The sequence below is a fragment of the Nuphar pumila genome, chromosome 13, assembly GCF_984573655.1.
Source record: "Nuphar pumila chromosome 13, dmNupPumi1.hap1.1, whole genome shotgun sequence".
Taxonomy (NCBI): Eukaryota; Viridiplantae; Streptophyta; class Magnoliopsida; order Nymphaeales; family Nymphaeaceae; genus Nuphar; species Nuphar pumila.
The window spans coordinates 67079075-67223253 of record NC_143261.1 but is presented as its reverse complement, the minus strand read 5'-3'; the positions used below and the strand labels follow the sequence as shown (position 1 = coordinate 67223253).

General features: G+C 37.2%; 3 protein-coding genes across 5 annotated transcripts; 2 read left to right on the top strand and 1 right to left on the bottom strand.

Annotated features, from left to right (window-relative positions):
• The first annotated feature begins 33875 nt into the window (after nt 1-33875).
• Nucleotides 33876-98494, top strand: EDA3 (DnaJ/Hsp40 cysteine-rich domain superfamily protein). Of its 2 annotated transcripts, XR_016427117.1 has the most exons (6): nt 33876-34010; nt 35072-35181; nt 36613-36796; nt 64021-64113; nt 97982-98192; nt 98282-98494. XR_016427117.1 is itself a non-coding variant. In XM_089984529.1 (5 exons), exons 1-5 carry the CDS (start codon nt 33878-33880, stop codon nt 98110-98112), a joined length of 651 nt encoding a protein of 216 aa, XP_089840655.1. In that variant the 5' UTR covers nt 33876-33877; the 3' UTR covers nt 98113-98494. The 2 variants fall into 2 exon arrangements, 1 of the variants encoding a protein (XP_089840655.1); XM_089984529.1 differs by having other exon boundaries at nt 97982-98494.
• Nucleotides 98495-101446: 2952 nt separating this feature from the next.
• Nucleotides 101447-111408, top strand: EMB3108 (DEA(D/H)-box RNA helicase family protein). Of its 2 annotated transcripts, none has more exons than XM_089985347.1 (7): nt 101447-101729; nt 103236-103523; nt 103775-103897; nt 104128-104573; nt 104884-105208; nt 110358-110507; nt 110987-111408. In XM_089985347.1, the coding sequence occupies exons 1-7, from the start codon at nt 101448-101450 to the stop codon at nt 111074-111076; spliced, it is 1704 nt and encodes a 567-aa protein (XP_089841473.1). In that variant the 5' UTR covers nt 101447; the 3' UTR covers nt 111077-111408. The 2 variants fall into 2 exon arrangements, with proteins under 2 accessions (XP_089841473.1, XP_089841472.1); XM_089985346.1 differs by having other exon boundaries at nt 110358-110510.
• A 2277-nt stretch (nt 111409-113685) lies between these two features.
• Nucleotides 113686-115817, bottom strand: LOC149818576 (toMV susceptible protein tm-2-like). The gene is made up of 3 exons (XM_089986249.1): nt 115628-115817; nt 114391-114551; nt 113686-114342 (listed from the first exon to the last, which is right to left on the bottom strand). Exons 1-3 carry the CDS (start codon nt 115815-115817, stop codon nt 113686-113688), a joined length of 1008 nt encoding a protein of 335 aa, XP_089842375.1.
• Between the last annotated feature and the right edge of the window lie 28362 nt (nt 115818-144179).

The following is a 144179-nucleotide window of genomic DNA, read 5'->3' as shown; positions in this document are numbered from 1 at the left end:
CAACCACCAGTGTCTCGGGGGCATGCTTGTCCACAATGAACATAGTTGCATCTCAGGCATCTCCGGTTTAATGGTCGTTGTGGCTTATTTCCTTCACCAAGTATATGGTATAGATTATGAGGAAACTTTTGCCCTGGTTGCACGAATGGTTATTGTTAGATGCTCAATTATAATTACATCTATTAAAACATGGAACGTATATCAAATGGATGTTAAAAATGCTTTCTTAAATGAAGATTTATATGAAGAAGTTTATATGGATGTCCCTTCGGGTATGAATGTGCCTAAAGGTAAAGCTCTTCGCTTGCGAAAATCTCTCTATGGTCTGAAACAAGCTCTCAAGGCTTGATATGATCGATTTACTAGTATAATGGTAGAAAATGGTTTTATTTCATGTTATACTGACACTACTTTGTATGTTAAGAAATCTAATGCAGGTATTGTGATTTTGTTATTATATATTGACGATATGTTGATCACAGGTAATGATGTAATAGAAATCAAGAGTATCAAGTTTATACTAACAGAAAAAATTGAAATGTTGAACTTAGGTTTTCTGACATTTTTTAGGCATTGAAGTTGCCTATTCTCACAAGGGTTATTTTTTGTCTCAAACTAAACTTGCTTGTGAGGTCATTGTCAGGTCAAGCATTATAGATGGCAAAACTTGTGAAACTCCTAAAATAGTAGGGACAAAGATGAAGATTGATGATAGGATTCCACTAGAAGATCCTACTCTTTACAAGCAACACGTTGGTTCATTGATGTATCTTAGCATTATCAGACCAGATATCTCTCATGTAGTCCATATTGCAAGTCAATTTCAACATGCCCCTACATCAGTTCATATGAGTGTCGTTCTTTGAATTATCAAATATGTGAAGGGGTCCATAAATAAGAGAGTATTTATATCTTCATTTTCTAAATTAAAATTAATTGCTTATATTAACTCTGATTGGGGAGGTGACCCAAATAACCATCACTCTACCACTGGTTTTTATATCTTTTTAGGCAAATCATTAGTTTCTTGGAGATGTAAGAAACAACAGAAGGTGTCCCTGTCTTCTATGAAGGATGAGTATTGAGCCATGACAACTACAACCATGAAAATTGTTTGGATTCGTGAGTTACTGAAAGATATGGGGATTCGTGTTCAAGGACCTACAAAGTTATACTGTGACAACAAAAATGCAATATATATTGCAAAGAATCACATATTTCATGAGCGTATGAAGCATATCAAGATGAACTGCCACTATATTAGAGAAAAATATCTAAAGAATGTCATTGATCTACCTTATGTGACATCAGAATACCAACTGACTGATTTTTTCAGTAAGGCGCTTTGTTCACCTCATTTTCATTTTTTTCTTGGCAAACTTTCGGTCATCACACTGTAAGTTTGAGGGGAGGTGTTAAAATATAACCTATATATAGAGAGAGAAATGTCTATTTGTTATAATACCCGATAAGGGTAAATCTATCTTTTTCTTTATTTTATGCATATTCTCTTTTTGAATATGTATGTAATTTTTTTTTTCTTTTTTATTTTTCTTTTTATCTTTTTTATTTTTCTTTCTTTTAAGCCAAAAGGGGACCCACACTATAGACGTTGGGCCCCTCCATTAAAATATAACATATATATATATATATATATATATATATATATATATATATATATATATATATATATATATATATAGAGAGAGAGAGAGAGAGAGAGAGAGAGAGAGAGAGAGAGAGAGAGAGATGTCTATTTGTTGTAATACCCGATAAGGGTAAATCTATCTTTTTCTTTATTTACGCATATTCTCTTTTTTAATATATATGCAATTTATTTTTCCCTTATTTATTTATTTTTTATCTTTTTTAATTTTCTTTTTTTTAAGCCAAAGGGGGTCCCACACTATAGACATTGGGCCCCTCCAAGGCTTCTCATAATGTATAAATAGGGGTTATCCCCTTTTGTAAAGTTTTAAGCTTTTTAGCAAAAGCTCTCTCATCTCAATAAAGATTTCCATTTTATTTTTATGACCTTGTGCATTTGCATGTATTGTACCTTTGTGCACATTTATTTCAAGTGTTTTTTTTTTGTGTGCATACATCACACATTAAGAACTTAGTGCTTTTATGCGCATATCCTCTTTCAAAATATTTTCACATAAATGCCAATATTTTGAAGTTTAAAAAGGCGTTTCAAGTTTGGGATTATCTTGAAAGGATGTATACTTCAAGAGATCTATCCCATAAATATTACTTTTAAAAAAGGACATTGACTCATCAACAAGAGAAAATGTCCATTAAATAATATTTTGTCGGACTATCATCCATTGGGGATGAGCTTGCACTCTTTGAACCAAAATGGAGTAGAGAAGCCATTGAGCTACGACACAAGCAATTAAAAGAAGATCACTTCTTCAATTTTTTTAATGAGCATAGACGTGAATTCGAGCAAACTAGATCTTTTCTTTTATCTTCTTTTACCTCTCCACCTCTAGAAGACATTCTTACTAAATTAAGTGTAGAAGAAACTAGATAAGGAATGAACAAAACCAATTAAAGTGTGTTGGTCGTTCCTTCAACAAAAGCTGAAAATGAAGGAGCTTATGTCATTTTAGACCAAAAAATAACTTAAAAATATATAAACCCCCTCATTTTAATAAATTTTAAAATCAAGGAGCAAGAGAAGATGATGGTCAAAATGGTGGTTAAAATGAAAGGTACCAAGAAAGAGATTATGGTAAAATTATTTGTCATTTTTGCAAAGAACCGGGGCACATTAAACCAGTTTGTCCAAAATTGAAGAAAAAGGTGGTCATGTCTACAACATTTCAACCACATAAGGAGGAGGGTCCATGACTTCATCTACTTACAACAATAAAGCACTATCACTAAGTCAAATTATGAAAGCTCTTCAACCTCTTTTCAATGGATTCATTTTTGGGGCTGCCATGTCAACCTTCTCTCCTCCCCATAAAAATTCTTGGCTTTTAGATTCAGGTGCCTCTTTTCATATGACTCTAAATATTTTTGCTCTTTCTGAATACACAAAAACTATATCTCATTCTTTTATTTCAATCGCGTATGGAGCTTCTTTTGAAATCAAAGAGATTGAAAATTTTGAAAATCGAGAATTTTTTATTCCTAAAATTAGATTTATACCTAAGTTAAATTTAAATTTGCTTTCGGTCTCTCAACTATCAAATCATGAGTGTGATATCAAATTATCATCAAATAAATGTTAGATACAAGATCGTCGGTCCGGAAAGTTGATTGGGGAAGACTCTAGGAAAGATGATCTATATTACATAAAAAAAATTAAATTCCAAAACACTCTTTTTGTGACATTGCCCAACATAAAGATATAAATGTTTGGCATAAGCATCTTGGGCATCCCAATATTGCCAAGCTTTCTTATTTGCATTTTGTTAAAGATCTATGTAAAAATGACTTTAATTGTAATGATTATATTCTTAGAAAAATGAGAAGCTTTTCTTTTGAACAAAAAACTATGTTTACAACTAAACCATTTGAAATTATGCATTCAGACATATGGGGACCTGCACACATTATATCTAATGGAGGATTATCTTATTATGTCATTTTTGTTTATGATTATTCTAGATATTATTGGATATATTTTCTTAAGCATAAACCTGAGGATATTTTTAAGATTCATCATATGATCAAAAATCAATTTAATAGCAAGTTAAAGATTCTTATAACCGATTTTGGAGGAGAATATCTCTCAAATGATTTTAAGACCTATCTTGAGATTAATGAAATTATTCATCAAAAATCATGTCCCAAAACACCTCAACAAAATGTCTTAGCCGAAAGAAAGCATAGACATATAGTTGAAACCACTAGGACTTTACTTATTTCTCAAAAAATTCCTAAAAGATTTTAGGTCGAGGTGGCTCTTGTATCCGTTTATCTTATAAATCGCCTTCCTTCAAAAATTTTGAATAAAATATTACCTTTTGAAATTATGTATCAAAAGAAACCCGATTATAATAGACTAAAAAGTTTTGGATGCAAATGTTTTGTTCTTACCGACAAAAATGATAAACTTTCACCAAAAGTCATTCCTTATGCATTTCTTGGATATTCAGAAACATAAAAGGGATTTAGGTGTTATGATATTAAAAATGATAAACTATGTTTCTAGAAATGTAACCTTTTTTAGAAAATGTTAATGGTTTTAAAAATTATAAATCTCATGAAGATAATACAGATTACTCCTTATTTGAATTATTGTCAAGAAATAAGGATATTTCTAGTGATGATGAAATGATATTGGATGCTCCTTGTAATGATATACAAGAGAGTGATAATTCTCAATTTCTTGAGCAATCTATCAAAGAAGGAATATCTAATGAACCAATTACTTACACCCATAGAGATATAAACACTTACAAGTGCAATTAAAAAATATAGTGAACCTAATAAACCCTCAATAAACAATCCTCGTAGGACCAAAAGAACTAGGAGAAACCCTTCTAGATTTATATCCTATGAATCCTTCTCACCTAAACATAGAGCATATATTAGTGTCATTCATTCATATGTAGAACCTATGTAAGACCCATGCGATTAAAAAAAAACTCAGACCCGGGTCAGATTCGGATCGGACCCGGATCCATAATACCCATTAGGGTTATACGAATGCGATGCAGGGGCGAGGGTCTTTTAAACCCTTTGCGCCGCTTTCTCCTTTCCCCCTCGATTGAAAAGGGAAACCCTTTGAGGGTTTCCTGAATCTCCCACCCCCCCCCCCTCCCCGTGTCCTTTAAAATTGTGCAGAGGGGAGGGAGGGCTCTCAACCTGCACCCTCCCTACTCCCACTTCCCGTGACCTCCCCTCTCTGCAACCCCCAGCGAGCCAGACACCTGCCTCTCACTCGCTTCCTCCCATTCGATGTACCTTGATAATTTCTTAACACTGACGATAACCTCACATGATGCTGGCCCCCTTCCAGGCACGCCCTCCTCCTCTCCTCTCCTCTCCTCCCGACGTCTCTCGTTATGATTTTCGTCAAGCCCCAACATCGTCGCCTCCTTTTTTCAATCGCTATCACCGGCAACCTCGCAGGTCTCCACTTCTTCCCTGTCTTCTTCTTCTTCTATCTTCCTCTCCCTCTCTGATGACCCATTCTGATGGCAGTTACGTCAGGTGTTAGTTAACTGAAGACTCATTCTGCATGCTCTGTTTTTTCAACCAACTCAAACATCTTGCATGTGAAGGTGAATCAGGTTAGGGGAAAGGGGCTACAAAAGTTAGCTCAACACTTCTGCAGAAGTTGTATGCATCCTTTATAACAAGTGGCCTTTGAAGAATTCTCTCTCGGTCACCGACCGTCCCCTTATGAGCGAACTTAACTAGCTATTCGGGGTATTAAAAACACATGACATAATAGACCCCTGAACTAGTCTTAGTTGTTTCTATGATTCGTGCCTTGTGCGTACCCGCAAGGTCAGCTAATATTAAAACATAAAATTAATTTGTTCTTATTGCTAGTCGAACTGTTTATGCCTGTTGTGGCATTACACTTGTTAGTTAAACTACTAACGACATTCTTTACTTGTAATAATTAGCTACTCAGATTAGCTAACTGTTGTTCTTTACTTGTAATAATTAGCTACTCAGGCTAGCAAACTGCTTATAATGATGCTTACACCTTGTGTTGTACATTCCCTCCAGTTTAGTTGTTTTTTGCTTATGTTGTTCATGCTAGAATAGATGTAATTTCTCGCAATTCAATTATACATGCTACCATTGTCTTTAATGAAATAAATTGTTTATCTTATGAATGCCCTATTTTATTTATTCTATATTGTCTATTTGTGCACCTACCAGTTTGTTATGAAACTGACCAATTTCAAGGGTAGGTGACGAGTAATACTTTTCAGACGGTCGATGGCACGATACAACATGACTCGAGATTACCCTCTTTCTACTGACATCCTGACTATTCTTTATAAGTAAGATTGGTTGTAATTTAACGTGCCTATAATTGTCAACTTGTTTTCCTCTTTAAAAGAAAATTGCTTCCGCTTATGATTTGAAAGATCAAAATCCTGAACTTTGAAAGGTTTTTTCTAAATGTTTTCAAAATTACAAGTTGAAATTTTGGGGCGTTACAACCTAAGAATTTTAAAAAAGCCAAGAAAATGATAAAATAGAGGGATGCAATGGATAATGAACTTAAAGTCCTTAGAAAAGCTAAAACTTGAAAATTTCAAAATTTACCTAAAGGAAAGAAAACAATAGGGTGTAGGTGGGTTTTCAAAGTTAAAACTAAGAGTGATGGGTCTCTTGAAAGATATAAAGCCCATCTAGTCGCCAAGGGATATAGTCAAGAATATAGAATAGAATACGATGAAACATTTACCCCCGTTGCGCAAATGGTCACTGTTAGGTGCCTAATTACAATTGCCTCTATCAAAAAATGGAACATATATCAAATGAATGTTAAAAATGCATTCTTAAATAGAGACATAAATGAAGAAGTTTATACGGATGCCCCTCCGGGTATGGAGGTGCCTAATGGTAAAGTCTTCAGTCTGCGAAAAGCTCATTATGGCTTGAAACAAGCTCTCAAGCTTGGTATGATCGATTTAACAATTTAATGGTACAAAATGATTTTATTTCATGTTATACTGACATTGCTCTGTTTGTTAAGAAATTCGATGTAGGAATTATGATTTTGTTATTATATGTTGATAAGAGGTGATGAAGTCAAATGAATCAAGAGTATCAAGTTTACATTAACAAACAAATTTGAAATGTCGAATTTAGGTTTTCTGACATATTTTTTAGGCATTAAAGTTGCCTACTCTCACAAGGATTACTTTTTGTCTCAAACTAAACTTGCTTGTGAGGTCATTGACAGGTCAGGAATTACAGATGACAAAATTTATGAAACTTCTGAAGCAGTAAGAATAAAGTTGAAGATTGATGATGGGGTTTATCTAGAAGATATCACTCCTTACAAGCAACTCGTTGGATCTCTGATGTATCTTAGCATTACTAGGCTGGATATATCTCATGTCATGCATGTTGCAAGTCAATTTCGGCATGCCCCTACATCAGTTTATATGAGTGCCATTTTTCAAATAATCAGATATGTAAAGGGGTCCATAAATAAGGAAGTATTTCTATCTTCATCTTCTAAATTAAATTTAATTGCATATACTTACTCTGATTGGGAATGTGATCCAAATAACCATCACTCAACCACTGTTTTTTGTATCTTTCTAGGTGAATCATTGATTTCTTGGAGATGCAAGAAACAACAGAAGGTGTCTTTGTCTTCTACTAAGGCTGAATACCGAGCCATGGCAACTACAACCATGAAAATTGTTTGAATTCAACGGTTGCTAAAAGATATGAGGGTTCGTGTTAAAGGACCTATGAAGTGGTGTTGTGACAACAAAAGTGCAATCTATATTGCCAAGAATCATACATTTCATAAGCGCATGAAGCATATCGAGATGGACTGTCACTATTGTTGAGAATAGGTGGTTTTAAGTAAAGTTATTTTACATTAACATGCTATTTGTATTTTTGGTTTTTATAATGGGGCTTTATTGTAATTAGGCTTTTACGCCTCTCTCTATTTAACATAGAGAGAGGCCCTAATATTGAAAGTGTGTTCTGAGGTTTTCTGTGCAGCCGTCTCTCTCTCTCTCTCTTCCTCTCTCTCTCTCTCTCTCTCTCTCTCTCTCTCTCTCTCTCTCTCTCTCTCTCTCTCTCTCTAGGACTCGGTTCTTCTTCTACATGGTATCTTCTACATGGTATCAGAGCCATGTCGATCGTGGGAGCGTGATCGAGTCTGATCGAGGCTCGATTGATCGTGGAGGCCATCTTGATCATGATTCAATACCTAATCAGATCGTGATCAAGGCCACCAGATCTGTCAACATATCCAATGAGTAAAAGAAATCAATACCTAATCAGGTCAGCGATGTAAAAAAAATTTTTGGATCTGCTGACAGATCTGGTCACACTGCTGGTCGTGGATGCTAGCTGTAAGTTCGTGGATGCGTGTTGTGGGTTCATAACTTCTTGTTTTATTGTTTCGTGACTACCTACTACCTCGGTGGTATTTCCTGCCGTCAGTCTCGTGACTACCTGTTGGGAGTTGATTGTTGTTGGTATAGTGTGCACTGAACATGTCGTGTGAGATATTGATATCGTTGCTGTTGGGAGTTTGATTGCTGTTGATGATTCTACATATGGTTGGGGCCCTGTTTTGTTTATCTTGATGTTGTGGCTGTGGGGAGTTTGATTGGTGTTGGTACAATTTGCACTGAAAATGTCGTGATTTCAGGTCGTGACTTCCTATTTTTTTTTTTGCAGCAATCCAACACGTAGTGGTGTTGCTCGTGAATAAAAAAAAAAGAATGACTTATTGTCGAACTGTATATGTCTGGGGAGCTGCCCCTGTTATGAAAAAAATATTGCTGCATATGTAGAAGTCATGTTAGTCGTGATTCACTGACGTGCTGAATTATCTTTCTGTTTGTGGGCTGCTGCTCACTACTGTCGTGGGTTTTTTTTTTTTGTTCATGAGTGAACAACTGCTGATTGGAATATCAGTTGGAGTGTGAGTGTAACACACGGTTCTTCCCTGTTTAGTTTGGAGACTGTCCAGTTTTTTTTAACCAGAAGTATGGCTGAAACTTCGAAAAGTAATTCAAAATTGGAACATATTAGAGAATATAAGGCATTTGCCAATCCCTTTTCGTACGGCTCGTCTGTAAGGTTAAATGAAACTATCTATGCCAGGTGGTCCAGAACATTTATGATGTCGGTATCTGGACATCGTAGAAAACATATCTTGTTGGAAGATGAACCCACTGAAAAGGTGGGAAGATATGTTACCTGGGATGAAGATAATGACATAGTTATGTCATGGATTATGAATAGTGTCGAAGCCCATATTGCAGATGGTTTAATTTATTATAATACAGCCAAACAGATGTGGGACAATCTTTGAGATACATACTCACAAGAGACTAATGTGAGATGTATCCTACAAGTCGAACAGGAAATATACAATTTACAGCAGGGAGATCAAACCTTGGCCCAGTACTATGCCTCCGTAAAAGCTGCGTTTGAAAGACTTAATGCTCACAGACCTCTTTGTTGTTCGAAACAAAAAGATCATCAAGAACAAACTATGGTTGCTAGGTTTCTTACAGGTTTATCTTCAGAATTTTCTGCTGCAAAAGTTCAAATGTTGATTGGTTCGGATGTACCTACTCTTGCTGAGGCATATAACCGTCTAAACAGACTTGCGATATCTCTTCCACATTCTCAGCCTGTGACTCAGTCTTCTGCCTTAGTTGTCTCATCTGGTTATGGACGTGGAAATCTTCAGAACATCAGAGGACGAGGTCGCGGACGAGGTGTGGGAGGCAGAGAAAAGCTTCAATGTACATTCTGTGGAAAATCTGGACATTTAGAAGATCGTTGCTGGGATAAGCATGGCCGACCAACCTCCTCTTCATCAAAGTCATATGCTCCTAAAGCTAATACCACTACTCTCGAGGCAACAAAGGCACAAGAAAATATCTCTGCAAGTGACAGTAGTATAACCCTCAGTCGTGCTGAATATGATGAGTTGATAGCTCTTCGTCCTTTGAGTTCTACCGCTCGTGTTGCTGGTGTTGCCTATTCAACCGGAAATCTTCTTCATCCGACTGACCGTAAGTGGATTATTGATTCTGGTGCATCCAGACATTTGTATGGAAATTCACTTGTTTTTTCAGATCTAAAGGATATTAAGGCTCAGCTTGGAGTCTCATTAGCCGATGGGAGTACCTCCCCGGTTGTTGGTCAGGGAAATATTTCTATATCCTCCTCATTACAGTTGAAAAATGCTCTTCATGCTCCAAAATTTCCTCAAAGTCTACTTTCTGTTAGTTGCCTTGTAAAAGAACAAAACAGTAGAGTAATATTTGATCCAATGGGTTGTCATTTTCAGGATTTGCTAACGGGGAAGAAGATTGGTGGAGGCTATGAAGAAAATGGAATCTACTACTTACATCATCCAATGGGTATTGTTCATGCTACAGTGGAACATTCATTTAGTCTTGTTCAGTGGCATCGTTGTCTTGGTCATCCTTCATTGTCAAAGCTTCGTTCGGTCTTTCCTCAGATTCCCTCCACCACATCATTTCAGTGTGAAGCATGTCAGCTGGGCAAGCATCATCGAAGTTCGTTTCCTTCGAGTCAGAGTCAGTCTAGTAATAAAGTCTTTGAACTTCTTCATGCAGATGTATGGGGTCCTAGTAAGATTCCTACTAGGACTCAGTGTCGATACTATTTAGTTATTGTTGATGATTTCTCTAAGTTATCATGGGTGTTTTTAATAAAGGAACGATCTGATGTTCCAAATATTATCAAATCTTTAATTCTTGAAATAAAAACTCAGTTTGAATCTAGTGTCAAGATTGTTCGCACTGATAATGCTCTCGGGTTTAAATCAAAAAGTCTGTTACAATTTTACCAAGATAATGGCATCCAACCCCAAACTTCATGTGCCTATTCATCTCAATAAAATGGGGTGGCTGAGCGAAAACATTGTCACCTACTTGATGTTGCCAGGACTATTATGATTCAATCAAATGTTCCTGCGTTATACTGGGGAGATGCAATTACAACTGCTTGCTATCTGATCAACCGCATGCCTTCCTCTTCTGTGGGTGATCAAATTCCAATTCATATCCTAAAACCCAATACCCCTGTCTTCTCCCTCTCGCCCAAAGTGTTTGGATGTGTTTTTTGTACACAAACTTGGCCCTGACCGAGATAAATTAGCTGCTCAAGCTACAAAATGCATATTTATAGGTTATCCCAAAAATCAAAAGGGATATCAATGCTATGATCCTACTTCTCGCCGAGAGTATGTCAGTGCGGATGTATCTTTCTTGGAATCCACTCCATATTACTCTAATATCGGTTCCCCGCTGCAGGTTGATCCAGCTGAGTCTTGTCCATTACCTATACCTCCTTTTCCCTTGGAATCCGTGCCCTCATTCCCGAACCACACTTCATCCTCTTCCAGATTTCATAATCCTCCATTGGTATATGTGCGTAGAGATCCACCTCCACAAGTGCCTCCATCTTCTTCTTCCCCTGAGGTAAGTTCTACTGACAATAATGATCTTCATGATGATGATAACAGGCCGATTGCTCTACGAAAGGGGACACGACAATGTACTTTATATCCCATGTCTCATTTTGTCTCTGAAGCCAGAATTGGAAATCAGATGAAATCGTTTATTTCAGCTTTATCTACTGAAGTTATTCCTCTGAACTATCAGCAAGCAGAGCTTGATACTCGCTGGAAGATGGCTATGCAAGAAGAAATGGATGCATTAATATCTCAGCATACTTGGGATCTAGTTGATTCCCCAGCAGATGCTGACATTGTTGGATGTAAATGGGTATATACGATAAAGTACAAATCTGATGGTTCAATTGAACGGTACAAGGCCAGATTAGTAGCCAAAGGGTATACTCAGACATATGGTATTGATTTCTTTGAAACTTTTTCTCCTGTTGTACGGATGGGTACCATTCGTCTTGTTCTCTCAGTAGCTGTTCAGCATGGTTGGAGCCTGTACCAATTAGATGTGAAAAATGCATTTCTCTATGAGGACTTATCTAAGACTGTTTACATGCAACAACCTCCAGGATTCGAGGTTGAGGGGGAGTGTCAGAAGGTGTGTAGATTGAAAAAGGCAATTTATGGCTTGAAACAAAGTCCTCGTGCATGGTTTCAGAAGTTGTTTGAAGTGATGTCATGTTTTGGCTTTAATAGGTCAGCAGCAGATCATACATTATTCATAAAAAAAACTAGCTCTGGCATAGTTGTTATGGTGGTATATGTGGATGACATCATTCTTACAGGTGATGATGTGAAAGCTATTGAAGCCACAAAGGCTCATCTTCAAAAACATTTTGTTACAAAAGACCTTGGTTCACTCAGGTATTTTCTGGGTATAGAAGTTGCCAGGAGCCGTGAAGGGATGGTTTTGTCTCAACGGAAGTATGTTCTTGACTTATTAAAGGAAACAAGAATGTTGGGAGTTAAACCAGCAAATATTCCCATGGACCATAAAGTTCAGTTGTTTGAAGAAGGGTCAAAACTGGTTGATAGCAAAAGTTATCGCTCCCTAGTTGGGAAACTACTGTATGTAACTGTGACCAGGCCGGATATTGCTTTAGCATTAAGTAAAGTCAGTCAGTTTATGGACAAACCAACTGAGGTACATTGGAATGCAGCTATTATGATTCTCATATATCTAAAATGTTCTCCTGGAAAGGGGTTATGGTTCAAGAAAGGTGGAACTCTGGATATAGTGGCCTATTCTGATGCTGACTATGCAGGATCTGTAGTAGATAGAAAATCTACCACAGGATTTTGTGTGTTCCTGGGAGACAACTTGATCTCTTGGAGAAGTAAGAAGCAAAATGTGGTTTCTAGGTCGAGTGCAGAATCAGAATATCGAGCTATGGCCCAAACAGCTGCTGAATTGAAGTGGGTTCGTACTGTTCTTCTTGATCTTCAGGTGAAGGTTTCCTCTCCCATGACCATGATGTGCGATAACAAAGCTGCAACATATATAGCGAACAATCCTGTATTTCATGAGAGAACAAAGCACATTGAGGTTGATTGCCACTATGTAAGGGATATGGTTCAAGCGGGTCATATTACTACCCAATATCTAAAGTCGGAAGACCAAGTTGCAGATATGTTCACAAAACCTCTTGCCAGACCAAATTTCTCAAAATGTTGTGACAAGCTGAGCATGATTGATATCTATGCTCCAGCTTGAGGGGGAGTGTTGAGAATAGGTGGTTTTAAGTAAAGTTATTTTACATTAAGATGCTATTTGTATTTTTGGTTTTTATAATGGGGCTTTATTGTAATTAGGCTTTTACGCCTCTCTCTATTTAACATAGAGAGAGGCCCTAATATTGAAAGTGTGTTCTGAGGTTTTCTGTGTAGCCGTCTCTCTCTCTCTCTCTCTCTCTCTCTCCTCTCTCTCTAGGACTCGGTTATTCTTCTACAACTATGTCAGAAAAGAATACCTGAAGAAAGTCATTGATTTACCTTATGTGACATCAGAATATCAATTGACTGACTTCTTTACTAAGACACTTTGTTCTCTTAGATTCAATTTTCTTCTCGGCAAACTTGTAGTCATTACACCGTAAGTTTGAGGGGGGATGTTAAAATATATATATATATATATATATATATATATTTGCAAAACCCTATAAGGGTAAAATTGTCTTTTTTCATGCATATTCATTTTTGGAAATGCTCTTTTTATTTTTATTTTTGTATTTTTTTCTTTTCTTATTTTTTCTTTTCTTTTTATAAGCCATTGAGGGGCCCACAATTATAGACGCTTGTATAAATAGGGGTTCATCCCCTTTGTATTCTTTAAGCTTTTAGGAAAAGCTCTCTCAACATTCAATAAAGAATTCATTTTATTTTTATGCCTTTGAGCATTTGTAGTCTTTTATAAGTATTCATCTTATGCCTTTGTGCACACATCACACGTTAAGAACTTAGTGCTTTTGTACATATAGTTTCTTTGAAGACTTCTTTACAATATCTACATGAAACATTGATCTGGCTTATGTTACATCAGAATACCAATTAGTAGACTTTTTCACCAAACCTCTTGTTGCTTCCAGATTTCACTTTCTCTTTAACAAACTTTCACTCATTGTACTGTAAGTTTGAAGGAGAGTGTTAAAATGTAAAATGTAATATATATAATATATAATATAATAATATATTATTATTATATATATTTTTATTTTCTATTTTCTCTTTTTTATTATTTATTGTCTAGTTCATTTTGAAATAGACAATACATTCTAGTCAAGTCCCAACTAGGACTTGACTAGCAATGTAGTCGTTGGACCTAGTGCAACAATATATTTAGAGCCGTTGGACTACGACTCTCAAGGATAGCTCTACAAGAGCTCTCCTTCATCTCTTCCACTTGTATAAATAGGGGTGATCCCTCTCCACTCTCCACTTTGTATCAATGCTTCTTAAGCATTTCTTGTAAAGAAATAAATATTTATTTATTTTAGTGTGTTTTCCTTTTTTACCCTTTTATGGGTTATGCTTGAAGTGTCTCCAATAGACACTCTTTTGAAGATTTCTCGTGCTTTTATGGAAGACCACCATTTCATTACACTGGGAATCGTTTGTTTTCAGTCCCATATGCTGTTGTATTCTTTTATCTCTGCAGGGAACTCAGAAACCTCCCCCATTCATCAGTACCTATACAGGATTCTTTGCCAATAGTTAACATGTGCCCTTTATTTCCAACATCCCTGTACTCTAAATTCTGATTTGTGTAGAAATCAACTTATATTTTTACTTTATAACTTGCATCCATGGCCATCTCACATGGATAGAGCATGCAGCCATTTTTGTGAAGTTTTCCGTATGACTAGTGTATAAGGGGACTAGATACGGAAGCAAAAATGAAGTATCCGTCTGACACAAATCTAAGGCTGTCCAGGTTCTCTCATGCCATATGTCTATAGTTGTTCATGATCATTTTCGTTGAAGTACCAACTCTTGATTTTCATATTATACAACCAAAGGTATCTGGACAAATCATGATTGTTATATAGTCTATAAATGTTGGTAGTACATGAGTTCAGGTGGAGCGTCTGTCCATTGAGAAAAATGATGCACAAACAACTGCTGGAATACGCAGATTCTTCGGGTTATAAATCTGAAAAAAAAAGAACTACTGGAGTACCAAAAAGAGCCGAGAACATGATGCATCTGCTTCAACACTTGCAGCATGTTAAACTGATTGAAAGTAGATGAGGATTATCTCAAGCATACTAAATTCAGTTGGTTCGACAGGTACAATGCTCATTGTAGTCTGATTTAGTTTTGAGGCCTCCACTCACAGCAGTTTCTTTAGGCTTAGCCTTTAACATGAACTGCAAAATTTCAGTTAGAGTCGGTAAGCATCTATTGGGTCTAGTCGAGATGAGTTGCTAGATCCATAGTTAGCAATACTCTATTTAAAACACGTCTTTTTAAATAAAACTTTGGAAAAAAAAGGAACTCTGACTTTTTTGAAAACTGGCAAAAAAACACTCTTGATAGAAACATTTGAAACATAAAAATATTTACAAAGAATCCTTTTAAAAACAATCAAATTGCAGATCTAACTTTAATGGATATTGGGTCCAGATCACATTAAGTCTTGAATTTGAATCCCATAGTCCTATACCCTAACTTGTTTTTTTAAGGGAAAACTCTCATTTATATGTCCTTTTATTTTCACCTTGTTTTATCAAGTTAACCTATCTGCACTTTTTGCATTTTCTTTTGTAACTCATTTTTTATGTTAATTTTCGTTGGTCTCTTTGAATGCAAGACCTTTTTAATCATGTATTCGTTATTTAACAAATACATCTATGGGGTTAGACTTAGTAGATGGAGCTTACCCATATGATTTCCAACTATGCAGGAGTGTGTGCACCTTCCTCACCTTGCCATTGCTATCTTTAATGAGTGTAATAATAGCATTCTACTCATTTTCTTGTTCTTTGTAAATCTGGTCATCGCAACTCAGGGGTGATTCTCCTTTTTTCTTTCCCTTCCCCCAATTGGTAGTAGGGAATCTTTTTATTAGGGTGCATTTGAGAACCTCAGATCTCAGATTGGTGTGCGGTCCATGCCCAGATTGAGAGTCCGGATCGGGTGCAATATGATGACAGGCCTGTCCCCAAGACCTGATGGAGGGTGATCAGGTGCTTAATGCAGAAATATTTGTGCAATCATATGGCACCTGATCTTTTCACCAAGATTGAGGCGTGCATTTTGAACGACGCATCTCAGACTGACTTCCTGAAGATCCAAAATATATATATTTGAAGCGGAATACTCAATTATCAAAATTGATCTGATAGATATTCTCAGTTCTCAAATACTCAATTATCAAATCTGATCCATTTGCATTTCTCTCAAATCTAATATGATAGACCATCTTTGTGGGTTCAATCTGATCCTCCACAGCAGGATGAATGGAATCAAGTTCGCTAGAACCGATGTTCCAAACCATCCTAGGGGGAGGGTGGTGTGTGTTCTCCCCGAAACACAAATTCGCGTGTTCCTATGTGTACGGAGGAATATCTTGGGACCCGCGACAATTCATATGCCAATGTTGCCCACAATGACTTTATAACAAAATAACATACAAAAAAGGTAGATATGCTTTTGACGAAAATGTCCTCCAATAAGATAGATATGCATTGGATGAAAATGTCCTCCTGTTCCCTGTAAATAGATTTGCACGTTTTGCCTTTGTTTTTAGCTTGTGTTACAACATATGGTTGCCTTCTCGTTCTTGCCTAATGAGTTGTGGAGCCTGATTCAAAGTTTTTGCCCTTTCAGGAAGGGGGGTTCGGGGGCTCCCCCCGGCACGGGGGGTCGTGGGGGGGGCAGCGCTCCCCGAAAGAAATTTTTTTTGGGGCTTATGTTTGAGACTCGGTTTCTTATGGATCAGACCCAACTTGTTTAGGTTTAGGGTTGCCGCTCCTGTCTTGTATAAATTCTTTCTTTTCTTTCTCTCTTATAACTGTTGAAAAGAGCAATAAGATTTCTCTCTGAGCGGCCATGATTTTTTTTATTTTCTCTCTGTTGAAAAAAGTGATTTATAATATAAATCAAATCAGAGAGTAGCGATTTACAGTAGAAATCAAATCAGATAATAGTGATGTATAGTAAAAAACAGATATAAGAGTAGCGATTTACAATAAAAATCAGATAAGAGAGTAACGATTTACAGTAGAAATCAAATCAAAGAGTAGCGATTTACAGTAGAAATCAAATCAAAGAGTAGCGATTTACAATAAAAATCAGATAAGAGAGTAGCGATTTATAGTAGAAATCAAATCAAAGAGTAGCGATTTACAGTAAAAATCTGATTTGTACTGTAAATCGCTATTCTCTGATTTGATTTTTGTTGTAAATCGCTACTCTCTTATGTGATTTCTACTGTAAATCGCTACTCTCTTATCTGATTTCTATTGTAAATCGCTACTCTCTGATTTGATTTCTACTGTAAATCGCTACTCTCTTATCTTATTTCTATTGTAAATCGCTACTCTCTGATTTGATTTCTACTGTAAATTGCTACTTTTTTATCTGATTTTTACTATGAATTGCTACTATCTGATTTGATTTTTACTGTAAATCGCTACTCTCTTATCTAATTTCTATTGTAAATTGTTACTCTCTGATTTGATTTCTACTTTAAATTGTACTTTCTGATTTGATTTCTACTTTAAATTGCTACTCGCTTGTCCAATTTTTAATGTAAATCGCTACTCTCTGATTTGATTTCTACTGTAAATCGTTACTCGCTTATCTCATTTCTATTATAAATCACTACTCTACTCAGTTTGACATTGTCATCATTATCTCTGTTGTAAATTGTTATTTTCTGTATACTTAGTTTGACGTTTGCACCCTCATATCATGATGAACAGTAGATAGAATGTTGATTATTCTGGTAGTTCAACTATTTCTCACGAACAGACAACGACAAAGGGTGCTCCAACGATAATAGATGACAACGACGATGGCAAAGGATGCTCTGACAGCAACAAACGACAACAAAAGGTGCTTTGATGACAGCAAACGACAACAAAGGGTGCTTCGGCGGCAGCAGACGATGGCAAAGGGTGTGTCGTCAATCAAAGCTCATGTTACAGCAGATGGTGCATCACCAAAGGGTGATCCAGAACATTTAGGGTGACATATTGCGAGGAGCGCCTGTTAAAGCGGAGGAGTTTACTCCTTAGGGTGAAAATTATGATGATTTTAACCTTTTCTAGTGGGAGGACATTTTTGTCCTTTACTCAAAACATCATTTTATGGCGCTAATGGCGGGAAAGGATACTTAAGTCTTTGAAAATGCACCAGACTTCGATGCTAAGTGATGCTGACACACATGGGGAAATGAGACATGCTCATTCAGACCTGAGAACATGCATTTGCGTGTTTCGGGGAGGGAACATATAACCTGCTTCGCCCGGAACATGTAGGTGCGTGTTCTCGGGTCTGAATGAGCGCCACGTATGTAAGCATGTGGGGGCTCATTTCCCCGTGTGTGTCAGCATCATTTAGCATCAGAGTCTGGTGTGTTTGCAAAGACTTAAGTACCCTTTCCCGCCATTAGGGCCATAAAATGATGTTTTGAGTAAAGGACAAAAATGTTCTCTCACCAAAATGGGTTAAAATCATCATAATTTTCAACCTAAGGAGTAAACTTCTCTGTTTTAATAGGAGCTCCTTACAATATGTCACCCTAAACGTTTTGGATCACCCTTTGGCGATGCACCATCTACTGTAACAGGAGCTTCAATTGACGATGCACCCTTTGCCATTGTCTGCTACTGCGGGAGCACCCTTTGTTGCTGTCTACTATCGTCGGAGCACCCTTTGTCATCGTTTATTACCGCCAGAGCACCCTTTGCCATCATCGTCATCTATTATCATCGAAGAACCCTTTGTCGTCGTCTGTTCGTGAGAAATAGTTGAACTACCAGAAAAATCAATATTCTATCTATTGTTCATCATGATACAAGGGTGCAAACGTCGAACTGAGTAGACAGAGAATAGTGATTTACAACAGAGATAATGATGGCAACATCAAACTGAGTAGAGTAACGATTTATAATAGAAATTAGATAAGAGAGTAACGATTTACAACAGAGATAATGATGGAAACGTCAAACTGAGTAGAGTAACGATTTGTAATAGAAATTAGATAAGAGAGTAACGATTTACTATAGAAATCAAATCAGAGAGTAGCGGTTTACAGTAGAAATCAGATAAAAGAGTAGCAATTAAAAGTAGAAATCAAATCAGAGAGTAGCGATTTACAATAGAAATCCGATAAGAATGTGGTGATTTACAGTAGAAATTAGATAAGAGAGTAGCGATTTACAATAGAAATCAAATCAGAGAGTAGCGGTTTATAGTAAAAATCAAATCAAAGAGTAGCGATTTACAGTAGAAATCAAATCAGAGAGTAGCGATTTACAGTAGAAATCAGATAAGAGAGTAGCAATTTATAGTAAAAATCAAATCAGAGAGTAGCGATTTACAGTAAAAATCAGATAAGAGTGTAGCAATTTATAGTAGAAATCAAATCAGAGGGCAACAATTTATAATAAAAATCAGATAAGAGAGTAGCGATTTACAGTAGAAATCAGATCAGAGAGTAGCGATTTACAGTATGAATCAAATCAGAGAATAGCAATTTACAGTACAAATCAGATTTTTACTGTAAATCGCTATTCTCTGATTTGATTTTTACTGTAAATCGCTACTCTCTGATCTGATTTCTACTATAAATTGGTACTCTTTGATTTGATTTCTACTGTAAATCGCTACTCTTTGATTTGATTTCTACTGTAAATCGCTACTCTCTTATCTGATTTTTATTATAAATCGCTACTCTTATATTTGATTTTTACTGTAAATCGCTACTCTCTGATTTGATTTCTACTGTAAATCGCTACTTTCTGATTTGATTTGTATTGTAAATCGCTTTTTTCAACAGAAAAAATAAAAAAAATATGGCCGCTCAGAGAGAAATCTTATTGCTCTTTTCAACAGTTACAAGAGAGCAAGAAAAAAAAAATTATACAAGGCAAGAGCGACAACCCTAAACCTAAACAAATTGGGTCGGATCCATAAGAAACTGAGTCTCAAACATAAGCCCAAAAACATGCAAATCTATTTACGGGGAGCGAGAGGACATTTTCATCCAACGCATATCTATCTTATGGAAGGACATTTCCGTCAAAAGCATATCTACCTTTTTTATATGTTATTTTATTATAAAGTCATTGTGGGCAACATTGGCATATGAATTATTGTGGGTCCCAAGATATTCCTCCGTACACACAGAAACACATAAATTTGTGTTTCGAGGAGAAAACACACCACCCTCCCTGTTTCGGGGGGGAACATATAACCTGTTTTGATCCTAGGGGCGTAAACAACAAGAAAATCAAACCAATAGGTTTGCTATCCTGGACCAAGAGGATACCCCATCTCTGAGCTTGGTTCAACCATTGATACCAATCCTATTGATCAGAGTGCAGACCATCTACCTGAATCCTTCATGGATGTGGAGAGAGGATCTGTTGATCAGAGTGCCTTTGTCAAGCAACAGAACAGTTAACAAACGTGGGGGAGCACAGACAACACCGTGGCTAAGCACGAACTCCAAAGGTAATGGACTAGGTTGATCTAAACCCTATGCGAGGTCAACTAAGCTTGAGAGGGCTAGGTTGGGCATCATAGAGGGTTCAGTAGAGTATTGATGCAAATTCTTAAATTTTTAAATCCTCTAAATAGGAGTGAATGCATCTCTATTTATAGGTTTTGATGCAAATCCGAATTATACATTTTATGCATATCCCTAATTGATCTTGATAGACCATTTAGATTATGATAGGTTTAAAATGATAGTTTAGATTAGGATAAGGTCAAGTTTTTTTAAAAAGATTTTCAGTTTAAGACAAGAAATTTTAGAATTGATGGTTTTTCATTTTGATTTTTTGAAAAGCTTATCTGTTCCAAGAGCATGCAAAACAATGACCGACGATGAGTTGACCTCAAGGTACATTAACTGTAAGATCATATGGCCATAAGTGACGGTTGGAGTGGCTATTCTAATAGTCACGTTCCAAGAGAAGTGTCTCTTGAACAGACACATTTCAAGAGAAGAGTTTCTTGAGGGATGAAGGGATTTCTCCCATGGGTTGTGTCCCAAAGCTTAAACTCTCTTCTTTGTCTATAAATGCAAGTGAAACAATGTATGAAACATACAACACATGATACACAACAATTCATAGCAAGAGAAGAAGAGAGTTGAGAGTTCAGACCCCTCTGGCGATTTCGAGCATAACTGCGAGGCCTTCATCCCGCTACAAATTTGGATTTGTGCGAAGTCACTTTCCAACATTGGTATCAGAGCACGGGTTATGCGGGCTTGACAAGTCCCTGTCAGTGAAAGTGTGCACACCGGTATTTCTGCATCGTCATCGCGATGACGAGAAAAAGAAAAATAAACAATTCAAACAGGAAAATAAGCGATTAAGGTCAGTGAAGATTTTTTTTTTCTTCTTCTGTTTGAGAAAACTTGGTTTATCAGGGTAAATGAAAAAAAAAACTTTATTGTTGGATCGACTCTGGCTTGCGCTGAAACAACGCACGCCCAAATTGGGTTTTAGTGGTTTCCTCATTTCTGTAGGGTCACTGCCGAAAAAGAAAAACTTCATTACTGGCAAAAGAACATTGGTTCGACGCCGGTCACCGAGCAGGTAACACCGGCTCCAGTGTCGGGTGTCGTTGTGCAACCACCGGACGGGCTGCTTGTAGTGACAACCTTAGGTCGGGTCCTCCCCAGCCCTTTTGGAATCGCGCAGGCGCCGAGGAGGAGTCCGCCACTTCGTCCGAGGCAGTCGATTCTCAGGGGAGGAACGGGGCCTCCGACTGGCCATAGGCGTTCCAATAGAGGGACTGGCTGGCCTTGAGCCCAGGGGCACCACTCCTACAAGAAATTGATGATTGTGCATCGCCGTAGGCGTTCTTGCAGAGGAATTGGCCAGCGATGAGCCCCAAGGGCACCAATGAGAGCTCGACGTCGGTGTGTGTCACAAGACAGATCAGAGGAAGGCGGCGGAGGCGGGCGCCGTGTGCTGCCGCCTGACCAACGTCTTGGTCCATCTGCAGCGGCAGAGAAAAAAATACACGAAAAAGAGGAAGGAGGGGGGGAAGAGTCGAGCCTTACCTGCACGGGCTGGAGGAACTTGCTGGAGGAACCCTTGCCGGAGATTCCAGCACCGGCGAGCAGCGGCGGGCTCCCTCTTCAGTTTTTTTTTTCCTTTACACAAATCGGGTTCCCCTTTCGTTTAACATAAATGTTTAAATAAAAATAAAAAAAAGTTTTACTTAAGTCCATACTTTTAGGTTAATTCCATTTAGGACCCCTTAAAATTCTAACTCAGAGCGTTTATTTTTTGAAAATTCCAGAAAGAGGCTTACTTTTTATTTTTGCGAAAATAAGTCTTTTCTTATTATTTTTTGCAGAAACAAGCTTCTGTTTTTCAGAAAGATGCTTCTTCTTTTCTGATAAACTCAAAATTTTTAGAAAGTGCTCTGTTTATTGAATTATTACAGAACAAGGTATCTGATCTTTTCTAATATTACAGAAAGAAGGTTAAAACTTTCTGATTAAATCAAAAAGTTGCAAAAACAGGTTTCTGTGTTTTGTTTACATAGAACCCCTCTTAAATACTTTCTAGAAATTACTGAAAAGTGGTTCTGTGTTTTAGAAAACTACATGTTACTTATTTTTGTCAAAAATTGCTTAAATTTAGCAATTTTTGTGAGTTTCTTCCATAGTTAAAAACTGTATTGCATGATAAACTAGTTTAGAAGGATTAAAACTAGTTAGAGTTACAAATATTAGTTGGAATATACTTTATTAATTCTTATATTTGTTCGTAATTAGGAAAATGGCAAATTGAGTAGTCATGGCTGAGTTATCCAAAATCGAGAAACTCAATGGGACGAATTTTGGAATATGAAGAAAAAAAATGAAATATCTATTGACACATGACAAGACCCGATACGTATTGAACAATATGAAATCTTCATTAACTGATAAATCAACTGAAGAAGAGAAGAAAGTTTACAACAAGTTTATTGAAGACAATCAACTTGCTCGAGCAACTCTTCTAACATTTATGCAAGATGATCTCATCCGAGTATTTAAAGATTTTGACACTACAAAGAGGATAATGAAAGAAGTCAAGAAAAAATATGATATGACTTCAGAAACCCATATTCAACTTCTTCTAGAGCAGTACAACTCTTGCATGATGAAAGAGTCAGATAACGTAGTCGATCATGTAAATCGAATGCTGGTAATGGATAAGGACTTAGCCATAGCAGGAAATGATATTCTCGAACGCATGCAAATTTCCACTATATTAAATAGTCTTCCTCCAACATGAAAAATGGTGTCGATTGCCATGAGGTTAAACCAGAAAGGCCTTACTCTAACAGAACTCCCTCTTCAATTAGCTCTTGAGCAAGAGCACATGACAAAAGACAAAAGGGAGAAGTTATGAATACTCAAGAATCTTTTCCAGCAAATTCTCACAAGTTCAAGCCTAAAGACACATTCTTCAAGAAATTTAAGAAGAATAAATTCAACAAGAAGCGTCCAGTACAAACCAAGAACTCCAAGACTGCAATCAGGGGAGCATGTTTCTCTTGTGAAAAAGTTGGGTATTTCAAGAATAGTTGTCCAAATAGAACCAAGAAAGATACTCCAGGAAAGCAAGTAAATGGAGAACGAGAATTAGTATGCACTGTATCTGAATCACTGATCACATATAGTGATCTCCTAGGATGGTGGATAGATTTAGGGGCGACGCGACATGTGTCTAAGACAAAGGAAGGGCTTGTGAAAATGAAAGAGTTGAAGCCTGAAGATCATAAGGTGTATATGGGAAATAACATTTATACTGATGTGGTCGGGATAGGAACCTATAGGCTTCAGGTAGAAGGGGTCAGTCTCCTACTAACAAATGTACTTTATGTACCTTCCATGAGAATGAATCTTTTAGCAGAGAGAGACTTTGTTAAAAAGGGCTTCGAAATCTGCTTTTGGGGTGACAAGGTCACTATTGGGAAAGATAAAAATGTGAAGCTCAGGGGTCGCTATGATGCTGACCATGGTCTTTTTCGTCTTAATGTAACTCATTCTACAAGTAATGCAATGAATGTTTCTGGTTATATTGATTGTGCATTTAATGTAGATGCATATTTATGGCATTTAAGGTTAGAGCATGTAAATGTCAATAAAATAAAAAAAATAATTTGCATGGTTTTATTACCTTCCCTTCAAAATATAGAATTTGAAAAATGTGAACCATGCATATCAGGAAAAATGATAAGAAAACCCTTTCCTAAGGGAAGTAGGTCATGTGATTTGTTAGTTTTGATACACACAGATATTTGTAGACCTTTAACCATAGAAACACATGAAATAAAATCATATTTCATCACATTTATAGATGATTACTCTAGGTATGGATACATATACCTAATTTCTAAGAAATCAGAAGCTCTAGAAAAGTTTAAGGCATACAAACATGATGTTGAAGGATTATTAGGAAGAAAAATCCAGGTTATCAAATCAGATAGAGGAGGTGAATATAACTCTGATGAGTTTAAGATCTTCTGCATTGATTATAATATAACTCCTCATACAACTATGCCTTATACGCCACAACAGAATGGTGTAGCAGAACGAAGGAATAGAACTTTAATGAATATGACAAGATCCATGTTGACCCATGCAAATCTTCCTAAGAAATTATAGGGAGAAGCAATTTGTACTGCCATGTATATCCTGAATAAGGTTCCTTCTAAAGCTGTAGAGCTTACTCCACATGAATTATGAACTGGTAGGAAGTCAAACTTGAGTCATTTACAAAAGTGGGGGTCACCTGCTCATGTATTAATTCCTAGTCAAATGAGAGACAAGTTAGATAGTAAAACTATCAAATGCATCTTCATGGGATACCCAAAGTGTAAAACCTGTAAAATTTCGATAATTATCAAACTAAATAAAGGATAAAATCCTTTGAAATAAATACGATAAAATGATATAGAGTCGATCCAAATGGATCTTAAAATTCAAACTGGATCAACTGGATCCAGTATTTGGATTCGGGTACGATGGATGAATTCGGATCCTGGATGGATCCGAAACCCAATTAGAATCCAATTGGATCTAAAGGGATCCAAATAGGGTCGAACCATAATTAAGATCCAGAAATGTAGTTAGAAAGTTCATAAGATTTAAAATATAATTATTATCCAACTCATATTTGAGATTCATCGAGAATCAATACGTATATAAGAGAATTTTAGTTGCAAGAGTGAGCAACTAAAGAGGAGTTGGTGTATTGGTCAAGATGAAGTACTCTCAGAAAGGAGAACTCTGTTCAAATCTCCTTGTGTGCCAAAAGTTTTGACAAAAAAATTGTCATTTTGGTAAAACTCGTCAGAAACGTTAATAGAGGATAAATGAAATAACGTTGCAAGAAATTGCAACAAAACATGCAATAGTGCATCGGTGGGACGTATTACCCTTAGGGAGGAGGTCTATAGTTCAAATCTCCCTAGGTGTTAGAGCTTTTTGAGAACCATTTGTTTTCAAAAAAAAAAGAAACTCATTAAAATGGCTTTAATAGAAAAACACATTTTTTTTAAAGAAAGGGGGCTGGGCGGTTTTCCCAAAGGGGAAACCCAACCGTCCAGCATGGGGAAGCCTCCCTTCCATTTTTTTTTAAAATGGAAGGGAGTTTCAAGAATAGGTATTAATGGGCTGCCGTTTTGGGAGGGCTGCAATAAAAGCAAGAAAAAAAAAATGAAATCAGTATTGAAGGACGTTTTTTTTTAAGAGACTTTACAAAAACCAAGGAGCATTGAAAACTCCTCTTCTTTCCTCTCCCACGCCTATGCTCTCACAGCCCAGCCGTGTGACCTTCATCCTTCATCCTTCATGTTTTCCCCTTTTACCCAACCGAGGTTATCCAGTTCATTCTAGCCTCACCTCCATTACCTCTCGCGAAGAACTTATATGAGGCCATTAGACGCACGCAAGAAGGAGAAGCGAGTTCACCTTCGGATTCGTATCTTCAACGAGGTAAGAGCATATTCTCTTTATGTATATGCACAGCGCCATGGAGTACATGTATCCAGTCTGCTTATAAAAAAAAAATAGTAAAGTATGAGGTTATGCAGCCATGGTTTTTTCTAAAGTCCAAAATTTTATTGTTGCTTGAATGTCTGGAAGTTTTATTTCAACCATCATGTTATTGGACGTTAGGTCGTTAAATCAGTGGTTGCTGAAAGTTTTTATTGTAAGGGCATTGTATTTTTATGCATGTGTCGGTGCCATGGAACAAGTATGGCATGGATCACCCTGTTACCAGCCATGCTTAGGGCTGAAGTAGTCCAAACAGAAAATATATATATATATATATATATATATATATATATATATATATATATATATATATATCATACCACCTTGAGATGATCTAGGGATCGATCCAGCACTTAATTGAATCACATATATTTATATGCTTTATGATTTTTTTATATAAGGTATAGGTCTGATCACTTGATCGGTCCAACACCTGGAGGAATCATATATGTATTTTCTGCACATATGTATGTTGTTGAACAATAAAATAGTAACTTAAAATGCTGGAATGTTACATTGTATATGTGAAATAAATGTATGTCGGTGTGATCATGAGACAACATTTTGTGTGGGCTTGTGACTTGATAAATGCAGAGGGTGTACATCTAAATATGCAATTAGCTATGTGAATGTGCTCTCAAAGAAACGAAAGTTCATGTGCAGCTGACATTAGGCAAAGGTCGGCATATTCACAATATTCACACGAATCTGGATATTTTCTGTGCATACAACGATATACCTATTCATGTGTCTACAATCAGTTTTGTTATTTTTACACCAATGCTTATCTACCAGATTTTAGGAAATGCTAAAATTATGTTCGTCCATCTATCGGATCAGTAGATGCATGATGGCTAATTGGGAAGTCTACAGAATAGTAGACTTTACACGAAATAAGCTTGCATGATTGACAATTTGCAGACCTGTGTTTGATAAAACGCTACTCATATGGAATGACCATGTGTAAAGAGTTGGTATTTAAACATGTCTTAGTTAATAGCTGATTTTTAAATAATAAAGATGACTCCTTATCAAGTCAATTCATCTTTTTAATCTATGTGCAAAACCCATTCACATGTTTTGTTGTGACATGGAGCACACGTATCTAGGGTACTATATGTATATATGTACAAAATACATATATCCTACCGTGAGTTTCAACCATGACGTGTGTCTCAGCCATGGCAGATGTGAGATCTAGTTGGCCTTTAGTGTGTGAATAACAAAATTGCATATATGGCAATTAGAACTCATGTCATGGGGAATCGATCTAAGCTAATTGAAGGGACCATAGAAAATCCACAAGTAGCAAGTTCGTGTTAATGGATACGTATCATAACGTGGGAAAAATAAATAAATAAATAAATACACAGAGGTGTAATGTTAGTTTGACATTTTTGCCATTTTTAATCAGATATCCAAAGTCGTTGAGAGATGCTTGGATTTCTCTTCTCGACAACATGTAGAAAAAAAATAATTTCTGGATGCATAGGCCGTCTAAATGCTGAATGTTCTTGTCAAATCTTTTATGGCATTTAATACCCAAATGTGTGATATGAGAAAGGAACGATTACAACCATTATATATATATATATATATATATATATATATATATATATATATATAGTTGGACAATTTTAAATTTGAGTTTCAGCGCACTCAAACTTCATATTAACGTTAAATTTCAATACAAATGTGATGCAAACCTTCACTAACAGTTGAAGCTTGAGTTCTAATGAACTCAGACTTAGCATTAATGTTATCTACCATTCTAAATGAGATGCACCCTTGACTGACAGTTTGCAATCTAAATTTCAGCAACTTAGACTTAGTGTTAAGGTTCATTATCATGCAAATGACTGCAAGTTGCATGATAATCTACCATTATGTTTTGCTACTGGATATGAACACCCTTATGTGAAATCGTGATACTCAGACTCTATCATAAACCAATTAGTTTTCCCTGTTGAAGTAGCACATCTCTTTTTTTTGTCATCTTTAGATGATTACATGATCAAGAGTTTGTCTTAGCATCTTTATTGTGACAGGTGAGAAACATGTAAGCATATCCCATGAATCACATGGGAAAACCATAATGCTCACCAACGAAAGTAAGCCATGTGTGTTGTGATTTCTTTTACCATACTTAGAATGATAAACACATTGTGGCATCCAAATGCAAACAGATTTTCTTTAGTCCTGTAACGTATGCCGTAACACAGAGGAGCACAAATGAATGTATCCCTTGAATCTTCTCTCTTTGAGCGACGGAGGTCTTGTGAAATCTTTAGATCATAAATGCTTGAATTTGAAAGACCTCAATTCTTAACATATCCTCATTTATTCGACTACCTGAATTAATATGGGAATTCAAATGGGTGTTGCTATCACCGTGGACACACACACACTGTGACATGGTTGTACGTATTGAGAATGTACGTATTGAGGATTGAACGAGATAATAATGATGTAGTCATATTGCCTATGGTTTTGTATGTGGCTTGTTGGTAAACACACATGTTTGTTATAATTGCAAAATTGAGAAATATTACGAAGGCACGATAAAACAAATTGAAACTGCGCAGGACAAATCTTTGTGGTGCCAAACGGGTACATATAATGCTAAGTGAATTGCATATAATTGAGTCATGATCGCTTGTAAATATTATGACATGTTTGGTGCCGATTGATGTATGCTTGTTCTGCACATAATTGCCTAATAAAGGGGCACTTGTCATGTCATGATCATGTAAGAGCTCAAAATCGAGCTTGCGGTCTCGTAGTGCCATACGAGCACTTAAGAACTGATAAAGTTGAATAATGTTATGTTGCGGCGTAACCAGTGGGGTACGATATGTATACCCTAGCACCAAAAACAAAGGCTAAATTAATACATGGTGACATAAAGAAAAATTCTAGACTCTGGTATACCTGAAAGACAGTATTTGTTACAAGTTTCTATTTGGGATTCTAGGTATACCTGAAAGAGGGTATATGTTACTAGATTTTCTCCAAAGTTCCAGGTACACCTGACAGACGGTGTATGTTATTGGATCCAAACAAAGAAAAAATGAAAATCATGCACATATAAAATAATATATGGGATTCTGGGTATACCTGAAAGGGTATATGTTACTGGTTTCCCGGGATACTGGGTATACCTGACAACGGTATATGTTACTGGTTTCCCAGGGCTCTGGGTACATCTGAAAGACGGTGTATGTTACTGGACCCATGGTCTACCTTGGAGAGGGTAGATGGTACAAACTCCGTGGGACATTCTTATTTTTGTGAGAGCGAGGCGTCTCACCCGGTCCCAGTCCTCGGAGTTAGGGGGCCAGGACTACCAATTCGTCCTAGGTGGTAGATCCAAGTCTTCTGCAGAAGTACAGGGTGCATCCTAATTCTAGTTCTAGCCATTGGGGAGTACTCTCTCGGTCGTGAACCGTCCCCTTTGGATATCCGTACGGCTAGTCATACGGGTTATAAAATAATAAACCCCCGTGTGGTCTCGGTCCGCTACGATGTCGAATGCCTGTGCGTACCCACAGGGTAATTAACAAGATGAAACATAAAGTTAGTGCATTAAGAAAAATCTTCAAGTAGTTGCATACTGCTTGATGTTGAAATTGTTGGAGTAAGTCCTGTAGAGCATGATTCAAATTGGTTTTCCTTTACATGGAAACTGTGATAACTTATGAACAATGTGTTGAATGGTGATATTTATGCTTTATGCACACTTTACATGAAATGCTTTAGTTAAGTCAGGTGTGCATCCACATTAGTTTAAAAGTTATTACTTAAATGAATATGGTTTATGCATATGATGGATCGTGTTTTGATGTTGATGGAATATATCATAAAATGCTTGACTTTAGTGACCTGTACATTTATCAATTGTTAAATGGTTATTAGTTCTATCTAAACTTGTTGCACATATACTTGTACACATGACACTGTGCACACTCATATGGATATTATGCTTCTTACTCAGACGTGGTAGTATGACTCCTCCTGATTTAATATTTTCAGGAAACAGTATGGCGAGCAATTGCGGTCGTCGCTGCGGACAGTGCTATGTGACCATATCTTCTTCGGATGTCTTGAGGAATTCTGACTTGTAACAATTCATTAAGTTGTAATTTAAAACTTGTGGTATATCAATGCAAGAGTTTATTTTACTTAATGCCTGGAGTCTATGCTATTATTTGTAACCCGCCCAAATAATTTGACTAAGGATTTAATAAAGTTTTTCCGCTGTGTTTAGAAAAAAAAATTTATTCCAAAATTTTCAAGTTAAATATTTGGGGCGTTACACAAAGGGATCAAAGGGATATCGTCTATATAATCCTGAAAAAGAATTTATAGAGAGTAGAGATATAGAATTCTTGGAAACTCAAGAAAGCATTTTTGATTCTGAAGATGATGATGTCTTTCTGGATATCATAAATGATCATGGGATACCCATTCAAGATCTAAAGCATAACAATCCAGTTGTAAATAATGAACAAACTTCACAACCAATAACTGAACAGAAAAGAACAAGAACTCCTCCATCGTATTTGAATGATTATTATACATTCTGGGGTGAGGAATTATGTTATTTCATGAATTTGGATGAAACTCTTGATAACTTGAGTTTTGAAGATATGATTGCTTCTAATGAGTCTGAACTCTGAAAGGAAGCAATGAAGGATGAGTTGGACTCTATAGAAAAGAATGAAGTTTGGGAACTAGCTACCTTGCCTAATGGATATAGGGCAATTGGTAGCAAGTGGGTTCTCAAGAAGAAACTCAAGGCAGATGGGTCTATTGATAAATTCAAGGTTAGATTAGTAGCAAAAGGCTATACTCAACGAGAAGGGATTGATTATGAAAAAACTTACTCTCCTGTAGCCAAAATGGCATCTATTTGTATTATTTTGGCATTGATAGCTTATTTTGATTTTGACCTATATCAAATGGATGTGAAAACAACCTTCTTAAATGGTGAATTAAATGAAATTATTTTCATGCAACAACCATAAGGTTTTGAAATTAAAGGTTAAGAAGATAAAATATATAAGTTAAATAAATCCTTGTATGGACTTAAGCAATCACCAAGACAGTGGTATTTGATTTTTCATAATGCTATAACCAAATTGGGTTATGAGGCAAATAGTCTGGATCATTGTGTATATGCCAAGAAAAGTGGGAGTAAGTTTACGGTGTTATCCCTCTATATTGATGATATATTAATTGCTCGGAATGACATATACATGATAAGTTTGACTAAATCATGGTTAAGTTCTCGATTTAAATGAAGGATATGGGTGAGGCTTCTTATATCCTTGGAATTAAAATCCACAGAGATAGAAAACCGAGATTGCTATGTCTGAGTCAAGGAAGATATTTTGACCACATTCTAAAGAAATTTGGAATGGAAAGTACCAAGGCAAAAGGTACTCCTGTAGTAAAAGGCCAAAAACTAAGTAAGAATGACTGTCCAAAAGATGGATAAGAAAAGTTGATTGTTCCTTATGCTCGGGCAATTGTAAGCCTGATGTATGCAATGCTTTGTACTAGACCTGACTTAAGCTTTGCTGTAAGTCTAGTAAGTAGATATCAAAGTAACCCTGGGCTCTCTCACTGGAAAGCAGTGAAATTTTTTTGATATCTAAAGAGAACTAAGAAACTTAAGCTATGCTATCAGTCAGATAGTTTAAAGCTTGTAGGATACTCAGATGCTGACTTTGCTGGTGATAAGGATGAAGCAAAGTCCACCTCTAGTTATGTATTTATGTTAGGAGGTGAGACAATTGCATGGTCTTGTAAGAAACAAGGGTATGTGGCACAACATACCCAGGAAGCTTAGTATATAGCCTGTAACATGGCGGTCACATTTAGTGTGTGGATAAACTGTTTCTTAAATGAGTTGAAATTGGACATTCCAAAAGATCCAGTTCAACTATATTGTGACAATAAAGCTGCTATAAGACTAATACAAACAGGAGCAGATAGCTCTAAAAGTAAGCATATTGAAGTTAAGTATCAATTTATTCATGATATGCTTATGAAAAAGAAAATAACAGTGGACTATGTTCCTTCAAGTGACATGGTAGCAGACCCGCTAACCAAGGCAGTCACTGAGGATGTTTTCACTAGACAAGTAAGTCAGATGGGACTCAGATATGTCTAAGTGGTAAATGAGTAAAGATTACTCAGAAAGTGTGTATGCAAGGTTCCGGTTGAGAACAAACATATAAACACAAGGTTGAGTAAAGATTACTCAGATAGTGTGTATGCAAGGTTTCAGTTGAGAACAAGCATATAAACAATGAAGTCCCTTATGACCAAGTGGAAGATGTAAGATCATATGGCCATAAGTGACTGTTGGAGTGGCTATTCCAACAGCCACGTTACAAGAGAAGTGTCTCTTGAACAAACACATTTCAAGAGAAGAGTCTCTGGAGGGATGAAGGGATTTCTCCCAGGGCTTGTGTCCCAAAGCTTGAACTCTCTTCTTTGTCAATAAATGCAAGTGAAACAGTGTATGAAACATACAACACATGATACAATTCATAGCAGGAGAAGAAGTGAGTTGAGAGTTTGGACCCCTTTGGCGATTTTGAGCGTAACTGTGAGGCCTTCATCCCACTGTAAATTTGGATTTGTGCGAAGTCACTTTCCAACATTAACAAGTTGTGTTGATGACAACACTAACAACAAGTTAGATTATCATTAGACATGGGCTATAAAGACAATTGATTACTCGGGGTTTGCCCCGGTGATAATAGGTGAGACTCTAATGACAACTTAGGGTGTTGCCAGTGAATGGTGACACTATATCATCCAAATGAAAACTCTTCTGATGACAGTTCAGCGAGGTCTAACGACATTGTAATTTATCGTTAGAGGTTGAAAACTGTTTCTGTCATACCCTTTGATTCTAATGTTCGATTGAGGTCATTTTTGGTTCGATGAAAAGCTGATAACCTCCTCTTTAACTTATTTTTTGGTCAAAATCTGAAATACTGGACTTGAGGGCCAAAAATCAAATTGAGGATATCTTTGCTTTAAAGAAAAATAAAATTTCTACAGAAAACATCTCGATTAAAAATTGAGTGTCTACTGAGGCAAAGCCATCACGGTCTGTAATCTTGGGGATGTTTTTTCCATGTAAATATAAAAAAATATGGGTTGACCATAATAACGTGAGTGAGCATTTTAAAATCCACATAACCAGAAAGTCATGTTTGGGTCGAGTTGAAAACCCAACACAACATCTGGCCCGTTGTGGACCTAATTTTAGGTAAGAAACATGATGCTTTTAAAATATCACTTATTTTGCTGTCGATTTTTTTTTTCATAACAGAACTGAGGGAATCAAGGCCCTCACTGGCTTACAATCCACTCCATCCCACAGAAATTTCTGCAAGTAAAATTTTATATTATTTATATTTTTATATACCGATATGTTTGAGAAAAGCAAAAATTAAAACACAATATTTTGCATTGCGAAAAAATATTGACGAGAATGATATTTGTGATAATTGTATATGAAAGGCCCATTAAAAGATAGGGTGTCAACTTGTCGGATCTAGTTCAGACCGAGCTAGGCCAAACCCGAATTTCTGTGAGGTATGCGTATTAGATCCGGACCAGGTCTGATCAGGTCATAAGAAAAACCATCAACGGGTCTTGTACATTAACCAGACTCGGTTCATATCCGATAAAATAATATTTTTTTTATCTTTTTTATATTGAAAACTCCATACATAGCTCCATGTATTAATCGGACCCTTTGAATTCGACTCGATTTTTAATCGGACCTCCTTCTTTATCACCAGTCCTAACCCTATAAGGTTTAGTTACCCGGTCCAACTAAATAGATCCGCCAATATCCAACCAGCACCATTGGCTTCCCCAGAATCTAGATGGAGGGCCAGGAAAATTCACGATTATCTAAAAAAAAAGGGGGAAAAGGGGAGAAATCAGAGGTACCGTTGCATATGGGAGAAGGGCCCGAAAGATTTGGAGAAGGCGAAAAAGGAAAAATGGCTCCTACCACTCATCTCTCTCTTCCATACCTATCTCTCCTTCCTCGGATAGCTCCTTCCAGATATCATCATACACCCGACAGAAGTAAAATCTCATTAAAATCCCTTCTGTCATTACTTTTTTTAGTATTATATTTCGGAAATTTCCATTTACCGTCAAATGGGTGCATGATTTTTTGAGGTATTCCTTCATTTTGTATTAAAGCATTTTAACAAAATTCACTTTTTACTCGGAATTATGTTTGGTTATTGTGTTTCTGTGGCTGATGTTATTTTTTTGTGCTGTATGAGCAATGAATGTTGGCCATCTTGTTTGTTTTTCTTTTTAATTTCTTCAGTAGGAAATATTTGGCAATTGCACGAATTTTAATCCTTAGTGCTGTTACGTTGTTTGTGGATACTTGTTGTTCTCGTTACAAGATTTCATTCGAATTTATTGTATTTTCATTTTAATTTCTCTGTTGGGAAGATTGTTTGGACTTTACCTGCTTGATGTGGCTAGCAATCGTTTGGACTTTATTTGATCTTCAATTATATTTTTTTGATCACTTTTTATGCTGGGAGCATTGTTTCAGCAAAGCCTCTTTATCTGAATGATGTGGTTCAAATTGCTGGATATCAACAATGAAAGAACTTTTAAGAACTAAAACAAACTCAAATTTTGAAGCCTTCAATATGATTCGATTAGCTTTTGTATATTCTTCTGTCATTTTTTTTAATAATCGAAGCATCTATTTAGTAGATGATAATGTTTCGATGAAATATTGAGTGTCTCAGGGGATATTGCAGAAGAATCAATTATCCCATAATATCAAGTCTTGCTATAAGTCACTGATTAAGAAGTCTGGACTATAATCAAAATACTACAACAAAATGAGTAAAAATGTCCACATTACCTTTTATGTAATTAGAAAAGCATGTAACCGTTTGAATGAAAAATCTTGCGCTTGGAATATACACGCGAGTATACATGTCTAAATACTAGGATGGTGGAATTTTGGTTACATTTTCATCTAAGCTCTTAAACATGGGGAGGTTGTACTATACTAATTGCTCTCTTATGATATGCTGTAATTTTTTCAATTTGTAGTGGGTTTTGCTCGGAAGATACTAATTTTTTTCTGTATATTATGTTACTGTTGGTAGCTGAAAGACTATGCTCTGGGCCAATAACGTCTAGACTTCGATTTAGCTTGGAGCAGGATGGGTGTACAAAGGATGAGCAAACTCATTTGGAAGAAGCAACGGGGAATAAGGTTGTGTATTATACTGTGGTTTATATTCTCGTTATGTTAGCTATTGCTGCCGGTACCTTGAAAACATCTTCTCAAAAGCAAGTCAGAGTCAGTATAAAATGCAAAGCTTCTGCTAAGAATTTTTGTTGAAATTTCAGGGGAAGCCACTCATGTTTATCTTTATCTTATCTGCTTTTATTGTGTTGTATTTTTCACATAGTGATTTTGTCCATTGTGTGCATGCTTTTCATAGAGATCTTTGAACATATGGTGTATGATTTTAGCAAAATTGGATACTCTTATTTCAAATATAAAGTCTACTTCTTCAATATTTCTCTGTAAATACCAAACAACACTGGATTAAAATGGTACATCACTTCTTTTCTAGTTTCCTTTTACCAGTTATTCTGCTTCAAACTACACTGAATAATACTATCAACGTTAAGCATGCAAATTATTAGTGATCACGAGCATAGTGGCTAACAGTTGATAGATGAGGCAATATTATCTAGAACAAGTGCACTACCATCTGTTAAGTGCATATTTTTTGTTTGGAGTGCCTAGGACCTAGGTACATGTAATAGCGGCTGGGTTCAGAATCTGGCAACCATTTCATTGTGCAACAGTGCAGTTATTTTCTTTTTATTTCCTCACAACTAAGTTTTGCAAGTTAGCGAGCACTGAGCATAGGTGGCTAACGTTTGATTGATGAGGCAGTATTATCTACAAGTGCACTACCATCTATGTCACATAGGTGCGGGTGCGGCAATGCGGCACTTTAAAAAAAAATTGGGTGCAGGGGTGCGGGAGGGTATATATATAATTATATATATAATTTTTAACAGTTAACCATGACACTAATGAAATAAAAAGCCAATCTTGGGTGCAGCACTTTCGTATTTTTTTTTATTTTGGGTCCAACCCAAAATGGACAGTATTGACCCTGGGTGCGTTGACCACACCCAGGATTGGCTTGACCGCACCGGGTGCCGCACTCACACCTGAGTCGAGTCGCGTTGATGCGGGTGCGGCACCTTGTTGGCCGAATCCCTATGACATAGACTACCATCTATTAAGTGCATATTTTTGGTTTGGGGTGGCTAGGTACATGCAGTGGGGACTGGGTTCAGAATCTGGCAATCATTTCATTGTGTAAAAGTGCAGTTGTTTTCTTGTTTGTTTCCATACATTATAAGTGTTTTCCTTTTTCATAATACCCTACTTAGTTCATTGCCTAATCTTAATCAATAATTAATTTTATGACTCCCTCATCATTAACAAGCTATTCACTTATTTTGGGTATCTAGAAATGAGTTTGGGTTTGAAACTTTTACATGTTTAAGAGCACATATGTTGGATTACTTTATCACACTAAATATATTGTATCAGTTCTTGAGTCTTATGTACATGGAGATCCTAACTCTTTTTTTTGTGTTTTTTCTTTAAATGAAGGGATCTATGCCATCAACCTCTCGAAGATTTTTTGTGGCCACCTCATGTGCAACTATAGCAATTCCTAGTTTTGGTTGTTCTTGTGGAGCAAGACCTAACGACATTGCAGTTGCAGTGATGGCTGAACCTCTTGGAATGGAAAAGCCTGTCTGTCGAAACTGTAGGGGCACTGGTTCTATAATTTGTAAGTGCCAGTTCTATTACTTTTCTACTTTCACTAATGCTAATATAGTGGCCTTTCACGCACTTGTATCTTTTATGAATGTTAGATTCAACATGCTTCATTATTCACTTGGACATGTGCTATTGAATATTTCCACTAATTGTTTACATGTATTGGCTAATATCTGCACTCAAATTTTATCTTTTTTCGGTAAATGTTGTTCAACTTGTTATTGTCATCATTTAGATATAATGCTTATGAATGTTTGGGCATGATACTAGGGTCAGTCATCACTTACCATTTAGATGTTTGAAGAGATGGAGTGTCTCTATGCAATATCAATAAATCAATACAGAATCCATGAAATTTTATACAACTTCATCTGAGGTATACATTGTGAGCAAGTTAGTCAAACACTTGAATGGCGTAGAAACTTTGATTCCGTCTCAATTTGGAGGTCCAAAATATGGATCACTAAGAAATCAGAGACGTTACAAGTCTACTGTGCTATAAGATATCAATTTAGATTTTGAAGATAAAAAATTGTCCTGAAATAGTGAATGGTGGCAGGAATTTTGTGCTATATGCTTAAGCACCTAATATCTTCTTAGCACTAAGTGTGGACCTTGCATGTATTATGATCGACATGTAGTAAACTAATATGTAAAGTAATCAAAACTTTGGAATTTGTTTGAAGGATATAGTTATATTATCCTATGTCTGTTACCTGTATGCCATGTAACATGAACACTCCTAAAAGGACATCACACCCATGTTGGTGTGGGTGCAACACTTGGACATGGTTTCTGTGCCCTCAATCAAATTCATTGATTTTTTTCCAACTTTTCTTTGTTCCTTCGTTTTTGTATTTTCCTTCTTCCCTTACAATCTCCCACTTCTTTTTCATGCTTTGGCTCCTACAAGCCCCTAGATTCAGCCACAGTTAATGACTTTTGACTTTGCATTCGGCTATAAATTGGGACCAAACTATGTTTAAGCTTACTCCAGGTCAGACGTTGTATATCTTTTGGCTACCCACCATCATGGAAAGGGTATTGTTTATGATCCTACTTTTAGGACTACGTCTCCATGGCTGCCACCTACTGGTTTGTTGTCACCCAAATGGTACACAAAACCGAGTTATTCTCTTAGACCTAGTTTGGCACCCAAAACCATTATGAAACTAGTTTTGGATGTCATCCAAATGGTCCCAAGGGAGTTCAGTTGAATTGGATTCCAAATCCGCTGAATCCCCTACAATCTAAACAAACATGGTGCCATGAAGAACAACTAGCGTTTTTGGGCAATGTTGTCAGTATCGTCTCGGGCCATGTGGATTGGGTGTTACCGATTTAGGGCTGAATCATTTTGAATCACCCAACTTTTTGCTAGAATTAGGGTTTCCAAGTTCCCTGCAGAGAGAAAAGAAAACAACATATGAGGCTGAAAACACATGATTTCCAATACGAGAAATCGTGCCTCTTGCTTTTCTTTTATATTAACCTGTGATAAGTTACATACTGGAAATACCCCCATTTATATATGATACAAAGAATACTAAGGAGGGGCATTTAGGTTAAGAAGAAAATTAATAATACACAACACGTCCCAGCATGGTGTCTAACACAAATCTGGATCTTGATCTAGATCCGGCCTCACACTAAATAAGTCAGCTACTTGTTCTTCAGTCCGTACATATCTTGTCTCTATCTCTTGATCATCCACTTTCTGACAAATGAAGTATTGATCAATTTTAATATGTTTTGTCTTCCCATGCTGGATAGTATTTATCGAAATATTGATAGCCCTTTGATTGTCACATAACAATAGTGATTTAGGTACAACTTCTCCTAAATCATACATGTGTCTGATCCAAGTTACTTCTGCAATAACAACAACCATGGAACAATATTTTACTTTCGTACTTGACCTTGCTATAGTCTTCTGCTTTCTACCAAGTGACCTCAATGCTGAACTAAACTTCTCAAACCAAGCTTGAGGTGCTTGTTTGAGACCATATAGAGCTCTGCGAAGATTGCACACTCTGCCTTCTGGATCTGAGTATCCTTATGGTAATTCCATATACACTTTCTCTTGTAAATCCCCATTCAAGAATACATTCTTGACATCTAATTGCCAAAGATCCCACTGCTGCATGGTAGCTACTGCTAGCAACGTACAAATTCTGGTCATATGAGTTACAAGATCAAAAGTTTATGCAAAATCAATTCCAAAATGCTAACTGTACCCTTTAGCTACCAATCTAGTTTTATACCTCTCTACTGACTCATCTGCCTTTGTCTTTATCTTGTCTGTTCATTTGCTGCCAATAATATTTTTCTTTAGAGGAGGTTTTACTAATTCTCATGCCTGCATTCTTTCAAGTGCATTCATTTCATCAACCATGGCTCTTTGCCACTCATCTTTTTCTACTGCCTCTGCATAAGACTCAGGCTCAATATAAGAATGAATTAAGGCTAAGAAAGCATGATAATGAGGTGCAAAGGATTCGTAGGATACAAAACGAGACGAAAGTTAAGGTCTAGAACTTTTACGTACCTGAGAAGATGCGGAAGAAGATGGTAACTCTAAGTTTTGTTATTGCTGTCCCGGATTAGCTATCGCAGGAATGAGATCAAGATTAACCCCTTCACTCCCTGCTCTTCAACTTGATATAAAAATAGGATTTCAATCACACTTTCATGTCTCCTTGAGTAGCTTTGACCAAACCTATCATCTCTAGCCCGAACTTGCTCCCCTTTGAAAGAAGATGAAGTTCACAATCCAATCTTCAAATGATACCCTCAAAGGATCTCTCACACGAACCACTAAAGTTCGTAAATAGTGCACACTCACAAGAACCACTAAGGTTCATACAAAATACCCAAAAAGGTATGCAAGGCAAAGAGAAAAATATATTTCATTCAAGTGGGAGAACACCCACACAAAAAGATATATTACAAGGGGGAATAGCCCCATATTTATAGTGCATAAGGGAGAGAGCAAAGAGGGAGTCGTTGGGCTCCCAACGACTCTCTAGTACATGTTGCTTTTTGACTTTGGTCAAAAAGTAACATGTCCAAAACTGTCTAAAATAAAATCCTAAACCTAATTCTAACTAGCTCCTAACTAAAATACTAACTAAACTAAAATTACATTATTTGTCATTACATATTGATATTACATTTTTAACACTTTCCCTCAAACTTACGGTTGAATAACCGAAAGTTTGTCCAAGAAAAAGTGAAATTGAGGAGCAATGAGAGGTTTAGTAAAGAAATCTGCCAGTTGATATTCTAAGGAAACATAGGGAAGATCAATGGTGCCTTGTAGGAACTCCTCTCGTACGTAGTGACAATCCATTTCAATATGCTTTGTGCGTTCATGGAATGTTCAGTTGTTGGCAATGTAGATAAAGCTTATGTTGTCGCAACATAGTCTTGATGCTCCTGTACTTTCAACACCCATGTTAAAAGTACATTATTTGTCATTACATATTGATATTACATTTTTAACACTCCCCCTCAAACTTACGGTTGAATAACCAAAAGTTTGTCCAAGAGAAAGTAAAATTGAGGAGCAATGAGAGGTTTAGTAAAGAAATCTGACAGTTCATATTCTGAGGAAACATAGGGAAGATCAATGGTGCCATGTAGGAACTCCTCTCGTACGTAGTGACAATCCATTTCAATATGCTTAGTGCGTTCATGGAATATCCGGTTGCTGGCAATGTAGATAAAACTTTTGTTGTCGCAACATAGTCTTGATGCTCCTGTACTTTCAACACCCATGTTATGAAGCAAACGCCTTAGCCAACCCTATATTAAAGCAATATAAGCTTGATATTTTGGTGAAAAAGACTCATATGACACAAATTTTCCAGGAGTTTTAGTTCTCTAGACGACTTTCTAGTGGACACTTTTTTCCTGTGCCTTAGTATATTTTTCAAGAGCACATGGAGTCTCTAAATTACCTCGTCTAGAGTATTGAATACAATCTAGATGATCACTAAATGATTCGGTATTTGTTGTGTTATGTTGCTCTTCTTGATTCTCATTTATATCACTTTCATCAATTTTTGGGACTAAGTCTAATAGAAATGAATATTCATCTATTTTCTTTGAGTTCTCACTTTAAAAAAAACTTTCTTTTTCTAGGAAGGACACATTCCTTGATACATACAATTTTTTAGTTTTGAGGTTAAAACACCTATAGCCTTTTTGATGACCTGCATACTCTAAAAAGGCACACGGGATAGTACGAGGGGAAAGTTTGTTATTTTTATCAGTAAACACAAAGCATTTGCACCCAAAAACTCTTAACCTAGAGTAATCTGAAATTTGTTTAAAAAGTTTTTCAACAGGTGAAATATTGTTTAACGAAGAAGATGACATTCTATTGATAAGGTAAACGACAATTAAAATATCTTCAGCCCAACAAATTTTTGGAACTTGATGTATTATAAGTAAAGTTCTTATTGTTTTGATAATATGTCTATGTTTTCTTTCTGCTAAACCATTTTGTTGAGGGATGTAAGGACATGATTTTTGATGTGTAATACCATATAGATTTAAATAATCTTTAAATTCTTTTGACAAAAATTCTCCCCCTGAATTAGTGCAAAAAATTGAAATATTATTGTTGAATTGATTTTTAACTAGATTATGAAATATTTGAAAGTGTGAGAAAACTTCAGATTTATGTTTGAGAAAATATATCTAAGTATGCCTTGTGTAATCATCTACAAAAATTACATAATACACAAAGCCACCCTTTGAAATAATCGGTGCAGGATCCCATACATCGGAATGTATTAACTCAAGTGGACGTGAAGCGACAAAGGTTCTTTCTTGAAAAGGTAATCTTTTCATTTTTCCAAGAATACATTTTCACATGTAAAAGTTTCAAAATTACAAAAAATTTCCATCTTTGAAAAAAATTGGAGCTTGGATACCCTAGGATGTCCAAGTCTCTTGTGCCATTTTAAAGTCAACCTTTTGAACATTACAACACAATGTCTTCTTGGGTGTTTCCAAAAAATCCATGTAGTACAAGCCTCCTTCTCTGTGGCCTTCCCCAATCAGCTTTCCTGACTGGTGATCCTGCACTCGACATCCACGAGAAGAGAAGGAAACATTACATCCATGATCATACAATTGTGAGACAGACAAAAGATTTAGGTTGAGCTTATGAATATATCTAACTTGTGGAATGCAAAATCTTTTTGAGTTTTGAAAACCTTTTTCAAAATTTCTTATTCCTTTGATTTCAAGGAATGTTCCATCAGCAGTAAAAACATTTGATCCATTTGAGTTATAACATTCGGATAACATATCAATGTTTGGTGTCATATGAAAGGAAGCACCCAAGTCAAGAAGCTAAAGAGATTTACCAGGGTCGGAAATGCCAACGGAAGATACGACAACTCCAGTGGATGAAGATGCTTCCTTGAGCAGAGGTTGAAGTGCTTCCACCAATTGCATTAAAGACATGCTTTCGATGGACGATTCACTTGATTCTTGAAGAGGTCCGACGGAGGCAACCTTCTTTTCATATGGTTTCTTTAACTTCAGACAATTGGTTTTTACATGTCTCAGTTCTCGACAATAGTAACAAATTACTTTTCTTTTTTCAAACTCATTTCCATTTCTTTCATCATTTGTCCTCCCATAATTTGGAGGTTTGTATGTGCGAACATGATTTTTCGGTCTAGATGCAGCTAAACCTGAGTCATCATCACTCTTAGTGATTCTATTCTCCTCTATGCTCAATTCCTCTATTGTGTCTTCTATTGAGGGAACCTTCCCTCGATGAAGTATAATGGACTTGGTAGATTCGAACTCCGATCTTAGTCCATTAACAAATTGGAAAAAGTGTTCCGCATTTATTTGATTTTTGCGAAGTTCTATGTCTTGTGGGCAATGCCACTTTGGCTCAAGAAGAGCCAACTCTTCCCATAATTCAGGCAAGCTATTGTAGTATTCTCTAATACTTTTGTCCCCTTGAACCGTATTCCGAACTTGATTTTGTAAATTGCACACATGCGCAATATCTTTAAGAGAATACATTCTCTTAAGATAGTCCCACGCATCATTGGCATGTTCAAATTTGCAAGACTTGAATACTTCTTGATATCTACGCTACTTATGAGCCAAGACATAATCTTGGTGTGTCTCATTCTCCATTCCTTCTACTTTTTCTCGTAAGTGGTAATGACTTTAGTCTTTTCTACCTCCGTAAGAGGTATTTCTTTCTCACCTTCAATCTTTGTGAGAATTAGTTTAGGTTCTAAATCGGTCCCATCCACTAATCCCTGTTAATATATATATATATATATATATATATATATATATATATATATATATATATATATATATATATATATATATATATATATATATATATACATATAATACCATCATACCCGACTAAGGGTATTTCTGTAATTCTGCCCAATAGGGGCATTTTAGTCTTTTTTATGCTTTTCCTCTTTTTCTTTTTCCCTTTATTTTTCTGTTTTATTTATTTTGTACATGCATTAAATGCATGTTGCATTGGGGATCCCAACCAAGAGTCGTTGGACCCCCAACGGTCACAAATGTGACCGTTGGGGGCCCAACGACTCCTTGTTGGCCCCCCCAATGCCCATTTCTTCTCCCACTCTCTCTCTCTCTCACTTTCTTGTCTATAAAGGGGTAGACCCCTTTGCATTGTAAGACTTCTTGAAGCCCATTTCTTGCTTTTATAATATTTGTTGAGAATAGGTGGTTTTAAGTAAAGTTATTTTACATTAAGATGCTATTTGTAATTTAGTTTTTTATAATGGGGCTTTATTGTAATTATGTTTTTAAGCCTCTCTCTATTTAACATAGAGAGAGGCCCTAATATCGAATTAAGTTCTGAGGTTTTCTGTGCAGCCGCCTCTCTCTCTCTTCTCTCTCTAGGACTCGGTTCAGTTTCTACATGGTATCAGAGCTTCGCCGATCGTGGGAGCGTGATCGACTGTGACGTGGGAGCGTGATCGAGTGTGATAAAAGCTCGGCGTGGGAGCGTGATCGACTGTTACGTGGGAGTGTGATCGAGTCTGATCAAGGCTCGATCGATCGTGGAGGCCATCTTGATCGTGATCAAACTCCGATCCAATGAGTAAAAGAAATCAATGGAGAGATCAAGTCAGCGATGTAAATTTTTTTTTGATCTGATGAGAGATCTGGTCATGCTGTGGGTTCGTGGATGCTTGCTGTGGGTTCGTAGCTTCTTGTTTTATTGTTTCGTGACTACCTACTGCCTCGGTGGTAGTTCCTGCCGTTAGTCTCGTGACTACCTGTTGAGAGTTTGATTGCTGTTGGTATAGTGTGCACTGAACATGTCGTGTGAAATATTGATATCGTTGCTGTTGGGAGTGTGATTGCTGTTGGTGATTCTACATATGGTTGGGGCCCTGTTTTGTTTATCTTGATATCGTTGCTGTGGGGAGATTGATTGTTGTTGGTACAATTTCCACTGAAAAGGTCGTGACTTCCTGCTTATTTTGGGTAGCAATCCAACACGTAGTGGTGTTGCTCGTGAAGAAAAAAAATGAATGACTTAGTGTCGAACTGTATATGTCTGGGGAGCTGCCCCTGTTATGAGAAAAAATTACTGCTGCATATGCAGAAGTCATGTTAGTCGTGATTCACTGACGTGCTGAATCATTTTTCTGTTTGTGGGCTGACTACTGTCGTGGGTTTTTTTTTGTTGTTCGTGAGTGAACAACTGCTGATTGGAATATCAGTTGGCATGTGAGTGTAACACACGGTTTTTCCCTGTTTAGTTTGGAGATTGTCCAGTTTTTTAACCAGGAATATGGCTGAAACTTCGAAATGTGATTCAAAATTGGAACATATTGGAGAATATAAGGCATTTGCCAATCCATTTTCGTACGGTTCGTCTGTAAGGTTAAATGAAACTAACTATGCCAGGTGGTCCAGAACATTTATGATGTCGGTATCTGAACATCGTAGAAAACATATCTTGTTGGAAGATGAACCCACTGAAAAGGTGGGAAAATATGTTACCTGGGATGAAGATAATGACATAGTTATGTCATGAATTATGAATAGTGTCGAACCCCATATTGCAGATGGTTTAATTTATTATAATACAACCAAACAAATGTGGGACAATCTTCGAGATACATACTCACAAGAGACTAATGTGAGTCGTATCCTACAAGTCGAACAGGAAATATACAATTTACAGCAGGGAGATCAAACCTTGGCCCAGTACTATGCCTCCGTAAAAGCTGTGTTTGAAAGACTTAATGTTCACAGACCTCTCTGTTGTTCGAAACAAAAAGATCATCAAGAACAACCTATGGTTGCTAGGTTTCTTACAGGTTTATCTTCAGAATTTTCTGTTGTAAAAGTCCAAATGTTGACTGGTTCAGATGTACCTACTCTTGCTGAGGCATATAACCGTCTAAGCAGACTTGTGATATCTCTTCCACATTCTCAGCCTGTGACTCAGTCATCTGCCTTAGTTGTCTCATCTGGTTATGGACGTGGAAATCTTCAGAACATCAGAGGACGAGGTCGTGGACGAGGTGTGAGAGGCAGAGGAAAGCTTCAATGTACATTCTGTGGAAAATCTGGACATTTAGAAGATCGTTGCTGGGATAAGCATGGCTGACCAACCTCCTCTTCATCAAAGTCATATGCTCCTAGAGCTAATACTACTTCTCTCGAGGCAACAAAGGCACAAGAAAATATCTCTGCAAGTGACAGTAGTATAACCCTCAGTCGTGCTGAATATGATGAGCTGATAGCTCTTCGTCCTTTGAGTTCTACCTCTCCTGTTGCTGGTGTTGCCTATTCAACCGAAAATCTTCTTCATCCGACTGACAGTAAGTGGATTATTGATTCTGGTGCATCCAGACATTTGTGTGGAAATTACTTGTTTTTTCAGATCTAAAGGATATTAAGGCTCAGCTTGGAGTCTCATTAGCCGATGGGAGTACCTCCCCGGTTGTTGGTCAGAGAAATATTTCTATATCCTCCTCATTACAGTTGAAAAATGCTCTTCATGCTCCAAAATTTCCTCAAAGTTTACTTTCTGTTAGTTGTCTTGTAAAAGAACAAAACTGTAGAGTAATATTTGATCCAATGGGTTGTCATTTTCAGGATTTGCTGACGGGGAAGAAGATTGGTGGAGGCTATGAAGAAAATGGAATCTACTACTTACATCATCCAATGGGTAGGCATCGTCGTCTTGGTCATCCTTCATTGTCAAAGCTTCGTTCGGTCTTTCCTCAAATTCCCTCCACCACATCATTTCAGTGTGAAGCATGTCAGCTGAGCAAGCATCATCGAAGTTCGTTTCCTTCGAGTCAGAGTCAGTCTAGTAATAAAGTCAAAGTCTTTGAACTTCTTCATGCAAATGTATGGGGTCCTAGTAAGATTCCTACTAGGACTCAGTGTCAATACTATTTAGTTATTGTTGATGATTTCTCTAAGTTATCATGGGTGTTTTTAATAAAGGAACGATCTGATGTTCCAAATATTATGAAATCTTTAATTCTTGAAATAAAAACTCAGTTTGAATCTAGTGTCAAGATTGTTCGCACTGATAATGCTCTCGAGTTTAAATAAAAAAGTCTGTTACAATTTTACCAAGATAGTGGCATCCAACCCCAAACTTCCTGTGCCTATTCATCTCAACAAAATGGGGTGGCTGAGCGAAAACATCGTCACTTACTTGATGTTGCCAGGACCATTATGATCCAATCAAATGTTCCTGCGTTATACTGGGGAGATGCAATTACAACTGCTTGCTATCTGATCAACCACATGCCTTCCTCTTCTGTGGGTGATCAAATTCCAATTCATATCCTAAAACCAAATACCCCTCTCTTCTCCCTCTCGCCCAAAGTGTTTGGATGTGTTTGTTTTGTACACAAACTTGGCCCTGACCGTGATAAATTAGCTGCTCAAGCTACAAAATGCATATTTATAGGTTACCCCAAAAATCAAAAGGGATATCGATGTTATGATCCTACTTCTCGCCGAGAGTATGTCAGTGTGGATGTATCTTTCTTGGAATCCATTCCATATTACTCTAATACCGGTTCCCCGCTGCAGGTTGATCCAGCTGAGTCTTGTCCATTACCTATACCTCCTTTTCCCTTGGAATCCGTGCCCTCATTCCCGAACCACACTTCATCCTCTTCCAGATTTCATAATCCTCCATTGGTATATGTGCGTAGAGATCCACCTCCGCAAGTGCCTCCATCTTCTTCTTCCCCTGAGGTAAGTTCTACTGACAATAATGATCTTCATGATGATGATAACAGGCCGATTGCTCTACGAAAGGGGACACGACAATGTACTTTATATCCCATGTCTTATTTTGTCTCCGAAGCCAAAATTGGAAATCAGATGAAATCGTTTATTTCAGCTTTATCTACTGAAGTTATTCCTCTGAACTATCAGCAGGCAGAGCTTGATACTCGCTGGAAGATGGCTATGCAAGAAGAAATGGATGCCTTAATATCTCAGCATACTTGGGATCTAGTTGATTCCCCAGCAGATGCTGACATTGTTGGATGTAAATGGGTATATACGATAAAGTACAAATCTAATGGTTCAATTGAACGGTACAAGGCCAAATTAGTAGCCAAAGGGTATACTCAGACATATGGTATTGATTTCTTTGAAACTTTTTCTCCTGTTGCACGAATGGGTACCATTCGTCTTGTTCTCTCAGTAGCTGTGCAACATGGTTGGAGCCTGTACCAATTAGATGTGAAAAATGCATTTCTATATGGGGACCTATCTGAAACTGTTTACATGCAACAACCTCCAGGATTCGAGGTTAAGGGGGAGTGTCAGAGGGTGCGTAGATTGAAAAAGGCAATTTATGGCTTGAAACAAAGTCCTCGTGCATGGTTTCAGAAGTTGTTTGAAGTGATGTCAGGTTTTGGCTTTAATAGGTCAGCAGCAGATCATACACTATTCATAAAGAAAACTAGCTCTGGCATAGTTGTTATGGTGGTATATGTGGATGACATCATTCTTACAAGTGATGATGTGAAAGCTATTAAAGCCACAAAGGCTCATCTTCAAAAACACTTTGTTACAAAAGACCTTGGTTCACTCAGGTATTTTCTGGGTATAGAAGTTGCCAGGAGCAGTGAAGGGATGGTTTTGTCTCAACGGAAGTATGTTCTTGACTTATTAAAGGAAACAGGAATGTTGGGAGCTAAACCAGCAAATATTCCCATGGACCATAAAGTTCAGTTGTTTGAAGAAGGGTCAAAAATGGTTTAGAGCAAAAGCTATCGCTCCCTAGTTTGGAAACTACTGGATGTAACTGTGACCAGGCCGAATATTGCTTTAGCAGTAAGTAAAGCCAGTCAGTTTATGGACAAACCAACTGAGGTACACTGGAATGCAGCTATTATGATTCTCAGATATCTAAAATCTTCTCCTGGAAAGGGGTTATTGTTCAAGAAAGGTGGAACTCTGGATATAGTGGCCTATTCTGATGCTGACTATGCAGGATCTCTAGTAGATAGAAAATCTACCATAGGATTCTGTGTGTTCCTGGGAGATAACTTGATCTCTTGGAGAAGTAAGAAGCAAAATGTGGTTTCTAGGTCGAGTGCAGAATCAGAATATCGGGCTATGGCCCAAACAACTGCTGAATTGATGTGGGTTCGTACTGTTCTTCTTGATCTCCAGGTGAAGGTTTCCTCTCCCATGACCATGATGTGCGATAACAAAGCTGCAACATATATAACGAACAATCCTGTATTTCATGAGAGAACAAAGCACATTGAGGTTGATTGCCACTATGTAAGGGATATGGTTCAAGCGGGTCATATCACTACCCAATATCTAAAGTCGGAAGACCAAGTTGCAGATATGTTCACAAAACCTCTTGCCAGACCAAATTTTTCAAAATGTTGTGACAAGCTGAGCATGATTGATATCTATGCTCCAGCTTGAGGGGGAGTGTTGAGAATAGGTGGTTTTAAGTAAAGTTATTTTACATTAAGATGCTATTTGTAATTTAGTTTTTTATAATGGGGCTTTATTGTAATTATGTTTTTAAGCCTCTCTCTATTTAACATAGAGAGAGGCCCTAATATCGAATTAAGTTCTGAGGTTTTCTGTGCAGCCGCCTCTCTCTCTCTCTCTCTTCTCTCTCTAGGACTCGGTTCAGTTTCTACAACATTTTTATGTTTGCAAGCCATTTTTGGCTTTTGTATATGTCTATTGTGGACATGATCTTCACATTCTATGTGTGAATGTTCATTATTGGACATTGTGTTTATTTCCGCGTATTTCATTACATGGTATCAGAGCGAGGTTTATGCTCTTGATTCTTGCTATAGCTAGTTGATTAGTTATAGTTTGCATATTGTATTTCTCTTTCTTGGTTTGTCATCCTTTCTTGAGTTATTATAGAAGGAGAACAAAAGATCGATCTCGCCTTCAAACTTAATGGTACGAACTACATGATGTGGGCCGCCACCATGGAGAACAATCTCAAGGGTAAAAAGCTTTGGGGATATGTTATGGGCACTATTCCGGAACCACAACTCCAACTCACAAAGATGAACGGTGATCAAGAAAAAGCACTTAAAGGAAATGCTCACATGAAGGCCATTGAAGATCACCAATCTAAAGTTGAAGATTGGGAAAGCAAACATGCAAAGATTTTTTCGTGGTTTATGAACAATATGGAGCTCAAAATTTGCGCCAACATTGCAAAATTTCGAAGGGCAAACGAAGCATGGTTCTTTATGAAAGGTATGTTTACTCAAAAGGACCTTGCTAGACAATTCTTTCTTCAAGAGAAAATTCATACCATTAAGCAAGGGGAAATGAGTGTAAGAGATTACTTTAGCACCCTTGGAGCCTTATGGGATGAGCTATCTCTACTAGAACCAAAATGGGTTTCTAGTGAAGATGTTCAACTACGAAGAGAACAAATGAAAAAATAACACTTTTTTCAATTTTTACATGGGCTTAGGCCTGAATTTGAACAAGTTAGATCTTCTCTACTTTATAGATCTAAGCCTCTTCCGTTGGAAGGGGCGATAGCTGAGATATGCCAAGAAGAAACTCGTCTTGGCATGATTAAAGGAGGAGATAAAGTTTTGGTCGTGTCTAAACCCGACAATCATATGAAAGCTTACAAGCCTCCATACTTTGGAAGGCAAAATAACTATAATGGCAACTATAGAAAAGTCATTTGCCATCATTGCCAAGAACTGGGTCACATAAGACCAAATTGCCTTAAGCTAAATGAAGCCCCCAAAGGTAAGGTTGCTTCCGTTGAAGAAACTACTCAAAAGGAGGAGCCCATCAAAGGGAAGGATTCTTTCTCTCTTGCTCAACTATCGGAGGGACTTCAAATTCTACTCAAATCACCATCAACTTCGGGTGCCGCCATCGCTTCCTCTTCTCCTCCAGGTATGTCCTCTTGGATCCTTGATTCCGGAGCATCCTTTCATATGACACCTCTTGAGAATGGACTATCCGACTTATGTAGTAACTCAAAAACCTCTTATGTTTCAACCGCAGATGGTACATCTTTACAAGTCAAAAGTTTTGGAATGTTAAGTTTTTCCAAAGACTTCTTTATGCCAAATGTGAGGGTGGTACCTCAACTTAATTTAAACCTTCTCTCTGTTTCTCAATTATGTGATCATGGATGTGAAATCTCCTTCTCAACTAAGGGTTGCTCTATACAGGATCTCCGGTCCGGAAAGCAGATTGGGCAAGGCCATAAGAGAGGAGATCTCTATTACATGAGCTACTTGAGAATTCCTACCAACTCTTTTTGTAACCATGTCCAAGATAAAAATATTGAAACTTGGCACCAAAGATTTGGACATCCAAGTTTCTCAAAAATGTACTCATTTCCCTTAAGAAAGAAATTTTGTAATGAGAAACAATTTGTTTGCAAGAGTTACATTTTTGGGAAAATGAAATCTACTCCTTTTCCAAATAGAACCTTTGTGTCCAAGAGGTCATTTGAGTTAGTTCATTCGGACGTATGAGGCCCTTCTCCGGTCATATCAAAAGGAGGATACTCCTATTATGTTACTTTCATTGATGACTACACTAGATATGTGGATTTATTTTCTTAACCTAAAATCCAATGTCTTTGCCTTTTTTAAGAAATTTCATATGATAGTGAAAAATCAATTTTTAAGTAATATCTCTACTCTTAGATCCGATTCGGGTGGAGAGTACCTATCAAATGAATTTCAAAATTATTTACAATCAAATGAAATTTGTCATAAAAAATCTTGTCCAAGAACTCCTCAACAAAATGGTCTAGCCGAAAGAAAGCATAGACACATTTTGGAAACCACTAGGACACTTCTTATTTCCAAAGAAATTCCAAAAAGCTATTGGGCTGAAGCGGCTTTAACATCAACTTACTTGATAAATAGAATGATATCTTCATCCTTACAAAATACATCTCCATATGAAAAGCTATTTGAAAGAACACCCGATTTTAATAGATTAAGAATTTTTTGGTGCAAATGCTTTGTTTTTTCACATAAAAGAGATAAATTATCTCCTAAAGCTATTGAATGTCTTTTCTTAGGATATGTAGAAAATAAAAAAGGTTTTAGATGCTTCGACATCAAAAGCAACAAACTATATGTTTCTAAAGATGTAACCTTCCTAGAAAATGAAAATGGTTTTGAGAAAACAAAAGATATTGATAAAAGTGAATATACTTTCTTGTTTGATCTTCTTCTTCAAGAAGATGTGACTCCTCAAGAAGAGGTAATTTCTAATGATTTGTTGAATGACCAAGAGGATATTCCTCTTAACAATGTTGAAAATGAAAGTGATGTCATTGAAAGTAGACCAATTCAAACCTATGTTAGGCGTGGTCAACAAGTTCCCTTAAGTGCCTTAGAAAAATACTCTCAAGGTTCCAACATAGAAGAAACCTCTTTAAGAAGATCCGGCCGAATCTCTAATCCACCTAATAGGTTTGTTTTCTATGAGTCTCTAACACCAAAATATAGGGCGTGTCTAATTGCGTTACACTCTTTTCATGAACCGTCTCATTATAATGAAGCCAAAAATATTCCCCAGTAGTAGGGATGGCAGTGGACTGGGGCGGGGGACAAGGTCTCCACCCCCGCCCCGTTTCAAAATCCGAACCTTCATCCCCGCCTCCGTCCCCGCACGATGGATTTCAACCTCTACCCCTGCCTCCATCCCCGTTTCATGTCCTCCATCCCTGATCCAAACGGGGCCGAGGCGGGGCCCTGTTTCCCCTTAGTCTATAGTCATCCCTTAAAGGATTGGGGATGGGGATGGGGCGGGGCTAGGCGGGGATTGGGACGGGGACAGGGTGGGGTGGGGAAAAGCTTAAGTCCATCCCCGCACGGGGATAGATTTTAACCTTCATCCCAGCCTCCATCCCCGTTTCATGCCCTTCATCCCCGATCCAAAAGGGGTGAGGCGGGGCGGAGCCCCGTTATCCCTCAGTCCACTGCCATGTTAAAACATATGTAATAATATGTAATAATACATCTATATATATAAATATAGATGTATATTCACCATAATACCCGATAGGGGTATTATGGTCTTTTCACAAGTACCCAATAGGGGTACTTGTTTTATTTCTTTTATTTCACTGTTTTTTATTTTTTGTTTTTTATTTTTTAAATGTAATTTGGATACCGAAAAGGGGCCCCACAATGGAGTCGTTGGGGCCCCCAACGGTCACAATTGTGACCGTTGGGGGGCTCCCAACGACTCTATTGGGAGCCCCTTTGGTCTCCTTTTCTTATAAATAAGGGGAACCCCCCTTGTATGTTGTATTGCTCTAGAGAGCTCCTCTTCAATAATAGTGATATTATTTTTCATGTGTGTAGCCTTTTTATAAGGCCCTTCGTATATCCCTTAGTGGATTTCCTCTCTTATGCTTGTTGCATTTGTCCGTGTGGGACATAATGAATGCTTTAGCATTCTTGGATTCTTCCGCATATTTCATTACATGGTATCAAAGCCATACGATCTTCTAAGGTAAAATCGTGTATCTCTCTACTTCCTTTTTTTCTCACACCTCCATTTTGTAGCAATGGAAGTCAAGATTGATCTATCATTCAAGCTCAATGGGAAAAATTACATGATGTGGGCATCCGCAATGGAGAATAATCTCAAAGGTAAGAAGCTTTGGGGTTATGTAATGGGAACCGTTCCGGAACCCCAACTTAAGCTCACAAAGATGGAAGAAGATCAAGAGAAAGCACTTGAAGGCGATGCTCGTCTCATGGCTATTGAAGATTATCATCACCAAATGGAAGATTGGGAGAGCAACCATGCAAAAATCCTATCATGGTTTATGAATAATGTTGAACTTAAGGTATGTGCAAATATTGCAAAATTCCGCCGGGCAAATGAAGCTTGGTTTTTTATGAAGGGTATGTTTACCCAAAAGGATCTTGCAAGAGCTTATTTTTTGCAAGAAAAAGTGAGAACCACAAAACAAGGTGATATGAGCATACAAGACTATTATAGTGCTCTAAATCCTTTGTGGGATGAATTGGCTCTTTTAGAGCCTAAATGGGTGTCTATGGAGGATGTGGTACTAAGACAAAAACAAATGGAACAAGATAGATTGTTTTAATTTTTATTTGGGCTTCGTCCCGAATTTGAACAAGTTAGATCCTCACTTCTCCATAGATCTACGTTTCCTCCTTTAGAAGAGGCTATTGCCGAGATTACTCAAGAAGAGACTCGGCATAATATGGGTAAAAGCATTGATGAAGTTCTTGCCGTATCTAAACCCGGCAATCATGTCAAAACATACAAACCACCTCATTTTGGTAAGCAAGGGAGTGGTGGAAGAAAAATGATTATATGTCATCATTGTTATGAGCCGGGGCATATTAAACTCGTTTGCCCAAAGCTAAATGGAGCATTCAAGCCAAAGGTGGCTTCCGTTGAAGAATCATCCACCAAAGAAGATGACGGCAAGAACGGGGATCTCAAAGATACTCTTGGACAAATTTCCTTGGCTCTCTAACAAATTCTAAAGGCTACTTCTTCCACCTCCGGTGCCGCCATTGCCTCATCATCACCTCCCGGTACGTACTCTTGGATTTTAGATTCCGGAGCTTCTTTTCACATGACTCCTCATGAAAATGCATTAACCAATGTGCACACCAATTCAAAAATATCTTGTGTCTCTACGGCCGATGGAACTTTTCTCAAAATAAATGGTGTTGGAACTCTTGATTCTAAAAATGTTCAAAATTTCCTTGTTCCAAAAGTTAGAATAGTTCCAAAATTAAATCTTAACCTCTTTTCCGTTTCTCAAATAGCCGACCATGGATGTGAAATATCTTTCTCATCCCAAGGGTGCTTTGTGCAGGATCTCCGGTCTGGGAAGCGGATTAGGCAAGGCCATAGGAAGGGAGACCTTTATTTTATGGATAACTTAATGCTTCCAAATACCTCTTTTTGTACTTATGTCCAAGACAAAAATATTGAAACTTGGCATAAAAGGCTTGGACATCCAAGTTACTCTAAAATGTATCTTTTTCCTTTTAGACACAAGTTTTGTAAAGAAAAAGATATCAATTGCAAAGATTGCATTTTTGGAAAAATGAAGTCTACTCCTTTTCCTATTAGAACCTTTGTGACAACAAGACCTTTTGAATTGGTGCATTCCGATGTTTGGGGACCATCTCCGGTTCTGTCCAAAGGTGGTTATTCGTATTATGTTACTTTTATTGATGATTATACTAGATATGTATGGATTTATTTTCTTAACTTTAAATCGGAAGTTTTTAACTTCTTTAAAGAATTTCATGCAAAAGTTCAAAATCAATTTCAAAGTCAAATATCCATTCTTAGATCCGATTCGGGTGGAGAGTATTTATCAAATGATTTTCAATCATATCTAAAACAACATGGCATTTGTCATCAAAAATCTTGTCCAAGAACTCCTCAACAAAACGGTCTAGCAGAAAGAAAACATAGACATATTTTGGAAACCACTAGATCCTTACTCATTTCTAAAAATATTCCTAAAAGTTTTTGGGCCGAAGCCGTGTTAACCTCCACCTATTTAATCAATAGGATGCCATCTTCAATATTGAACAATATCTCTCCTTATGAAAAACTTTTCAATATGACACCCGACTACAATCATCTTCGTATTTTTTGGTGTAAATGCTTTGTTCTTTTACATAAAAGAGATAAATTGTCACCTAAAGCAATAGAATGTGTATTTTTAGGATATGGTGAAAATCAAAAGGGCTATAGATGCTTTGACCATAAAAACAATAAATTATTTGTCTCCAAAGATGTGACCTTTTTAGAAGATGAAAATGGATTTGAAATATTAGAAAAACCAAATGAAATTGATTATATGTTTATCAATGATCTTTTAGAAGATTCAAATGATGACTCCTTGAGTCATCCGGAAGTTTTAGAAAATACTCATGATTCTCATGATAATGATGTATCACCAACTAATGGTGACAATCTCCAAGTTTACACTCGGCGTGAGGAAGCCCAACCTATTAGTGCTTTAGAAAATTCTTGCGGCTTAATGAACCCCTAGAAGAAACCTCTCTTAGGCGTTCTTCTAGAACTTCAATTCCACCTAATAGGTTTGTCTCATATGAAACTCTCTCACCTAACTATAGAGCTTGTCTAATAGCCTTGCATTCTTACTATGAACCTTCCCATTATAATCAAGCAAAAAATATACCTCATTGGGTTGAAGCTATGAAAGTTAAACTAGATGCTTTAAATAAGGCTAAAACTTGGGAAATAGTTCTTCTTCCTCCAAATAAGAAAGCTATAGGATGTCGATGGGTCTACAAAGTCAAAACTAAAAGTGATGGTTCCCTAGAACGTTATAAAGCTAGATTAGTTGCTAAGGGATACTCACAAGAGTATGGCATCGATTATGAGGAGACTTTTGCTCCCGTGGCTCGCATGACAAGCGTTAGAACTTTAATACCGGTAGCCTCATCTAAGAAATGGCCTATATTCCAATTAGATGTTAAAAATGCCTTTCTTAATGGTCAGTTGAATGAAGAAGTATATATGGACCCTCCGCCGAGAATTAGCGTTAACCAAGGTCAAACTCTTCGGTTATTAAAAGCTTTATATGGTCTTAAACAAGCCCCTAAGGCTTGGTATGATAGATTTAGTGCTATCATGTTAAAATTGGGATTTTGCTCATGTTATACTAACACTGCTCTTTTTGTTAAACGTGCAGGTAATAGTATCATCATCCTTCTGCTTTATGTTAATGATATGATCATCACTGGCAATGATGAAAGTGGTATTCTTAATGTTAAAAATATGTTAAAACATAATTTTTATATCTCTGATCTGGGTTTTCTCAGGTACTTTCTTGGTATAGAAGTAGCATACTCTCCTCGAGGGTATATATTGTCACAGATGAAGCTTCCAAATCTGGGATTTCAGATGACAAAAGGGTGGAGACTCCCGAGGTTATCAATGCTAAACTACGACTGGAGGATGGAGTTCTGCTGGATGATCCTACGCCCTACAGGCAACTCATAGGCTCCCTCACCTATCTGACTATCACCAGGCCGGATATTGCTCATGCTGTGCACTCTGCAAGCCAATTTCAGCATGCTCCTACATCTGTGCATATGAGTGTTGTGCTCCGGATCATTCGATACATAAAAAATACTTTGACTAAAGGGCTATTCCTATCCTCACTCTCTTCTTTAGACTTACTGGCTTATATTGATGCTGACTGGGGAGGAAACCCAAATGATCGAATCTCAACTACTGGCTTTTGTGTTTTTCTAGGAGATTCGCTAATTGCTTGGAGGTGCAAGAAACATCAGAAAGTCTCATTGTCTTCTATTGAAGCAGAATACAGGGCTATGACAACTACTACAATGGAGCTTGTGTGGCTTCGAAGTCTTCTTCAAGATATGTGAGTCGAAATTACCGGTGCTTCGAAGCTTTGTTGCAACAACAAAAGTGCCATCTACATTGCCAACAACCACACCTTTCATGAGAGGACTAAACATATTGAAATGGACTGTCATTATGTACGTGATGAATATCTTCGTGGGACAGTTACACTGCCATATGTCACTTCAGAATATCAACTTGCAGATTTCTTTACCAAAGCCCTGCCTGCTCCTCGCTTCTTGTTCCTTCTTGGCAAACTTTCGGTCATTCCCCCGTAAAGTTTGAGGGGGGGTGTTAAAACATATGTAATAATACATCTATATATATATAAATCTAGATGTATATTCACCATAATACCCGATAGGGGTATTATGGTCTTTTCACAAGTACCCAATAGGGGTACTTGTTTTATTTCTTTTATTTCACTGTTTTTTATTTTTTGTTTTTTATTTTTTAAATGTAATTTTGGATACCGAAAAGGGGCCCCACAATGGAGTCGTTGGGGCCCCCAACAGTCACAATTGTGACCGTTGGGGGGCTCCCAACGACTCTATTGGGAGCCCCTTTGGTCTCCTTTTCTTATAAATAGGGGGAATCCCCCTTGTATGTTGTATTGCTCTAGAGAGCTCCTCTTCAATAATAGTGATATTATTTTTCATGTGTGTAGCCTTTTTATAAGGCCCTTCGTATATCCCTTAGTGGATTTCCTCTCTTATGCTTGTTGCATTTGTCCGTGTGGGACATAGTGAATGCTTTAGCATTCTTGGATTCTTCCGCATATTTCATTACATGCCATCCCTACCCAGTGGGTTGAAGCTATGAACTTAGAACTTAGTGCCCTTGAAAAGGCAAAAACTTGGAAAATAACCTCATTACCCACGCGGAAGAAATCTATTCCCAAGAAAATGTAGATGGGTCTTCAAAATCCAAACTAAAAGTGATGGGTCATTAGAACGCTATAAAGCCCGGTTGGTAGCTAAAGGATATGCCCAAGAATACGACATTGACCATGAAGAAACTTTCGCTTCCATAGCTAGAATGACTAGTGTTAGGACTCTTATTGCGGTTGCTTCAGTTAAAAAATCGTGTATTTATCAATTAGATGTTAAGAATGCATTTCTAAATGGTGAATTAAATGAAGAGGTCTACATGGATCCTCCACCAGGAGTATGTATTGGTAAAGATAAAATTTTCAAACTTAACAAAGCATTATATGGATTGAAACAAGCTTCAAAGGCTTGACATGATAGATTTAGCAATGTAATGACAAATTTAAATTTTCGTTCATGTTACACTGACACTGCTTTATTTGTGAAAAGTGCAGGGTCCTTAGTAGTTATTCTACTGGTTTATGTTGATGATATGATCATCACTGGAAGTGATGAACAATGAATTAATGATATTAAGAAAGTTTAAAAAGAAAATTTTGACATGTCTGATCTTGGTTTCTTAAGATATTTTTTAGGTATTGAAGTAGCCTACTCTCCACGAGGGTATATTCTCTCTTAGATGAAACTTGCTGCTGACATTTGTTCTAAGTCTGGCATTTCAGATTATCAATGCAAAGTTGAGGTTGGAAGATGAAATTCTTCTCGAAGATCCCACTCTGTACCGCCAACTCGTTGGGTTTCTGACATACTTATCCATCACTCAGCCAGACATAGCTCATGCAGTTCACTCAGTCGGTTTCAACATGCATCTACAACCGTGCACATGAGCGCAGTCTTAAGAATCATTAGATATATTGAAAATATTATAACTAAGGGAGTTTTTCTTTCTTCTTCTTCATCACTTGATTTAATTGCTTATACTGATGCTGATTGGGGAGAAAATCCCAATGATAGAGTCTCAATTACTGGTTTCTGTGTATTCTTAGGTGACTGGTTTTTTGGAGATGCAAGAAATAGCACAAAGTATCATTGTCTTCAACAGAAGCGAAATATCGTGCAATGGCTACTACAACCATGGAGCTTGTGTGGCTTAGAAGTCCCCTCATGATATAGGCATAATCATCTTTACACCTTCGAAGATGTGTTGTGACAATAAAAGTGTCATTTACATCCCTAGCAACCACACCTTCCACGAGCGTACTAAACATATTGAGATGGACTGCCACTATGTTCGTGATGAATATCTAAGAGGGACTATAGATTTGCTGTACGTCACATCTGAGTACCATTTGGTGAACTTCTTCACCAAGGCTCTTGCTGCTCCTCGTTTTATGTTCCTTCTCAACAAGCTTTCGGTCATGTCCTCGTAAAGCTAGAGGGAGGGTGTTAAAATATATGTACTCATATATATATATATATATATATATATATATAATACCATCATACCCGACTAAGGGTATTTCTGTAATTCTGCCCAATAGGGGCATTTTAGTCTTTTTTATGCTTTTACTTTTTTTCTTTTTCCCTTTATTTTTCTGTTTTATTTATTTTGCACATGCATTAAATGCATGTTGCATTGGGGATCCCAACCAAGAGTCGTTGGACCCCCAACGGTCACAAATGTGACCAATGCCCATTTCTTCTCCCACTCTCTCTCTCTCTCACTCTCTTGTCTATAAATAAAGGGGTAGACCCCTTTGCATTGTAAGGCTTCTTGAAGCCCATTTCTTGCTTTTATAACATTTTTATGTTTGCAAGCCATTTTTGGCTTTTGTATATGTCTATTGTGGGCTTGATCTTCGCATTCTATGTGTGAATGTCCATTATTGGACATTGTGTTTATTTCCGCGTATTACAATCCCCACAATCCTTTTCCCTATATAAGGTGCTTCATAATCTAAGCCCATGTAACATAGTTTGAATCGTCGAGTTTAATGGGTTTAATTGTGACATTATCATTGTCATCCATTTTACATGGTTTTGAAGTAGAAAATAAAGAGAATAGTAATAAAGAGATAAAGAGTATTAGAGAGAATATACTCTACCACCGATGACAGGTATGAATGCTCTTCCAAGCTTTTGCACAAACACACTTTCACATAAATTTGAAGAAGGGCTTCACTTCTTTTCTAAGCTTGAGTGGCACACTTTCCAATGCACCAAAAAATGGCTTGATCATAACCAAGCTCTGATAGCATGAAAGAAGATGAAGTTCACAATCCAATCTTCAAATGATACCCTCAAGGGATCTCTCACACGAACCACTAAAGTTCGTAAATAGTGCACACTCACAAGAACCACTAAGGTTCATACAAAATACCCAAAAAGGTATGCAAGGCAAAGAGAAAAATATATTTCATTCAAGTGGGAGAACACCCACACAAAAAGATAGTTTACAAGGGGGAATAGCCCCATATTTATAATGCATAAAGGAGAGAGCAAAGAGGGAGTCGTTCCCCCAACGGCTCTAATTAGAGCCGTTGGCAGTCCAACGACTCTCTACTACATGTTGCTTTTTTACTTTGGTCAAAAAGTAACATGTCCAAAACTGTCTAAAATAAAATCATAAACCTAATTCTAACTAGCTTCTAACTAAAATACTGACTAAACTAAAAGTACATTATTTGTCATTACATATTGATATTACATTTTTAACACCCTTGACTCTCCATCCTCTATCTCACCTTCCCTTTCTTCAAAGGGAACCAAGAAGGACAATTCAATTTCATTTTCTGTCTTTTCTCCATACTGACTAAAATATAACACATTCTCTTCAAAAATGTCTAGATGCCCACATTTTCTTCCCAACCGGATCATAGCACTTGTATCCTTTTGACCCTTAGTGAAACTAAAAAAGCAACATTTTACAGTTTTAGGAGATAACTTGCCTCTATATCTATCAGCTAGCAAAACAAAACAAAACATACACAACCAAATACCTTCAACATATCATATTTTAAAACTTTTTTATATAGTTTCTGAAAAGCAGATATGTCTTTTAAGTACTACAAAAAGCATACAATTTATCTGATAAATGCTCAGTTGAATTACATCTGTCCAAAATACTTTGGATACTTCTACACCAAACAGAAGAGCTCTTGTTGTCTCCAAGATATGCCTGTTTTTCTTCTCAGCTACACCATTCTGCTTAGGGGTGTAGGGATAGGACTTGTGGTGAACCACATCTCTCTCTTGCAGGAATCTTTCAAATACATAGCTAATGTATTCACCACCATAGTCAGTACGTAGAGTTTTAATCTTAGGTGCAAATTGATTCTCAACCATAGGATATAAACTCTTAAAATTTTCAAAAAAATCACATTTATTTTTCATAAAATATATCCATATAAACCTTATACAATCATCCATGAAAGTGACAAAATAGGATGATCATTCTTTTGACACAACAGAAAGATCTCATGCATCTAAATGTACTAAATCAAAAGGACATTTTGATTCCCTATCACTAGACTTGAATAGGAGAGCATGACTCTTGGCCAATTTACAACTTACACAACCTTTAATATGATTTGACACAACTAGCTTGGATTTTCCAAAACTTTCCTAGGACACTAAACTTTGCAACCTAGAGCTGGAAATATGCCCAAATCTTTTGGTGCCACAAAATAGACTCATCCAAAACTAAAGCTCCACGTCCAATTTTAACTTTTTTCTGCTTCCTCGTATCAATCCAGTCTAGGTAGTATAAATCTCTTTTTCTATGGCCAATCCCAATATTTTTTCCTGACAATTGATTCTGCATAAAACAACCAATAGAAGAAAAAATATTATAATTAAGTTTGGTAATTTGACCCACAAAAATAAGATTCATAGTAAGGGATAGAACATGATAAACTTGAGACATATTGATTTTACTACTAGGATAAAGATCACAAGTAATTGAATCTACTTTGAAAACAGACTTAAAAGAACCATTTGCAGTGCGAAAGATGCCACTACAGGGACGACAATCCTAAGTTCAAACTTATGAGTTGTTATATGGCAAGAAGCCCCAGAGTCTATCAGCCAATCAGAAGAAGGACCTGAGATACCTGAGAAAACAGTACTAGAGGAGGAGGCAGGAGTGGCAGAGGAAGAAGAGCCAACAACTGACTGAGCAAGAAGCCGCAGTTGCTAGATCTGATGCTGAATCTTCTGCTGAATGTGTTCCAATCACTGAAGTTGTCCACTACCGATCGCTTCACCACCAACCGATGAAGAACCAATTGACTGCTCATTTTTTAGCATTACACTCTCACCCTCAGTGGAAGTTGCATATGCACCATCTCTCTTTTTCTTGAGAATGAGACATTAATTTATCATATGACTAAAGCCCTTACAATAGTGACACTGAACAAAGCTAAGGTCACCTCAACCACCAAATTCCATCTCTCCTCGTCCTTTAGACCTACCTTCACCTCTGCCACCCATCTGCCTAGACACAACCATGACATTATTCTTAGAAGAGAGTAATCCAAGAAACTTTATCTTAGTCTCTTTTGCAATTATCTGAGCAATAACTTGAGTTACAGAAGGTAAGTGAGAATGATGCAAAATGACACTCCTTGTTCCATCAAATTCTGGTCTAAGAGCCATGAAAAACTCAATAACTCTATCAGTCTCTTTGTGCTATTCAAGAAGTCCTAAACAAGTCTGACATGATGTGCACCCCAGATTCTCTACATATCAGAATAAAATTCTTCAATTGACTTGCTTTGGTGTATACTTCTCTACTCTTGAGTGAGTTGATAATGTCTTGCCCAATTCTGCTACCTATAGACTTGCCTGAGATCCACCCAGGCTTCTTTTGCCTCATGAAACTTAAAAATATTCATGGTAATTCTCCAGACCTGAGAATCCATGCATTGACTTTCGCATTGTTCATGACCCATTCCTCTATAAACTTATCAAAACCCTCATCAGAGGCCTTGGGTTTTACTTTTGAACCATCCAAGTAGCCTCCCAAACTTTTCCCCACAACTACTACTTCCATAAATCATCCCAATATGCATAATTAGTTCCATTCAACTTCACTGAAATAATTTGAATTCCCTCTTTTTCCATAGTTCACACAACTCCCAACTGCACAATACTATGTAGCTGCATTGAAGGACAACACCAAACCAAGATCCAAGATAGAGAATACAACAATACACCAACACAAATTCCAATGTGTAAATAGTTATATCCACCAAGAACCTTGCAGACTGCCCCTATCAAGAAGGAATAACACCAAAAACAATTCAAAACCACTCTCGTAGCACCCAAGCATGACTAGGTTTGCACGCCGTGGTTTACAAATGCTACTCTGCTGCAAAATATGTCCAATTACAGCAACCAAGGTAGGCTATAACGCTGTTAATTTCACCACTAAAGCATTAAAAATACTTCAACCAACACAGAAACCCAACCAAACCGCATAATATTCCTTTCAACCACCACAAAAACAAGTGTGCTGTGATAAAAAATCCAGTCACAGCAGCCAAAACACTTGAAAACAACAGAAAACACTGCTACCAGCCGCCAAAACACATGATAACAGCAAAAACACAGTTACTGCCCCCCAATAGGCACACCAAAAGCATGACACCAACTCCTCCAAATCACCACCTCAAACCCCAAAATCACTTCTAAAACCCTCCTACCACAAAAACGACCTGATTACACACTTTTGGAGAGATTAAAAGCTATCAATTAGGTCAAAATCTGTAAAATCCCCAAATCTGGACCCTATTTGGTGTGATTTTTAGAAAGTATTGAAAACATCCCAGAAATCTCAAATCTTCACCAAATGACCTGATTTTTTATTGTAACAATCCCTAAAAACAAGATCGACCTGAACCTTACCTCAAAAGGAGATGAATCTGCCTTCGTATGACTGAGGTCGATGATGTCAGCACCAACAGTAGAAGGCCAGAAATCCAATTTTCTTCTTCTAATCTTCACCCTCATGATCCTCTACGGCTCTGATACCATGTCAAATACACAAAGGAAGTATATATATATATATATATATAGAGAGAGAGAGAGAGAGAGAGAGAGAGAGAGAGAGAGGGGTTAGGGTTCGAGGAGACTCAAGAGAGGAGAGAATCAAAATAATCCATATCACACTATCGTAAGTGTGAAAAGATATAGGAGGGTAGAACCCCTTAGAGTACATCAAAAAGGAAAATTAAAGAAAGACTAATATATCCCCTTCTTTGTAGGGTATATACATAATAGTCTAATAAAACTACTTTACAGATGCTTATACTACACTATATTACATAGACTTTCAATATAATGATCATGTTGATTTGTGCATATTAATATATGTTGGCTCACTGTCATAATCCTAGTTCCTTTTTACTATGTAAAAGTTCTATTGCTTTATCAATTATGTCTCACTGCTCTTTGTATTCTTTTGACATAGGTGATATGTGTGGTGGCACTGGAAAATGGAAAGCACTCAATAGAAAGCGTGCAAAAGATGTTTACGAGTTCACAGAATGCCCTAACTGCTATGGTAATTTCTGTGCTAATCACTCAGCATATTGTATCAACTACTGTGGTATTGTGCAAGTGCTTATTGCAACAAGCACCATTAGTGTATACCTGGAGAAAATGAAAAGAATCTTCATATGCCCTTGTCACTTGGCTAGTTTATTACTCTCTATAGTGGGTTCATTTTTCGAATATGCTTTTAAAATCAAACTAACTAATCCTCTTCAGTTTATCATTTTATAAAATTGTGGGAAATATGCATCCCATTTTGCTGCAGCAAGATTAGCTGCTTCTACAATCAATATAAACCACTAGATTGAAATACTGAGCCAACTAATCATCAGCAAAACCACAATGTCGGTATAATGTATGCTGTTAGCAAGAGGATTGAATGCATAGATCAAGGTATGAGAACTTGACACAAAGACACTACCGCCAGAACTTGTTCAAAGATTTTCATGCCGTTCTCCCAGTATCTCGATGAGGTCAAAATTTTACTGAAACAAGTCCATGACCTCAGATGTTTGAAGCAAAATGGTATTAGTCAAGATAAGAACAAGTTAAATATTATGTTTAGCTTCATCCAATACTGAATTTGTGGCCACTTTTTGCTGTCAAACATGTATGTCATCCTCCAAATGTGGATAGCATGTAATGTGCATATTTATAATGAATAATAATAATAATCTACAGACAAAATAAGATGTTATTATGTTATGAACTTGAATTTAATATCTGTATTTTATAAATTCGAATAGGCATGGAAAGACACAAGTTCTTAGTTACTTTGTTCATTTCCCTGCTTCATTGAAGAATAATGAATTTCTATCGAGTATGATATGTACCTGCATGCTTGAGATGGTTGAAATGAATGTGTCCATGATATAGGGATATAGCCATGGAAGTGTTATATGGCTCACACATTCCCCTCAATCACGAAAAAAATTCTCAGGGGCAGCCTCCTCTTTAATGGCACATATTGCTTGGGTTTCCGCACCACTTCATGATGTAATATTTTGTTAGTGAAGAGCACGAGGGATGTGAACACTATCGAATTCAGTCTGAAAGCTTTTGCTTGATGCTTTTAAGATTTTTTCATGAAAACCTTTATGCTAGTTGGTTGGTTGGTTTCTTTTAAGATGAAACTGTTAAATCATAATTCATATATATCTATATATATATATATATAAATTTTGTAATACCAACTAGGGGTAAAATAGTCTTTTCACAGTTTCATGCATATTCATTTAGAATATGCTTTATTCTTTTTTTGTATTTTCTTTTTTCTTTCCTTTTCTTTTTATCATTTGAGGGGCCCACCATATAGACATTGGGCCCCTCCAACAGTCATAAATATGATCGTTGGAGGGGCTCCAACGTCCATATGGGAGCCCCTCCTTGGGTCCTCTCTTGTGTATAAATAAGGGGTCTTCTCCCTTGTAATCTTTAAGCTTTGTATTGCGCTCTCTCTCATTAATAAAGATTTTTTTTCATGCCTTTGTGCATTTATTCTCCTTTGTGAGTGTTTTCTTGTGCCTTTGTGCACTTAGTCTCTTTGTGATTCTTGTGGGTTAATCAAGTCATTCTTGAACTTGATTTTATTGAAGATATTTTCACATGGTATCAGAGTTTGGTCTCTAGAAGAAAGAATGTGTGCCGTAGTCATAGTGGTTGTTACACCGGGAAGCGTGCCAGCTCCTCTTTCTTTGTTTGGAGTGCCTTGTCTCTCTAAAGCTTTTTCATGGTGGAAAATGACTCACATTTCTCTCTTGGGTTCAAGCTCAATGACTCCAACTATCATGTTTGGGCCAGAAATATGGAAGCATATATCAAGGAAAAAGGGCTTTGGGGCTATATCAAAGGTACAATTTCGGAACCCAAGCAAAAAATTACCATAGTTAAAAAAGGTGAAATAAAGGTTCTTGAAGGAGACGAAAGGGCGAAAGCCTTTGAAGAATACAATAAGAAATATGAAGAATGGGAAATGAATAATTATAAAATTCTTTCTTGGATTTTCTCTAAGGTTGAAACGAGGATTAATGCCAATATTTTGAAATTTAAGAAGGCATCTTAAGTTTGAGAATATCTTGAGAGGATGTATACCTCGAGAGATTTGTCCCACAAATATTATTTTCAAAAAAGGGCATTAACTCTTAAACAAGGAGAAATGACTATTAGACAATATTTTGTCGAATTATCATCCATTTGGGATGAACTTGCTATTTTTGAACCAAAATAGAGTGGAGAAGCTATTGAACTACGACACAAACAATTAGAGAAATATCATTTCTTTAATTTTTTGAATGGGCTTAGACCCGAATTTGAGCAAACAAGATCCTCTCTTTTATCTTCCTTCACTGCTCCACCACTAGAAGATGTTCTTACTAAGCTAAGTGGAGAAGAAACTCGATTGTGAATGAACAAATCCAATCAAAGTGTTCTTGCTATGCCTTCAACTAAGGATGAAAATGAAGGAACTTATGTCGTTTCTAGATCAAAAAATAATTTGAAAACTTACAAACCTCCTCATTTCAACAAGTTTCAAAATCAAAATCAAGGAGTAAGAGAAGAGGGTGGCCAAAATGAAAAATACCAAGGAAGAGAATATGAAAAAATTATTTGTCATTTTTGCAAAGAACCGAGACACATTAAACCGGTTTGTCCAAAGTGGAAGAAGAAGGTGGCCATGTCTACAATATTTCAATCACATAAGGAGGGTCCATCCACTTTCAAACATTGGAGCTTTATCATTAAGCCAAGTTATGGAGGCTCTTCAACCTTTCTTTAAAGGATCTATTTTCGGTACCGCCATGTCAACTTTTTCTCTTCTCGGTAAGACTTCTTGGCTTTTAGATTCGATACCTCTTTCTATATGACTCCAAATATTTTTGCTCTTTCTGAATAACCAAAAAATATATCACCTTCTTTTGTTTCAACCGCGGATGGTGCTTTTCTTGAAATCAAAGGAATTGAAAATTTTGAAAAACAAGGTTTTTTTAATCTCAAAATTAGATTTATACTAAAACTAAATTTAAATTTGCTTTCGGTCTCTCAATTCTCGGACTATGGATGTGATGTCGAGTTCTCATCAAATAAATGTTGGATACAAGATCGCCGGTCCGGAAAGTTGATTGGAGAAGGCTCTAGGAAAGAAGATCTATACTACATGAAATTTCTTCAAGTTCCAAAACACTCTTTTTGTAATGTTGCCCAACATTAAGATATAAATGTTTGGCATAAAAGACTTGGGCATCCTAATATCGCCAAGCTTTCTTATTTACATTTTGTTAAAGACCTTTATAAAAGTGATTTCACTTGTAATGATTGTATTTTTAGAAAAATGAAAAGCTTGCCTTTGAACAAAAATTTATGTTCACAACAAAACCATTTGAACTTGTTCATTCCTATGTATGGGGACCGACACCCGTTATATCTAAAGGAAGATTCTCATATTATGTCATTTTTGTAGATGATTACTCTAGATATTGTTGAATATATTTTCTTAAGCATAAACATGAGGTATTTGCATCATTCAAGACTTATCATATAATGATTAAAAATCAATTTAATGATAATTTAAAGATTCTTAAAACAGACTCCGAAGGTGAATATCTTTCAAATGAATTTAAAACTATCTTGATATTAATGAAATTATTCATCAAAAATCTTGTCCCCAAACACCTTAACAAAATGGTTTAGTCGAAAAAAAACATAAACACATAATTGAAACCACTAGAACTATGCTTGTTTCTCAAAAAAATTCTAAAAGATTTTGGGCCAAGGCGGCTCTTGCATCCGTTTATCTTATCGTCTTCCTTCAAAGACTTTAAATAAGATCTCACCTTTTAAAATTATATACCAAAAAGAACCCAACTGCAATAGGTTAAGAGTTTTTGGATGCAAATATTTTGTCCTTACTGACAAAAATGATAAACTTTCACCAAAAGCAATATCTTGTGCATTTCTTGTATATTTTGAAACAAAAAAAAGTTTTAGATGCTATGATATTGAAAATGATAAATTATATGTTTTTAGAAATGTAACCTTTTTAGAAAATGTTAGTGGTTTTGAAGAGTATGAACCTCATGGAGATAATATGGATTATTCCTTTTTGTTTGAATTGTTATCTATAAATGATGGTGTTTCTAGTTATGATGATCCTAATGATAATGAAAATATACAAGAGAGTAACAACTCTCATTATCAATCTCTTAAACAACCTACCGAAGTGGGAACATATATTGAACCTATTACCTATATTCATAGAGATAGAAACACTTTTAGAAGTGCGATTGAGAAATATAGTGAATCTAGTAAACCTACCTCCACAAATAATCTAAATCCTCGTAGGACCGAAAGAGCTAGAAGAATTCCCTCTAGATTTATATCCTATGAATCCTTTTCACCTAAACATAGAGCATGCCCTAGTGCCATTCATTCATATGTGGAACCTAAAAACTTTAAAAAAGCCAAGAAAATTGTAGAATAGAGGGATGCAATGGAAAATGAACTTAGAGTTCTTAGAAAGGTTAAAACTTGAAAATTTCAAGATTTACTTAGTGGTAAGAAGACAATAGGATATAGGTGGATTTTTAAGATCAAGACTAAGAATGATGGGTCTCTTGAAAGGTATAAAGCTCGTCTCGTTGCCAAAGGGTATAGTCAAGAATAGAGTTGCCACTTGAGGAAGCGGGAGTGGGAAGCGAGGTACTTCTAAAATTTTAGGAAGCGGGAAGCGCAGGACTACTTAGAAGCGAACTAGGAAGCGACTTACAAAGCGAACCAGAAGTGACTTAGGAAGCGAACCAGAAGCGACCTAGGAAGCGGAGAAGGAGGCGACCAAGGATTCGAGTGGGAAGCGAAAGGGAAGCGAATAAGAATAAAAAGGAAAGCGAAAATGTATTTATATATTTTTATTTTATCAAAAAATAAGATTCATGTCATCATTGACAAAATAAAACATGTATCTAAGACAATAAATAATATAAGTTGCAATTATCTAACAAATGCATCATATTGCAACTTTCAAGCATTTAAAAAATAATATATCAAAAGAAGATCATAATTCACATTCTTGTTGCAGCCATTTAACAAATGCATGCAAGCACTAAATAATGCATTACGAAAACTAATAAGTTTGATTAAAAAATGTATATTTTTTAACGAAAGAATCAAATGACTTGATTATTGTAAATCTTGTGATCTCTGCAACATAAAAAATGAGAAATCAATAAACTCAAAGATTACATAGAGATATGGTTAAAATTTTAAGCTATAAAGTCCTATACTGAAAACTATAAGCTATAAAGTTTGAAACTGTAAAGTGTAAACTTAAAATTAACATAATTCACTACTTTATTTCATCATGCAAGCTTCAAAATAAAAAGTACATATCAAACCAACAAAATATTACAAGACCATGAAAAAAAAAGTAACATAAAAGTTTCTAAGTTGGACTACTCCAACTACATCATCAAAAGATTAATTAAAAATTCAAGAGTTCATTTCATTATCAACAATCAATAATCTGTCATCTTTCTCTTCCCCTTCAGGTCAACAATAGATCGAGAACTTTCTGCATCATCACGTCCTCCTTGTCCTCCACGACCATGCCTTTTGCTTCTTTCTTCATTTTCTATAATGAATATGTTAAAAAATTAAAATGTTCAAAAACCTTAATTTAAAATATAAAAAATGCATATATAGAAGAAAGTAAAAATAAAAAACACACGATCAACATACCTTGCCTAGGTCTCCTGCTAAAGAAACAATCAATCTGGCCTTGAGGAACTGATGGTCGCTCTTGTATATCTGCACTAGTTTTGTTGGATTGATTTGTATCATCTTCAACTTCATTTGTACGTATGATTATTGGAGGCAATGAAGCTCTTGGTTGTGCATCTTTGGGTTTGGATTTGTAAATAATACTTGATTGTTGTGCACTATCATCCAAATCTCTCCAACACATGTCTTCTAATCTTAATGTATTTTCTTCTACAATAGAAAGTTCCGGATTGATATCCCATTTTTGACTAGGTCCTTCTTTGTAGCGATTGTTGCACCTTTTTATAACAAGAATATAAAATATAAATGCTAATAAATAATCAATGATAGAAAAAGAGAAAAAGAAAATACCAAAGCAAAAGTACAACACTTTAATTATACTTGTCAATCAATTGAAGATTGGAATGAATATACACCAAGGAATCGACACGATATTCATTGAGCATATTTTTTTTAACATTGTGAATATAACTATAGGTGCCCCACACTCTTTCTGCAGAAGACGTGCTAATAGGTTGAGATAAAACCTTAATGGTTAATGCTCTCAACCCAAGTGTATCACCACCATAAAATCGCCACTAATTAAGGACTATCATTGTAGGATTTAATGCATCTATTCTTGCTGCATTTTGGCTAAATCTTAAACTTCTTGATGCAAAAGCCACAAGTTGTGACCTATAAAGCGTAGAGAGCTCTTTATTTCTAGCAGATATGACTTCAAGTGCGAGCATTGCACCATCTAAGATATCATTATCCTTTTCTGCAGAAAAAAAAATTGTTTAACAACTATAAAAAGAAAATGCAAATGAAATAATAAAATAATTAAAACATTAAACTTTATTAAATAGATAGAATAAAATTTTTACCAGGAGAAACTCGTTTGACCCCTCCTGATGTTGGGATCATGAGATACTCTAACTCATAATATTTTGGAGTAAGCATGTGGGCTAGACTATGGAGAGGCACATTTATTCTATCCCATCTATTTGAGACAATCTTATGAATCTTTTCATACAAATCTGGTTGTCCTTTTAGATTGTCTTTGATTTTCCCCAACATGTTGTTCATGCCTTCATACACTTCACCAATTATAGGGCCTTTCTGATCACAAAATTTAATAATCTTATATATGAGTTTTATAATCAATAATGCTAAACGAACATAATTCAAATATTCTTCATCAAGAACAGTTGTTTCTGTTGTAACAACTTTTTTTTTCATAGTCTCATCAATGCATGATTGTTTTCACTTGCTCCATCTATCTGAAATGACCGTGAGCCTCAAGCTCTCCCTCACATCAAGCAAGCGCTTCAAAGTAGTATAATGTGAAGCAAACCTTGTTTTTGCAATCTTTATTAGCTCTAATTTTTCATTGCTTCTAAAGATTGCTAGTGCTTTTGAATGATTTATGATATACTTTACAATTTCTTTACTCTGCAAATATGTTTCTCCCAACCAATGAAACTCATGTGCCAAATTCTTGAAGATCAAATTAAGTGTGTGCACAACATAAGGTGACCAAAAAATATACTTATACGTTTGTTTTAATTCTTCACCTGCTAACTTGCAATTTGCTGCATTGTCTGTAATCACTTGCACTACATTAGAATGCCCCACAAGTTTAAATCTCGTCTTAAAAAACTCGGCAATATTTGTAGCTGACTATTGCACAATAGAAAAATCACTTGCATATAAGAACATCGAGCCAAAACAATTTGATGCAAGTATATTTATCAAGTGTTTGTTCTTGATATTTGTCCAACCGTCTGGAAACTCCAAACTCCTCAAACTTTTCTCGAAATTCATTTAACTCCCTGTAAACACACTCATTCTCACTGTCAAACAACGTTGTTCGTGCTTTTTCATATGATGGGGGTTTATATCCAAGCACTTTATTAACTGCAGATATTATCTCTTCCCAATACGGTGATCGAAGCACATTGAAAGGTATGCAATTTGCACACAAAAATCTAATAATTTTATGATCTACATCATTTCTTTCTACCTTTTTAAAGGTATCACGAATATCAACTGTGTTTCGGCTTTCACTAGAAGATGTAATCATACTAATAGGCTTCGGTTTATCAATTCTTGATCTCCTCAACTCAAATGCACTTGATGAAACCTCCACTCGTTGAACTTGCCTCTTAATTTTTTTTGCCAATTTTGCATTTTTTGCAACTACATGACAAAAGGCAATCCCAACACTTTGTCCCTTTGGAGCTCCCATGAGATGTGCAAAAACTCGAGTATATGACCCATGATAAATATTTTTGCAGTGCCTGCACATAAAACCCTGAGTTCCACCTTGCTTTCCTTGCCCACTCTTCTTTTGTTTCAATACATGGCGCCATAACACTGTTGTTTTATGCATGCCAGGTGATTCATCATCTTGGTCATTTCTAAAATAGTAGTCATTCAAGTCATATTCTTCTTCATCTTCCTCATCAAAACAATTTTCTTTTCTGTCCTCAAACTGATATAGACAATCATATGACCCCTTGCCCTTTCTTGCATTGTCATTCCCAACACCACTAGACGATTCATGCTCCAAATTGCAAAAACAATCATCATCGTCATCATAATTATCGTGATCGTAGTTTGTGATGGTCATTAACGAAGCAAAGAACAAACAAATATACTTGCATCATAAAAGTATAGGAATCAACCTAAAACACTTTAAATAAGCATCATGCAAGGAGGTGAAAGATCTATTATCTATGATTCTATAATATACTATGATGAAGCAGACAAAATAAAAAAAAAGAAAGGAAGTTCTTTCAAAAGTTTGCATTTATGAAAAATGTTCAAGAAAGACAACATAATGAAGAAAGACAAAATTCATATTGGCCATCTGTTTCTAGCAATAATGATATTTATTTAAAATTTTAAATAACTAGCTGCAACATACTATTTGCCCCCACTCTTCTGATAAAGTAACACACTGCACCCAAAACAAAACGTGTCTGCATGCACACCATGTGGTAAGCGGGGTCCTGTGTCAAGCTGAAGGCAAATCCCTCTGTGACATGGGGTGTGTGACATGGGGTGGCTGTTGTTATGGTAGCCTAACCCCAGCTTGCCTTTCAAAAAAAAAACTAAACATAACAGTGATTGCCTCTCTCAAATCACTAAACTGAAAAATAATTGCTCATCAAAAAACAAAACAATTCCAAAATTGCTGGTATTATTAAACATAATAGTAATTGTGTTCATATCATATGCAGCGTCATCTTTAATAGTAATTGATGGGCATGCAGCAACCTGCCTAACAACCATCCATCTCAAGAAATGGTGAGATGGATGGTCAGCAGTTGTGGAGCACTGCTGCATAAAAATGAACTCATGGTAATTTTCTCTTGGAAACACTAAAATTAAAAAAAAAATAAAAAGTCACTAGTATCACTAAACATAATAATGTGATTTTCTCTTGAAAATCTCCAAACACACCAGTGATTTTTTAAAGTTATTGGTACCTTCAGCGACTCGCCAAATTAAATGGCATCAAAGATGTCTGCGGTTAGGGCTGGTAAACAAGCTGAACAAGACGAGCTTGAAGTGTTCAAGCTTGGCTCATTCTTGTGGTGAGCCAAGCTGTGTTTGAGCTCATAATCAATCTGAATTAAACAAGCCGAGTTTGAGCAGGCTTTTTTACAGAAAAAATGCATTGTTTTAGAGCTGAAAAAAATACATGTAAAATATATTTCTTGCTGCCTCATGAGCTTATACAACTCGAGTAGAGCCGAGTACTCATTGTTCATATTCAACTTGCTAAGCCTATTTTACGAGTTTGAACGAGCTCTTTCCGAGCAGAACATGAGCTGAGCCCTATCTATGAGCGCAAGAGACACGTTCTGTTTTGGGAGCCCGAGTAACTTGGTAAGTTACCTTGCTATCTATCGAATATGCACCCAACACACACAGGCTACACAACACATACACAATGCATGCAGAGTGAGCACACTTATGCACAAGATTCTGCATCTCGTGGGCGAGATGGAGAGAAGAGAGGAGAGAAGAGATGGAGGGAAAAGGGATACGCGTACCTGAATATCCTCATCGCTGGTCGGTGGAGGTTGCCGGACGTTGGAAAAGGTCGCCGAAAGTTCTGAAGGTCGTCGGTCGGTGGCCAAAATCCTGAGAGAGAGAGGGAGGAAGAGAGACTTGGAAGAGGTGTGAAAAACCCTAAAGCCCTCTTTTGAGTTTTGTTTTCACTAGTTTTTTAAAATTCCCATTTTGCTCTTAATAAAAAAACTTTCTTTAAAAAAAAATGGCAAAATAGTAAAATAGGTTACGCGTACCCCATTAAAGGGTACGCGTACCCCTTTAAAGTGGTACGCGTATCCCTTTAAAGTGGTACGCGTACCCCTTTAAAGGGGTATGCGCTGTTAAAATATGATGTATATTTATATATATATCTATATATATATATAGATTATGACACATATACATATATATGATATATATATATATATATATATATATATATGTCTACGTGTCTATCTATATATATATTTATTTTGTAAAACCCCACAGGGGTATTTTTGTCATTTCACCTGTACACGCATATCATTGATATGCTTTTTCTTTTCTTTCTTTTTTCTTTATTCTTTTTCCTTTTTTTATTTTTTACTTTTTTCTTTTTAACATTTGAGAGGGGTCCACATAGAGTCGTTGGACCCCTCCAACGGTCATAAATATGACCGTTGGAGGGGCTCCAACGACTCTATGGGAGCCCCTCCTTGGGTCCCTTGCTGTGTATAAATAAGGGGCACAGCCCCATGTATTTTCCAAGCTTCTAGTGAAGCATTCTATGAAGTGAAGAATATTTTTGACCTCTTTTTGTGCTTGACCACTTTTGTGGTTTATTTTGCCCCTTTGTGGCCTCTTGTGTATGTGCGTGCTTCCGTGCTTTCGCTTGAAGACTTTGCCCCTTTTCATTTGGCACTTCATTACATGGTATCAGAGCATTGGTTAAGAAGGCTTCATCGGATTCTACCTTGACAAGTAATACCTCTCCTCTCTCTTGTCTTATTAATTTGTTTTTCTAAATGGCCAACAAAGATGCAAAAATCGATCTATCATTCAAATTGGATGGGACCAATTACCGCATGTGGGCCGCCGCTATGGAGAATAATCTCAAAGGTAAAAAGCTTTGGGGTTATTATGTGGAACCATTCCGGAACCACAATTGAAGTTAACTAAATTTGAAGGAAATGAGGAAAAAGCTTTGAATGAAGAAGAAAAGGAAAAAGCTATTCTTGATTATTCTTCTAAAATGGAAGATTGGGAAAGTGAACATGCTAAAATTTTAGCATGGTTCATGAATCGAGTTGAAGATTTGTGCAAACCTTGCAAAATTCAAAAAGGCTAATGAAACATGGTTTTTTATGAAAGGCATGTACACCCAAAGAGACCTTGCTAGGCATTTTTTTCTACAAGAAAAGGTTAGAGCTACCAAGCAAGGTGATATGAGCATTAGGGACTACTATAGTGCCCTATCCTCTTTGTGGGATGAACTTGTCCTTCTCGAACCACAATGGGAAGGAAGTGCTATTGCTATGAGACAAGAGCAAATGAAAAAAGAGAGGTTTTTTCAATTTATTCATGGGCTTCGTCCCAAATTTGAACAACTTAGAGGATCTCTACTTCATAGGGCCTCTACCCCTCTAAGTGATATTTTGGCCGATTTATGTCAAGAAGAAACCCGTTTGGCCTTGAAAAGAGATGTTGATGAAGTGCATGCCCTGTCTAGACCCGGCAACAATGTAAGAACATATAAACCACCACATTTTTGGAAGAATAATGGTGGTGGAGGAAGAAAAATTATTTGTCATAATTGTAATGAACCGGGCCATATTCGTCCCGATTGCCCTAGATTCAAGAAGAAGGTGGCTTCCGTGGGGGAAACTCCTCCAATCATCAATGAAGATTCAAAGAAGGATGGTGACATAAAGGAGTCCATTGCTCATCTAACCGAAACTCTTCAACAATTTATAAAGATGAGCGCCTCTACATCATCCTCCTCACCTTCCACTTCCGGTGCCGCCATCTCCTCTTTTCCAGGTATGACCTCTTGGATTCTTGACTCGGGTGTCTCTTTCCATATGACTCCAAATGCATCACTTTTATCAAAACCAAGTCTCAATAAATTTAAATCATATGTATCCACCGCCAATGGAACATCTTTAAATGTTGAAGGTATTGGAAACCTTGAGAAAACTTATGACCAAAACAAAGAATTTTTTGTTCCCAAAATCCGAATTATTCCAAAACTTAATTTGAATCTTTTTCCCGTCTCTCAAATTACCGATTTTGAATGTAATGTCTCGTTTTCACCAACCCATTGCTATGTGCAGGATCTCCGATCCGGGAAGCGGATTGGGCAAGGCCATAGAAGAGGGGACCTTTACTATATGGATTTTTTGTCTTTGCCATCCAAATCATTTTGTAATCACGTTCAATCCAAAGATATTGAGATTTGGCATAAGAGACTTGGACACCCTAGTATTTCCAAGTTGTACCTTTTTCCGTTTTTGTAAAAATTTTGTAATACAAATACATTTACATGCAATGATTGTATTCTTGGGAAAATTCACTCTCTTTCATATTCTCATAGCAATTTTGTGTCAAAAAGGCCTTTTGAACTTGTGCATTCCGATGTATGGGGACCGGCACCCGTTATGTCAAAGGGGGGCTTCTCTTACTATGTTTCTTTTATTGATGATTTTACTAGATACACATGGGTTTACATTATCAAGAATAAATCCGATGTCTTCATTAATTTTAAAGAGTTTCACGCTCTTGTTCAAAATCAATTCCAACACAATATAGCCATTTTTAGGTCCGACTCAGGAGGAGAGTACATGTTTAAAGATTTTCAAAATTATTTTGAAACAAATAGAATTTTGCACCAACGATCTTGTCCTAAAACTCCGCAACAAAATGGTCTTGCGGAAAGGAAACATAGACATTTAATCGAAACCACAAGAACTCTTCTTGTGTCTAAAAATGTTCCTAAAAACTTTTGGGCCGAAGCTCTTCTTACCGCAATATATCTTGTGAATCGTATGCCCTCCTCTTCTTTAAAAAATGTTTCGCCCTTTGAAAAACTTTTTAAAATTACTCCTGATTTTAATAGACTAAGAATCTTTGGATGCAAATGTTTTGTACTTAGTCTAGGACAAGATAAGCTGTCACCTAAAGCTATTGAATGTGTGTTCATTGGCTATGGTGAGAATAAAAAAGGCTATAGATGCTATGATATTCGAAACAATAAATTATATGTGTCGAGAAATGTAAACTTTATTGAAGATCAAAATGGTTTCGATATCCACACATCTAAGGAAGACATCGATTATTCTTTTCTATTCGACTTAGCTCCTAGGATTGAGTCTCCTGAGGCAATCACTTGTGATACTAGTTGTGATGGAATTTTACATTATAATATACCACAACATGAGAATCCTTCCCAAAATGAAACCCTTAATGATATAAATGTATATACCCGGCGGATAGGAAATGAACATCAACCTGCCATTGACAGATACTCTCAAGACTTCTCTTTAGAAGAATCTATTGATAACAATCCACCTAGGAGATCTTCTCGTACTAGTAGGCCACCACAAAAATTTGTGTCTTATGAATCTTTTTCGCCGAATTATAGGGCCTGTCTCATGTTAATACATTCGTATCATGAACCTACCTCATTCAAGGAAGCTAAAGATCACCCACATTGGATTGAAGCTATGAAAATCGAATTAGAGGCTCTTAACAAGGCCCAAACCTGGAACATTATTTCTCAACCTTTAGGAAAAAAAGCAATTGGGTGTAGATGGGTATATAAGGTCAAAACCAAATGTGATGGGTCTCTTGAAAGATACATAGCTCGTTTGGTTGCAAAAGGCTACGCCCAAGAATATGGGATTGATTATGAAGAAACCTTTGCTCCTGTAGCCAGAATGACTAGTGTACGAACCCTAATTGCTTTAGCATCCATAAAACAATGGCCAATATATCAACTTGATGTTAAAAATGCATTTTTAAATGGAACTCTGTGTGAAGAAGTCCTTATGGACCCTCCGCCGGGTCTTGAAATTGGGAAAGGTAATATTCTAAAATTAAACAAAGCTCTCTATGGTTTAAAACAAGCACCAAAAGCTTGGTATGATCTTTTTAGCAAAGTAGTTCTTGATAATGGTTTCTCCTCATGTTACACAGATACTGCTTTGTTTGTTAAATCTTCTAATGAATACATAACAATTTTGTTATTATATGTTGATGACATGATTATCATAGGTAATGATAAGAAATGTATTGATCTTATTAAAAATATTCTTAAGAAAAATTTTGATATGTCTGATCTGGGTTTCCTAAGGTATTTCTTAGGAATTGAAGTTGCATACTCCCCCAAGGGGTATGTCCTATCTCAAATGAAGCTTGCCTCTGACATTATTGCTAAGTCTGGGTTGACAGATGACAAAAGGGTGGAGACTCCAGAAGTAATCAATGCCAAGATGAGAGCCAATGATGACACTCCTTTAGCAGACCCCACGCCTTATCGTCAATTAATTGGATCCTTAACATATTTATCTATCACCAGGCCTGACATTTCACATGCAGTTCATAGTGCAAGCCAATTTCAGACTGCTCCTACCACTACTCACATGGCAGCAGTAATGAGGATTATCAAATACTTAAAAAATTCCATAACTAAGGGAGTATTCTTCTCCTCTTCTTCACCTCTTACTTTACTTGCGTATACTGACTCTGATTGGGGGGTAACCCCGATGATCGTATTTCTACCACAGGTTATTGTGTGTTTCTTGGGGAGTCGCTTATCTCCTGAAGGTGTAAGAAGCAACGTAAAGTTTCTCTTTCGTCTACCGAAGCAGAATATCGTGCGATGGCCACTACCACAACTGAGATTATATGGTTAAGAAGCTTACTTAAAGATATGGGTGTCTCATTCTCAACTCCTTCAAAGCTGTGTTGTGACAACAAGAGCTCCATCTATATTGCTAGCAATCACACTTTTCATGAACGAACGAAGCATATTGAGATGAACTGTCATTATGTTCGAGATGAGTTCCTACGCGGCACCATTCAACTCCCATATGTTCCTACCGAATATCAGTTGGCGGATTTCTTCACCAAAGCCTTGCCTTCGCCTCGCTTCTACTTCCTCCTTAGCAAACTCTCGGTGATTTCACCATGTGTTTGAGGGGGGGTGTTAAAATATGATGTATATATATATATAGATTATGACACATATACATATATATGATATATATATGTCTACGTGTCTATCTATATATATAAATATATATATTTATTTTGTAAAACCCCACAGGGGTATTTCTGTCATTTCACCTGTACACGCATATCATTGATATGCTTTTTCTTTTCTTTCTTTTTCCTTTATTCTTTTTCCTTTTTTTATTTTTTACTTTTTTCTTTTTAACATTTGAGAGGGGTCCACAGAGTCGTTGGACCCCTCCAACGGTCATAAATATGACCGTTGGAGGGGCTCCAACGACTCTATGGGAGCCCCTCCTTGGGTCCCTTGCTGTGTATAAATAAGGGGCACAGCCCCATGTATTTTCCAAGCTTCTAGTGAAGCATTCTATGAAGTGAAGAATATTTTTGACCTCTTTTTGTGCTTGACCACTTTTGTGGTTTATTTTGCCCCTTTGTGGCCTCTTGTGTATGTGCGTGCTTCCGTGCTTTCGCTTGAAGACTTTGCCCCTTTTCATTTGGCACTTCATTACATGCGCTTCCTTATATAAGTGTGCACTTCCTCGTGCATTTCGAAAGTGCCGTGTTTCACGTTTTTGAAGCGCTTTTCGGGGAAGCACGCTTCCCTTAAGGCCTAGGCGCTTCCGGTAACTCTAGTCAATAATATGTGATAGATTATAATGAAACTTTTGTTCCTGTTGCGCATATGGTTACTGCTAGGTGTCTTATTACTATTGCAGCAATTAACAAATGGAACATATATCAAATGGACATTAAAAATGCCTTTTTAAATGAAGACCTAAATGAAGAAGTATATATCGATGTTCTTTCAGATATGGATATGTGAAATTGTCTATGAAGAGACAATACGCATACAAACATAAATACTTTATAAAAGAAGTGCACGAAAGCACTTTCACAACACTTGAACAAAATACGCAAAAAGCGTAAAAATAATAAACATGCAACAATGCATGTATTTCATAAAAGGAGCAAATGCTTGAGACTCTCAAGCTTAGAGAATTACAAGGGGGAACACCCCTATTTATACAAAGTGAAAGAAGTGCAAAGGGGGGGCTCCCAAAGGAGTCGTTGGGGAGCCCCCAACGGTCACATTTGTGACCATTGGGGGCCCCCAACGACTCTATTGGGGGACCCCAATGCACCTTTATGAAAAATATTAAAAAGAAAAAAATAAAAAAAGAAAGAAATGCAAAATACAAAAATAAATTACAACATATTCCAAAATGGAATATGCGCAAGATTACAAGAATACCCTTTTCGGGTAAGAAAATAAAATATGTATAAATATATATATTTATATATGTAGAGATACATATACATATAATATATTATATGTATATGTATCTCTAAGTATATAAGTATATATATTTATACTTACAACATGGTTTTGGAGATACATTTTAACACCCCCCCTCAAACTTACGGTGCGATAACCGCAAGTTTGTCAAGAAGGAAATGAAATCTTGGCGAACATAGTGCTTTTGTGAAGAAGTATGCAAGTTGATACTCAGACGTCACGTATGGTAGATCAATGACCTTCTTCAAATATTCTTCTCTGACATAGTGGCAGTCCATTTCTATATGCTTTGTTTGCTCGTGAAAGGTGTGATTCTTGGCAATATAAATTGCACTTTTATTGTCACAGCATAGCTTTGTTGGTTCTCTGATAAATACTCCCATATCTTCCAAAAGTCGTTGAATCCATACAATTTCCATGGTGGTAGATGCCATGGCTCTATATTCGGCTTGAGTGGATGACAGAAAGACCTTTTGTTGTTTTTTGCGTCGCCATGAGATCAAAGACTCACCTAAGAAAACACAAAAACCAGTGGTGGAGTGATGGTTACTAGGGTCACCTCCCCAATCTGAGTCAGTATAAGCAAGTAATTTTAATTCAGAAGAAGAAGATAGAAATACTCCCTTATTCATGGTTCCTTTCAAATATCTGATGATGCAAAGCACAACACTCATATGAACAGTCGTAGGAGCGTGCTGAAACTGACTGGCGATGTGTATAGCATGTGACAAATCAGGTCGAGTAATGCTAAGATACATTAAAGAACCTACCAACTGCCGGTAAGGAGTAGGATCGGTTAGAGGAACACCGTCGTCAATCTTCATTTTAGCTCCCACAACTTCAGTTGTTTCACATACTTTGTCATCAGAAATTCCTGATCTGTCAATAATCTCACAAGCAAGTTTAGACTGAGATAGAAAATAACCACGTTGCGAATAGGCAACCTCAATTCCAAGAAAATATGTCAGAAAACCCAAGTCTGACATCTCAAATTTTGAAGTCAAGACAGACTTAATACCCTTGACTCCTTGAATATCGTCACCTGTAATTAACATATCATTAACATAAAGTAATAATATCACAATCCCTGCATTAGATTTTCTAGTAAATAGGGCAGTGTCAGTATAACATGAGGAGAAACCATTTTCCAGCATTATACTGGTAAATCTGTCATACCAGGCTTTGGGGGCTTGTTTCAAACCATAGAGAGCCTTTCGAAGACGAAGAACTTTATCTTTAGGAATCTTCATGCCTGGTGGAGCATCCATATACACTTTTTCATTAAGATCACCATTTAAAAAAACATTTTTCACATCCATTTGAAAAATGTTCCAATTTTTAATAGATGCAATTGTAATAAGACATCTAACTGTAACCATTCGGGCTACAGGAGCAAACGTTTCTTCATAATCAATTTCATACTCTTGCCCATACCCTTTAGCAACTAAGCGAGCTTTATATCTTTCCAGAGATCCGTCACTCTTAGTTTTAACCTTAAAAACCCATCGACAACCAATAGTTTTCTTTCCTATGGGTAGAGTTTGGAAATCCCAAGTTTCGGCCTTTTTAAGAGCATTAAGCTCATTTTGCATAGCTTTTTGCCATTTTAAACATTTTTTAGCTTCTTCAAAATTCCTTGGCTCAAAATAGGAGTAATTTGCACTAAGACAAGCCCTATACCAGGGTGAAAAAGAATCAAAAGAAACAAAGCGAGTTGGAGGTCTCCTATGTAAAAGTATCTTCAACAAGATACTAATATCAAGACCTTAATATTCTTGATATTGAACCCACCACGAAAGCACAATAAGAACACTTTAGAACACTTGTGCACAAAAAGCACAACTCACAAATAACTCACAAATGCACAAAGGCATAAAAACAATGGAATCAATTTATTGAGAACTTGGGCTTTGACTCAAAGCCATGAGAGAATACAAGGGGAGAGCCCCTATTTATAACAACTCAAAAGGGAGCCTTGGAGGGGCTCCACTCATAGACGTTGGAGCCCCTCCAACGGTCACAAATGTGACCGTTGGAGGGGCCCAACGTCTATTTGAGTGGGCCCCCCAAGGTTCCTTTAAGTAAAAAATAAAAGAAATAAAAATAAAGAAAAAAGAAAAACTAAAAAAGAAATTACAAACACATTCAAAAGATGAATGTGCGTAAAATGGAAGAAAAGACGAAACTACCCCTATGACTAAATAATAAGAAATATATATATTTTATATATATAAAAGTAGATACATATACATATATATTAATATATGTATATGTATTACCTTATATATATAAAATATATATATATATTACATTAGGTGAAAAGGTACATAATTTAACACCCCCCTCAAACTTAGGGCAGGATGACCGAGAGTTTGCTAAGAAGAAAGTTGAAACGCGGAGCACACAAGGCTTTGGTGAAGAAATCCGCCAATTGATATTCGGACGTGACATATGGAAGGTCAATGATTCCCTTGAGGTACGCCTCTCGAACATAATGACAATCCATCTCTATGCGTTTGGTCCGCTCATGAAAGGTGTGATTTTTGGCGATATAAATCGCACTTTTGTTGTCACAGCAAAGCTTGGTAGGTCCTTCAATAGTGATTCCCATGTCTTCCAGCAATTGGTGAATCCAAACAATTTCCATGGTAGTAGTTGCCATGACACGATATTCGGCTTCAGTTGATGATAGAGACACCTTTTGCTGCTTCTTGCATCTCCATGAGATTAATGAGTCTCCTAAGAAAACACAAAAACCAGTGGTGGAGTGACGGTTATTTGGGTCACCTCCCCAATCAGAGTCAGTATAAGCAATTAACCTTAACTCAGAAGAAGAAGACAGAAAAACTCCCTTATTAATAGTGTGCTTTAGGTATCTTACGACACGTAAGATAGCACCCATGTGAACAGAAGTTGGTGCATGCTGAAATTGACTTGCTGTATGCACCGCATGTGAGATATCTGGTCTGGTGATACTTAGATACATCAACGATCCTACGAGTTGCCTGTAGGGAGTAGGATCGGAGAGAGGAACACCATCATCAATCTTCATTTTTGCTCCTACTATAGCAGGAGTTTCACAAACTTTATCATCTGTAATACCTGACCTGTCAATAATCTCAGATGCAAGCTTAGTTTGAGACAAAAAATACCCTCTATGAGAGTATGCAACCTCAATACCCAAAAAATAAGTTAAGAAACCCAAGTCAGACATTTCAAACTTATCCTTTAAAATGGACTTTATGCTTTTAATCCCTTTAGAATCACTCCCAGTAATAAGCATGTCATCCACATATAGCAACAAAATAACAATCCCTGCATTAGACTTTCTAACAAACAAAGCAGTATTAGTAAAGCATGATGAAAAACCATTATCTAACATCACGGAGTTAAACCTATCATACCAAGCTTTGGGAGCTTGTTTTAAACCATACAGTGCTTTCCGAAGACGAAGCACTTTCCCTTTAGGATACTCCATTCCAGGAGGGGCATCCATATATACTTCTTCGTTTAGATCTCCGTTTAAAAACGCATTCTTAACATCCATCTGATAGATGTTCCATTTATTTATTGAAGCAACGGTTATAAGACATCGGACGGTGACCATCCGAGCAACGGGGGCAAAAGTCTCCTCATAATGAATCCCATATTTTTGACCATATCCTTTTGCAATTAAGCGGGCCTTATATCTCTCAAGAGACCCATCACACTTAGTTTTGACTTTAAATACCCATCTACACCCTATTGCTTTCTTATCTTTAGGAAGGTCTTGAAACTCCCAGGTTTTTGTTTTCTTTAGGGCTTCAAGTTCATTATTCATAGCAACTATCCATTCTGGGTATTTTCGTGCTTCCTCAAAATCCCTAGGTTCTATGTATGAGTGAATGGCGCTTAGACAGGCTCTATATTTTGGTGAAAAAGACTCATATGAGATGAACCTAGAAGGGGGTTTTCTTGATCTTTCGGTCCTACGAAGATTTCCTTCACTTGAAGGAGTAGACTCACTATCATATCTTTCGAGGGCACTTCTAAAAGTACTCCTATCTCTATGAGAGTAGGTTATAGGATCTCTATGTGGTTCTTCATTAATGGGTTGATCAGTATGAATTTCATCATTTTGATTTGTTTCATCATCGCTAGTATCATCATCTTCAGTTAATAAATCAAACAGAAAAGAATAATCTATATTCTCGTTATTAGTTTCAAGTTTTTCGAAACCACTAACATTTTCCAAAAAGCTTACATTTTTGGAAACATAAAGTTTATCACTCTTAACATCATAACAGCGAAATCCTTTATGAGTTTCACAGTAACCAAGAAAGGCACAAGGAATGGCCTTAGGGGAGAGTTTGTCATTTTTATCAGTAAGGACAAAACATTTACATCCAAAAACCCTTAACCTGCTATAATCAGGTTCTTTTTCGTATAATTTTTCAAACGGGGAAATCTTGTTCAAGTTTTTAGATGGAAGTCTATTTATGAGATAGACAGAAGTAAGAGCGGCCTCCGCCCAAAGTTTTTTCGGTATATTTTGAGAAATGAGCAAAGTTCGTGTGGTTTCAATAATATGCCTATGTTTCCGTTCAGCCAACCCATTTTGTTGGGGGGTTTTGGGACAAGACTTTTGATGAAGAATTCCATAGTTTTCAAGATAGCTTTTAAATTCATTGGAAAGGTATTCGCCACCCGAATCGGTTCTAAAAATTTTAAAATTTCCATTGAATTGATTTAAAACCATCATATGAAATGTTTTAAAGGTTGAAAAAACTTCATATTTATGTTTAAGAAAATATATCCAACTAAACCTAGTGAAATCATCCACAAAGATAACATAGTAAGAAAAGCCACCCTTGGATATCACCGGAGCTGGACCCCATACATCGGAGTGAATGATTTCAAAAGGTTTTGTTGTAAACATGGATCTTTGAGGAAAAGGAAGACTTCTCATTTTTCCAAGAATACATTCATTACAAACAAAATTTTCATTACAAAGATGCTTAATAAAAGGCAAATAAGAGATTTTAACAATGTTGGGATGACCCAGTCTCTTATGCCATACATGAATATCTTTGTTTTGAGCAACATTACAAAATTGATTCTTGGGAATTTTAAGAAAATCAACATAGTAGAGGTCTCCTCTCCTAGAGCCTTCCCCAATCAATTTCCCGGACTGGCGATCCTGTATCCAACATTTATTAGAAGAGAACTTTATATCGCAACCATAGTCCGAGAGTTGAGAAACGGAAAGTAAATTTAAGTTTAGCTTTGGAATAAGACGAATTTTTGGGATAAAAAAATCTTGTTTTTCAAAATTGCCCATTCCTTTAATTTCAAGAGGGGTTCCATCCGCGGTTGAGACAAAAGATGGAAGACGATTTTCAGAATAATTAGAAAGAAAATAATGACTTGGAGTCATATGAAACGAAGCACCAGAATCAAGTAGCCAAGATGTCTTACCAAGAGAGGAAGAAGATGACATGGCGGCTCCAGAAGTGCCTCCTTTGAGAAGAGGTTGAAGAGCATCCATAATTTGATGAAGCGAAAGAGGTTCATTTGATGTTGAAGGCCGTTCCTCCGATTGGGATGCTAAAGCCGCGGCGAGGAACTTTTTCCATTTGGGACAATTGGGTTTGATATGTCCCGGTTCTTTACAAAAATGGCAAGTTAATTTGCTATAATCTCTCTTGCCATATCGATCATTTTGCCCTTGATTTTTGAAATGGGGCGGTTTGTAGGTCTTCAAATTATTACCGGGTCTTGACACGGCATTGACCACTTCATAGTCATTTTGAGAAGGTGTAGCAAGAATACTTGGGTTACTTTTACTAATCCCCATACGTGTTTCCTCACCACTTAGCTTGGTGATGACATCTTCAATAGATGGGGAGGTAAAAGCCGATAAAAGGGAGGACCGAATTTGCTCAAATTCGGGTCTAAGACCATTTAAGAAGTTGAAGAAACGATCTTCCTCTAGTTGTTTGTGCCTTAATTCAATAGCTTCTCCTTTCCATTTTGGTTCGAGCATGGCAAGCTCGTCCCAAATAGATGATAATTCGGCAAAATATTCCCGAATAGATAAATCATTTTGTTGAAGAGTCAAGGCTTTCTTTTGGAGGTAGTATTTGTGAGACAAGTCCCTTGACGTATACATTTTTTCAAGGTATAACCAAGCATCGGAGGCCCTTTTAAATTTGATGATGTTGGCATTGATCTTGGTTTCTACGGACGAAAAAATCCAAGACAATATTTTGAAGTTCTTCATTTCTCACTCATCATGCCTTTTGGAATATTCTTCTAAGGCCTTTTGTCTATCTTCTCCTTCAAGAATCTTGATTTCCCCTTTCTCTATAATATAAAGCTTGGGTTCGGGTTCCGATATGAAACCTTGAACATAACCCCAAAGACCTTTCCCTTTGATATGGGCTTCCATGTTGCCGGCCCAAACATGGTAGTTCGAACCACTAAGTTTAAAACCAAGGGAGAAGTGGGAGTCTTTTTCACCCATTATGGAGAGGAGAAGATGAAAAATAAAGCGTACCTTAACGGATTTTCAACCTTTTCTTGACGAAAGTTGCTTCTAAAATATTGCCCGGAGCAAATGCTTTACTCAAAAACTTCACTAGCTTGAGGGCACGATTTTCGAGGTGCTTCACAAGAGGCGAGATACACGATCTTCTTTCTTCCAACGAGGCTCTGATACCATGTAAAAGTATCTTCAACAAGATACTAATATCAAGACCTTAATATTCTTGATATTGAACCCACCACGAAAGCACAATAAGAACACTTTAGAACACTTGTGCACAAAAAGCACAACTCACAAATAACTCACAAATGCACAAAGGCATAAAAACAATGGAATCAATTTATTGAGAACTTGGGCTTTGACTCAAAGCCATGAGAGAATACAAGGGGAGAGCCCCTATTTATAACAACTCAAAAGGGAGCCTTGGAGGGGCTCCACTCATAGACGTTGGAGCCCCTCCAACGGTCACAAATGTGACCGTTGGAGGGGCCCAACGTCTATTTGAGTGGGCCCCCCAAGGTTCCTTTAAGTAAAAAATAAAAGAAATAAAAATAAAGAAAAAAGAAAAACTAAAAAAGAAATTACAAACACATTCAAAAGATGAATGTGCGTAAAATGGAAGAAAAGACGAAACTACCCCTATGACTAAATAATAAGAGATATATATATTATATATATATAAAAGTAGATACATATACATATATATTAATATATGTATATGTATTACCTTATATATATAAAATATATATATATTACATTAGGTGAAAAGGTACATAATTTAACATCCTATTCCTCTCAGATCTTTGGTGATCGGGGGGAGGAACAAGCTCACTATATTGGTCCATAGCACTTCTAAAGGTGTCTTGATTTCTACGAGAGTAGGTTATTGGATCACTTGAAATTCTACTTTCTTGTTCCTTGAGTGAGTTATGTTCACCAACATCACCATCATTTTCCTCCTCATGATTTGATGATACATCATCATCACTAGATATATCATCATTGTTAGACAATAAGTCAAAAAGGGAGTAATCAAAATTTTCTTGTTGAGAAACATTTTTTTCAAAGCCACTTTCATTTTCTAAAAAGGTTACATTTCTAGAAACATATAACTTATCATCTCGAAGGTCATAACAACGAAACCCTTTTTGAGTTTCGGAATATCCAAGAAAGGCGCAAGGGATAGCCTTGGGAGAGAGTTTGTCATTCTTATCCTTAAGTATAAAACACTTACACCCAAAAACTCGTAATCTATTATAATCAGGTTCAAGCTTATACAAAATCTCAAAAGGGGATATTTTTCCTAATATTCTAGATGGTAAGCGATTTATCAGATAAACAAAAGCAAGAACTGCTTCTGCCCAAAAGTTTTTAGGAATGTTTTGGGAAATAAGAAGGGTCCTAGTAGTCTCAATGATGTGCCTATGTTTTCTTTCGGCCAACTTATTCTGTTGAGGAGTTTTATCACAAGACCTTTGGTGGACAATTCCATGATCCTCAAGATATACTTTAAATTGATTGGAGAGATATTCCCCTCCAGAATCACTTCTAAATATCTTTATATTACTCTTGAATTGATTCTTGATCATAGAATGAAAGGTTTTAAAATACGAAAAAACTTCATGTTTGAACTTGAGAAAATAAATCCACGAATATCTGGAAAAATCATCCACAAAAATGACATAATAGGAGAAGCCTCCTTTTGAAGCAACAGGTGCGGGTCCCCAAACATCCGAATGAACAATTTCGAAAGTTTTAGAAGGGAACATAGTTCTTTGCTCAAAAGGAAAACTTTGCATTTTTCCGAGAATACAGTCATTACAAGAAAAAGAACTTTTACATAGGTCTTTTGCAAAATGTAAATAAGACAGCTTAGTGATATTAGGATGACCAAGTTTCTTGTGCCATACATTTATATCTTTGTTATGGGCCACATTACAAAAAGATTTTGGAACTTGAAGAAATTCCATATAGTATAAGTCCCCTTTTCTAAAGCCTTCCCCAATCAATTTCCCGAACCGGCGATCCTGTATTAAACATTTATCATAAGAGAATTTAATATTGCAACCATGATCCGAGAGTTGAGAAACAAATAGAAGGTTTAAGTTTAGTTTAGGTATAAATCTAATTTTTGGAATAAAAAAATCTTGAGTTTCAAAATTACTTATTCCTTTAATTTCAATGGAGGTTCCATTCGCAGTGGAAACAAAAGAGGGAGAAACATTTTTTGAGTAATCGGAAAGTGAAAACATGTTTGGAGACATATGAAAAGATGCACCGGAGTCCAAAAGCCAAGAGACTTTACCTGGAAAAGATGAAATAGACACGGCGGCACCGGAGGTAGCTCCCTTGAGAAGAGGTTGAAGGGCTTCCACTATTTGATTTAAAGAGAGTGACCCACTTGATGATGCCTCCTCCTTTTGTGGTACACCGGTGGTAGCCATTGCAAGAAGCTTTTTCCATTTGGGACATATGGGTTTGATATGTCCAGGTTCTTTACAAAAATGACAAATAATTTTGCTATAGTCACTTTTTCCTCTTTGCCCACCATTTTCACCTTGATTTTGTGGTTTAAAATGAGGGGGACGATAGGTTCTAACATTGTTCCCGGGTTTTGATACAACATTGACCTCATTGCTTTCTTCATTATTACAAGGAACCACAAAAACACTTGATCCTTGCTTACATAAACTCATACGAGTCTCCTCACCACTCAATTTGGTGAGAACATCTTCAAGAGAGGGAGGAGTAAATGAGGATAAAAGAGAAGACCTTATTTGTTCAAATTCGGGCCTTAGCCCATTCAAAAAATTGAAGAATTGATCTTCTTCAAGTTGCTTGTGACAGAGTTCAATTGCCTCTCCACTCCATTTTGGCTCAAGCATGGCAAGCTCATCCCAAATGGAGGAAAGATCAGCAAAATATTCTCTAATAGTCATTTCACCTTGAGTAAGAGAGATGGTCTTCTTTTGAAGATAGTACTTATGAGATAGATCCCTCGATGTATACATTTTTTCAAGATAATGCCAAGCTTCCGATGCCTTTTTGAATTTAATAATGTTGGCATTAATCTTAGTTTCAACGGATGAAAAGAACCAAGAAAGAATTTTAAAATTCTTCATTTCCCATTCATCGTGCTTCTTAGAATATTCTTCAAGAGCTTTAACCCTTTCTTCTCCTTCAAGAATCTTGATTTCACTTCCGTTAAGCACAGTTATTTTGGGTTCCGGTTCCGGAATTGTGCCTTGCACATAACCCCATAGCCCCTTTCCTTTTATGTGAGCCTCCATGTTTCCGGCCCAAATATGATAGTTGGACCCATTTAATTTGAAGCCAAGAGTGAAATGAGACTCTTTTTCGCCCATTATGAAGTAAAGAGAAAGGAAGAAATGGCGTACCAACACAATTTATCAAATGCTAGCTTGCGCAAGATTCTTCTAAAATATTTGAGAAGCAAGATCCACCACTCCAACCTCCAAAGATCCGAAGGCACGCTTTTTGAGGTACTTGAAAGGAAGAGAATCCCACAATCCTCTATCACCAACCAAGCTCTGATACCATGTGAAATTGTCTATGAAGAGACAATACGCATACAAGCATAAATACTTTATAAAAGAAGTGCACGAAAGCACTCTCACAACACTTGAACAAAATACGCAAAAAGCGTAAAAATAATAAACATGCAACAATGCATGTATTTCATAAAAGGAGCAAATGCTTGAGACTCTCAAGCTTAGAGAATTACAAGGGGGAACACCCCTATTTATACAAAGTGAAAGAAGTGCAAAGGGGGGGCTCCCAAAGGAGTCGTTGGGGAGCCCCCAACGACTCTATTGGGGGACCCCCAATGCACCTTTACGAAAAATATTAAAAAGAAAAAAAATAAAAAATAAAAAATAAAAAATAAAAAATAAAGAAATGCAAAATACAAAAATAAATTACAATATATTCCAAAATGGAATATGCGCAAGATTACAAGAATACCCTTTTCGGGTAAGAAAATAAAATATGTATAAATATATATATTTATATATGTAGAGATACATATATATATATATATAATATATTATATGTATATGTATCTCTAAGTATATAAGTATATATATTTATACTTACAACATGGTTTTGGAGATACATTTTAACAGGATATTCCTAAAGGTAAAGTTCTTCGTTTATGAAAAACTCTCTATGGTTTGAAACAAGCCCCTTAGGCTTGGTATGATCGGTTTAATAATTTAATGATAGAAAGTGGTTTTTTACTAGCACTGCTTTGTTTGTTAAGAAATCCAATGCAAGAATTGTAATTTTATTATTATATATTGATGATGTGCTAATTAAAGGGGACTATACCAAAGGGATTAAGAGTATCAAGTCTACGTTAATAGAAAAAATTGAAATGTCAGACTTAGGTTTTTTGACATACTTTTTAAGCATGATGGGGTTATTTCTTGTCTACTCTCACAGGAGTTATTTCTTGTCTCAAACTAAACTTGCTTTTGAGATTATTGACAAGTTAAGAATCATAGATGATAAAATTTGTGAAACCCCTAAAGTGGTAGAAACAAAACTAAAAATTGATGATGGGGTTCCTCTAAAAGATCCCACTCCTTACAGGCAACTTGTTGGATCTTTGATATATCTTAGCATCACTAGACCTGATATTTTTTATACTGTTCATGTTGCAAGTCAATTCCAACATGCTCTTACATCAGTTCATATGAGTGCAATTATTCACATTATCAGATACATAAAGGAATCCATCAATAAGGGTGTAACGACCCCAACTCATATCCCTTAAAAATGCGATTTTTTTTTAAATCAATTGCGAAAATATTTCCAGAAACCCGGGGCCTTTACAATTTCACTCTCAATTGGATAACCAAACACACTAAAAGAGATCTTATATTTATCATCTCAAACCATAGCAACTCATTATTTATTAATTATGAAAGAAAGAAACAAGAATTGTAAGAGACATATAGAGTTATTTTAATGACATAAATATAAATAAAGGAAAAGACTGAGCCACACTGTCCCTCTGTGAACTGTTCAGCAAAAGTGTGACACTCGTAGCTCTACTAGAAGCTAGTCGCTTCACTGATCACCTGCGACTACGAAAAACCATAAAAACAAGGGTATTAGAAATCTGAAGAATTCTGCGTACAAGTACCTCTAATAAAATAAATAAGCATAAAGAATATAGATAGGAATTTATGCAATAACTTAGAGGAATGCAATTATGATATTTACATAATTCAATTTAAGCATTCATGTAGTAGAGAATAATTACTAAGCATGAGAAAACATTAATAAATAACATGGATCACAATTTAAGTAATCAGGATATTTAATGTGCATTAGGAATCAAACATCATACATCCACCAATATGTAACAATTAAGGGAACAAGTAAACATGCATGTTCTAATGCATAACAGGAATATGCATGACTAAATTATTATCTTTCATTTTAGTTTTCCTTTCATATGCATGTCACTATTAAATGCACACAACTTAAGTTCCTCTTTTTAATTATCATTGCCCACGGATACACCAAACGGGTATAATTTGTCGAGGTTAATTAGGGTTCTTAGGGTAACTTAACACACAAGTTGTATTTTATTACTGGGTTCCAAACTTAACTCTCGACTGAATCACCTTCAGAACACCTCAATATCTAATGTCGGGACACTAAGGACCTCCACATTCAATAGTGTCACTTTCTTAGTATATCAAAACAACAGCTGTGTCGAACATACCACCTCCAGGTAAAGTGACAGACTCTCTCTAAAACCGTGGTCAGGAGAAAGAACCTCAATATCGGGTTCAGGAGTAGTCATTAGTGCACACAGAGTTTTTGTATCTTCGTGGTCCTACAAAACCGAATCTCTATGATGCCCATTCTTTCGATGAAAGATCTTAGATCGTATATTACACTGTTCTTATTCATTATCTTTTTATTAAAAGCCAATTATTAAGTTCTACAATTTAGCATGCAAAGGTAAGACAAAAACTCGCATTTTTCCCTGCGAGAGTCATCATGCAATAAAATAAATATGACTTTTGCAATGCATTTAAAGGTAAATAAAGAAGGAGCACCCAGTGCCCGAGGCTCTCCAAGCCTGCGATGATTCACTTGGATCATCGATGCATCATATGCAAAAACCAGGAATAACATACTACAATGCATTCATATTCATATGCATGCACATAAAGCAATAATATACATATGCATGTGTATGAGTTCACAATTTCATATTCATCAATTGCTTTCATTTTATTCGCACATTCATGACAAATGCATACATTAATTCACATGTTCATGTCACATGCAAACTTTTATTTGTGAACCCATCTGATTTAACATGTGAGCATTCATACCGATGTCTTCATGTAAAACATCTTACTTTCACGTATACATTAGCATAGAGAACAACTATACAGTAACACCATAAACACGCAGGTCATAACCAGTCTAGGCATGTGCTCAGAGTCATCCTTTTGCATGCATATGGCTGAACATAACATGAGTGAGAAAATCTGAAAGTTTACATGCTTGATAGATCGTCACACAAGCTCAAGTAGACACTGACAACATGCATAAGGTAGGAAAGCAGTCAAGTGTCAAAACGTAAACTCCATTGAGCAGCCAAACTAATCATGTGCTACTGCTCATTGTATGAGCAACAGCCTGTACATCAAATCCCATTAGGCTTGAGAGAAACAGAATACATATAACACAATTTTTTTTTCGAGATACATGACCCAACCACACCCAGCCGACTCAGCCGGATGGGTTTCCAAACATGCCCAGCCGGCTCTAGTCGGCTGGGTTTGTCTGGACTGAACCCAGGCCTGAACATACCCAAACAGGCCCAGTTGACCTTAATCAGCTGGGTCGGTCTGGTCAGCCCCGGGCCGGACTGCCCGCCAGGCTGGGCTAGCCAAGTCAGCCCAACCGACCGTGTCGGCTGGGCCTGACAGCCCATGCACAGGCCCAGTTCGGGCCTGTGTGTGCTGTCAGGGCTGGACAGCCACAATAACAAAAACATTTATTATTAAACCCTTTTTTTTGTAACCGTGACCCAGCCGACCCAGTCGGCTGGGCCAACCACTCGGCCCAGCCGACCCAGTCGGCTGGGGCTTACTGCTCCAGGGACTCAGCCGACTACAGGTCGGCTGGCCCAGCAGTAACCCAAAACAAAATATACATTTTTTTTTTGTAAAACTAAGCTAAACATATTCATATGAATCAGAAGTACTTACCAAGATTTAATTAAATCTACTCAAGCATGAAATCACAGATTTATAACACAGTTATGCATGCTTACACCACGGATTTCATATGCTTTTTCATGCATTAGCATGTAAACACAAAAAGAAACAATTCCTACCATGAAATAAATTATGATTTAGTTCTAACAATGACTATGCACAAAAAATAAAGTTTCAAAAGGGTTTAAAGAATCAAAACACATCCATGAAAGAGGAATACATGAATCCTCTTCCGTGTATTTTAGAGGGATCACATGGATCTACGTTTTTACCATGGTTTTAGATCATGGTATAGCATGAGAATCGAATCGGTATTCGATTTCTCACTTATATCAAGAGAAGGGACCCGTACCTTTGAAAAAATCGAAAAATAGAGAAGAACAATGGTGGAAAAGGGGTTGTTGGAGAAGAAGATCCCTCTTCCTCTTCTTCCTCCTTCCTCTCTTTCCCTTTCTCTCTCTCTCTCTCTTCTTTTCCCTCTTTCTCTTTCTCTTTTTTCCTTCTCTCTCTTTTTTTGTTGTGTATAATGAATGGGAGAGGGGATGACGTCCCCCCTTTCCCCAGCCCTTTCTAAAAAGGCTGGAGAAGAGAGTTTCCATACCAATGGAACTCCTCTCTCCTTTAGTTTCCTAATTTTTTTGAAACACTACCAAATGTTGACTTTTCTAAAAAAAACTTTCAATCCTTTTAAAACTTTTTCTTAACATCTCTTAAGCTGGAATAAGGACTCTTTTAAAGAGTCCTACTCAATCCCAAAAAATAAAATTCGAAATTAGTATTAATTAATTATTAATTATTAATTAATTAAAATTGCAAGAGGTTTTAAGTTGAGTAAGAGCAAGACAGAATATATGGAATGTCGGTTTAGTAAGCAACGAAGTAGTGATGGGAGTGTAGTGAAGCTTGGTGAGCAAGAAATACCGGTGCATGATTGTTTCAAATATTTGGGATCTATCATTCAAAAGTATGGAGAAATTGATGGAAATGTAAATCATAGGATAAAGGTTGGGTGGATGAAATGGAAAAGTGCAACTGGAGTGTTGTGCGATCGTAGAATGCCATTGCGGTTGAAGGGAAAGTTTTATAGGACGACTATTAGGCCCGCTTTACTATATGGTACAGAATGTTGGGCTGCCAAGAGACATCATATTCAAAAAATGAGTGTAGCTGAGATGCGTATGCTGAGATGGATGTGTGGAAATACAATAAAAGATAAGATTCAGAACGAGGAGATACGAAAGAAGGTAGGCGTTGCACCCATTGAAAATAAGATGAGAGAGAATCGTTTACGGTGGTTTGGACATATTCGGCGAAGGCCTAATGATGCTCCAGTTAGAAGGATGGAGAAATGGAAAAATATATTAGTTAAACGAGGTCGGGGTAGGCCTAGGAAGATATGGATGGAGGTGATAGGAAAGGATATGAATGCTTTGAACCTCACCAAGGACATAACATTGAATAGAAATGATTGGAGGAGAAGGATTCATGTGGGAGACCCAGAATGATTTTCTTTTTTGGTTCATATCGCCGACCCCAATTGTTTTGGGATGAAGGCGTAGTTGTTGTATTAATTAATTCAAATTATCTAAAAACTTTTAAAAATTACCAAATTAACTCAAAAGGCTTCTCAACCTTATTAAACTCCAAATTAAGGCTTTATATTGAATTTAAAGTTAAAAAAACGTTGGGCTTGAATTTAGATTCGGGTCCAAGATCCAAACCCATACCCAAAACGAAAATGGATCAAGATCTGGATCAAATCCAAATTTAAGTAGGACTTAAATAAGACCCAAATCCATATTAGTTCAGATCGTAGGCCTTGGATCCAATCTGATCCAACTCCGGATCCATTTTGACAAACTGTTCAATTTTCAGAAAATTGTGATTTTCGGGCGAGCCCGAACTCGAAATCAGGAAAACAAAATATCGTTGCGCTCATAATTTTGAGACACATCCAACGATATATTACATGAATACCAAATTCTGAATTTCGCCCAAAAATAACTCAATTTTCACTCGAATTTCGCTTGAATTTAAAGGTCAAAAATAAAACTTTTTTATCTCCCTTCGATTGGCTCGTTGCGACCTGGGCCAAGCCCAGACTCAAAGACATCAGTCTAAAAATCGAGCCTCAAACAATTTTTCTCCAGACAGCCAAATTTTCGACAAAAATCAAATTTAACTAAGTATGAAAATACACAATGTTACAAAGGGAGTATTTATATTCTTATCTTTTGAATTAAATTTAATTGTGTATACTGACTCTGATTGGGGAGGTGATCCAAATAACCGTCACTCTACCACTGGTTTTTGTGTGTTTTTAGGTAAATCATTAATTTCTTGGAGGTGTAAAAAGCAACAAAAGGTGTCATTGTCATCTGCTGAGGCCAAATACCGCGTCATGGCAACTACAACCATGAAGATTGTTTGGATTCGCCAGTTGTTGAAAGATATGGGGTTCATGTTAAAGGACCCACAAAGTTGTGTTGTGATAACAAGAGTGCAATATATATTACCAAGAATCACACTTTTCATGAGCGCATCAAGCATATCGAGATGGACTGTCACTATGTTAGAGAAGAATATATGAAGAAAGTCATAGATCTACCATATGTAACATCAAAATATCATCTGGCTGAATTTTTTACTAAGGCGCTTTATTCTCCTAGATTCAATTTTCTTCTTGACAAACTTTCGGTCATTACACCGTAAGTTTAGTCGGGGATGTTAAATTGTAATTCACATATATATATATATATATATATATATATATATATATATATATATATATATATTATAATACCCACTAGGAGTAAAATAGTCTTTTCACAGTTTCATGCATATTCATTTAAAATATGCTTTATTCTTTTTTTGTATTTTCTTTTTTCTTTTTATCATTTGAGGGACCCACCATATATACATTGGGCCCCTATGACAGTTGGAGGGGCTCCAGATTCCATATGGGAGCCCCTCCTTGGGGGAAGCGGATCAGGTCATGCTGAACATGAGCGTTTTTGCTCATGCTGACATCATGGCCGTCCGATTTGCATTTTAAAAAGCTCAAAAGTCAACAAAACCATGTGGCATTCATCCAAAATGCTAACAGACGGCCACGATGTCCGCATGAGCAAAAACGCTCATGTTCAGTGTGACCTGATCTGCGCCCCTCCTTGGGTCCTCTCTTGTGTATAAATAAAGGGTCTTCTTCCTTGTAAACTTTAAGCTTTGTATTGCTCTCTCTCTCATTAATAAAGATTTTTTTTCATGCCTTTGTGTATTTATTCTTCTTTGTGAGTGTTTTCTTGTGCCTTTGTGCACGTAGTCTCATTCTGATTCTTGTGGGTTAATCAAGTCATTCTTGAACTTGATTTTATTGAAGATATTTTCACAGAAACATTAAGGAGCTTTGGATGTTCCTATTGTATATGTCCTGTTGGGTTGAAGAGGTAATGAAACCACCATTACATAGCTTGACCTTACAACATATATAACTGCAGTTCTCATCTTCTGCCAAAAAAATGAATCAGTTTCTTGAAAATTTGTACTTTGGATTGGGGTAATCCGTACATCCGATCCACCAGTTGGTGCAGGTTATTTCCCTTCTAAATTGTCTGATTTGTTTGCATTGCGAGTATGCTTTGTCAAGTAGCATCAATATTACAACTAGTTTGTTACTATAACTGCTGTTCTCAAGCCTAGGCAGGTTTTCATTGTATGCTCAAACTCTTTTTTTTTTTTCCTGGTGCAGGCCGCGGGATACTAGTTTGTCCTGTTTGTCTTGGAACTGGTTTGGCTAATAACAAGGGTCTTCTCCGCAGACCCGAGGCACGTCAGTTGTTGGATAAAATGTACAATGGGAGGCTTCTTCCAGGTTCTTAGAATCTTCTTCTGTTGAGCAATGTATGGTAAGAGAAAGGCATGCATGTGCATGTTTCATCAATGGCAAGTAATATTCCAAGGTGATACTATTTGGGTGCCATAACTGTATGCTTTTGGTCAAGTTGCTTCTTGGTTAATTCAAGGCCTCATTCCTGTTGCGTTTCTCCAGTCTTGAGAATGCTGGGGAAGATGATATGGATTGCAAAAGCTTTTGTTAAGATGAGTGATACACATGATTAGTTGTAGATGCTACTTATTGAAAATTGTTTGGAAGGCCTTGAATTTCTCGGATCAGGTCATTAACATTGTATGCATTCGTAAACTTGTACCCTTTCGTTAACAAAAGATACCCACTAAATGTAATTCATTTTGTTTCCTTTCTTGTTGGTGGTCTCCACTTTATGCTCCTCATGTTTGTCATGCTTCCATGTGTGTGTGTGCAGAGAGAGAGAGAGAGAGAGAGAGAGAGAGAGAGAGAGAGAGAGAGAGAGAGAGAGTATTCTGGACTGATGATCAAATGAACCTGATGGTGAAAGTCCGTTCATGCTCACACACACATGCACGCACACACAACACACAACTTTTCATATTAACATTTACAGTGTTGAACTGATTGAAATGATCAAACATTGCCAGAAATAGTGGCATTTTTTAAAATATATAATTATCTTTAGGAGTAGATTATGTTTTTTGTTTTGAAAAAAAAAAAAAACAGCCAAACAAAGTTTTTAAAAGAAGTAAAGATATTTTAGTGTTTTTAATTTGAAAAATGAACTTTCACACATTTTAAAAAGTGTCACTGTCTTATAGGATGTTTTGGTTATTTCAATCAGTTGAACGCTGCTAATGTTAAATTAGATCCAACGAACCGTGTGATTCACTCAGCATGTGACATTTGCAGGATAGAAAACTTCCCAAATGCCTGGTTGAGATGTCATAGGTGGACTGGAGGCAGGATCTGGTGCAATCACATTGCACAAATGCAATGTGCCGTTGCACCTGATCGCCCTCTTCTGTTGCAAAGCCTCAGTGTGGAACCCAGCAGCAGATGGATGGTGATCAATAGCAGCGGCACATTGCATTTGTGCAATGTGATTGCACCTGATCCCAACACGGTGGACTGTGGGTAGAACCAAACCAAAATATCTTACTGAAAGAAAATTTTCAAAAAAAAAACAAATAAAAAAAAACCGGCATTCCTTGTTTTAATCTTCAAGCCAAACAGGTTGCAACACAAAATCGTGAACCAAAAATATTTCTGAAAAACCTACAGATCTCGACAGGTCGGATGTAATCTGACATCTGACCCGGATCCGAATTCGATTAGTCAGATTCGCTAGCCAAATTTGGATCTGATTAATAATCGGATCTGGCATTGAGTTTCTTATCTGAATCTAATTATGTAAATATAGGATTTTAAGCTAGTCAGATCTGGCTTGGTTTTGTCTGATCCCATCTGAATCCGATTATGTCAGAATTGATTAGATCGGACTCGGTAATGGCTAAATCCGACTACCTTTACATCCCTACTCCCTACTACTCAATATGGACCCACTCTTTAAAACCCGGATACAGTATCTGGTCACGTGAATCCGCCCATATCCGACCCTTTTGTATCTCTAAATCTGAGCTACCACGATGTTGATCGCTTCAAGTCCATTATACATACTGGACATATCCAAACTTGGGTTTTGGATCCATGAAAAATCAAAACAAATCCATGCAACATAAATCCATGAAGGTTTTGAATATATACGAAATCCAAAACCATTGTGGCCCGGTTAGAACAACGTGTTAATTTTAAATGAAAATTTGAAATGCAGGCAAAACTCTGCTTCTTTTAAGAAAATATTTGGAGTATGATAAACTGTATTTCAAAAACTGCTTTCTAAAATTACTTTAACATGGATCCATAGTGGCAAAAGCCTAAAATAGCAAAATAACAACCAAATTCTTGTAAGAAATTGATTTTTTAGTTTTTTTTTTATGATGAGGAACCCTCGCTGAAGCGAGCACAACCCGGGGTGGGGCCCCACGACCACTCTGTCTTATGTGGCCCACCTCTAAAAGCTATGGACACACCCATGCGTCAGCAGGGTTTGATCTGGTGCCTTCATGTCAGCACCCTCGACCATCCTGCTGGCAATGCGGGTGACCTAGTTTTTCTTATGTTTTCAGTAAAATATCAAAAAAATAAATTAACAATTAAAAAAAAAACATAAGAAAACAAAAAAAACAGTAAAAAAAAAAGTTTTCCCCAAAATATATCTGGAAAAGGAAAATATCGTGATATATTTAGGTAACATAAATATCCTAATATTTTCAAAACATCACCATATTTTGAACGCATTAAACAGATGGCAAAATGAGTGCGCATCAGGTCAGAGCTACCACTCATGCCGTTTATTAGGGATGGACAGGATCTAGTATACACATTTTGTGATTTTTTGGCTGTCTTGGCTTGATTTGGATCCGACATTCTTATGTATTTTACAGGATCCGATCCGTTTGCATTCCTGCCGTTCATTTAGGGCATTGACCCATCTAAGAGATCCTAAGTTCAGCCATAGTGTTTTGGATGTTGTTCATCGAATGAATGAACGGCATCAACGTCACGTAACATTAGGAGTGTCAATGGGTTGGGTTTGGCCCCAACAAGACCCGTACCAAATCCTATAGGGATAGGATTTTGTGATAAATAAGAAGGTCCCAGTAAAATTCGGGTCAGACCGGATGGGTCCGATTAATATATGAAGCCGGGTATGGTGTGTGAAATTTCATACCAGACCCAGGCCTGACCCTAGTTTTGACTAAGATCTGTAATTTTCAAATTAATAAGGATAAAAATATTATTTTACTGGGTATGGTTCGAGGTTTGGTTCATGTAATCCTTATAGGATTTGGGTATGGTTTATCTGATGGTGGGTCTGATTGAACCTGAGTCTGAACCTGATACCATCATGCCAAATCGGATCTGAGTCTGGTTCTACTTAAGTCCAAACCAAACCCGACCCATTGATACCCAAGGACCGTCATAGGTAGGTCTGCCCTGCTATTAACGCACTTTGGCCAAATATACGATATTTGTTACACTGTGATCCGATCCAATAGTGGATATTTCATATCCAAAACCAAACTTGCCAAAAACGATACGGAACCGGATGGATCCTAATCCAACCCGGTATCATGGTTGTGATGGACCCCTGCAAGCTATCAGAGCCGTCGGATTTCGAGATGGGGTGAGATCACAAGGGTTTTGCTGCTTCTGCGAGTAAAATCTAAAACCCTTTATTCTCCCTTCGGTTCAGAAAAAAAGAAGAGAACTGCAGAAAAAGATGATGATAGCAAAGGGTTTAACGCTTCACCATTGTGGGGTTGTGATGTACGACACGTCGAGGCTCTTCTTTTCTTCCTCCGCCCTCTTCCTCCTCCGCCGCAGCCACGGGCGGTGGCGCCGCCCGAGGACCAGGCCGTTATCTGCCTCCGCCTCGCCGGAGCCGCAGAAGGGAGAGTCCTTCTTCGCTGCGGAGGACGTCTCGTGGAAGTCTCTCGGTGTCTCGGAGCGGATCTCCCTCGCCCTCTCTGACGCCGGGCTGCACAGGCCTTCCCTGGTTCAGGTAGACACCTCTCTCTCTATGTTGTTGCGTTGAAGACAGGAACATGAGAAGCGTTCGTTTTGTCGATCGTTTGTGTGTGATCTTTGGGACATTGTTGGGTTCAAAGTAAGATTTTTTTTCATTCACTAGCAGTATTTGGTGTCAGTATAATCTTGTTTCTGTTAAGACTCATAATAACTCATGATGAATTAGAACCAAAAGTTGATTATTACTTCCTCATCTGGTTCGGGAAGGCAATCTTGAATCAAAAAGTTGATCTAGTTGCCTTTTGCGCTCGAGTCGCGTTAGTGCTACCAATCGGGGAATGTGTTACTAAAGAAACAATTTCAACTTTAATCGCAATTTTCCATTGAAGGAATGAAATTTGTGCGTGGGGACGGGGTGGGAGTGTCTTATAGATTATATCATGCATGTAATTGAAATATTACTGTGAGACTCCTCTTAACATCCGTTGTGTATACAGAAATTTTTGCTTTTTCTTAGGTTGGAAATTGCATTTAGTGAACTAGCAGGGAGGGAGGAATCTTAGGTTGGAAATTGCAAGTAGGGAACTAGCAAGCTGCCTGTCATAGGGAGGGAGACTCACCAAAAATGGACTAAAAACATGGGAAATAATAATAACATAAAAACACATTGTATATATGATCATAATGTCATATCTGTGTATGTAGAAGAACCTGAAAGCATCGACTGCCAACACCTTAAAACTACCAGCATTGACATGGAACGCTAGGCATTTTGAAGTGAGTAGATCACATAGGTGGAGAGTCTATTGTATGGTTGGTTTCATTTTCTGGAGAACCATTTTGTTCTTGTTGCTAATGTTCTGTGGTATTGTATATTGATTTGTTTGTCTTGCTGGTATCTACTAATTTTCATTTATTTGTCTTCATTGTCTACATAAATAGGCTAGATACAGTACTCAAATATGTATGTAGAAGTGCAGATTTATAGGTTAGGTAAGGTAAAGAGATTTGAATTGAATATGGTTCATAGGTTGTAAAATAAACCTTATATGGTTATCTCATCTTTCTTGTGTGCTAGGATGTTTTTTGAAGTCCTCAAATTGATTGTGGTGCCTTTGTTTTTCTTGTGGTTGGTCAAGCTAAGGACTAGCTCACGGATGGATTTAATCTGAGATCCCCCACTTGTGGAACAAGTAGATGCTACGGTGTGTTGCACTAAATGTTGTTGTACGTTGTTTTACTTTTTCAATTTGTATTCCCTCGTTAGTTGCATCAAATATTTTCCTACCAAAAAATTAACAAACATTCATATTTTCTTTTTGAACCTAAAATGTGAACCTGTTTAGTTTTGTTACAATTCATTAGTTGCATGATTCTAAAGAAAATGTTGTATTTCATGGTTTTGATTGTGCAATGTTCTTTAGCATTCCCAAAATTCTTTTTATTCCATAGTTTTATTGTGCAGTGACAATGTGTTCATTAATATGATGCAGAGGATTTATCTTTCCATATTTATTGTGCTTCATTCTGTTCCTTGCAGGCATCTTGTATACCATTAATAACTTCTGGAAATGATGTTGTAATTGCAGCTGAGACGGGTAGTGGTAAAACACATGGATATCTGGTTCCCTTAATTGACAAGTTATGTGCCTTTTATGATACTACCGCAGTTACAATTGACCATGGGACTGCTTCGGTGCCTCGGAAGTTTTCTCTTGTTCTCTGCCCAAATGTGATGTTATGTCACCAAGTTGTTGGCATGGCAAATTGCCTATGTGATGCTGATGGTGAACCACTTTTAAGGGCTTCAGCTGTCTGCGGAAGCCAGGTAAGTAAGTGTGTTGGATGCCAACCAGAGGCTCACTTCACAAGTTATTTTCCTAGACGAAAAATGAAGTACAAGTGTGGAAAATCTTAAAGACAAATTTCGTAAAAGAAGACAATTTGATACCCATGTTGAAAGGCTTCTAAAGCTAAAGTAACATTCAGCTGTTCGTATTATAGTTTATGGGTGACTATTTGTTCTTTCTTTCTTCTTGTTCTCTTTTCCTCATTGAATGATTTATTGCGGTATTGTAGGGTTGGCCTGTTACTCAGCCGGATATTCTTGTCTCAACTCCTGCTGCACTTCTGAATAATCTCTTTGCATTTGACCCAAAAAGGCGTCGTCGAATGGCATTTCTGAGGGACATAAAACATGTGGTAACTTGTTGAGTTTGATGATCTGGTATTTTAGTGAAGGATGTATTAGTCTAAAACTGTATTCATTGCTGGTATTTTAGGCATTTGGGTGAAAGAAATAGTGATTATTGGGAAGTTTGTGCTAATATAGACTTTGATTTGGTGCTGTGACATTATTCAGAAGTTTTCATTAGTAGTTATTTTTTTCAGTTTTACAACTTCTATGGTAATTCTTTCAAATGTTTTAACAGGTATTTGATGAAGCAGATCTGCTCCTATGTGGTAGTTTTCAGAATCAAGTGATCAGATTAATTAACATGTTCAGGTATGAAGAGAAAACACTTTCTAGGACAGAGGATTCCTTGGTTGGAAACAAAAGTAAAGATGAAGTGAAGTCCTGGGTGGATTTTAAGCCCGAGGATTATAATGAGCTGGAGCCTGTTTCCGCCACAGAGGATGATTATGCTGAGGATGATATTGATGTAGAAAATCTGGAGGAGGAGGAGTCTGTAACTGGAAGTACTGGTAGGAAAGATTGGTTGAGGAGTAGGAAATCCTACAAGCGTAGTAAGCAGTACATTTTTGTTGCTGCCACCCTTCCAGAAAGCGGGAAAAGAACTGCTGGTGGAATGTTGAAGCGGATGTTTCCTGATGCTAGTTTTGTTAGTGGGAATTTTCTCCACCGTCATAACCCAAGGTACATGCCTTTTGCAGGTCACTGATTCTTTTTTTTCTGTTCATTGCTCTATATTTTATAAGCTAGGCCAGTCCCAGACCTACTTAAAATGGATCGTCCTTAAATTTATCCCAAGTGCAGCCAACACGAAGCTGATCCAGAACTCTGTTAGCTACCTGGCTGGATGTCATCCAGTAAAAATGACTATATTTTACTAGTTGAATATTTCACTAATTTGCTGCAAGATGCTTCTTTGGTATTTGATTTTTTATGCACATCATATTTCTAAGTTCCACCAACATGGTGCAACTGTAATTTGTCTTCTTTGTAGGCTGGAGCAGAGATGGATAGAAGTTACAATAAACACCCAAGTGGATGTGCTTATAGATGCAGTGAGAAGAGGTCTTGCATCTAGCAGTTACGATGTTCATGGCGTACATCGGACAATGGTGTTTGCAAACACTGTAGATGCTGTTGAGTCTGTAGCCAAAATATTGGCCAAAGTTGGTATTGATTGTGTCACTTACCATAGTAACAGTTCTCTTGAAGAGCGAGCAAAGAACTTGATACATTTCCAGGAAAGGGGTGGAGTGCTTATCTGCACTGATGCTGCTGCACGTGGTCTTGACATACGGAATGTTTCTCATGTTATACAGGTAGACTAGTTTGTAAACATTTTCACTTCATATGTCCTTGTTCATGATCTTATATTATGATTTTTTTTTGTGATGAGCTGCCTTGTTGTGTTGGTGGTAATTTTTATTAAATATGAATAATTGCTGAAGCATTTATCATGGAATTCATAACCCTGTTAATCAATGAACTCATTTTGTGAATTGCGTAACAAATTCCGGAATTTGGGCTACCTCGAAGATACCTTTGAATACTTTACAAGTGGATAAGAAGGTAACATGTTGCCCTTTGTTCAGGTGAACTAGTCCAACTTATTTGTGGGTTTCTACAGCTACAGCCTCTGTCACATGCGTATGGATGCTGGTATTGGTATATATATATATATATATATATATATATATATACCTTTGGCAAACCCTTCATTAGATAGTAAAGAGGAAGAAAAGAGAGAGGTTCATGATGGTTAGGGGACACACCATGAGATCTTACTAGGCTGTTTACGAATACATCAGCCACTAATGGCTCGAACAAAATAAAATTGCTTGGATGCTGCTAAAGTACTTTACTGCCACTGAATAATCTTCAGCGATATAACGAAAATGCACCCAAGTGGTCTGAAGAACCAGCGTCAATATGGATCCACTAGCAATTTCGAAGCACATATTTTGACACATTGCATTATTTTGTTTTCGTTCATGGCAGAAGTTATGTGTGTAACTAGATGCTTATGTTGAGGTTATTGAGTTAACAAAGAAGGTAGAAGTACAATTAGTAGATCACCAAACCACATGAATAAACAACTGTGCAGCTTGAGCCAATTAAACAAGATGATTACATAGTATAGATCGAAGAAGCTAAGAAAATAAATTAATGGTTTTGAAGGTTGATAATGAATAAAAACATGGATGATAGCGGTCTCAGGGTTTTGCGTTAGATAGGGAAAAAATAAAGAAATAGGCATGCAAAACCAAGCCTGACATAAATATCACAAGGCTTTCCGATGCTGATGGAGTATTGAGAGCAGTTTGATCTTTGAGCTTTGCAACTTTATCATAATAATGAAATCATATTTAAGCTATGTCACATGGGTGCGGGTGCGGGAGCGGGTGCGGGTGCGGGGATTCAGCACTTCCAAAAAACCTGGGTGCGGGGGTGCGGCAGGGGCAAAAATGTAAAAAAAAAATTATATATATATATAATTTTGAAGTTTTAACAGTTTAACATTTAACAATAAACATTGTCATAAACTCATAATATGATTCATCATGCAACAGTATATCAACCTAAATATCAAATTATCAATCAAATAAGTAAAGCAATTACATAAATCGACCTAAATATCAATCAAATAAGTATTGCATAAAAGAACTAAATTACATACCAAAGTATATCCTGATGAAGTAATGGATGCTAATAATTTTCTTCTTCATCATCAAATGCATCATTAGAAGGAATACTAGGCTCAGCTAAATCCATGTTTGTTACGTTGAATTCATGTTCTCCCTCGAAGTCACACTCTTCTGGGTTTACATCCCAAAATTTGGATGTTCCTTGTCTGCATTATAAACCCAATTTGAAAATGATAAATACAATACAAGTATATTTAAATGAAAACTAAGAAATAATCAAATAACTAAGAGAGCAAATTAGTACCTGTATTCATCATTGCTTCGCGAAAGTAATCGAAGATTTGAATGAACATATACTAAATCCTCTGCACGCTTGCTGGTGAGTTTATTTCTCTTCATGTTGTGGATTTGAGAATATGTGCTCCAATTTCTTTCACAACAAGATGAACTAGCAGGCTGCGATAGCAATCTTAATGCAAGACGTTGCAGAAGAGGTGTTTCCGATCCAAATGTTGACCACCATGTGATAGGATCTATATTATCTTCTTCTCTCGCGAATAATGCCGGTGCATATAATCTCGAAGATGAAAATTTTCCAAACTCTTGTGTGACTTGATGTAGAAGATGTGCTTCTGGAAAAAGTCTTGTCATACACATATTTCTATGTCTTGATAGCTCTGGGTCTAAATTTGGAGGGACACGACCAATACCACCAGCCCGCCACTTATTTGCATAATATTTTGGATTAAGAGAATGTGCCATGCAATGCAAAGGAGTGTTGCTCTTATCCCATCTTCTGACTAAAATTGAATGAATATGATTAAAAAAATCTGAATCATCCAATGCAGGATTTTTTTCTTCATGCATGAAAACTATAGCTTGTATTTTTTCAATTATATTATCCCACATTTCATAAACTCTGTGAAGCATGGGCTCATCCTTATCAACTTCTCTTAACATTTCCCAAATAGGATACGTAAATTAAAGGAAGTATACCACTCTGTCCCAAAACTCATCATCAAGAATGAATTTCTTAATTTCTTGAGCCTTCGTATCATCATCAACACGATAGAATGTCCAATTTTCATCAGTCACCATGTTAATCAAAGCATTCTTCACTCTTTTAATCCTCTTCATCATCACAATAATGGACGCAAAACGTGTTTCAGCGACCTTCAACAATTTCAAATCAGAATGCCTATTAAATATAGCATTAGCACGATGGTGGTTAACAACAAAATTCCTAATGCTTTTGACATTTCTTTCTAAATCTTCAATCCATGAACATAAAGCATATGCTTGTGAATTTTCTTCTTCTTTGGGGTTGCATATGCTCTTTAGGGCTAGATTTAAGTTGTGTGCTACACAGGGAGTCCAAAAAATATGAGGGTACTCACTCTCCAAACTCAACGCTGCACTTTTACAAACCGGAGCGTTGTCTGTAATGATTTGTACCACTTTCTGATCACCCACTTCTTTTATCACTTCTATAAACAATCCCTTCAAATACTCTGCATTTTTATATTCCCCAGATGCATCAACTGCTTTCAAGAATATTGGGTCACTAAGCGAACAAGCAATGAAATTGATTAATGGACGCCTTTGAATATCTGTCCATCCATCAGACACAATGGAAACTCCATTTTGCTCCCATGAATATTTTTTAATTTCTAGCAACCTCTCCACGTTTGCCCTCTCTTTTGCAAGAAGTGTGGTTCGTATTTTTTCTGAACTTGGAGGCACATAACCACTCAAATTACAATTTGCCAAGGATGTTACTAAATCCTTCCAATAAGGATTTCTAGCCGCATTAAATGGGAGTGAACCAGAATAAAAATACCTCCCAACTTTTCTATCCAATTCTTCTCTTCCATATGTATTGAATGCTGCTTGTATCGTTCCTCTACCTCCTAGATTGACTTTTCTTTTTTTTTCAGCATCTTCTTGATGGCTTGCAAATGGCACACTGACTGCAGAAGAATCGGCCATTGCCTTTCTCTTCTCATATTCTTCTTGTATTTTCTTGTATTGCCTTCGCATTGCCTCATCAACTTTTCTGCAAGCTGAAATGCCATGTCCTGGTATCTTCAACAAATGAGCCTTCACTCTTGTGTAAGACCCAACAAAATCTTTTTCGCAGAGCTTGCATCGAAATCTTTTGTTTCCACCACCTCCTTCTCCAATTTTTGCAAGTTTATCTACATGTATCCATAGTAGCCCCACATCATCAATCCCACTGCAACTATCAGCAAAACTAGCAGCAGAACTCACATATTGGGATGAGGATGACACAAGTCCTTTCCCTTTATCCGTCATTTTTATCCTGAAAACACACAAAAAAAATACATTACAATTTTCAATTCAATTCGAAAACACAGGGAGAAGGGGGGGCTCAGCCCCTCCCCTGCCAACCCAACAAGAGAGCAAGAGCGAGGGGGGCTCGGCCCCTCCCCTGTCGACCCCAAAAAAAAAAAAACAGATGGGTGAGGGGCCTCCTGTCGACCCAAAGAAAAAAAACAGATGGGGCTCGGCCCCTCCCTTGTCGACCCAAAAAAAAAAACAGATGGGGGAGGGGCTCGGCCCCTCTCCTGTCGACCCAAAGAAAAAAAACATATGGGGGAGGGGCTCGGCCCTTCCCCTGTCGACCCCAAAAAAAAAACGGATAGGGGAGGGGCTCGGCCCCTCTCCTGTCGACCCAAAGAAAAAAAACAGATGGGGGAGGGGCTCGGCCCCTCCCCTGTCGACCCAAAGAAAAAAACATATGGGGGAGGGGCTCGGCCCCTCCCCTGTCGACCCAAAAAAAAAAAAAACAGATGGGGGAGGGGCTCGGCCCCTCCCCTGTTGACCCAAAGAAAAAAACATATGGGGGAGGGGCTCGGCCCCTCCCCTGTCGACCCAAAGAAAAAAAACATATGGGGGAGGGGCTCGGCCCCTCCCCTATCGACCCAAAAAAAAAAAAAGATGGCCCCTCCCCTGTCGACCCAAAAAAAAAAAAAACAGATGGGGGAGGGGCTCGGCCCCTCCCCTGTCGACCCAAAAAAAAGAGGTAGATGGGGGAGGGGCTCGGCCCCTCCTGTGCCGAAAAACGAGGGAGCAGGGGAGGCTCAGCCCCTCCCCTGCCGACCCAACAAGAGACCGAGAGAGGGGGGGGGGGTGCTCGGCCCCTCCCCAGCCGACCCAAGAAGACAGTGAGAGACATACCTGCGAGCCGAGAGGAGGAGCCGAGAGGAGGAGTCTGGGAGACGGAGCTGGGGGCGGCGGCGCTGGGGCCGGCGACGCTGGGGGCGGCGATGGGAGAGCTCGAGCTCAGGGGTAGAGAGAGGAGAGATTAGGGCAAAATTTTTTTTTTGCCCTAATCCTCCTCCTTTTCATCGGGGGAATTTTTTTTTTCGCCCAAAAATTTGGACAAAAATGACCCTGGTTGCGTTGACCGCACCCAGGGTCGTGTTGACCGCACCCGCACGCGATCCCGCGTCGCGTTGACGCGGGTGCGGCACCTGTTTTGCCGAGTCCCTGTGACATAGTATTTAAGGTACCATTGCTTGCTGTCCTTCGGTATGCTGCTTTCTTTGGCTAAGGGTCCAAGTGGATATTTTTTTTTGGATTCTCTTTCAGGGTATACATTGTCACAGTGTCAAGTTTTACTACATTTGCATTTGATTATTTTTTCCCAAGATGAACGTATCTTGTATAATTTTTCAGATGTCTACTTGATTCAGTTGAAATCCCCTGTCTTTCTTCTCTTGTATTTCTTTATAGAATTTCTTTAACATGCAACCTGTTTTTATCAAACTTAACAAATTCTTACTTCTGCAATGTTAAGGCGGAGTTTGCAACTTCAGCTGTTGACATTTTGCATAGAGTTGGGCGTACAGCAAGGGCAGGTCAACCTGGACTTGTAACAAGCTTGTATACAGAATCCAATCGAGATCTTGTGGCTGCTGTTCGTCAGGCAGAGAAGCTGGGGCAACCAGTGGTAATCTGTTTCTCTTGATCTTTTTATAACTTCAACAGGGCAAAATTTTAGAATGTTGAGATTTTGGTTGAGAAACAGATTGAGGAATTCAGACACAAGTGTGCAGACACACACACATACACATGCATTCAGGTGATCATAAACAAACATAACAAGTGATGCATGTGCATGGTTTACTACCCTCAATCGCAATTATACACTCGCACATGCTTACCCTCAACCATGATTTTGTATCCTTGTATGTGCATGCTCGCACACACATACACATGTACAGAGAGAGAGAGAGAGAGAGAGAGAGAGAGAGAGAGAGAGAGAGAGAGAGAGAGAGAGAGAGAGTATGCAGTAAACCCTTCAGAAGCCAACAAGATAACCAAATCATCTTTCATAAGTCAGTTCTTGAGATTGGTCAACATTATTGTCTGTGTGATTTCTCTCGTTTGCTGCCTAATCTAGTCAAAGTTATTGTCTGACCACAGGAGAAAGCATTTAGCAGGAAAAGAAGTTTCCGGAATAAGATTAAAAAGAAAGGCAAGCACTTCAACATTCTAGAAGCAAGTCAAGCATAAGCACAACGCTTCGAGAATTTTGTACATGCTTTGTGAGCCTTTGATGAAACTCCTGTTTATGTAGTCAGTCAGAAGGGATCATGTGTGCCTTCTGCCACCACAGCCTACACTTAGTTTTTAGCTGTACAAGTAAAACGTTCACTCTTTTTCTGTTGCACAGACAAGGAGCTGGTGATTGTAAAAAAGGTCTGTAGAATGAATTGGGTCGTGTTACTTGCACTATGAGTCTAATCTTTTGTCATCATTTTCTCTTTATGTTCCTTTCTCCATTGGAACTAAATCTCCAATCTGGGCAGTTAGCTTCAAAATGACAATTTGATTAGATCTTATATTAGTCAATAAGCTATTGTACCTGTTGGTAGCTCTAGACATTAAATATACTGAATGATGTTTAGCCCATTCATGTGGGTTATCAGGTTGCTGCACAATGTCTATATTGGCTGTCAGCGGGTCAAGTTTGTGTTGGATATCCGACCTGACATGAACCTGAATATCTGGATCTGGGAATGAGAAATTCTGGCCACAATATTATTTATTCGGGTTGACACTTGACAGTAATATGGGGGCTGGGTTTGGGATAGAATTATTTTCTGTGTCCAATCTGATCAGCTGACCCTACTATTTTACCTTATGTTTTTACATTTATATTTTCCGTATGGATGTAATTTTTTTTTCTGTGGATATTTTTGAAAAAATTTATGAAAACCATAACATTTTGATATTTAGCATGATTTTTGTTGCTGCAATTTTCGGAGAATGAGATCTATGACATGGGTTCAGTGTGCAGGTTGAGTCGGTCTCAAATTTTTGGAGAACGAGATTGCTGGTTGACACAAAACACAGAAAATCACTACACGCACAGTGATTTTCTGTGTTTTGTGTGGCCTGAGTTTTTTTTTTGTAAATTACTTGAGCCCGATCGCTGGATCTGCTCTGCCTCGACTATTTGAACATTTGTTGCTTTTATTTACATTGGATTTGGTCTGTCTCTGCTGGATGTTCAGAGGAAGCGCTTGGGACTGATCCACATCCAACCAAATGAAGACTAAGGTCCAAATGTGACGCCTCAAGCCTAACTGAACTGAGATGGTGAGACCAAGTGTGAGACCTGGAATTAATGGGTTGACCTGGCTAGGACAGATTTGATGGAAATCTAGTGCTTAACCACGCTATAGTGACCTAAGCAGTGGGTACACCTGTTTAGGAGGTGTCTCGATTATCCAGAGTTGGACATCTCAAGCTTTGAATAGACATTAGATGATGTAGATGCTCCAAGTTGTGGAAGTTGGAGAAATGTATTCCGCTTCCATAGAAGATAGGAGCTAAACTAGTTTTTTATTTTGGGATAATCCAAGGGAAAAGCCCCCCATCACTGACTGCACATTGGCTGGTTTCTGGTTGGTAAAACCCTTGAGGTCGCCCCTGCCCACCAGGGAGTACACTGAGCTTCATCCTTACGGCAAGGGACGCCAACTGTGGGTTTTGAACTTGTGGCAGGAACTAAACTATTTAGTTGATTCAGTCTCTTTGTTGCAACCCATTGTCTCCAAATCATATTTGAGTTTTGCATTCTTTATATATAGTTCAATTTACAGATGCAGAAACTGAACAATACATCAAAACTTGATAAGGAAAAGCGACGCCGGAATCTTTTGAATTAAAAGGAAAATCCTATTCGACATGATCGATGAAAAGTCTCAGCACGCAGCAAAACATGCACTCGAAGCAGAACCAAGATAGCACATAAATGAAAACTACAACAAACACAGGACAACATGAGCAGAGTAGAGCCGAAACATAGCATAGACAAAACAGAGTAACTGGTGAAAATTCTTAGTTTCTGTCCATATGTGCCATCATGACAGGATCAGTCACTTGCGCCAAATTGAGGCATAAAGTGGAGTCCCAGATAGAAAATGAAAAGAAGCAAAAGAAGTAAATGGGCAATATATTGGAGCTAAACAGTAGCACCACGAGTTGAGTCTGCAGGGAGACTATCCAGATAACAGAAACCTGCCCAGCGTTCATCATGTTTATTCTTAGTCGCCGATACTGGATCTGCAAGTGATTAAGGGAATGTGTTGAACTAGGGAGTGGGGTTCTCTATCTTTCCTCAACCTTTGCATGAACTCAGTTGGCATGTAATGGAGAGACAACTCTTGGAGGTTGGTCAGGTATTGAATTCCTTGTGGCAAGCTACTTAGCTGGCGGCAACCATCGATCTCTAGCTTCTTAAGGTTTGACATTGCACCCTTGGGCAACACCATCTCTTTCAAGTTTTTGAAATAAGTAAATTTTAGAAGCTGAAGCTTTGGAAACCCATTAGGCCCACATTGTAGCTTCTCTCCATTGTAAGCTTTATTCTTAAGAAGGTGTACCAAACTTGGACATGATTGTAGGAGCTGAAAGGGGTCTTCAGTTAAGTTGGTGACTGTTAATGTTAAGCTTGTGAGATTAGGAAGCAATTCAATCCCATTGGGCAACTCCTCTATGCACCCTTTCAACTCTAGGGACTGTAGATGCTTTGGAGGAGGTGAAAACAGTGAGAATACTTGAACTCCACCGTCATTGCTAAAATGGATATGCGGCTTTGAGAAGTTCACTCTCTTTCAAAAAAGCTTTGGGAGTTTCACCATCCTTTCAATAGACACACAAAGCTCATCCTTGTCTTCCCCATGAACATCCAGTAATTCAAAATGTAAGAGAACCCTCAAGTTGCCAATCCCCTGAACGATCTTTTTTCTAAGATCGATCAGGTGCACCAATGTTTGTAAGCATCTCCAATTGCTGATTCCCTCCCGTAGATCACGTCCGCTAATGCCATCAGTTATCAAATGGCGCAAGCTTTTTATTTCCCAAAGCCCTTTTGGGATACTCGCAATACAAGTGAAACTGATATCTAGCGTTTGCAGGTTCTGAAGCCTCCCAATAGATCTAGGAAATTTTTTCAGGTCCACATTCAACTTTAAACTCAAGCACCTCAAATGAAACATTTCTACCACTTCATCGGGAAGCTTTTCAATTGAGTAGAATCCATTACCCTCTAAATCTAATACCCTTAATGTCTTAAAATTTGAAAGCATGGACAGTGGCAGCTTATAATGACTGAAAGTAAAATGGGAGCGAAGGCTGGGAATGCTTACATTGCTGTAAGAAAATGGAATGCCGTTTGCATCATGTGACACGATGGATATCCGTCCGCACACCTCAATATTGTCTATGCTTTCTGCATTTAATGCAAGGCAGAATTCCTCTTCCTCTGCTGTCTAGAAAGACAGGTCTCGCATAAGGTCATGCGTTCGACAAGATATTACTCTACCACTATAGTCTGTTTCTGCAACCAGCAGCATACTCTTGTCAATTAGTTCCATGAGGTAGTCCTCTCCTGTGTCCTTTGCTTGGAGGCCTCTTTTTTTCTCTATGAAACCCTCTACAGTCCAAAGTCTGATGAGTTTGTCCTTTTCAATCAGATGATCTTCAGAGAACAAACCACAATAGAGATAACATGATTTAAGATGCCTGGGCAACTCATTGTAGCTCAGCTTTAGGATGCTTCTTGCTTGTGAGAACCATCACTCAAGTACCACCTGAGACTATTACGCACCTTTTCCCACTCTGATTGTGTTCTCTATTTCCTGGACATAATGCCTCCCAAAACTGCAAGTGGCAAACCTTCTCATTTGTTCAGCATGCTATCACAAACTTCTTGTAGCTCTTGAGGAACAGAAGCTTTATTAGAACTCCCTGGGAATGCTTTCCTATAAAACAATGTCAGCGTAGTGGTCTCATTTGATGAACAAAATTTGAAACACCATTTGCTTCAAAAGCAGAAGCTACACTCTCAATGTGAGTTGTGACCACAATAGTACTTCCATTAGAATTCTTAGGCAATGCAATTTTGATGCAATCCCAAGCCTTTGCATCCCATCCATCATCCAACACAATCATGTATCTTTTCCATTTCAAATAGTCTCCAAGTTCTTTTCTCATGTCATCTTCATCCATCTCTTCTCACTTTACAAAGGATTGTTATAGCATACTTTTTAGATCTTTAGTATCAAAACTTTGAGAGACTGTTATCTAAGCATAACAATCAAAATGTGCCTCTGCTTTACTTTTAGATCATTGTAAACTTTGTTTATGAGAGTAGTCTTACCCGAACCGATCAACCATTGTAATGGACTTAATCTTTGAAACTTCATCTCCTTCTTCATTCACTAGCTTTTCAATCAAGGAATCCACATCCTTCTAGAACCCCACAAAATCATCTTGCTCCATAAGATAGGCGTAGCAATCCTTTCGTGTTTGATTTGCAGTATCAGAACTTTTGTTCAGAGTTGTCCTTTGTAGCTCATACATGTCTGACTCTTTATTGATCCTTTTCTTAATTTTTTGTATCTTGCTTGCAAGATCATGACATGCTTTTAATTGCCTAGTGCAGCGAACATGGTTGCTTAGGATGCCCTTAAGGCCACCACCGTTGCAATGAATCGCAATTTGTAGCATGAATTCGTCGATAACGTCCTCAACATCATAAGCGACACGCCTTACTTGCTTCACCCATGTACCGATCCTCGTCGGCTTCTTTCTTTGCATCAGCATATTTTAAAAAGGCTTGCATGTTCTCCAACTCTTCCTTCATCTCTTCCACTTCATCACGAACTCCTCCCAATAACTGCAACTCGCTCACCACCAAGTCGCCCAACTTTTGGACCAGGAATCCAACGGCTGAATCAGCCATCTCTGCTTCTGTCAAGCTTACAAAGACCAACTATTAACTCTTTCTTTTGCCTAATACTAGTAGTGCATGTGGTTTCACCAGAGATCGGGCACCTAACTTTATCTTTCTTTTGCCTAAGATTAATAGTGCATGTGGTTCACCATGGGCACTAAAATGAACGTATGCCTGCGAGAAGAAACAAAATGGTGGGTCGACTTTTTCATATGAAATCCAAAATTTGGCAGCTGCTACTTTTCTAATTGCATAAGTACTCTCCCCATCAGTTTCTAGACAGAGCCTTAATTTGGTTGGTGAGGAAGGTAGAATGTGATGAAGGGGTTCAATAATATACAACTCAGAGCAGATCACATGTTTTGCCAAATCAAGGTGAGGAAATGCACCATCATCCCCACAGTCCATTCTCGAGATCAACGGCACTGCGGTCATGGCCATCAATCATGATGCCATCAACGCTCGAGCTATCTATCTTCTCCGCAGCGTCACTACATGCCTTTCCTTTGTAAGATCCAAGCATGAACTTGTCAATAACATCCTCAATATCATGTGCAGCACGTCTTACTTGTTTAATCCATGTCCCGATGCTCTTGTCATTGTCTTTCTTTGCATCTGCATCTTTTATAAAGGCTTTAATACTCTCTAGTTCTTCTTTAAACTCTTGCACTTGAAGCCCAAATCCTCTTTTCAACTGCCGCTGATTCACCAAAAAGGTATCCAACTTCTGGATTAGGTATTCAACAACTGCTTGAGCCATCTCTGCTACTCACAAGCTCCCTAATGACTGCTTCCAACTGACATCTTCCCCAGATATATCAAGCTTATGTTGATGCCAAAAAGCGACATCAGTCTACCTTCTAGTTTGGTGGGTGGTGGACAAAAGCTGCTCAAAGTAAAAAATAATAATTTTGAGAGAAGCTCAAAGTAAAAAAAAAAAAAAATTTGAGAGAAGCTCAAAGTAAAAAATGGCGACTCAGCTTTTTTACATGGTCTGCTCTCATTGGATCCCACTTGTCCTGTTCAAATTGATTCATGTTCTATGCATGCTGCGTGTAAAAAAAAATTAGGAGTCATTCCAATTCAACCTGACCCATCCTTAAGGGCTTTTTGATGGCTTGTTCAAGATTGGAACAAATGAACAAACAAAAAAAAAGGACAAAACACTGGTTTCATTTCGTTCCTTAACAATTGTACCAGGTTCAATGTTTCTTTGGACCAGATGTTGTGTTCCAAATGTCTGTTGTTTGATGCTTGGACAGACATGGATAATGGGTCAGATTACTTCCTTTTGGATCGTATGACCCGATCCACCTGCCATTTTACATGTTTTAACATATTTATTGTGGATTTTTGCTTTGAATACGGATCTCAAATTGGATCCAAATACCAAAATAGGCATATATACCACTTGTCGCTCAGCGGCTTCCTACAAGAACAATAAAGCTGCTGGTACTTTGTGTCGAACCATATATGTAATGAAAAGGAAAGTGGGCTGATTCCCATAAGTAAATTTTTTTCAAAAGAAGCTACCAATATATCAACCATTTTAGTATGCCTCAATTGATTCAATTTAATATAAACATATAATAATTGTATCAGAGTGAGTGAGAGAGAGTTCATTTTTCAATTATGGCCTTTTTTCATAACTCGCTAATGAAAAGACAAGACAAAGCTTAATTAAACAAGCTATATTATTATATTTAGGAAAAGCAAAAATATGCCTCTTTAGCTAATCCTTCTCTCTCTTGATGCCAAAAAGCAAAACATGTGCATATTTAACCAATCCTGCTCTCTCTTCATGCCAAAAAGCAAAACCTGTGCCTACTACAAAAGTATAAACTTTCAAAAAAAAAAAACATCCAACTTTTGTTTATGTTTATCAACATATACGCTCACTACAAAATTTTTAATTACAAGTACTTATCCAAAAGAACACCTTGCTTAACTTAAAAGCTTGCAGTCACAAAAATCATCATGTTCACAAGTTACAATTTCTTGATCTTGTATCAATTTATTTTCTGTGGAGAACATAAAAACAAAATGTTAAAATAATTCTAAAAAATATAAAAAGAGATTTATTAGAGTTCAAAACTTACTTGTTTGGTGATTGAAGTTGCACTATAGATATGACAGCTTTTTTCACTGGACAATTTCTTGAATCATGACCAACTTAGCCACAAGATGTTACCCTCCAATTCACCACTAACTTTGTTTTTCTTTCCTTTGGCCGTCCTTTAGTAGTCAAGCTAATATGATTAAGTACAATCTTCACATTGGTTTCAGTCATAGTTTCTCTTACAACATTTTGAGACTCTTCATTTGTTTCAACATTCTTGCATTGCAATATTTGAACAAAATTCATAACCTTTGTTAGTTCTTTATGAATCAAATCATAGCCTTGTCTTTTCTTATTGAATTCACAAATAATATTTGAAGCAATGTACTCTAGTTGTTTAGTCTGGTGGTTGCTTTTAGTCAAAGTAATATTGAAAAGTTCCAATGGATCAAGAAGACCTCACGAGACCAACTTTTTAATAAATATTGTTTGGGAATTGAAAAACAATTAGATTGTTCAAGCACACGAAGAACATGTCTAGAGAGAATCCTAAAAAATTTAAATTCTTGACAACTACATCTAATAGATTTCCAATACACAACTTGGTCTCTAATATAGTTACTCTAAGTGTCATTTGCGACCCTTACTACACTATACTCAAAAAATACCACATACACTTCTTGAAACAAACTGAAGCCATATATATGGTGAGAGAACAATAAGAGATCCATGTGTTTTTAATGTTCATACAAAATATGTGATTTTACTTCTGCATTTGTGAAGTTAATTTCTTTGAGAGGAGGTACACATAACTAATAATTGTGCACTTGGTAAGAACCACAAAAAAAGAGGTGTGAATATCAATTTTAGTAAGGGTTACAAATGAGAACGAAAATCTGCACGTTTTCCTGATGAATTTCATACAAAATATGTGATTTTACTTTTGTATTTATGATGTTCCATTTAATAAGAACTGCAAAAGAAAATGTGTGAATATCAGGGTTTAAGTGAGTGTTTGTGTTCAACATATGTAAAAATTAGTTTAAGTGGGTTATTTGCGACGTTATGATTAAGAGAAACTTCACGTTATCTTTATATGCGCGCTTGGTGAGAACCGCAAATAATTATGTGCGGATATAAATTTAAGTGAGGGTTACAAGTGATTCACACGACTATTCACGGCTTGGCTTGTGTAAAATATGTGGATTTACTGTACTATTTGTGATTTTACCATCAACAATGAGGACCGCATAAAAAACTCCTATGAAAATACATTTAAGTGAGTTTTTGTGGAACGATACAACGTACGTACCTTGCAACTTCCTCAGGCCCCTGGTGTGAAGGGTAAAATGGTCTTAAAATTTTAGTATTTGCGATTTTGAACAGCAAACCTGATTTCATAAATGATAGAGTATTTGAGAAAACGTGTCATTTTGTCCGTACTGTATAAAATTTTCAAGTCCTTATACTTTTCCAACATCAGATTCCTCACGTGGTATTGCTTCACCACACTACACTACGGTACCAGGTGGACACAATAATTCTAGATTATATGATTATAAAGGTTTCGAGGTGGACACAATAATTCTGGGTTTCATGATGATGAGGGTTTTGAGGGGGGCTGATGGTAAAATACTAAGGAGCATGTTGAAACACTTGCTGCCAATAAGCTTGTACTCACATTCACACAATAATTCTAGATTATATGATTATAAAGGTCTTCGTGGTGGATGCAGTTTTTTCAGGTTATAAATAAAAAAAAGAGCGGAAAAAAAGTCAATCAACCATAATGACAGGTCTATATATAAGGATCCTAATTGATATGGATCGAACTATATCAGGGTCATTTTTAGTCTTAAAAGCATTCTCCTCATTTGTTCAATTAATTTCAAAATTCAAAAATTTCCATCATTTTGTGGTTAGATTTTGAGTCGCGCGACAGAGTAAGGGTTGAGATTCACTCCTTTCTATGACGCATTGTCCTCATTCTTTATGGAACGATATATCATATGAATGAGGTTCGACCAGTATTCCATTCGTCACTGATCCAAACGGTAAAAGTGAGCTGGAAAAATTATTTTTGAACTTTATCATGATAAAAAGTTTCGCAATTAGAGAAGGTTACTCGGGACATTGGGCAGCCTCAGAAACTGGATTTTGAAAACCACAATATTTCAAAAATATTACCACTTCCGTCATGCTATTAAGTTAATTAACATGACAAAAGGCTTCTTTATTGAACAGATTTTCCTAATATTAGCATTTTTTATATTTTTATATTATACTTTTATGTTTGCTGATATTTTTACAAAGATTTCTCAAAATGCAAAACTCTTGTATATTTTGGAAGAAAGAAAGATTGGAAGGCGAGAAGATTTTTTGGTTAGACGCATGAAATTCACTAAGCATTTTCTTCGAACAAATGCAGAACCAGAATGGATGGTTTTGTGCCTATTACCAGTTCTTCCTCCTGAGTTAAAGCCAATCATTCATATTGATGGGGGTAAACCAATGAGTTCAGATATTGTTGAGATTTGATAATATTTTTATTCGTGTACAGTTCTCATATTCACGTCTGTGCTTATCGTGAGATAAAAGGAAAGTGGTTGGAGCTGTGGTGTGAGGTACTCTCTTTGGCAACTGGTCTGCAGCCTATATCTTTGAAAATTGGATGCTTGTTATATTATTTATAAAGTGTTATCGTATTGCCATGTAAAGATTGATATTGTTGTGTGTATTGCCATGTAAAGATTGTTATTGTTGTGTATTTAAAGACGTGTAGTGATATTGAATGAAGGAATAAAGTTCATCAAGTTTTATTATTCTCTCTCTCAAAATTTTATATGGTATCAGAGCAGGTATCTGAGACCGAAATTCTTTGCTCCAGATTCTTTGTAGAAGACGCACTATCAAAGTCTTTCTTTGATCTAGTTGGGCCAGAGGAATAGCTCAGATCTCTCATTCTGCTGAAGACGTTCGTAAGAACTGCAGACTCTGCATCTTTTGTCCAGCACCATTAACAATCACTGCAGACTGTTTCTTCATAAGAATTACATGCTCTGCATCTTTTGTTTAGCATCATCAATAGTCACTGCAGACTATTTTTTTTTTTTGTGAGACTATTTTCTATTGAATCCTTGATTTTAAGCTATCTGCACATCGATGAGTTCTTCTAGTTGTTAACTAATCTTGTTAGGGCTAAGAAAGATAGCTCAAAGAGGTCATTTGATGATTGTTCAAATCCTTTGTACCTGCATCATTCAGACAATCCAAGTACTGTGCTTGTTTTTCAACTCTTAAATGGAGATAATTACTCCACATGGAATAGATCCATGTCTATTGCTCTAAGTGCAAAAAATAAGCTTGGGTTCATAAATGGAAGCCTCCCTCAACCTGAAAAGAATGCAACTAATCATGATAAGTGGATATGTTACAATGATATGGTTCTTTCCTGAATTATGAACTCAGTAAATAATGATATTAGTAATAGTGTGATTTACTCTACATCTTCATATGTTGTTTAGAAAGACTTAGAAGAATACTACTCTCAAAGTTTGGCTCCATGTGTTTTCAAATCCAAAATGTTATTTGTCATTTGCTTCAAGAAACTTCTTTTGTTAGCAATTATTTTTCTAAAATGAAGCATTGTGGGATGAGCTATATACTTATGCTCTAATTCCTACATGTAGCTATGGAGCTATGAAGATATTTATTGATCGAGTTGATAGAGAAAGAATCATGCAGTTCTTAATGGGACTTAATGATTCATATCATGCTATATGAAGCCAAATTCTCCTTATGGATCATCTTCTCAGTATTGGGAAAGTGTATGCTTTGATTTTGCAAGAAGAAAAGCAACGTGAAATTTGCATTACAAAACCTAATGTCGATAGGTCTACCTTTGTTGCTTTTAACATAATTCAAGGAGAAAATAGATTTCAACAAGGAAGATTGAGTCACAATAATCAAGGAGAATACCCTACATGCTCACATTGCCATATGACAGGACATCTGAAGGAGAAATGCTACAAACTTGTGGGATATCTTCCTCGACATATATAGACTATTCAAACCCAACAAAAATCAAAAGGAGGAATCAGCAACCACTGTGACTGCATCTATGTCAAAGGCTGAAACTTCAAAGGTAAAAGGTAATGATCTAGGTGAGGTTCCACCTGCGTTCACCATGGAAGAGTATCATCAGCTTCTCTCACTTGTCAAATCTAGTCAATCAAGTGCAAACTTTGCAATTATGTCTTCTTCCAATCATCAAAAGTCATTGGAAACTACTTGGGTCATTGACTCAGGAGCAAGCCAACATATGACCCCCACTTTTCAAAATTTTAATCAAATTGATTCAACTGCCAAATCTTTACTAGTCCATCTACCAAATAGAAATCGTATTCAAGTGTCTCATGTAGGATCTATTCATCTAAGTCCTAATCTCCAACTTACTCATGTTTTGTGTGTTCCCCAGTTTGAATTAAATATTCTCTCAATCAATCAATTAACCAAATCTTTAAATTGCTCAATAACATTCTTTCCAAATTATTGTGTTTTACAGGACCTTGTATCGCAGACGAGGATTAGAGTGTGTGAAGAGAGAAAGAGTCTCTACTACCTCACAACTCATGCTACTCAACCCATAGCTTTTGTCGCAAGATCAACCTTTAATTTATGACATGGTAGATTAGGTCATGCTTCAATTTCTTGTATGAAACTTTTGAATAAGTATGGTTTACACATGAATATTGATGATGATGAATGTCAATGTGATGCATGTCATAGAGTCAAACAAACCCGACTTACTTTTGGTTTAAGTGAAATTTTAACTAAAGTTCCTTTTGAGTTAATTCACTGTGATATATGGGGACCATACTCACAACAATCTTTAACTGGGGCACACTATTTTTTTAGCATTATTGATGATTATTCAAGAAGCATGTGGATCTTTCTCATGCAACATAAGCATGAAACAAAAGATTTTATTAAAAGTTTTTTCTTCATGATTAAAAATCAATTTGATACTAATATCAAAAATATTAGATCCGACAACGGATCTAAGTTTTTCTCTCATGAAATAAATAAATTCTTAGACGAGTTGGGAGTTATTCACCAACACGGCTGTGTAGCTACTCCCCAACAAAATGGGGTAGTGGAGCGCAAGCACAAATATTTGTTGGAAGTAGATCGTGCTATTCTTCTTCATGCTAACCTTTCTCTCAAGTTTTGGGGAGAGAGTGTTCTAACTGCAGCTTATATTATAAATAGAATACCTTCACCAAAACTTCAAAATAAAACTCCTTTTGAAAGACTTTTTAACAAAAAACCTTCTTTTGATCATTTAAAGGTGTTTGGGTGCCTTTGTTATGCCACTATTATGGAACACAAATCTAAATTTGACTCTAGATCAAAACGTTGTGTGTTTCTAGGCTATCTGTATGGTCAAAAAGCATATAGGGTCTATGATCTGGATATCGGCAACATCATCATTAGTAGAGATGTGATATTCCATGAAAATGAATTTTCATTCAAAGACATACTTGCAGAAAAACAAGGACCAATTTTACCTATGTCACAATTAGATGACATTGAACACCAATCCCATTTCAATCATGTTTTACAAACCAATCTACCTCAAGTAACTGAATTCTCAAATCAGCCTTCAACTGAACCTACATCTCATGAGCTCAATTTGGATTCAAATCCAGTTGAACATTCTATCGAATTGGATCGAATTGAATCATTGCCATCTATTGAGCCATCTCAAATTCTGGTTCGTCGATCCACCAGAACTCCTAAACCGTCAGCATGGCTAAAAGAGTACTATTGCTCTCTCTCGGTTTCACCTAGTCCAAATCTCCATGTGATGCAAGATAAGGTAACTAGTACACGATTTCCAATTTTAAATTCAGTCTCCTTTGATAAGTTCTCTAAAGATCATCGTGCCTATCTTCTATCTATCTTTGCCAATATTGAACATGCTACCTTTTTACAAGCCGTTAGACATGATAAATAGAGGGAAGCAATGGACTCAGAAATGTGTGCTCTAAAAGAAAACAACACTTGGACAATTACTACTTTGCCGAAAGGAGTTAAGCCTATAGGATGCAAGTGGGTTTATAAAATTAAGTATAAGTCTGATGGTTCAGTAGAGAGGTATAAGGCTCACTTAATTGCAAAAGGATATTCTCAACAACAAGGAATTGATTATAATGAAACCATTGCTCCTGTCGCTAAACTAGTTTCAGTTCAATGTTTACTTGCAGTTGCTAGTGCAAAATTGGATTGTGTGCCAAATAGATGTTCATAATGCCTTCCTTCACGAAGATCTTTATGAGGAGGTATATATGAGTATGCCACCAGGTTATGAAGTTCAAGGGGAGTCGCTTATATATAAATTGAATAAATCCTTATATGGGTTGAAACAAGCACCTCGAAATTGGTTATCTAAATTCTCTTGTGCATTAGAAAAATATGGATTCACTCAATCTATGGCAGATTACTCTATTTTTACTCTAACTAAAGTGGATGTTTATATTGTCGTTTTGGTTTATGTGGATGACCTTATACTTATTAGAAATAATCCTGCTGCTATATCACAAGTCAAGGATTTTCTAAACCAAAATTTTCATATGAAAGATTTGGGAAAGTTGAAATACTTCTTGGGCATAGAGGTAAGTCGATCCAAAACTGAAATTGTCTTGTCACAGAGGAAATATACTCTTGAAATTTTGAATGAAATGGGTCTTTTGGGATCTAAACCGGTCAACTTTCCTATGAAACAAAGACATGGTCTAACATCAGAGACATGGGATCTTATTAAAGATCCAAGTGTGTATTGACGTTTGGTTGGGAGATTGATATATTTAACTATTACCAGCCCCGATATAGTCTACTTTATTCACATTCTTAGCAAGTTCATGCAAGCCCCGCGCTTATCGCACATGGCAGCTACTCTTCGCGTTTTAAAATACATCAAGCTTAATCTTGGTCAAAATATTATGCTTTACTCTAACTCTTCACTTACCTTACATGGGTATTGTAACTCAGATTGGGCAGCTTGCCCTGAATCAAGAAGGTCTGCTATCGATTATTGTATATTCTTGGCGCCATCTCTTATATCTTGGAAAACTAAGAGACAGAATGTTGTTTCGAGATCCTCAGCGAACTCAGAATATCGAGCCATGGCAAATGCGGTATGTGAAATAGTTTGGCTTAAGACTCTTCTCCACGACCTTCATGTGCATCAGTCTACTCTTGTGGATTTATTCTGTGACAATCAAGCAACCATGCACATTGCAGCAAATCTTGTATATCATGAGTGTACCAAACATATAGACTTGGATTGTCATATTGTGCACGAGAAGGTATCTCAAGGAATATTGATTAAAACACGTTATGTACATACTAAAGATCAGCTAGCAGACTTATTTGCTAAAGCATTGGGTAATGATGTGTTTCACTATCTATTAACCAAACTAGGAGTATCAAATTTATACTCATTAGTTTGAGGGAGAGTGTTGAGATTTGATAATATTTTTATTCATGTACAGTTCTCATATTCACGTCTGTGCTTATCGTGAGATAAAAGGAAAGTTGTTGGAACTGTGGTGTGAGGTACCGTCTTTGGCAACTGGTTGTCTGCAGCCTATATCTTTGAAAATTTGATGCTCGTTATATTATTTGTAAAGTGTTATTGTATTGCCATGTAAAGATTGATATTGTTGTGTGTATTGCTATTGCTGTGTATTTAATGACGTGTAGTGATATTGAATGAAGGAATAAAGTTCATCAAGTTCTGTTATTCTCTCTTATAATTTCTAAACTTTATAGAAGAGTTATGTATCGGAACAGTACTCTTACCGATCTATTAACAAGTAGATTTAAGCCAAGGGAATTAGTAATGTGTCTGAAAAAAGTTGGTAAAAGAAGTTGTAGATACACTTTCCTTAACAAAATTTTTGTAAGGACAAGACTGTTGGGCTGGTTCACCCTTCAGGTAGAATCAAATTCCTGGTTGACTGGCCTCAACTATAAGAGACTTGGCTTCTTTTGATTGGCACTATGGTTGCTTTTGGTCTCTTGTTGGGCAGAGGAATTGCGTGGATGGTGTGAACTGTTTGGCTGGACTGATCCAGATCCAACCCAATGCAGACCCGGGCCCACATGTGATGCACCATTTTAGCCCAAGTTTCACCTAGACCAGGCATTAGACTCAGAAGTTGTTTGACCCGTTTAAGACCCATTTTTTTGTGAAATTAACTTTGTCCGAGCTACATTCTACTGTGTAACCAATGCTCAGTTGTGAATGGGCTAGACTCAAACCTAAGCTCATCTCGTTTCTGCGTGCACCAGACACGCAAAAACAGAGCTTCGATTGTTTGATTATGTGTGCTTGAACACTCAAAGAGAATTTAGATTCAATGCAATGGTGCCGCCAAACAATTGCCTTGTGTATGGCTCATAATCCCATGAAATTGACTTTGATCGTGGCCTATTTTCTCATGTCAACTTGAGAAAATAGATCCTATTATGGTTCATATTTATATGATCAGAAAGTGTTCATTTTCATATGAAAATCCATCAGATCCTCTCTTTCTAGATGTGCTCTTAGGTAGGGGTGGCAAAATCTGACCCGACCCGGCAACCCGCTTCTTAGCCAGGTTAGGGTTTGGCTTAAACGGGTTCGTGTTGTAAACGGGTTGACCCGCCTAACCCGTTTATTAAACGGGTCATGTTCATGTTAGGGGTATGCCAACCCGCCAACCCGTTTGACCCGTTTAATAAATGGGTTAGGCGGGCAGATCAACCTGTTTACATGAACTCGTCAACCTGCCGACCTGTTTATATATATATATATATATATATATATATATATATATATATATATATATATATATATATATATATATATATATAAACTTATCTAACCTTAACTCCGACCCGCCAACCCATTAAATAAATGGGTCGCCGTGTCGTGTAATCGTGTCGTGTCGACCTGACCCATTTATTAAACGAGTTAACCGTGTCGTGTTGGGTTACCCAATTAATAAATGGGCTGTGTTCGTGTTTGCCACATCCAACCCGTTTAATAAATGGGTCATGTTTGTGTTGAGGTATTCTGACCCGCCGACCCGATTGCCACCCCTACTCTTAGGGCGTGAATGCAGGCCGTAAGAAAGGAAGTCATTTTCTTTAAGTGCCTGAAATGTAACGGCCCCACAGAAAATTACAGGACATGCATGCCACTTTCCCGTCATAATGATTTGATGTTTATTTTATTTAAGGTGGAAAATGATTACATTAAGATTGTCAGCTCAGCACTTTCCCACGTAGGTATGACACAAAAGAGGCCAAAAGTATACATTGGTAAAGTCAGCTAAAAACCCCTGAGGGGCTCCTCCCTCCCCTACGTGGTACTGCTTTCCCACATTATGAATGAGCCTTGGTGGGTTAAAAACAATAATAGAGATGGGCCAAGTAAGGCAGGGTGGCCGTGAGGTTCCTCGCTTGGGCAAGGTCATCATAAAAAAAAAAATTGAGAACTGATTCAGATCCAAAACAATATTCCCTTTGTTACGTACAAGTGAACTAAAAATTTATTTTTGAATTTTATCATGGTAATTTTTAGAGTAGGTCATCCCAGCCATTGGGTGATCTTAAGAACAAATGACTCTTTACTTAATCCAAGGGAGATTTCAGGGAAACAGTGCTAATAGAAGGGCATGACATCTTTGGTTTTCTTCATTCCATAGTAACGAAAAAAGGGGCAAAGTATGCTTCCAAAGCTCACATTTCTTTTGTTTCCCACCCATTTTCCTTTCCTTTCTCCTTCCCACATGCTTCCCCTCATTTTTCCCTTGCTTGTTGTCTTTTTCATATTATTATTTATTTTTTTCATTGTCCTCTCTCGTTTCACTCACTTCTTTCTCACTTTTTGTGTGTTTCACTATTATTTTTCCCTCGTTTCCTTTTTCCCTCTGCACATGCTTCTACAATTGCTTCCCAAAAGAATCTCGACGTTTTTGCTTAGCTTCCCACATCGCTTCCCCTGTCCATTTAGCTTCCTGATAAGGCTGTGTGATTGATTACCTAAGATCTAAGGCAATCTAATATCCAAAAATCTTTGGCCCCACACTCCCACTTTTAAAATCTATTATTTGAGATCTTAAGATCTCATACCCAAAAATCTTTGGACCTGCACTCCCACTTTTAAAAATTAAGAAAATTTTCATTTTGAGGCCAGCCATTTGCCAGATTCCAAATATGGATCTCATATTTCTAAAAAGCCAAATATTGGCATCTATTTTTCTAGAAATTGCCAAATAAAGGCTTGCATTTATTATTGTTCTTGACCCATGTTAAATCACAAGCCAAATTACAACTATGACCTTCATTAACAGTTCAAACTATTTTTTTTATTTTTATGGAGATTTTTTATTTTGTATTTATACAGAAAAAACACCCCCAGTATCGTAGACCTGGTCGTGCTGGCTTTGCCTGCAGTACTCACGGTCACTGTCTTGGCAGTATAAAAAACCACCCTCAGTGTCGTAGACCTAGTCATGCTGGCTTTGCCTGCCGTACTCATGATCCACACGTTCAACAAAATGGGAGAAGCGAGTGCATTCATGCACTCATACCCTTATATCATACATTTGATGCACTTTGAATGGCTGCACAGGCACATAATAACACCTCACCTCACTGCAATTTCCGAAGTTCATGCAAAACAAAGGCTAGAGGAACATACAAGTGACTCTAGATCTCCATCTATGTAACAGATACTTGGACATGGATTCTTTTGCGTCAGGTGAAGTCAATCATACTGAAAGGTTCATTTCTATTCAAAGTAGACTTAGTTAACCTTAACTAAGTTCAGTTATATATATGCACATGAAACTATTAAAAATTATATATACCATCTCACACCCAACTTTTTTTAAAGTGCTGCATCTTTACCCGCACATTTCTATCCAATATCATAATTGTGCTCTGCGCAGTGTCCAAGCATGATAAATGAATTGCCAGTGTTGCATCTGACTAGCCCTGTGCCTGTGACCCAGATAGAACCAGACTTGGACCAGATTTTCGGGTATGATATCTGGTCCGAACCTAGGTCTAATCGGGTCCAATATAAGAAAAATCATACCCGAACCCTATAAGAACTACATGAACCAAACCTAGATCATACTCGGTAAAACCATATTTTTTTATCATTTTTACATTATAAAATTATGGGTCTTAATCAGAACTCAGGTCGGGTATGGGTTTGTTATAAAATTTTAGAAACTATACCTAGGTTCATGAATTAATCGGACCTTTGAGTCCGGATCCGAGTCTTAATTGAAACTCGGGTCAGGTCCGGTATAAAATTTTACAAACTATACCCAGGTCTATGAATTAATCAGACCTTTGGGTCCGGATCCGGGTCTTAATCAAGTCTTCTTATTTATCACCATACCCAGACCGTATAGGGTTTGGTTCGAGTGGGGTCCGGGTAAACTAGGCCCATTGACACCCTTATTCTGTATTACTCGAAATAAAGGATAAGAGGGATTTTCAGGCATGCAACCCAATAAGTAATGGAAAGCATCTCTACTGTGATGAACAAGGAAAGCCGCGGAATGGAAATCTGCATCATAATGGAAATCACCTCTATTGTGATGAAGAGAGAAAGCATTGTTAGGGGAATCGAGCAGCTTGCGCACAAACAACAGAAACAGTAAACTGTGTAAAAAACTGCAGGAGCAGGAGCATACCTGAGGAGGCCGCCATTGCGGAACTGGGATCTATGGCTTGCGGTGGCTAGAGCAGGGGAAGTTGTTGGTGGTTGCTAGAGCAGGGGAAAGCTTCTCCTCAGCCGGACTGCTGCCCTCCACGAGCGCAGGCTGTTGAATGTAGTCGGTGAGCAGGATTTGTTCACTCACCGGATGGAAAAACCTCGAATGAAAAGGTAAGGGATACGACCCATGATTCTCTCTTGTTTTTCCATTTTTCATATTGTGTTTCACCGTATTTTGGGGTTGCTTATGATACCCCTTTTATAGGCACAGAGAAGAGAACAATTTGCATAATCGTTCCCTCTGATTCTGTGCAAGTTTATCGGAAGGAGCATCTTTCGTGGAGATGTTATCCACATCGTGGGTAACCACCACCACTTGCGGTGGTTTATTCCAACATTCTCCCACTTGTCCCAACGATAAACCCTTAACCAAAAAACTTTATGGGAATGACTTGATGAATAGATTGGCCTTTATTATCTATTTTGTAGATTCTTAGTTGAATCTCTAATCCTTATGAGATTAATAACAAAAAGTAATAACGAGAATCAATGAACTAAATGTAATCACTTTATTTATATGCATATGTCAAAAAGAGTTTACCAAGCTCATCCTCAATACATGTTCAAAATATAATCCCGGTGTTAGCCCTTTAGTAAGAGGACCAGCGATCATCTCTTTGGTACCAATATTAACAATATGCACTAAATGATTCTTTGTTCTTTCTTTAACAATAAAATACTTCAGCTTCATATGCTTGCATAATGTAGTACTTTTGTTGTTGTTCGAAAAGGACACCGCAGCTTTATTATCATAGTAGACCTTCAGTGGCTTCTCAATGGAATCGATAACCTTTAACTGTGATATGAAGTTCTTCAACCATATGGTCTGTGAGGTAGTCTCATACAATGCTATGAATTTTGCCTCTATGATGTGAGCAACAGTGGTCGTTTGCTTCTCACTCCTCAAAGAGATCGCTCCCCCAGCAAGTAAGAAGACGTACTCAGTAGTAGACTTCCTACTATCAAGACATCCTCCTAAGTCCGCATCTGAGTGGCCAATGACCTCGAGGTGATCAACTTTATGATACATGAACATATAGTCTTTTGTATCTTGCAAATACCGCAAGACTTTCTTGACAGCTTTCCAATGAGGTATGCCTGAGTTAGGCTAAAATCTGCGAAGCACCCCTACTGCAAAAGAAATTTCAATATTAGAACAAGTCTGTGTGTATTGCAAGCTGCCAATAACTGATGCATATGGATAAGCATTCATCTGTGCTTTGTCAACATTGTCCTGTAGATAATCTTTTAGGCTCAACTTGTCACCTTTTGATATAGGTGTTGAATTAGAAGAACAATTCTCCATCCCATATCGCTTTAACACCTTATTTATGTAGGATCTTTGGGAGAGGCCTAGAAAACCTTTTGCTTTATATCGACAGATATCAATGCCAAGAACATAAGCAATCTCACATATATCTTTCATATCAAAATATGATGCAAGAAACTGTCTTGTCTCTAAAAGTAACTTTATATCATTGGTTGCAAGCAAAATGTCATCCACATACAACATCAATATAATGAACTTACTCTCACTTTCCTTAAGGCATATACATTGATCAATAATGTTTTCTATAAACCCAAAAGTCACAATGACTTAGAAAAATTTAATATACCACTGTCGGGAGGCCTGTTTAAGTTCATATATAGATTTGTTGAGCTTGCAAACCAGACGATCTTTTTCAGAGAAAACAAGAGGTTGATCCATGTATACCTCTTCATTCAGATCCCCATTCAGCAACATTGTTTTCACATCCATCTGATGTAGCTCTAAGTCATAATGAGCTACGAGGGCCAAAATTATTCTCATTGACTTTTTAGTTGAGACATAAGAAAATGTCTCATTATAGTCAATGCCCTCCATCTGGGTGAATCCTTTAGCAACCAATCTTGCTTTATGTCTCCCTGTGTTATCTTTGGAGTCCTTCTTGGTCTTAAATACGCATGTACACACTACGGGTTTTACTTCTTTAGGTAACTCGACAAGATCTCATATTTGATTCTTAGCCATAAAGTCTAACTCTTCTTTAATGGCTTCTATCAAGTGTGTAGATTGTTTGCTTTACATAGCTTCCATAAAGGTCAACGGGTCATCATCTATATCTATGAAATCACCAGGCTTCTGAAGGTACACAACATGATAAGCTGTATGACTGATCTCCTAATTCTTGTGGATCTCCAAATAGGTCATTCTTCTGCATTGTCCACAATAGGTTCACTTTGGATTTGTGCATCAACAACCGGGTGATCAACCACATCATCATTAAGAATAATAATGTGATATCTTTCGATGTTTTTTTTAATAGGAGGTAAAACTGGATCTTGTACTTCCTTAAAACCAAGGTTTTGAAGTGCACTTAATCCTACAGAACCATCGTTTTGGAATTTTGCCTTATCTGTTTCATTAATCTGTGGTGAGTGAGATGGACAATAAAACCTATATCCTTTTGATCATTCTGGATAACCAATGAAATATTCACTAGTTGTTCTTGAATCAAAGGGTTTAATGTGGGGGTTATACAACTTAGCCTCTGCAGGACATCCCCATATGTATATATAAGACAAAGATGGGTTCATACCTATCCACAACTCGTAGAGAGTTTTAAGCATCAATTTTGTAGATTCCTTATTTAAAATATGCATAGTTGTCCTTAAGGCTTCACTCCACAACTTTATGAGAAGTGTTGAATAATTCAACATGGCCCTGGCCATTTCTTTAAGCGTACGATTTTTTCTTTCAGCTACACCATTCTGGTAGGCACTACCAGGCATGGTATATTGAGGCACAATATCTTCCTCTTTAAGAAATTGCACTAATGGTCCTTCCCTTTGCCCCATCTCAGTAAACCTACCATAATATTTGCCACTTCTATCAGACCTGACTATTTTAATAACTTTATCAGTTTGTTTCTCTACTTCTTTCTTAAATTCCTTGAATATCTGAAAAATATTAGATTTTTCAAAGATCAAGTAAAGATACATACGCCGTGAATAGTCATAAATAAAGGTGATAAAATATTTTTTGCCTGTGTAATACGGGGTAAAAGGTTCACATACATCGGTGTGGACTATCTCTAATATCTCACTACTATGTTTGACACCCTCTTTATATGTGTTTATATGTTTAGCCTTTATGCAATCAACACATGGTTCATTGTCAGTAAAATCTAGAGATTTCAAGATCCATTCATTTATGAGTCTCTTTATTCTCTTTTCAGAGATATGACCCAACTTCGATGTCAAAGCATATAAGATTTATCATTAATTATGCTACGTTTATTCCTAACCAATGCATATTCAGAAGTCAAAGACTACTGAGTTTGGATCTTCATGTTTAATTTGTACAAACCATCATAAACTGATGCATAACCAATTTTAATTAAATTTCTGTATATGAATAGCTTATAATTTTCAAATTTAAAGCAATATCCAAATTTATCCAATCTTGAAATTGAAATTAAGTTTCTACTATATGATGAAACATAAAAGACATTATGAAGATTCAAATCTATACTTGTATCTGAAGTAATTCTGCATATCCCAACACCCTTCACATGTGAATGCATCTTGTTTCCCGAATAGATGCTATTCTCATGCATTGTTGGTTTACTCCTGCTCAAGAGCAGTTGTAGGCAGTTAAGAATATGAATAGTAGCAACAGAATCAATCTACTAGCTATTTTCAGAAATTTGTAATAAATTACATTCATGAAAAACAAATAACAAATTATTTTTCTTTTCCAATCACTTTTTATATTTTATGCAATCTGCCTTTCTGTGTCCATTCTTCTTGCAAAAGAACCACTTTATGGGAGCAGAGTCAGATTGCTTGCCTTGGGATGTCTTATCCCCTAGTGGCTTCTTTTTAGCATTTCTCTTGAATGCATTCTTCTTCGGTCCTATCTTGAGTACATGAGAAGCCATATGTGCACTCTGCACCTTATCTCCTTTCAATCTCACTTTTACAACAACATACTTGGACATAAGTTCATTAAAGTTCATTCATCATTATGTGTGTTGTAAGAGATTTTGAAAGGTCTGTACTCCAAGGGTAAGGATGATAAAACTAAATGCATTAGAAAAGAATTAGAAATGGTAAGCTTCTTGTCATTCAACTGAGACGCTATGTTTCTCATCTCTAAAATGTGCTGGTGAATGTTTTCCCTCTAGTATATTTCGTAGATAGGAGCTTTGACATTAGGATACTGGCTCTGGTTTTGTTTGAACTCACGAATTGTGCTTCAATAGCACTCAAGAATTTTCTCACTGTCTTGCATTGCGGGATGACACTTCGAATATTCTAAGCCACCTTAGATTGCAGAAGCAACATGCTAAGCCTATTCGAATTCTCCCACTCCTCAAAAGCACTTTTTTGTTTAGTAGTGCTTTGATCAGTTAGAGCAGTGGGTTCATCTATCCTTAGGGCCAGATCTAAACAATTCGTGAGTTCAAACAATCTATTTCCAATCACTAAAGTTTGATCCATCTAGAAAAGGAATACAACTAGAGCCATCTAAAATCATAGGACTAGAAACTGCACGATAAAAGACATGTATCAAAAGGCATTCATACAAGACAAAACTTAATGGAAAAAGCAAATAAGTAAAGGCCCTTAATAATATTATTTTCAGGCGAGTGTAGGGGGTCATTGAATATTTACTTTGGTAAGAGCTCCAACATGCGAAACCACTTTGCCTACCGACCATATTTGATAAAACTAAGGTTCTTGTGAAGTTAGACCATCAACACAAGGTACCTTTGGATACACGTGTGCGATATATCTCGACACATTTACCTTATTTTACCTTACTTAAATTCCAAACACGATAAAACTTTCTTTGGGTCGTTTATCGTTTCACGAATCTAAGTACAATGTTTATATTGGCTAAAACTGTATGATAGTATTAGAATTTTTTTGACAACATACGTGTATTTAGTCACTTTGGTGACATGAATACACTAAATCATCTAACTATCCTTAATGCCAATATTGTACATTTATTTATGCATGAACAATAACAAAAATTAAGTTGAAATGGGTAAAACCCTGGGTCCATAAGCAAGAATCGGTCTGAAAACACTCTAAACCAATTTGAAATAGCCTCAAACTGATCCAAGGGTCTAAACTGGTTCTGGACCTTATGAACTGGTGTCAATTATGAACAAAAGTTCATAAAAACCTTATAACCGTATGCCAAAATCCTTGTATCTTCTAATATTTATGAAAACAGGGTCCTCGCATCTCAGAACCGATGAGAAACTAGAAGGAATCAGTCAAAATGGCTCTAAACTGGTACCATAAAGGATCGAATCAGTCCCTGATCTGGTTCAGGTCAAATAGTGCATGAACCCTTACTAGATTCGGGTCGGATCCAGTTATAACTTGATCTGGGTCTGGCCCGGTTACCAACCGGATCTGGGTCTGACCCGGTTACCAACCGGATCTGGGTCTGACCCGGTTATAACTGGATCTGGGTCCAACCTGGTATGAATTAGATCTGGGTCTGACCCGGTAATTACTGGATTTGGGTCTGACACGGAATGAACTGGATCCGGGTCTTACCCGATACTAACCGAATCTGGGTCAGACCCGCTATTAACCATATTTGAGTCTGGCCCAGTTTTGACTGGATCTGGGTCTGACCCTGTATTAATCGAATCTGGGTCCGCCTCGGTTTTAACCGAATCCGGGTTCGACCCGGTTTTAACCAAATTCGGGCCTAACCTGGTATTAACCGAATCAAACCCATACCTAGACCTGATCCAGTTCCTGCGTTAAAACAGAAAAATAGAAAAACCCGAGGGTTTCTATTTTTAAAGTTTGTAAAAATAAAAAATAGGGTTTACCCTCTCAGCTTGTCGGTGACCAATGTCGCCTGCCGGTGATCGATGTCGTCTCATCTGCCGACGACCCTCACGGAGCCTAGCCGGGGATGCTCCACCGGCAATGATCTTGGCTCCGGCAAAACTTCACGCAGACCCTGATGGAGATGGCAACAACCCACGTCGTCTGCCGGTGATGCACATCGCCGACCTGCTCATGGTGGGAACGACATCAGCCCTGACAGCCTCCGACCACAAATCCTCCCACCTCACCCGACGGTAGAGGGGGAAAGAATCAAAAGGGGTTTTAAAACCCTTATGTAGTACATCGTTGGGAGAATGTCGACGATCCGGTGAAGGCAAACCTCCACTTTTCGGTGACTAACCGCGGCTGCCTCCGGCGATGGCTGAAGCTCCTGCAGCCCGACGACCATAGGTAAAAACTCGATCTAGTTGTTTTTTTTTTTTACTCTGTCGCCCCACGGCAACAGTCACTGTCTACCGGTGACACCATGTCGCCCCACGATGACCCGTTGTCGAGTGCCAGCAACATCGCCTCACAGTGACTCCGCTCTACCAGAAAAACACTATCTCAATGCCAAGAACATAAGCAACCACACCTATATCTTTCATATCAAAATATGATGCAAGAAACTGTCTTGTCTCTAAAAGTAACTTTATATCATTGGTTGCAAGCAAAATGTCATCCACATACAACATCAATATAATGAACTTACTCTCACTTTCCTTAAGGCATATACATTGATCAATAATGTTTTCTATAAACCCAAAAGTCACAATGACTTGGAAAAATTTAATATACCATTGTCGGGAGGCCTGTTTAAGTTCATATATAGATTTGTTGATCTTGCAAACCAGACGATCTTTTTCAGAGAAAACAAGAGGTTGATCCATGTATACCTCTTCATTCAGATCCCCATTCAGCAACATTGTTTTCACATCCATCTGATGTAACTCTAAGTCATAATGAGCTACGAGGGCCAAAATTATTCTCATTGGCTCTTTAGTTGAGACATGAGAAAATGTCTTATTATAGTCAATGCCCTCCATCTGGGTTAATCATTTAGCAACCAATCTTGCCTTATGTCTCTCTATGTTACATTTGGAGTCCTTGATCTTAGAGACCCATTTACACCCTACGAGTTTTACTCCTTTAGGTAACTTGACAAGATCTCATACTTGATTCATAGCCATAGAGTCTAACTCTTCTTTCATGGCTTTTATCAAGTGTGTAGATTTTTTGCTTTCCACAGCTTCCATAAAGGTCAACGGGTCATCATCTATATCTATGAAATCACCAGGCTCCTGAAGGTACACAACATAATAAGATGTATAACAGATCTCCTAATTCTTGTGGATCTCCAAATAGGCCATTCTTTAGGCTCAGATTGAACATGATCATACTATTCATGCTCTTTTGCATTGTCCACAATAGGTTCACTTTGGATTTGTGCATCAACAACCGGGTGATCAACCACATCATCATTAGGAATAATAATGTGGTATCTTTCGGGGTTTTTTTAACAGGTGGTAAAACTGGATCATGTACTTCCTTAAAACCAAGGTTTTAAAGTGCACTTAATCCTACTGAACCATCGTTTTGGAATTTTGCCTTATCTGTTTCAATAATCTGTGGTGAGTGAGATGGACAATAAAACCTATATCCTTTTGATCTTTCTGGATAACCAATGAAATATTCACTAGTTGTTCTTGGATCAAAGGGTTTAATGTGGGGGTTATACAACTTAGCCTCTGCAGGACATCCCCATATGTATATATAAGACAAAGATGGGTTCATACCTATCCACAACTCGTAGAGAGTTTTAAGCATAAATTTTGTAGGTTTCTTATTTAAAATATGCATAGTTGTTCTTGAGGCTTCACCCCACAACTTTATGAGAAGTGTTGAATAATTCAACATGGCCCTGACCATTTCTTTAAGCGTACGATTTCTTCTTTCAGCTACACCATTCTGGTAGGCACTACCAGGCATGGTATATTGAGGCACAATATCTTCCTCTTTAAGAAATTGCGCTAATGGTCCTTCCCTTTGCCCTATCTCAGTAAACCTACCATAATATTTGCCACTTCTATTAGACCTGACTATTTTAATAACTTTATCAGTTTGTTTCTCAACTTCTTTCTTAAATTCTTTGAATATCTGAAAAATATTAGATTTTTCAAAGATCAAGTAGAGATACATACGCCGTGAATAGTCATCAATAAATGTGATAAAATATTTTTTGCCTGTGTAATAGGGGGTAAAAGGTTCACATACATCGGTGTGGACTATCTCTAATATCTCCTACTATGTTTGGCACCATCTTTATATGTGTTTATATGCTTAGCCTTTATGCAATCAACACATGGGTCATTGTTAGTAAAATCTAGAGATTTCAAGATCCATTCATTTACGAGTCTCTTTATTCTCTTTTCAGATATATGACCCAACTTCGATGCCAAAGCATATAAGATTTATCATTAATTATGCTACGTTTATTCCTAACCAATGCATATTCAGAAGTCAAAGAATACTGAGTTTGGATCTTCATGTTTAATTTGTACAAACCATCATAAACTGATGCATAACCAATTTTAATTAAATTTCTGTATATGAATACCTTGGAATTTTCAAATTTAAAGCAATATCCAAATTTATTCAATCTTGAAATTGAAATTAAGTTTCTACTATATGATGAAACATAAAAGACATCATGAATATCCAAATCTACATATGTATCTGAAGTAATCCTGCAGGTCCCAACACCCTTCACACGCGAACGCATCTTTTTTCCCGAATAGATGCTCTTATCATGCATTGTTGGTTTACTTCTGCTCAAGAACAACTGTAGGCAGTTGAAAATATGAAGAGTAGCACCATAATCAATCTACCTGCTATTTTCAGGAATTTATAATAAATTACATTCATGAGAAACAAATAACAAATTACCTTTCTTTTCGAATCACTTTTTATACTTTATGCAATTTGTTGTTTTGTGTTCCTTCTTCTTGCAAAAGAAGCACTTTATGAGAGCAGAGTCGGATTGCTTGCCTTGTTATGTCTTATCCCTAGTGGCTTCCTTCTAGCATTTATCTTGAATGCATTCTTCTTCGGTCCTATCTTGGGTGTATGAGAAGTCATATGTGCACTCTGCACCTTATCTTCTTTCAATCTCTCTTCTTCTTCAACACACTTAGACATAAGTTCATAAAACGTCCATTCATCATTATGTGTATTGTAAGAGATTTTGAAAGATCTGTACTCCAAGGGCAAGGATGATAAAATTAAATGCACTGGAAAAGAGTTATAAATGGTCAGCTTCATGTCATTCAGCTAAGACGCCATGTTTCTCATCTCCAAAATGTGTTGACGAATGTTTCTCCTCTAGTATATTTCATAGATATGAGCTTTGACATCAGGATACTGGCTCTGGCTTTGTTTGAACTCACGAATTGTGCTTCAATAGCACTCAAGAATTTTCCCATTATCCTGCATTGCGGGATGGCACTTCGAATATTCTTAGCCACCTTAGATTGCAGAAGCAACAGGCTAAGCCTATTCAAATTCTCTTACTTCTCAAAAGCACTCTTTTGTTCAGCAGTGCTTTGATCAGTCAGGGCAGTGGGTTCATCTATCTTTATGGCCAGATCTAAATCCATATACCCTAATGTAAAGAGAACAATCTATTTCCAATCACTAAAGTTTGATCCATCTAGAAAATGAATACAGCTAGAGCCATCTAAAATCATAGGACTAGAAACTGCACGATAAAAGACATGTATCAAAAGGCATTCATACATGACAAAACTTAATAGAAAAAGCAAATAAGTAAAGGCCCTTAATAATATTATTTTCAGGCGAGTGTAGGGGGTCATTGAATATTTACTTTGGTAAGAGCTCCAACATGCGAAACCACTTTGCCTACCGACCATATTTGATAAAACTAAGGTTCTTGTGAAGTTAGACCATCAACACAAGGTACCTTTGGATACACGTGTGCAATATATCTCAACACATTTACTTTATTTTACCTTACTTAAATTCCAAACACGATAAAACTTTCTTTGGGTCGTTTATCGTTTCACGAATCTAAGTACAATGTTTATATTGGCTAAAACTGTATGATAGTATTAGAATTTTTTTGACAACATACGTGTATTTAGTCACTTTGATGACGTGAATACACTAAATCATCTAACTATCCTTAATGCCAATATTGTACATTTATTTATGCATGCATAATTATAAATAAATGCATAAACAATAAGGAGTATCATCCTTAGATAGTTGAGTGGTAGAGCTCACAGGAGTGGAGATCGACCTCACATCAGTCATAGATGCACAACGAAGTAGATTGAGTGAATAAGTGTGCAGACAAAGGAAAAGAGCAGAGGAGTCATAATGAACTTCAATACCTAAGAAATAGTTTAGGCGCCCGAGATCTTTAATGGAAAAAGCAAGACTGAGATGCTGAATCAAATGCTTGATGGCAAGTTTGGAGCTGCCTGTGATGATGATATCATCAATAAAAACCAGTAGACAAATAACCAAGCCGTGATCCCGAAAATTAAATAACGATGCATCAGAAAAAGATATATGAAATCCGAAGGATTGAAGATAAGAGCTGAGACATTGGTATCAGGCACGCAGAGCCTGCTTGAGACCATACAAAGCTTGATCCAACTTGCATACATGATTGGGATGATAACGGTCCTCAAAACTTGGAGGTTGTGCCATATAAACATCTTTAGAAAGGAAACCGTTTAAAAAAGACATTCTTAAAATCCAATTGATGTATCGACCAATCGAATGAAACCGCAAGAGCAAGAACCACACGGATGGTAGTAGGTTTTACAACTAGAATAAAAGTCTCAAAAAAATTGATGCCTTCTTCTTGGTGAAAGCCCTTAGTAACGAGGCGAGCTTTGTAGCGAACTATGGAGCCATCAACATATCGTTTAATCTGAAACACCTATTTAGAGCCAATGATATTGTAGTGAGGAAGAGGAGGAATGAGGTGCCAAGTGTGATTAAGTTGGAGTGCATTAAACTCATCTTGCATGGTCATGCGCCACTTGGGATCTATATTAGCCTGTTTAAACGATGTAGGTTCGGGTGTGAGTAAAACAAAGCTAAAATAGGCATGGGAGAGAGGATAGCGGTGAATGCATGGGGTTTAAGAGAATTGGTCATAGAGTGAGTGATCATGGAGTGGGTATGGTCAGACAGGCGATTTATGACAGAATCAAGAAGAGCGGAGGAAGAGGGCGGTGGTGAAGAAGATTCTGGTAGGCCAGTAGCGGACACGAGACTCACAATAGGGGAAGGGACAAGAAAAGCAAAAGAGATGGGAATATTAGGTGGAGCTGGTGAATTGGAAGGAAGCCATTGAGGTGGATTCGGAGGAGGTATGACAACGGTTGGAGAGAGACCCCATTCAAAAAGATTGGGTGAGAAAGTACAAGAAGACAGAGAGATGGTTCAAAGAATAGATTCATCAAAGTAAACATGACGAAAAATATAAGTGTGGTTGTGAGATGGGTCAAAGCAAAGATAGCCCTTGTGGCTAGAGGCATAGCCAAGAAATATATAGGGAGTACTCTTGGGTTGAAATTTAGAGGTATGATAGGGTGTTAAAAGTGGATAGCAGCGGGCACCAAAGACACAGAGATGATGATAGTCGGCCGATTTATGAAATTGAAGCTCGTAGGGAGACTTACGATTAAGTAATAGGGTTGGAAGGTGATTAATGATATAAACTGCAGTACAAAAGGAATCTACTCAGAAAGAATATGGCAAAGATGAAGTGTCTACCAGACTGAACCCAGTTTCAACATCATGCTGATGTTTGCACTCAACGAGCCCGTTTTATTCCGGGGTATGTAGAGACGAAAATTGATGAAGTATTCTATGGTCCCGTAAAAAAATTTCAAAATCACAACTGGTAAATTTGCCTCCATTATCATATTGAAAAGTACGGATGGAGAGTTTCAGTTGCTTTTCAGTGATAGGCTTGAAAACTTTAAAACACTCAAAAACTTGAGACTTAGTATGCAATGAAAAGAGCTATGAGAAATAAGAAAAATCATCCACTATAAAATGATAAAAGTGAAATCCTTCACATGAGGAAACTGGAGCAGGCCCCAGACATTGGCATGGAGAAATTCAAGTGGAGATGTCGTAAAGAAAAAAGATTTTCCAAAAGGAAGCTTGTGGGCTTTGCCAACAAGACAACTTTCACACTCTTTTATTTTGTTATTTTTATTAACAGAAATAGCATGACTAGAGTTTAAGTAAAAAACAATATTCTTATTTGCATGTCCAAGACGTTTGTGTCAAGTATTAAAAGAAGTCACTTTGTCTGCATATGTCGCTACTTGCATATAGGCATCCAATTTAATTGGGTAGAGTCTTGTGCTGGATTTTGGTCCTTTTAGACGAATCTTGCCTGACGATCATTGACAAGGAATTCAAAATGAGTAAATTCAAAAATATAATCATTATCTTCAGTAAATTTTCCTACAAATAAAAGGTTCTTCGTAATAGCAGGAACATGAAGAACATTCTTTAAACCAAATGCAGAGCCTTGAGAATTCTGAATAAGATTACCAATCTTGAAGATGGAAAGCATCTTACCATTACCCACCATGATTTGTTCACCCCCATGATATTGTAATTTTTTTAAGAATTGTTGGTCATCCATGGTAAGATGATTCATAGCACCAGTGTCAGGATACCAATAGTCATCAGTGAATTGCTAAAGAGACATGACAGAGAAAGCTTTAAGGATATCCTAGCAAGTTTTAGCAGTATGTCCGCGTTTTCTGTAATATTGACAAGTAACTGCCCCATGAACATCTTAAGGTTGGGGTACAAGGTTACTATTAAACGTGTTTGGAGAGAAATTTCTTCATTATCCTTTACCATGGCCTTGATTAAAACTACAGCCATGACCTCGACCCCTGAAGGCAGTTTGCTAGGGTTCTGATGTTTCAGAAAGCTTGGCATGAGTTAGAAGCACACATTTTTCCTAATTAAGAAGCAGATCATATAGATTTGTGAAGGTATATAGTATCAAATTAATGGTGACGGAGGTCACAAAGCTTTTATATTTGAGAGAAAAACCGTTCAAAGTAATTTGAACTTATTCTTCATTTTCTACGGGGTGATTGGCGGCTACAAATGAGTTGGCTAAGAACTTTATGCGGTCAAAATAAGATAGCATATTCATACTTTTTTTCTTAATAAAGGTCAAGTCCTTCTTTAGAATCATGAGTCTCAAAGGGTATTGAGATCCATATGATTTTTCTAAAACAAGCTAGGCATTACGGTCTATTTTTGTTCTTATAGTTTGATCGAGAACGGTTTCAAATACAATAGCTTTGATCTAGCTGAGATCCAGCTGATCGAAGATAATTTGGATTGTTTATCTTACCTCCATCTATCACGGCAATGAAAGAATCTGGTTGAGGAGAGGAGCCATCGGCAAACTTAAGGAGATCTTGGGTGATCATGACTGATTTGAGCTGAGATCTCCACAACAAGTAGTTGTCCCCATTTAATTTTATCGAGACAAGGCTGGCAATAGCATTCCACTAGGTCATAGAGGAAGAAAGGGACAATGAGGAAGCCATTGAAAACTCGTTGGAGCAACGTAGCTCTGATACCATGAAAGAATAGCCAATAGGATAATAAAATTGAGATTTTGCTAAGAGTTCACCGAGAGGTCAAGTATTCTATTTATAATCATATACGTACAATTGTTGATAATACACGATTACAAAACAACTAAGATAACATCAGCTAAGATAATCATCAATTATCGTTTTGGGTAAAAATTACCAAAAATGATAAATATCGGATTATCATTTTTTATAGTTCTTATCAAAAACGATAATTAACAAATATTCAGTAGATTCATAAGTGTCCTGATTTGGTCCGAATACGTGAAGTATCATTTGTGTTATCCAGAGAGAGTCAACGATTTCTTGAGGTCTCATTTGGGTTATCCAAAGAGAGTCCACGATTTCTTGTGGAAGTCGTAATCGTATTCTTATCATCAACCACTCTTTTCAGGCTGAGGACATACCTCAAGCTCTTGTTGCGCTTGCTGTTGCTGATAATCAAGATTTTGAATGGTTTCCTACATATATTACCGATAATGTAGGTAAGTTAATCTCAAAACTCTCTATTACTCACATCGAAGATGCCAAAATTGATTGTAAACCAATGCCAATCACTCTAAAAAATGTTTTATATGTTCCTGAGATCACTAAGGACTTGATTTCATTAAATCAATTGACCTCTGAATTTTCTTACATTTTTTAGTTCTCATCTTTTGGTTGCAAAATTAAGGACAAAGACAGGACGAATGGTAGCAATGGGGAGTAGGCGAGGAGATTTGTACGCACTCAACACCAGCCATGCAGATTTTTTCTCAAATTGTTTTAGACGAGTCTTAGAAAATAAATGGCACCAACGTCTTGGGCACCCGCAGAATAGCACAGTTCGGCATCTGGCTCATAAACATCTTATTGATATTAGAGGTTTTGATTGCAAAAATAAAGACTTTGTTTGCTCAAGTTGCTAAATGGGCAAGGCTTGCAGATTACCTTTCATT

Coding starts and splice junctions, on each gene's coding strand:
- EDA3 (XM_089984529.1), top strand. CDS start 33,878: ATGGGAGAAGGGCCCGAAAGATTTGGAGAAGGCGAAAAAGGAAAAATG. Junction 35,182..36,612: donor AAGAAGCAACGGGGAATAAG/GTTGTGTATTAT, acceptor CTTTAAATGAAG/GGATCTATGCCATCAACCTC. Junction 36,797..64,020: donor GGGCACTGGTTCTATAATTT/GTAAGTGCCAGT, acceptor CTTTTGACATAG/GTGATATGTGTGGTGGCACT.
- EMB3108 (XM_089985346.1), top strand. CDS start 101,448: ATGATGATAGCAAAGGGTTTAACGCTTCACCATTGTGGGGTTGTGATG. Junction 101,730..103,235: donor ACAGGCCTTCCCTGGTTCAG/GTAGACACCTCT, acceptor TGTTCCTTGCAG/GCATCTTGTATACCATTAAT. Junction 103,524..103,774: donor CAGCTGTCTGCGGAAGCCAG/GTAAGTAAGTGT, acceptor GCGGTATTGTAG/GGTTGGCCTGTTACTCAGCC.
- LOC149818576 (XM_089986249.1), bottom strand. CDS start 115,817: ATGGCTGATTCAGCCGTTGGATTCCTGGTCCAAAAGTTGGGCGACTTG. Junction 114,552..115,627: donor TCGGTACATGGGTGAAGCAA/GTAAGGCGTGTC, acceptor TGTTCTCTGAAG/ATCATCTGATTGAAAAGGAC. Junction 114,343..114,390: donor AAACAGACTATAGTGGTAGA/GTAATATCTTGT, acceptor CTGTCTTTCTAG/ACAGCAGAGGAAGAGGAATT.